The 144,179-nt window shown below is 38.1% G+C and overlaps 2 long non-coding RNA genes across 3 annotated transcripts; one reads left to right on the top strand and one right to left on the bottom strand.

The window, feature by feature from the left end:
* Positions 1–26,933: 26,933 nt before the first annotated feature.
* On the bottom strand, positions 26,934–80,907 carry LOC128574973 (uncharacterized). 2 transcript variants are annotated; one of them, XR_008376887.1, is made up of 5 exons: positions 80,694–80,907; positions 63,094–63,198; positions 50,127–50,247; positions 49,886–49,984; positions 46,351–46,523 (listed from the first exon to the last, which is right to left on the bottom strand). It is a non-coding gene; the product is annotated as an uncharacterized LOC128574973 (long non-coding RNA). The 2 variants fall into 2 exon arrangements; XR_008376888.1 differs by lacking the exons at positions 46,351–46,523; positions 49,886–49,984 and adding an exon at positions 26,934–27,142.
* Positions 79,761–137,127, top strand: LOC128574979 (uncharacterized). Its single transcript, XR_008376890.1, has 4 exons — positions 79,761–80,042; positions 116,548–116,837; positions 128,371–128,452; positions 136,541–137,127. It is a non-coding gene; the product is annotated as an uncharacterized LOC128574979 (long non-coding RNA).
* The last annotated feature ends 7,052 nt before the right edge of the window (positions 137,128–144,179 follow it).

Genomic DNA, 144,179 nt, shown 5'->3' with positions numbered 1-144,179 from the left:
CTGTTTGGCCAGAAAGCACAGTTCTCCACTGAGGGAGACTGAACCCATCCTGAAATTTGTCTATAAAGAAAAAAAGGTGTGAGGATTTTTGCCTCAATCATACTCAGTAACTAGGATTTTAATGAATCTTGCACCTCCTTTTTTAATTTTAATCTTTTTTTTTTTGAGTGTCATTCCTCTGTGAATATTTCTTTTTTCCTCTCTCTTTTTCATTGCATTTCAATGCATTGGTTTTAAAAGGAGGATTTGCAAACTGAGTATTAAAATTCCAGGGTACCACATCTCCAAAATCTATAAGATGATAAGAAGATAAGAAGCCAAACCTACTAAAATCTTCTCTCCTGGTGTCTGTGGAACTTGCAAGCTCTTCTGTAATACCCCTAAGCCAAAGCAATCTGCCCACCTCCCCCCCCACCCCACCCCCACCCCCCGTCTGCTTAACACAGGCAGATAAACTTAGCATTAAAATTCCCTACACTTTGGCAAATGAGTACCCAGGAGGCTGCTGACTCAATCAGGCTTGTTTTACTTACACAGTAGTACTGAGAAAGGCCATAAACTCCAGCCTGATGGATCTGTTATGCTCATTTCAATATGCCTTCCCTGTGTGCGGCCTTGCTGATGAACTTTCATATTCCGCCAACAAAATATAACAAACATATTAACGATGTGTGGTAAATCATCATTGGATATACCGGGACCCGATGACAGAAATAGTTTTAGGTAAATGAGATTGTTTGGCTGCTTGATACCACTTCAGGGGTCCAAAATGATGTACTGTCCAAGGAAGGGATGCTGGTGGGGTGGAGGGGTAAATCAGCCAGAGGGACGCGCATGCCCTTAACCACAGCACACGAGGTGTTGGAAACCTAGGGAAGCAGAACAGCTAAGCCAGAAAAAGACTGTATATACCATCTAGCTAAACTCATTAATTTGGAGTCTATTAAAATCAAGACTCAGAGAAGGACATGTGAAGCCCAAAGGTGCACAGCAAGTACACGATTCCTGTATCATAAGCCAGTAGATCTCATTTGTACCTAAAGCTGTCTTGAGAGAACAGATGTGCAGAAACTATGACAGGAATGTCCCTATGGCCCATGTCAGCCCTGTATTCCATTCATCAGTAGGAAATATAAATTGCTGGGCTTGGCTTTTCATTAGCTATAGAAATTAACTTTTCTATCGGTGCACCAGGGAGAATTTGTGCAATATATAGCAGTTTTTCTCTGCTGCAAAACCCAAAAAACAAGTATACATCCCTCAACATTCTTGTAGGTTGCTAATGACTTATCGTCAATATAATAGCTATAGGTTCTTTATTTTACTGTGTAACTAAAAGACGACTAAAGACTAAACCTGGGCAGCCTCTGATTCACTAAGTTACAAATTAGCTCTGAGTAAGTTGGGTATGCATCAGTTCAATTTCCTTCCTCCCTCTCTCCATCCCTTCTTCCTTCCTTTCTTCCCTCCTCTGTCCCTCCATTGTTCCCACAGCTCCTTCCTCCCATTTATTCTGAGCTGACACTCATGCTCTGCCTGCTTGTCACGTGATGGCTTCTATCATATTATGAAGCAGAAGAAGGCTTTCTCAGGAAGTGGATGAAAGGTGCCAGCACCCACCATGCTCTTGGAATTCTTCACTTTCAGAACTGCAAGAAATAACATTTTTCTTCGTAAATGACTTTGTCTATTATATTCTCTTAAACACGTAACTACAGAAAATGGACTCAGATGGAAAATTGCTACCAGAAGTAGGGTTATTGTTAATAAGGAATAGCTGAAAATTTGAAAGTGACTTTGGAACTTGATAATGAGCAGAGGCTGAAAGAATTTGGAGAAACCTGGTCAAAGCCTTCACTGCTGTTAATTGAGCATTAGGGATGTCTATTAAGGGCTCAGAACAAGACAAGCAGATGAGGGGAAGTCTGGGACTTCTTAGAGTTTGTGATCATGACCAGAAATGCTGACGGAAATATGAGTAATAAAAGCCATTCTGATGACCTCTCAGATGGAAGTGAGCAACAAGGTATTGGAAACTGGCATAAATCCATCTTTGTTATAAAGTGGCAAAGCACTCTGTCTATGTCAAGGGCTTTATAGAGAATGGAATTTAAGAGTGGGAACTAGGATATCTGGCAGAAAAAAAAAATATGTAGGCTGCAAAGTGAGGCCATGAGGGTAGAACTATTTGAGGCTTTGAAGGCCTCACCCTCATGTCGGTGTGCCCAGAATACAGGACAGAGTCAAAGGAGATTATCCTCCAGCTTTAAAACTGAATGTGATTTTCCATGTTGGATTTTAGACTTACTGGAGACCTATTACTCCTTTCTTCTTGCCTATTTCTTCTTTCAAGGAATGGGAATACTTGTCTTATGCCTGTTCCACTATTGTATTTTGGAAATAGATAACTTTTTAATTTCACAGCTAGAAGAAATATGACTCAAGATGAACTATACTTTTGAGTCTTACCATATCAGTTTAGATGAAACTCTAAATTTTAGAGTTAAAATTGGTGCTAGAATGACTTGACTTTGGACCTATTAGAATGGAAGGAATATAATTTCATGTGAACAGACATGAACTTCGAGGGACAGGTATGTGTCTCTCAAAGGTCTCATTTTAGAAACTTAATCCCCAAATTCATATATTGATGGGAGGTGGCACCTCCGAGAGGAAATCAGCATTAGATGAGATCACCAGGGTGGGGCTCTCATGAAGCTACTGGTGGAGATTGAGAGAGACTTGACCTCTTTCCTTCTCACTATGTGATGACTTCTGTCATGTTATGAAGAAGTCAGAGGCTGGCCCCGTGTTCTTGGACTTCACAGACCCCAGAACTGTAAGAAATAATTTGATTTTCTTTATAAATCACCCAGCCTATAGTATTCTAATGATATACCAGGCAACAGACCAAGACAGAAGGAAAGAACAGGGGTAGTGGGAATTCTAAGAAGAAAAAGCTAGGCACACAATAGAAATGCAATGTGGTGAACATGAATTGTGTGCTATAAAATAAATGAAAATAAATGAGACTAAACAGGTAGAAAGGGGTGACTGTAAGATGGAAGTCTTATGGGGGTGTGGTTGGAGTTTATCTTAAGAGCAAGACAACTGAGAATCATTAAAGGGAATAGCATGACTAAAAAATTGTTTTGGGAGAAACTGATCTGGCTGAAAATATGAGGGACTGATGATCATAATATTTTATTGAACTCATTATAATTTTTAAATAAATAAGTACATAAATAAGTCACACAGTGAAAAATAAAATAGCTCGGGGAATATTTTTAAAAAATAAGTCTCCAAAACCAAAATGAGTCATTCCGGTGGCAACGTAGGAGACTCGGATGTGCCCCGTGTAACAGAAGACTGTGGATTTTTATTTTGATGGAAATTCAAAGCTTTGCACACAGTAGTTGTATAATGTGTATTTGGGATCACTGACATTTACTTTACACCAATTAAACATTCTGTAAATGTAGAAGTTAGTGCTAGCCCTAGTCTCTTACTTCATAAAGTTTTTATCTTGTGTGAGAGAAATAATTAATAAGAACTGCTGAGAAGAGAGTGTCAGTGATATGCACTTTCCGCACAGTCAAAATGGCTTAGAAACCTACAGAGACAAAAAGTACCCTGTTAATGTCTAAACTGTGACTAATGTAAATCTTCAAAATAGCTAGAAATGTTTGGATGAATGTGAAATCTCAGGACCAAATGAAAGAACTGGATCATTAACTGAGCTAGAAAGTGTCCGCTGTACACTTAAGGACTGAAATGGAATGATCTACACTGCTATTCATTTAGAAGTAAGCATTTCATAAATGTTGCATTTCTGCCAAAGTTTATCATTAGGCTGGCCTCATTGGTTGGTATTAGTTCAGATTTGAGTTTTTCTATAATATGTGAATAGGCTAATTAAAGAGTTATTAAATTCACATGGGAGTGGAAGGTGAGTAAAAGTAGCAAACTGCTGTTAAGAGATGAAACTGCAATGTCGTAATAGGCAGAAGAGGATTTCTAGATGTAACTCACACAAGATTAGTTAGGGGCATAATATTTGTTTACTTTGTAAAAACTAACTGGGTTCAGTGGTAATCTGATTGTCGGTTATTGACTTGGGAGTTTAGTAATTCCAATATACTTACTGATCACCTTCTCTGCGACTGATATATAATTTTATGTATAAAGACAAATAAAAATAATCTTTATTTTTGTGACGTTTTCCACTTGGCAAAGGAGACAAATTGTAAATGCATAATTAATAAATGATATAATTACAGACCATGCTAGGAAAAAATAAAACGGAGGGATGGGATGGAGATGGAAAGTGGAGGGAGAAGGCAGGTGGTAGCCATGGGTATGCATCAGTCAGATTTCCAGATGTGTGAAGTAACTACGTTCAGATACTATCACCCCATTTGCACTGAGGCCACACTTCTCAAGGGGTTATGCCCAGCCACCGACTCAGCTTGAGAAGGATTGTAAGGTAGTCTCATTCTCAGGAGACATTTCAGTGCCCTGAGATAGGTATTAGCTCCAAAGACTCACCTATGACTAAGCCCAACTTTACTTAGAATTGCAAAGCAGCTTAAGATATTTTTGCACAACTTTTGTGCCTTCCTTCTCTCCTTCCTTCAGACTCAGGACTATTTTGTTGTTTGATAGCTTGCCAGCCTCTCTGGGCTCCTTCCCCATTTTCTCTCACATGCATTTCCCCTGATAAATTTCTTGAATGTTTAATTCTGTCTTGGCACCTGCTTCATAGATGCCCTGGTCTAACAAGCTTAGATGGATACCAAGATCTTTCTGAAGAGGAAATACTGGAACAAAAACCTAAATGATGATAAGGAAGGTGTGTAAAGGTTTATAGGAAAAGTATTCCAAGCAGAGGGAAAGGTTAGTGCAAAGCCGTAAGTACAGATGCACAAGTGACTAAGAGGAGGCCTGCATAGCTGGAGCACAGAGGGAGAATGGAAACACAAGGATCAGAGGAAGGTAGTTCTCAGAGGCATGTGTGAAAAGGAGGCTGCAAGCATCTTCATTCCTGGTGACACAACATATAAAAATCTATCTACAAACTCCTACTTGAAGTCACATACTTGTTCTTATTTATTTTTAGCTTTAGAATTCTAGAGTGTTAGGAATGGCAAACCGGAGCCAAAGGAAAGAGCCATGACTGACAACCCACAAGAATAACTCCCTCCAAGGGGCGGTGGTCACACTTTAGACTTGGAACTCCAGACTGCAGACAGAAGGAATCAAGGCGTGTTTCACGTTTTCGAGGCATTCGAGACCTACCCAGACGCGTCCCTCTCCGCCCACGGCAGTCTGTCATTTATGCAGCCTTTGATTAGTACCTGAGATTAGAGGCTGACACAATCATAGATGAAGCTATAATTTTAAAGCTCTTTGTATACCACCAGGTGGATAAATAAACAGAGGATCGGTTTCTTGCGAAGATTTCTTCCACTGCGTGTTTTGGGTCTTAATTTATTGAGCACCAAATGCACATGGTAAGACATCGTTCAGGGAAATGAAGTGTAAAGGGCTATGTGTCTACAAGTTTGTATTTGCTTATACTTGGGTCTTTATTTTTTGCAGTAGGAAGACATCCTTCACTTGTGATATTCTAGACTTGGTTTCCCTTTTTTATAAAATGAATCAGTCATGACAGACACACTTGTCTCACAACAAAGTTATTGAGTTATCTGCTGGAGCTTAAATAAAGGCCTAAATTGCAAATAAGGACCATGTCTATTTTCATATCTCCAAAAGAAAAATCTATCTTACCCTTTTAATTTTCTTACATACTTTTACCCAATAAGGTGAAGTTTGTCTTTGTCTGTACCTTTCCTGATATTAATCCTGGTATTATGATGAATTTAGATTGCAGTGCACTAAAATGTATCCAGGACAGGAGTAAAATAGTGGAAGAAAAAGAGGTAGGAATATCTGTTCAGATTGGAAGAAGGAAAATTTTCTTTGATCTTCTTTGAGGTCCCCCAGGAAATGTTTTAAGTTGAATAATTATCTATTATTACTGCACTACATTTCTTTGAATGGAATGTTGTGCAAAATTATACCATGCAAATTCAAGTTTTATGAGTCACAAATAAAATTATAAAGCAGCTAAGAAATTATTTTGGATTTATAAGAATTATAGCCATTGCTGTGTTGGGGAGTTAATAGGTTAGATGGTAAATTTTAGACTTTGGATCAGATAACTTAACTTCAAACTCTAGACCTGCCAACTAATCATTTTGAGGAATTTGTGGGCAATAAATCATCAAATATTTATGAAAGAACAAATAATGTAAAATCTGCCTACTGCCCACGTGTGTGCGGTAGGGTCCAATGACATCAATATGTAAGTTGTTTGATAAGAGCTTACATCTAGAGACATACATAAAACCTTGAAATATTCTTACTTTCAGAACTATTCTTAAAGAGTTAAAGAATGGTTGGTGTTTTTCTGTGGTCGTTCTATTGACTTTTTACTTTTTTCCCTTTTGTTATGTACCCAAAACATATAAGGCTGATAAAAGTGGTCGGCATTTATACACACACACGCATCCATCTATGGCAACCATTCACAGGCATTTTATTTTACAGGGAAGAGAATACTTTTATTTTGTGAATAGGAGAGTAGGAAGAGCAATTCTGTGCAGAAAGAGGCTGAAAAAGTCCGTGAGGGGAAAACCATGGAAAATAATGCATAGATATTCCCAGATTTGAGTTACTCTGAGCATAAGCATTCATGCTTTGGATATAAGGATCTACAATTTGAGGTGAAATTTGGGAAGAAAATCTCTGTACATCTCTATCTTTATCTGTTTCTACTCAAAGCTATGAAGGATCACCATGCTGTCAGTATCGCGAGTCTTGGTACTTTGGGGAGAATGTGGAGATGCCATCCTTGACCAGGACATCAGCACTTCTGTGATGAAAAATGCCAGCAGAAAGCAAGCATTCTCCCAATGCAGGTAGCAGTAGAGACAACTGACAAGGCTGGGCAGGTTAAGAAAGACCATGGGAGGTAACAAACGGGGTGAGGGTATGTCCTCAACGTCTCTGTTGTATATGAGGAGTGGTGCCTAGGAGAGAAAACAGACAGGAGAGAGAATGAGACAGAGAGAGAAGAGAGAACTATGGAGGTTCTAAGGAGTATGAAATGAAAGGGGTATAGCACTCAGCTTTTAGTATGATTCCGTAAGTGTCAGGCACAAATTTACATTGATACGTGTATGCAAATGTGTGCATATGCATAAATAGCCATAATTAAATGCACATACAGACAGGCATGCATAATCATTTGTTCCTCCCAACACTTCTGAGGTTAGTAAATTAGTACCCACATGATAGCCTGCCTTCAGAAGACTGAGGCAAAGAGAGGTTAACTTGCCTAAAGTCATATTGCTAATGAGTAGGGGAGTGGGGGCTTAAATCCCAGAAGTCTGCCTCTTAAGTCCATCCTGGAAATCATTATAGTTTGCTACCTGGATTCAAATAAAAGATTTTTAAGTGGGCCTTAAAAAATGAGAAATATGGTGATGAGTGTCTCCTCAAGCCAAAGAAATACCAGAAGAAGGAGTTTGGAGGCGGCAGCTCAGTACAGGTAATGGAACGGAGGAAGATAATGATAAATGGTTACTTGCAGGCCGTATCAGATGAATGGTCTGAAAACATGACATTTTCTTCCCTCAGCCTGTCATCCTAGGCTTAAGGAGTATAGTGCCACTAGGTCATAGGATAGCAAAAATTACAGTGATGGAAAATGTCATCAGCTTCTGTTGTAATTACAAATAATGAGTTTGGAAGCCATGGGGACTTGTAGCAGAAATAGTCATTTATGACAGAAGTTGCTCTGAAGTTGCATCTTCTCTCATTTGAATTCCCTATGGCAGTGGTTCTGGAGCACTTAGACAGCGAGGGTACCTTCCAATGCCTGAGATTTCCTTAGAGATCATAGTCCTATCTGTCTAGCATCAACTTTCCTCTGTTTGCTGCTCTGAAAATTTCCTACAGTCATTAGTCCTTGATCAGAGGTTGGATCATCCTTCTCTCTGAAGCACAGGACCCAGGAATCTTAAGGCAATATGACAACACGTGAGTCTCCAAGGTCCACACAGTTCTCTGTGTAGACTTCTTATCATCACACTTTCTGGGCAGGAAATATCTCTCCTTTGCCAGGGCAAATGCCAAGGACTAAATTTACTGCCAACTCAGTTAACAAGTACTCATTGATCACTTACTGAGTATAGAATGCCAAGTGAATCATACTGAAAGACGTAAAAAAAAAATCTAAAAAATGATACTTCTAGAAGTATAGGAACTAATGAGAGTGGAAATCACTTGTGGAACAAAGGTAAGAGGGATATAACCTAACAATATGCAAGTACAAGATCATTCATTCTATTTCTGCATCATTTTCTAGCAATAAGAGCAAAGGAAACTGTGGTAACGAATGTTTTCTGAATTCTGCTCCTGACATAGCAAACGTCTAGTGCAGAGCAATCCAAGCCCAGATCATAACATGATCTATTGTAAAACCAACGTAGGCTTGATCAGAGCAAGGGTATGTACACACTTTCTCTGAATTGTGAGGAGATATAATCGTTCCTACATCATCCATTACTCAGACCTTAAGCTTAATGATTCCTGATGGCAAGTCTTCTAGGAGAAAAAAAAAATCGTATATATTTTTTGCTTTTACAAACTGTGTGTGGGATGATTTTTAGAAGAAATAGAAAGTGTTCAGTGAAATGCTTGTGTAAAATGCATGTGTGTGAAACCAGGCAGTATGCAAATGCAGAATTCTATCAAGGTCAGCTTCTTGGGGAAAAAATGTGTTTGGAGCGCCTCCCTATAAATAGTGAAGGATGCACAATAACCCAAAGATGGGAAGACATTCCAGGAAACATTCCAGAAAATCTTGGATTCCCTACAGGCTAATTTGGCTTCAGGGCAGGGTTAGCAGGTTTAAATATGGAGGCAATAAGAATTATCTATAAAAGATGTATAATTGGCTTGAGGAAGAAGACCTTGAAAGTTTGGCTATTTCTCAGTTAGTCATATTTATGAAACTGCATAGTTATTTAGAAATTAACCTTGATTCCAAAGTAATTTAGAATGGCAAAGTGAGACTTGTTTAATTAATAAATATGAATTTTTTCATCAAATATGAATATGATGTCTTCAGAGAGGAATGGGGATATGGGGAGGAGAAGGGAAAAGGAGCAAGAAGGAATGTAAAAAAAACAAAGTTTTTTTTAATTATGGCAAAGGGTTGATGTTTTTATGTTGAAAGGAGGGTTAAGAATCCCATTCAAGAAGGAAGCATGAATGGGACGCAGTGAGAGAGAAAAATGAAAAACGGAGAGAGGAAAAGAGGAAATGTTTAAGGAAGATATAAACAGAAAATAAGAAAAAAAGAATGTGCTGTCTTTTGAAAGAATGAAATGGAGTAAAATGGACACGTATAGAAACAAGGTCTAAGAAACACCTTTGCTCCCTGGAGTTGTGAGTTCATCTGAGCTATCTCCTCTGGAAAAGTCGTATGTGGCATTGTAAAGATATTGGAGATGTTGTTGAAAAGTAATTCAGACGTCCACGTGAAGAGGCATGTCTGGACCATAGATAGTCTATTTCTCCTTGGAAACTCACTTATCAATCAATAATTTTTCCCTCTTTTTATTGGGAGAATGGATCAGACGGAGAGGACGTGAAGTGGTTCTGCTGGAAGACCCTAAATGGAGAGATCTAAGACCAGAAAATGAAGATTCTGTGCAGCACCTGTCATGCTGAACATCCTGGCTAAGGGCTGATGGCTGATTACCTTCACTTATCATTTGCTTTGCTGTTTTAAGTTGAAAAGGAATAGGAATCTGGAACCAAACTCCCAGAAATTCAGATATCATAAACTCAAGTTGAATAAAAAGTTAAAATAAAGAGAAGACAATAGAAAATTTAGTTTGGTCCTGTCCTGGCCTAGGTCTGTGCAGTGCAAAGACAGGAAAGAGGAAACCTGCATTCTGTCCCATGCGAGGGGACTGAGATTGAGACCTAGATCTGGCCTTTGATTCTGCCTTTCCTCATTCAATCATTTCTAGGTTTATCTTCCTTTCAAAATATTTGAATCTGTTCAGTTAACTGTCGCCCATCTGTTTTTGTCGCCTGCATCATTATCACTCGCGTGGATGGCAACACTTGCCTCCTCGGTGGTTTTCTTACCTCTAATATCAAGACCCGGCCTCAATCCCATTTCTGATCTCTGATTCATTCTTCAACCAAGGGAATCTTCAAAAACACAGACCTGATCATGGCATCTTCTTCTTTTGCTAACCTCCAATAGCTCTTCATTTTTCCCATGTAGACTACAAATACTGTATTGTGGTCTTGCAGAACCTGGCCCTCATTCAGTTGTCCGAGCTTAATTCTCATAGTTTGCCTTACCACTTACAATCTTTCTCCAGCCTGGTTCAACTCCCCTCATTTCCTTAAATATACAAGCTTTAGTTTCCTCTCAAGGCTTTTGCATATTCCATTCCCTTTGTTTGGAACATGCCCCTTTTCCCTTCTTCACCCTGGTCTCATTTCCATTAATCTCCATCATTTCCTCCTGTAAGTCTCCTTTGCCCCAGAGATGGGTTAAACATCCATGTAAGGTTTTCACATTTTCCCCCTGTCACTTCTTCTCTATTAGTTTTGTCTCTGCCTCTTCTGTGTGCTCCTGTCCTTCAGTGAGTTCACAGTAACAGACTATATTTTCTCTATTTATCATCATTTGTCAGAATTTAGCAGTGTCCAGCAGGAAGTAACAAATTCACACTTGCATATGAATTTGATACACTTCAACCAGACATTTTAAAAAATCTTCTAATTTAGTAGTCTGTAAATAAGCAAGGATTTTGTGTTTAGATTAAAAGAAAGTTGAGTTGATATCCCTGAAGAGAAAAATTCTCCAGAAAAAAGAAAATTATTTTCTCAAATGCCAAAGATTACTGCAAGTGGTGGTGACTTTAAACTCGTTCTGAACATGTAATATAATTATCTCGCAGAGTTAATGAGTTGTAGTTTGTGGCACCAGGAAAGTATCATGAAACTTGTGGGGGAGGGAGAGGTTACTCATGTAACAATATAGAACGAAGTTTTACTTGATTCATTTGTCTTATTACCAGGAGAGTCAACTAGAATAAATAGAATAATCGGGGAGTGGAGGAGCTTTGACTCTGGACTCACTCAACCCAGGTTTCAATGCTATGGTGATAACGATTCCTTGACAAACCTCGGCTAGATTGTTTAAACTCAGCCTTAGTTTCCCATGTAAATGGCAATAAAAATACTCGAAGAATTAGAGAAAATATATGCATCTCCCCTAAAACAGCAGTTGGCACTGAGAAGTTTTCAATTAAATACATGTTGTAAGTGGGACTTCAGTAAAGTGATGAAATAGAGCTCTTACTTTTCATGTGACATGTTTCTTTCAAGGTTGGATTTTGTGATAGGCACTTGACTAGACAGAAATATGAGAACAACCATACGATTCCACACTTAGGAGGCGCAGGCTAAAAGGAATGACAGAGATGATGACCTGATGAGATGTGTACCACATTCCTTACGTGCCATCATGTAAAAAGTGCATAGGAAAAAAATTAGAAAGCTCAATAATGGCAAATGTTGCTAGGGTGAAGCTACCAGGCACCACAGGTTATGGAATAGATGGAGAAGGGTGTTCTGGAGAAGGTTCCAGCTGCACCTAGTCAAATTAAGTATAAAAATAGTCTGGTTCCACAAGTCTTCCCTGGGTATATGTTCAAAAAGAATGTTCATGGATGTACATTACGGTGTTTATTGTTATGTTGGAAGCAGTGTTTGGGGTCCTCTCTGGAGCCGTAGGCAGGTGAAATGTGGCAGCTGCATGTCACGGGACAAGAAGGTCACGAGACAGTGTGTCCTAGGTGTGCACGGAACAGCGTGGATGGGGCTGGAACACATAAGCAACAGAATGAGAGAATCACAACAAGTTTCTATACATATGAATAAACAATATATCAACAACAAAATACAATGTTCATACAAAACTCATAAGGAAAAGGATACTCGTTAAACACAATAAACTAATCTCCTGTGATGTGGGGAAGGAAATGGGCGCCCATAGGAATAAAATAAATAAAACATCAGATATTTGTAAGGACAAATCATAACAATTTGTCCTGAACTGACAGGTATGAGTTAGACCACCCTACCCACTGAGGAGGGAGAAAGTGATAAAACTGCACCATTTTTCTCAGGGTGAAGGAGAAAAATCCCACAAAATAGCATTCGTTCATTACACAAATGTTTATTTTGTGTTGACAGTGGGCCCCGCACTGTTTGGTAAGGGGTGGGGGGGAGAACAGAAGAGTCCAAATTCAAAAACATAATGGAGCTTCGATTTTATTGTTGAGGAGGCAGCTTACAGGGAAGAATGCAAAGTAACACATGTGACAACCTTATGTGTCACATGTTGTGTGAAGGAAGATGAACCAGGGTAGATTTAGTGAATGTGTGGGAAAGCAGAGGATGCTCAGAATCGGGAGATCAGACACAGTGACACTGGAACAGAGATGGAGATAAAGTCAGAGAGGGCCCTATCCCAAAGTCCAGGTTGGAGGATGAGAAGACAGCTGCTGAGGCAGCGATGCGTGAGCAGTGAGAGAGCCCATGGTCTTCAAATAGCAAGAATCACAGCGTGGCTAACATTGAGGAATGAGAAGGTGCTTATGGAAGAGAGAGTCAGACGGAAGGTCTGAGACAAACCACGTAGCGTCTCAGAGGGCAAAGTCAGGGCTTCTGGTATTATGTTAGTGTGATGAGAAGCCAGGCAGAGATTTGAGATGGAAAGTGACGGGAACTGAGTTAATTTTTTAAAATGTTCTGTTAGATTATCCTTGGGGACCCTCGTTGGAGGGCAGGATCAAGAGTTGAAACAGAAAAATCAAGCAGAAAAGCAATTCAGTACCCAGGCAGGAGATGATGCTGGCTTGGCCTGCATGTAATCAGAGCTTCAGTGGAATATTCTCTTTGTTTCAGCAAACAAGCTCAGCGAAGGGCATTTTAGGATGAAAAGCATCCTTAGATGTGGCTCAGAGATGTGGACTTTCCAGGTGATTTAGAACAAGGGGTCAATGAGGAAGGAAGGAAAATGCGGATGGAGGAAGGACCCAGGCCACAGGACGAAGGGCTCCATTAACAAAGTGGCTTCAGCTTGTTCCTGCAGAAAATGGGACTGTCAGGGGGTGGTCTGATGTAAACTTTGGCTTCCGTATGTATAGGATAATTTGGGAATATTTATAAATGATGGTTTGGCAGAGGCAGAAGGCAAATGTGAGCAAACCTTACACTAAAATCATAGCAGTTTGCAAGAATAAAAAAAGGACTTATTCATGTAATTGAGTATCTAAGGTACTTAAGAGTTCTGGATAGTGGATATAATCATACCTACTGCAGTGGTTTCTGGTAATGCTAAATGAATTACTGTATGAACAGTTCTTAGAATAGAATCTGACACTTATTAATCCCTCAATAAATAATTAGCCATTATTTATATATGATAAATAGTAATGGTATTATTTCTACATACTAATTTATGTTCTGGTATTATTTCTATGCACTAGGCCTGTAGACAATCCTGAAGACTACAGAGGGTGCCAAAAATGTATACAAATTTTAAGAAAGGAAAAAACTGTATTAAAACTGTAATACTCAATAGATGCCAGTAACAAAAGGATGACTCCAAGTTTCGTTGGGCACCTCTTGTAGTTGCAGAAGCCAAATGTGACTTGAGACTTACAAATTTAACTCACTATTTTTCTTTCTTAAAATGTTTTTACCTTTTTTTGGCATCCTCTGTATATAATTGATCATTATTTGGTTGGGGTAGAGATTATTAAAGAAACTAGTGTTCCAACTAACCGTAACTTACAGGAGACCTAGATGCTATGTGCTGCCACATTCATGAGTTTGTTCTTTGGGAAGTGATCTAGGAAGGGGGGTGAGGATTTAAGAATTTTGTAGATAAAAAAAAAAGAAAAAAGAATTTTGTAGATAATTTTCTGTGTAAGAAGGGAATGAAGGAATTGAGAAAGAGCCGGGTGAACAAGCCAGAAACGTTCACAGAGCAAGATGTCAAATGGCAAAAACTGAACACATAGACTTTGAAATGTAGCTGATAATGAATCCTAGCTGTACCATGTTGAGCTTTGTAATTTTTGGCAGCCTCCCTTCTGAACCTCAGCTTCCTAATCCTGAAAATAATGTTTAAAGTGTCGACACTTCCATGATGATGGAAACTAAAGATAACACAGGTGAAATGTACAACAAGGTGCTTAGTACACCTTAAGAGAACCACCAATATTACTGTTCTATTGTGTTTATTATTATGGTTCAGCCGAGTCATATGCACAACATCATGACCAGTTTCCATCTGCTGATCCCTGTCATTCTTTCACCACGTGTGAAGGGAAAGCCCTGCACTGCTGTCTTTGCATTTTGTTTCATCGGTTTTTCCTGCTTTCAGTTCAATAACAAGGAACTCCGCCCTTTCAAATTAAAGGGTGATTTCTTGTCCCCTTTTACCTTAGAAGTGTGGTATTGTGTAGTGATTTATGCAGACTTTTAGAATGGAAGAAGCTCCATAGACTTAGCACCACATATAGTGCTAATGTGACCATGTACCAGTGTCAATATCTCAACCACCAATGAGTTACAGCATGGGCTGCAGTGTTGAGATGCTCCAGAATTTGAGCACCTGTTTATCAGCAACATATTGTAAAAGGAAAATTTGCTTGAAGGTAACAAAATAGGTTTCCTTAGTTTCTCTACCCCACCCTTCTGTCTTCTTACTTTAAGACTACTGTGTCAGAGCCTGTAGAAACAAAGGGACCATTTGACTATTAATGGGATGGTAAGAACTAGAGACAGAGGGTTGGAAATAGCTTTAAAATATTTGGTTCAGTTCCTACAATGTCACCTGAAACAACTTCTGGAGTCAAAAGCTTATTTACTTCTGAGGTCTCCTGTCCCATTTGGGAGCAGCAGAAAAAATAAAATTATTTTCTTTTGATTTTTTTTCTTTTGATTTTTATTTTTTAATATACTGGCCTTGAAATGTGTCTCTCTGTAGCCTGTGTCCATTTGTTGAGACCTAAAATTCTGGCCCCTTTTTGTTTTTGCCCCTAAGCATTTTAAAATCCTGAGCACATGTTCTGAGTCTGTCTGCCGTAGATTTCTCACTTGGCTTCTCACATTCAATCATTTTGTCCTTCTCCTTTGCGGTTGTGTTTGGGCACTTGCCATGGGCATAGACTAGTGCTACTCATTCATGTCTTTCAGTTATTCTATGATACATAGATAAGGAAGTAGAGATGGAGACAGGTCATGGAACCTGGGTGAGCTCACACAACCAGTAAGCAGTGTGTATTAGATTGCAACTCAGCCCACCCGACTCCTGGGTGTCCACTGTGGACGTGTGTACTATACTGCCTTTTACTGCCTCTTTTTATTGAATATTCTCATGCACACTCAACACAGATTTACTCTGCCAATAATAACACTGATCTTACTATTACAACTAATCAGAGTAGCTGAGATACATTGACAACTCATCTAGCTTCTTGCCTCAATTAACTCATTTAATCTTTAGAACAATCCTGAGGTAGGTTCTTGCTTTACTGGTGAGGAACCCCCTACACTGAAAAATTGAATAATTACCCCAAAGTTATGCAGCTAGTAAGTGTTTTATTAAGAAATAAAGTTTAAAACTTCAAAGCCGGGTGGCGCCTGTGACTCAAGGAGTAGGGCACCGGTCCCATATGCCGGAGGTGGTGGGTTCAAACCCAGCCCTGGCCAAAAACCACAAAAAAAAAAACAAAAAAAAAAAAAACTTCAAAGCCTTCCTCAAGACCCAACACTCAGAAGCATTAATATTTAACCCCATCTTCCCAAATCTTGATGTTATATCTCTTAATGCAGTAAAAGTTAACATACATTTATGTCAGCACTATGAGTGCCTATTGAATTATCAATGAACGTTTGTGTGTCTCCTGTGTGTATGTGTGCACGCGCATGTGTGTGTGTGTGCGTTTGTGTTTTGCTTTGTAAGAAAATGCCTTATACTGTTACACTCTGTCTTCCCCACATGGTAGTCTTTCAGTGGGATTTTTTGCATACCAACCATTTATCCGATGAAAATCCAAATTTAAGGACTTGATTCAACTTCATGAGACTTGTTTTGTATCCTCAAAGAGCATCTCTACCCTCTTTTAAAATGTACTGATTACCAAAAAAAAAAAAAAAAAGATAAATGCATCTTTTGGACTTCATTTAAGTCATTGAAATATTTTACATAAGACAGAAATTAGACATTGAGAGGAAAGAATTCTTATATTTCCAGGAGTTCCCTCATTCTTTAAGCATTTGACAAACATGTATTAAGCAAATTCTATGCAACAGCCATCAAAATAACCATGGTGAAATGCAACTTTTAGCAAATTAAACTATTTCCTCATGGCATTTTCAGCTCACAAGTGGGAGAAATATGTTGATCATCTAAAAATACAAATTAATTATATGTCTTCAGAAAGGACTGTAGAGGGTAAAAATGTTTCTCTGAAGAAGTGTTTATTGCACTGAACTCAACTATCAAGGTAAAAAGAGATAAGAATAATTGGTAAGCCTCTCAAATGAATTCATTTTGGCTATAGGTGACTTTATATATATATATATATATATATATATATATAGGTTGAGCTGCTGTCTCATTAGAATATGAAATTGATCAAAACAAAGCCTTCGTGTGAGAATAAACTTTAACAATATTCTGACATACAGTTATCTACACTTGGTGCTTTGTAGAATGAAAGAATGTGTCATAAATTGATAATGCTGTGGTTTTAAATATTTCCCCGAAACTAAAAAATGAGTAAAATCCCAAGCTAATCTAATTGAAATTAGTTTTCTAACATAAGAATTTTTTAGATGCTCTATTACATTTAAACATGTCATGAGACTCTAAGAAGAAGTTCTAGAATATGACATTTCCTAAAATTTATTTGAATAGTATTCTTTTTCTCTGTGCCACACCTCTCATTCCCCCCAATTTCCAGACTATAGTTTGTCAAATACTGACTTAATTTGATCAAACTCCTCAAGCCTCAACACTTGAATTCTCTCTAAAACATTTCTAAAAGATTTATCATTGAGTCTTTTCTTAAATAGCATCAGTAAATGAGAGATACACTCAATCATATTTTTCAAATAAATGAAATACTTAAGATTTTGCCTAATTATTTCAAAAATGTGAATTTATCTCAATTGACTGTGTTAGTCAATTAGTACCCAGAACCAGCACAATGGTAATTATATTTTGTGACAAAGGTTACAAAGGTGAACCCTAGATTGGGACAGAGTGTTGGAGCCTGGGTTAGTCATATTTTATTTTTGTAAGAAAGCTACTTGGTGTTCTACAAGAGCCATTTGCTAAACTTCATTAATAAATAAAAAATAAAGAGCCTGCCTATGAATAAATGATGAAAGTTCCTCCCTTGGTAATTTTTTTAAGTTTCTAAAAATAGTTTCAATCTCTATATTCAAATTTAATGCAGTTCGAAGAACCAGTGAGAATATCCTTATGTTGCATGCTTGTCCATAGAAGGGGGGAGACAGAAGGGAACCCCAGCACTTGAGAAGTAAGACATCTTTGGGCAGACCATTTATTCAGTGCAGATTATGTATAGCATTTTTCTTGATTGTTGCAGATTGTCTAATGTCAAAATTGGGCAAAATTTATAGACCAAAGTGCAAAAGAATCAAATGGACTTGTGGAGTGAAACTGATCACTTTAATATGCTAGTATATCATCACTGTTTCCAGAAGATGCTTCTATTATTCCTCGTATTTCATATTAAATTGTTTACATGTCTTTCTCACTACTAGCCTGTAAGTTTTTATCAGGTAAGAACCATGACTGGTTTAAGTTTTTTTCCCTAGTGCTCAGTACACTTCCGGATATAAATTGTGATATAACAGTTTAAGAGTTATTTATTCATTTTTCATTATAACAAGTATATTCCAAGCATTGTATCTCCAACATCCACTAGAATTGCATCCATGAAAATTCAGTTGTGGGAGTTTGTACAAAATCACCTCTTATGGTGTTATAACCTCAATTGTAGATTGAAATCAGCGGCTGCGGGAGTATTTACACCAAGGACTTTGGTAAGCATGACGAAACACCACCTTCTCCTCTCTGGTTGTTAAACATTTCATAGCACAAGACCTGAGCCTCCTATGGTTCGTCTCTGGTTTTCTTTCTTTTTGTCTTGGTCTCGTTCCCAAGAAGTTGAAGTTGGGGTTTAAAGATTTTCTCTTGAAACTTGGCTAATTCTGTGCCTGACCATATTATTCCGTGACATACTCTCTCTCTCTCTCTCTAACTTAATGACAGCAAAACTCATTCAGGGTTTGGTTTTCATGGAAGAAAATCAAGTTCATTAGAGCCTTATAATTAAAGACCATAGAATAAGAAAAAGCATGGATTTCAGAATTGGAACTGGAATCCTGGCTCTTCCTCTTAGCTCTGTCTTTGAAGGAGTTGCTTAACCCCACTAATCCTCTGTTCTGTGAATGTAGACACTGATATCTTATACGCCTCCCTCATAGTATAACTGAGAGAACCAAATGAGATAGTTAATATGGATAAGCTTTGAAAACCAATGGAAGAACCTATCCCAGAGGTAACTTAAAAAATTATGTATATTTTTTCCATTTGAGGGTACAGGAGAATAAAAACAAAAACCCCAACCAACCCCCACCCTGCAAAAAATGTACCTTTAACAAATACTTCCACTTTTTTTTTTTTAACTGGGAAAAATTAGTAGGAAAAGAATACATGCAGAATATACATAAAACAGATAACTGTAATGTGTTATTCATAAGAAAATTGAAAATGAGAGAGAACAATGAAATACATCCGTGTTGTGAAATGATCTGTAGACAGTAGTCATTTTATAATAAACCTGAAAGAATATAAACCAGATTGTTAAAAAAAGTTATCACTGGTTTTATCACTGGTTGATGACATCCTATTTTTTTCCTTCTATATGTATTCTAATTTTTCTGTGATTAACATACACAATAATACAGTAATATTATTATTGCACAATAAAAAAATGTTTTAGAAAAGTATTTATGAATGTGTGGATTCTAAAAAATAATGTTAAGTTAAAAAAAAATAATGTGGTCAATATTACAAGACAGTAGAGAAAGTATGATCAACGTAGAGGCCATACCAGTAAGGTAACAGAGTGGGTCATGAGTCATTATTTGACATATTTTATGCGTTTTAATTTTGTAAGGTTTCTGCATTGAGTATATATTAGTTTTATAATTAGAGAAGAATCACTAAAATATATCAGTAAAATATGAGGGACCAAGATTCACATATTAACATCATTATTATTCAATTGGCAAATGGTATTCAGGTGAGGAGACCTTTCTTATCACATCCAGGACAGCCTGGTTTCTAAAAGGATATTCTAAAGGGATCATCTGTTGATCTTCGGAGTCTCATTTATAAAAGACCTCTCCCAACACCTGGGAAACACTCTTGCTTTTCATATTAATGGGAGATGAGGATAACTCAGTGGAGATTGTACTTTTTAAATTAATCCTTGCTTCCTAATTTTAGAAAAAAATATTCTTCTTTTGTTCATTGCTATTTTTATACATTAAACGCAACAGCAAAGAAAATGTGTTCATAGTAGTAGAGAGGAATGTGGGGGTTAATCAAAGTGTGAAATTTATATGAGTCCTGAAGGAAATTCTACAGATCTTTCCAGATAGGGGTACATGTAATATGGAGACCGCCCTTTTCTGGGTCAAGGTCCTCAGTCTAAAGTGAAGAGGTCTCAGAATCTTCATCTCCACTGAGCAACCCTTATTGATTGAGGTGTAGATACATGTTCTGAGATTGAAACCACTCTTACAAAGGAAGGGGGTGCATGGCAAAAACCAAAGTAAGGACCCCAAAACTCTGCAAAAGTACAGGCTTACCTACAATAGGACAATAATCAGCCCTGTGTTATTATTTGCTTGATGATAATCCCTGTTCTCTCCTTTGCTTCTTTCCCTGGAGTCATGCCTCGTTGTCAATTGTAAAGATTCTTAATTTTTTCTGTTAACAGTCAAGAGTTCAGAACCTAGGGGTGGATTTTGAGATATGCTCCAGATCCTGCATTCCAGTGTCTAAGCCACCCAGACCAAAGAAATGACTCCAACTGGGCTTAGAACCTCACCCAGGGAACTGCATTCCAATGGATTAGCTGATTCCCCCAAGACGGGGCCAAACCAGAGGATTTAGGCTTCTGCCCAAACCCAGCCAATTAAGCAGACCCTGATTTTCTAATCCTCTGCTCACCAAGCTGTCTTTTAAAACTCTATCTCCCATGAGGGCTATGTTAACTAGTTTGATGAAAATATTTCAAATTGTATATAAAACAATCACATTGTACCCCATGATTGCATTAATGTACACGGCTATGGTTTAATAATAATTAAAAAAAAAACTCTGTCTCCCCAATTATTAGGGAGGCAGACTTGTGAAATTCCTGCTGTCTCCCCACTTAGCACTATGTGGAAAAAACCCAAAGGATGGAACTGGAAAATATTCTTCTTAGTAAAGTATCTCAGGAATGGGAAAAAAAATCCAATGTACTCAGTACCTCTAAAACCAATTTATAATCACTCACACTTTCATGTGAGAGATGAATCACGACTACAGCCCAGGATGATGGAGGGAAGGGCAGGGGATGGGAAGGGAGGGGGGTGGTTGAATAGAGGGAGGATTAAGGGTGGGACCACACCTATGGAGCATATTGCAAGGGTAGGAGTCAAATCTATCAAGTAAATGTCTTAACACTGTGATTAAGTAAATGAGGTGAAATCTATGTTAATTAGTAGAATGTAAGCACTCCAATTTGTACAAATAATCAACACATTGAATCACACAAAGGCATAAATGTATTCATGATCTATGTACATATGACTTAATAAAAAAATAAAAAATAAAAAATAAAAATAAAATAAAAAACAAGAGAAAGCCTTAAAAAAAAAAAAAAAGAAAAAAGAAAAAACTCTTTCTCTGCTATAAACCCCACTGCCCTGGGTATTGACTTTCTCTTAAGTAACAGGCAAATGAACCTGGTTGGGCAGTAACAAGATTGTCAGGTCAAATTCTCGAGATATCATTTCTATGCATTTCAGAAACTTACAGTATTGACTGTGCCCTGTAAGAAGTTCCAGATCTCCCATTGCTGAAGTCTTGGAATCAGCCCTGACTCCTGGCTCCTATGGTTAAAAAGAGTGTTCCATCCTGTTTTCTATTCTGTGAGCTACCCCATTTTTCTTCTGATACGTTATTCTCCTTTGAAATCTAACAAACTAGGTAATCAGTTTCTATTAATTACAACAAAAACCACGTTAACTAATAAACTGTTTGTCTTTTTTCCTTTTTCTTTTTTGGAAAATAGTCATCAATTGGACGAAAACTGATATTACTCAGCTGAAATGTTAGCTATGTCATTGATAATGGTCATGAGCACCCTTATCCTCAATCTGCTTTTAAGAACAAAGTGTAGCCAAATTTGAGGAAAAATTATCCAATGCTATCCGAGAGGAAATTGCTTTGAATGGGGCTGTGTCATACAAGAGGGAACAACCTGCATTAAGTGTGAATCATGAGTTGAAACCAGGCCTGGAAAACAACAGGCAAACTTGGCAGTTAGTGTAGCATAGATCAGCGTCTAAAGTTTTGTGATTCTAGCTGAGCAGGTAGGAAAAATCATTTTCTATAAGGTGAGTAATATATACATTTACTTATCCTTCCATATACATATGCAAGAATAAATCATCTTAAAGAAACTATGGTTGTTAAAGAAATATGAGTTACTATTTTTACAATGATTTCGTGCCCTGCCTAGATGTTATTACTAGGCTTAATCTAATGTCTATACTAGTGAGCTTCATTCCTGATTTTTGAATATGCCGTGGCATATTCAATTATCTCAAGATACAATGAAAATTCATCAAGGATTCTTGAAACAGCATTAAATGTCATGCCTACTAATTATAAAAACAAATGCAGGTAAGAGATAGTTTATGTCATTGAATTAAAATGATTGCTTTTAAATGCTGCTTGTTCGCGGAGGTTTGAAACTGCTGATTTGGGAACTGCAGGATAAGGCAAATATATCAAAAGATGCAGACAGAGAAAGCTGTGCTTGTGATGGGGAGAGATTGAAGGCTGGTGACAAAAGCTGTTGAGTTGAGAACACCTTGCCACTTATTATAGTTAAGATAGCTTGGCTTGCCTTGGGCTCTTGATTTTAATGCAGATGTCTGAGAGTCAGTGGGTGATTGAGGGAAATGGAGAGAGGTTATGTGTCTTCACAGGGCAAGAAGGGAATTGAATGACTACCAAACCCATCCCCTGTGATGTTAATATATGCACTCATTGTTCCACCCCTTTTCTAGTAATAGTAAACAACATTTGTCACTTGCAATAGACCACTTTTCACTTCCAAACTGATGGTGAGCTGCATTTGTATTTCAAGTACCGAATCTCAGGCTGCAGAAAAGATGTATGTGGTGGATGGGAAGAGAGAACAGGACAAGGTTTGCCTGTGCAATTCAGCAAATCGTTCATAAGTCTGGCCTCCATGACAGGAGATGGCCTAATGCCTCGTTAATTCCCACAGAGATGACGATGATGTATCACCCCCTTTCAATATGAAACTAAGTAATGCATTCAGAAAAAAATAAAAAAAAAAACTAATTTGCACATGTTCAGTGCGTTCATTAAGCTATTAGTCTTTCAACAAGAGATTTAATAGCAAATTAACATTTCTTTTAAATAAAAAAAAATCATACCCCCAAAAGTCCCTGGCTAATACAATTATTTTGTGTTTTGAGTTTAATGAGGGCTAAAAGATGAAATGCTTGGCATTAGAGTGGGAGTGAAAAAGACCATGTTGGGTCCTCACTTACTACAAAATTAGACACCCTGAGGCATGATTTTACCCAAATATCAAATGTTTCTGTAGGATGAAAAAAAAAAAAAAGTCTTGGAACTAGATGAGAAAAGGTCAAAGGTAAAAACACAAAAGGCCAAAATGGTTAATTTTGTGAATAGGATCATTATAAACGGAAACAAAATTAAAAGGTTTATTCTAACTGTAAGTTTCATGAAACAAAGAAAATTGATTTTGATCAAATGTCAATATTGACCCCAACATTCACTCAGCTCCTATTATTTGTTAGGCACTAGGCTAAGGTGATGGGAGTTACTTAACATGAAGAAAATCAAAACCATGTATTCTTTGTCACAATGAAGTTTTGTTGAGTATCTAGTAAGTGACAAGTGACATAGTGAGCAAGATGAATAAATCATGGTCTGTTTTCTTGACCATGTTATAAATGATTGCACAAGATAAACATGTGAGCAAAAGATCCACATAAAATTCCCCAAATAGTAAAGTACAGACAAAGAGCTTTCAGAGCAAAGATGGAGGAAGCTCTAACGCCACTGAGAGATTTGGAGAAAGCTTTGTGTATGGAGTGAAGTTCAAATGGAGACTTTAAGGCTGAGATATGTCGGCTGTGCAGAGATGAGTGGAAAGGAGACTCCACGTTGAGTGACAGCATGAGAAAATGTTCAAAAATGGCATAATACATAATGGAACAAATAAAAACGAATCCTGCAATCTTAGTCAATTCTGGCTGCTGTAACAGAATACCATGCGTTGGGCGACTTAAACAACAAACTTCCTTCTCACAAGTACTGGCAGGTTTGGTGTTTGGGGACAGTCCTCTGATGTGCAGACAGTTATCTCTCTTCCTGCTCTCAGATGGCAGAAAGAGACCCTGCCTCCTACCAATATCACATGACATGGGGCTCAGTATTTCAATATATGAATTTTAGAGAAACACAACTTAGTCTCTAATAGCTATTCTCCTGATGATTACCCATCTTCTTTCCTGCCTGGATTTCAAAGCATTTTATTAAATAAGATTCAATTTAGTTCTTCTTTATAAAAGCAGAAAAGGCATGGAGATCACATTTATTGATTAGCATCTACAAAGAAATTCATATAGTATTCTAAAAATGGGTTTTGCCAAGCTATATAACTAAAGTATTATGTTCCGGTTGAGAAGACCATCTTTTTCACTTTCTGTAGTTGAGAATCTCAGGATGAAACAAATTCCAATATATTCCCTTAAGTAAATGTGGGGATGTTATAGCAATCTAAATAAGCATAGCTCAAGGTCATTGCTTCATGATCACCAGATTTCCCATTTATATTTTGTATAGGACATCGCACGTCTTTTAAATCATAGATCACATGACATGTATTTTCTCCATCAAGTAGATACCTTTAAAATAAATCTGGTGCAATTTTTATTTTACTTTAATAGGTTATATTTAAAATAAACATATAGAGTAAAATTTGCTATAGTAACCAATCTGCAAATAGTAATATGTATTATACTTTTGTTTCTGTATGCATACTGCTTTAGTTTAAAAAAGATCCTTAAATTATTTCTGAGAAAAGACTGCTGATCAACAATTGCACAAGGCTAGTTATTAATATTATTCCACGTCTGATGAATTTTTCTCCCATCATGATATACTTTGCAAGTTCCTGGGGTGAACTTTGATTTGTCACCCTGGGAACCAAAGGAAGAAGAAATAAATCTTGAAAAAGCTCTACATCCATCTTTTTGGAAAAGACTAAAGAGAAGCAAATGAGTAAATAACATCTACATCAATATTCGATGTCTACATGCACACCCGAACTTTGAAGAACATCTGTCTTCCTACCACTAATGATTGTGTTTCAGATGTAATCCAAATATGTTTGCAAATGGGGAGCAGAGGGGTGAGCACAATTTACTTTGCGAGCAGTTAGTAGTATCATAGCTATTTTTCGTTTCCTTTTAAAAGTATATGCATTTCAAAAGTGATAGGGCTCCCTACATTGAAATGACAGTAAAATAAATCTAAATTTGCCTTTGGCTTTGCTTTGATGTTCATCTCCTTGAAAAGGGAGACAATAATGTATAATGGCAGGAGTGTGGATTTTGGAGTCAGACATGAATTTGAAGCCCAGATGATCAACAACTTGTTTTGAAAGGTAGACTGATATGAACAAACTCCCCATTTATGCCTTGCATTTATTATCCGACCTTGAAAAATAATTCCTAACAACAATAATTGAATGTTATTTATTATATATTATATGTTATTCTATGCATTTTACATAGAATAACTTTTTTTAATCTTCATGTCTGCCCTATGTATTTTGTGCTATTAATATTCCAGTATTGGGTACAAGAAAACCAAGGCACAGTGAGGTGAGGGGATAGGCACAAAGATCCAGAGGTAGAGTGGAAAATTCAGGTTGTCCACAACATGCTCAGAGCCTCAACCCAAAGCAGCCACATTCTAATGTCCTTGGTGTGGTGCTTTGTGCGTCGGCACCGCAGACTGCAGTGTCTGCAAAGCAGCAGTATCAGTTAACGGCAGGATTAGCTAACACTTGTTAGGTACTTGTAATGGGACCACTGCTGTCCAGCTGACCTACCAGCTTAATCTAATAAAGTCCTCCCTGCAACTGCATGGGGTAGATCCTTTCATAGATAAAAGACGCAAAGGAAATGAAACCCTAGGTCATAAAATTATTAAAAATTAGGACAAGCATTTGAATCCAGGTATTCTAACTCAGATGATGCATTTTGGCTTTGTTGTTTTGTTTGTTTGTTTTTAGTTGCTACAGTACATCTTAAATACCTATCGAATGAATGAATAAATTTTCTCTTAGTCTTTATTCTTCATTACAAATAGCTTTGATTAAAAATTTAATGAAATACAATATCGTCCACATTTTTGTGAAATAGGCATCATCATTTCTATTTTATGTTGACACCAAGGCTGGAGAAAGATTCAGTAATTTTGTTGAATGTTTTCACCTAGGAAAGGAAGGAGCAGAGCTCCAGAACTTGGCCCTGACAGTGTAGATGCTCTTGTCTTCAGCCTGTCTGTGTGGCTCCATCTAAAGGGTGAATGGTTTGGTAAAAACAAACAAAAAGGTTCTTACGTATCAGACGTTTTGTAATGATAGACTCATGCTCTCTTCCTTAGACCACATATTTCTTTATTTATCATAACAACATCGAAATAAATATATCCAATCTAGAATGAGACAGTGGTAAAAGGCAGAGAGCTGAGTCACTGGGTTGTTCAAAAGATTTCTAAAAGCCATTTTCAGCCTGCAACATGGCAAGTACAGGAGGAGAGACTTGACACATTGAAATTCAAATGTATCTTTCTGGCAGCAAACTATGTCTGGGTCCGGGGAAGCCTGAGTCTGGGCGAGCTGAGGAGTAATGAAGCCCTGCGTCTCATGTCATTGACTCTGGCATTTCAAGCACCACATTTATAACAGTGCACGCAAACTGCTGGGGCCCTCTCAACTTCACCAAATTGAAACAGTTCCACAGGGGAATATGGCAATGGGGATGTAAGAAAATCACATTTCTTTTTCCACTGTAAAAAGGGAAGGTGCTGATGATGTTTATTCAAAAGAGCAACATCTGGAAAAGGAGCTGGGACATGATGACACCCTGCCGAGCCCTGCTTCAGTGAAGACACATGGCGTCTTAGAGGGGACGCAGACACGGAGATGTTATTGCGGCTCTGTGTCTGTGTGCTGTGTAGATGAAAGCCATGAGAAAATTCAGAGAAGGAGCTTTTCCCATCCCACTCCAATTCCCTCTGCCTCGAAGCTTGGGCTTTCTGTTGCCATTAAAAGAAACGCAGTACAAATTACCTTAGGTTACAAATATTTAATGAATTCTGTGTCAGAAAGTGCAGAGATACTAGCTTCACACAATGCTGGACATAAGAGCACCAATAATATCACGAGGGCCCATTACTTCTCTAAGTCTTTTGAATCTCTTTGCTCTGTTCAGATTCTATTAGTGCTTTGTCGCCCAATGGTTCCAATACTGCAGCCAGTATCTTCTGGATTTAACTCTTCCTTAGATCCTGTTTAAGAGAGAAAAAGAGTGAGTCTGCTTTCCTGATAGCTTAAAAAGCATTCCTAGATTAGTCTCTTCATCTTGGATTGGCTTGACTTGAGCCCCGTATCTATCTCTGAACAATCCCATCACAGGAATCTAGCACTTAATTCTCTTAAGTCCCCTTTAGCACTACAGACAGACTCCACACAGTAAAACGTGAAATGAGACTGGAGGAAAGGTGACCCTCTTCTAATGAAGTCTGAAATGTTCACAGAAAGGGAATGAATGGATGTTGGATAATAAGAACAGCTATGTTCAATGCACCTGCCCTTTATTAGACCTCGAGGACTTAATAACTAATTAAATTCCAACTAATCACAGGATTGCAAAAGCCTTTACATCTCATGAACCTCAGAGATCACATATTTATGGTTTAGGAACTGGATTTATGCCAAAGATGTGGGATTTTTTTGAAGAATTCTACAGGTGGGTTTTTAATTGTAATTTGAGACTTTCTTTCTTTAAATCCAGATTTTTCAGGTTCTCCTAATAATAAAATCTGGCCCCTCTGAGCCAACATTTTAGCTTAACAATTATCACCTGGAGATGAACAGTTGTTTAGCCAAAGATGCACACCCCAGATCCTCATATCTTAACTGTCTTATATCATCTCCCCAACATAGGAGCACAATCTAAGTCAACAGAATTCGATCGATTTGCCCTGATGCCATTCTTGAAGGAGAAAAAATATTTCTTTATTAGAATAGGGTGGGTGATGGTGGAATGACTGCACATGTACACCAAGAAAATGGAAGCAGACGTATTTTTCTGGAAAATGAAGACTATCTCCAAAGCAAACACTTGATAAACATGATTTATTAAGAAAAGCATATTTTAGCATTTCAACCCCAGATCAATTTTATTCATCATTTTAAAGCTTGTAAATCTGAAACTAAAGATGGTAAAACCTTGCCAAGATTCCTTAAGTAGCGGAGCTATTAGGTTCACATATTTTCCTTGCTCTCTGTTCCTTCCCACCGCACACTATGAACACATTATAGAAAACTGGGGGAAATATATAGGAATAACTTTTTTTATTGAAATTGCAAAAGTAAATAAGTATTTGCTAAAAAAGCTCACTTTTAATCCTACCAGACAAAAGCCAAAGAACATTATTTTTCGGTCTTTTTGCCACTCTTACATTAATCCTCATTATTTTATATTTTATTTACGATATGCTTGCAACACTGTGTCCTGTTTTGTTAATGTCTTATAAGCCTTGCTTTTGCTATTATATAGCATTTGTCATTATTAAATTTGTATGCAATAGATCAAGAACAAATATGCTATAATATTTGTAATCCTTCCTCCTTTTTTGCACATTCCTTAAACATTTCCTTTTCTTCCATTTTGTCTTTCATTTCATCCTTTCTTCCAATCAAATGCAAAATGCCTCATAGAAAATCTTCTGAGAATTTAGACAAACAGTGAGCGGGCAGACTTGAGGAAGATGTCCTTCTAGGGATGAGGATCTTAATCTACTTTTCAGAAATTGGTGAACTAAGATGGAAAAAGCAAAAGAGAAGATTTCAGATTGGCAGTGGGCAGGGAAGTGTAACGAACTAATGTAAGATTATGTTTAGAGGTTGAATTGTCCCCTCAAAAAATATATCTTGAAATCCAAACTTCCAGGACCTCAAAATGTCACCTTGTTTAGAAACAGTTTTCTTACAGTTATAAGTAGTGAAGAGGAGTTCATGCTGGAGTGTGTGTGTGGGGGGGACTTAATGTAATGTCTGATGTCCTTAGGAGAAGACAGCCGTGTGAAGACAGAGCCATCCAAGGAGAAAGCCATGTAACGGCCCAGGATTGGAGTAATGCGTCTGCAACCCAAGACTGGCAGACGACCGGAGGGTAGGAAAAGGTAAGAAGTATTTCCCTAAAGATTTCACAGGGGGAGTGGTCCTGCCCATAGCTTCAGATCAGACTGCAGCTTCCTGAACTGTGACAAAAATAAATTTCTATTATTTAAGCCACTGGGTTTGTGACACTTTGTTACAGCAGATCTAGGAAACTAAAGCACAATGTTACAAACTGTGGGAGTTATGCTGGAAGAAATCATGGGCCAGTGAAGAAAGAGGGGAGAGCAGAGAAGCTGGGGAGGCTCTGGCTGGGAGCCCTGAGACGTGGTCTACCTGGTGGGTACAGGGAGAGGAGTCTTGGAATAGACAAACAGAGTGGATGGCAGTGGTTTAGTCCCAAAAGTGCCAGGAATTAGTCAGGTTTATAATAACAATAATAATAATAACGATGATAGAATCGGTATAAATGTTTACTGAGTCCTCCTCCTTTCTTTTACTCTTTGCCAAATACTGAGATAAGCCCTTAATTCTTTTTTTTTTTTTTTTTTTTTTTTTTTTTCAGTTTCTCTGGGGCCAGATTTGAACCCGCCATCCTCGGTATATGGGGTTGGCGCCCTACTCACTGAGCCACAGGCGCTGCCCCAACACTTAATTCTTAATTATGTATTTTGCAAAACATATCTATAATGTAACTGCTTTTTCTAATCTACTATTGTAATGAAAGCAACGTTGGGAGAAGAGAATTACCAAAGGATGAATGTGGATAAAACATTTGAAACAGGATTTTAACTGAAGCAGCTTTGCTCCAGAGGCTGTGTCCTGAGCCACTTTTCTCTACTATTTCAATTAGAATGAAGTGGGTAGGGGTGAGAAGATGGAACCAGGAAGACATTCACAAGAAGAAACCAGAAAAACAATGCTGAAAGCTTAGAGCACCAGGTGAAGGGGAAATGGGTGATGTCTTTCAAACGAACAGGACTGTGGAAGTTTAGAGCAGGTGCGGGCCCGTCAAGAAGGAAACTATGTTCTTCTCTGTCAGGGACAGAAAATCGTACCATGTCCCCAGCCCTGAGTGAAATTGGCCATTTCCTCTGTGCGCTCCCCCCATCTTGTTTCGGCCACTCCGTGAATGACGTGCAGCTGCAGACCCTCCCCTGTGTTCCGGGAAAGCATCTGGAAATAAACAGCACTTAGCCCTGCTGCTGAGACAAAGGCATTGTCTATTTAATAACACATCTCTTTGGAAACCATCTCCAGAACTACTTCAGAAGCCCAGCTGTGCTGACCCTGACGTGACAAAACTGCACAGTTCTGCTGGAAAAAGGAGCATGTGGCAGCTGTGGTGGACACCTGGAGAGAAAGCAAGATGGCTTGGGAGGAGAATTTGGAGAGAGCCCATAGACTGCAACAGGTACTTCTTAAGAACATAGATGGTGGGCTCTACAGATTGTTTAATTCATATTCTCTCTCTCTTTCTCTCTCTCTCTCAGTAAACATGCTATTATTTGGAAATCCCCCCAAAATAAAAATCCCCCTAACCAGTGTAGTGAGCACATATTCTGAATGTATTTCTGCTGCTATTTATATCACACAGGTGGCAGTGGTGGGGAAGGTAGGCAGTACAATTTACTGACTTCGGAATATATATGCTTGACTTTCTCTTTTTGCTTCAGTTAGCTGTTGCTACAAAAATGTGAAACAACCAACCAAACAACTCAGAGACGTGTAACACGACATTAGGCTGTGTCCATGAATCTAGAATCATCTGATGAGGTCCGTCGTTCTCAGCTGGAGTTTGGTGAGGCTCACTCATGTGACTGTGGCCAACGGTTTCTGACCAGGCAATGCTTCAGATTTTAGGACTCCGATATGTCTGGAGGCTTGGCTGGGATAAGCGGCCTGCAGGCTGCTCCCCTTGCCTCATGCCCCAGCGGACTGTTCATGCATGTTCTCATGAGCGCAGAGAGGAAGCAGAGACAGATGAGTGCGCTTTGAAGTCTCTGCTTATATCACATTTTTCCCCTCTTCATGGAACAAAAGAAAGTTACAGGGCCAAGTTAGGAGTCAGAATGGGAGGAGACAAAAGGTCACAGAGGTGGGGGGACACCAAACAGCATGGATACAGAGCCCCTTTTGTGAGGTCCATTGATGCAATCAAGCTACCTCACATATTTCCACTTCATCCTCATAAGAATTCTCTGACATTAAAACAAAGAAGCAGCTTGGAAACTATTTAATGTCATACTTTGACATCACAGAGCTAGGAAGTTAGAGAGCTTGGACTTGATGTCAGGTAACTCTTGCTTGTCTATTTGTTTACTTGTTTCCTTCACATGATGGGAAACTAGGATCTGAAGGAATGACAGCAGAAACTCCTAAAAGCAACGCATACGAGGCCAGTGCAATGACCTGTAACCCAAATGTTGCTTATATCAGGTTAGGCTAAATGTCATCCCCATACTCCCAGGGACTCTAATGATATAGTCCCCAACCTTGTAGCTGCTGGCCACTCATAGCCCATGGCTGGTTAGGAACCAGGTTGCACAGCAGGAGATGAATGTTGGGTGAGTGAGGAAAGCTTCATCCGTGTTCATGGCTGCTCCCCATCGTCGCATCACCACCTGAGCTGGGCCTCCAGTCAGACCCCACCCACCTCCCCCATGCATGGAATAACTGTCTTCCATGAAACCAGTCCCTGATGCCAATCATGTCAGGGACCAGAGTTCCAAGGCGCTTCCAGAGCACCCTGAACTTATTCACAATATTCTTCACATTCTGCATTTTTGCTTCATTGTTAGTCTCCCCTCTCCACGGTGTCCAACCTGTGGCCATGGGTCACATGCTGATTATTTGAGGACTGTTTTGCTTATCCGTGGTGTTGCAAAAAGTTTGCACAGACCTTTTCAGCATTCATTAGTGTTTGTGTATTTAACATGTATTCCATGTTATTCTTCCAATTTTCAGCAGAGAATAAAAAAGGTTGAACACGCCTCCTAGATCAAGGTAACTTGTTTGTTACCAAACAAGTTGACAAAGTTTCTAGACCGTGGACTGTTCAGTCTCTCTGGTAGCTAATCCACTCTGTCATTCTACCATGAAAGTATCATTGACAACATGTGAATTAATGGGCATGTCTGTGCTATAACTTTATAAAAAGGAGGTGTAGACTGGATTTGATTCATGAGCCATGGATGGCTCGCCCTTGTTCTAGGGTATGAATTCCACATGAATAGGAATTTTGTTTATGTTGTTTACTCCTGGGTCCCTGGAATCCATATAACAATGGCACATAATAAATATAAAATAAATATTTGTTTAAGAAATCAAGGAATATATTCTTTTTTTTTTTTTTTTAGACGGAGTCTCATTCTGTTACCTTTGGTAGAGTGCTATGGTATCGTAGCTCACAGCAACCTCTACTTCTTGGGCTCAAGCGATCCTCTTGCCTCAGCCTCCTGAGTAGCTGGGATTACAGGTGTCTGCCACAACACCCAGGTATTTTTAGAAACGGGGTCTTTTATTGCTCAGGTTCGCCTTGAACTCATGAGCTCAAGTGATCCACCTGCTTCGACCGCCCTGGGTGCTAAGATTACAGGTTTGAGCCACTTCATCCAGGCTCAAGGAGTGTATTCTTGAAGACTGGGCCATTCTTAGGGGATGGGTAATGGAATATCTATGATTTGGAGATGTCAACACTTAAATGTAAGGCTAGAGCAACAAGCTGTGCAACCAGCTTGTTGCACTGTCTGCAACACAGAGCCAAGCTGTGCAACCGTTACCTACTTAGGTTTCCTTCAGAAATAGAAGGGGACCTAGATCTCTAGGAGTTACCCCATCAAAAGGTTAAGATGAGGGCATCTAGTGAGACTCAAGATTGGTAAACTTAATATACCTCTTGGCTGGTCTTGATACCAACCTAAGTGTCATGCTTACTGAAGCTACCACTAAATAATTTACCACCAACTTGGTGGCTTAAAATACACAAGTGTGTTATTCCACAGTTCTTTAGATCAGAAGTCTGACCTGATTCTAACTGGGTTAAAGTCAAAGGGTCAGCAAAGGTTCGTTCCCATCTGGATGCTCTGGGGGCATATCTCTTTCCTTGCCTTTTCCAGCTTCCAGAGGTCATCCACATTCCTTAGTTCATAGTCCTTTTCTTTCATCTTTAAAGCCAAGTGTGCTGCATCTATATGAATATTCTTCTTGAGTCACAACTTTCTCTTAATCACAGTCAGAAAATATTCCCTACTTTTAAGGACCCATGTGATTAGATTGATCCTACCTGGGTAAGAATATGATATTCAATCAGAGAATATGATTTTGAAGTTATCCATAAATATCTAATTACAAAAAAACTTACTTTCTAAAGAGGCAATGGTATCTGGATTTCCATTATTGATTGGGTTTTTGTTGTTGTTGTTATTGTTAAATATTACCCTTACCTTGCAGAATCCAGAGTTATAAATGTCTTCATTCCTTCCCAAGAGAACTCCCTGCCACTTCCCCACCCCAGCAAAACAAACCAGATACAGCAGTATGCTACTGAAAATGTTAAATATAAGAAGGGAGGATAACTGGAGTCCACAGCTTTCAAAATACAGACTTTGGTGAGTTGAATGCAACAATGCTGGGGGTGCTGAGCCTACCTAATTGCTTGGTCTCAGGATTTCTTAGCTGCAGATTACCACCTGCAAATATGCCTAATGCCTATATTGATGATTCCCTAGACAATAAAAAGGCTAAATAGATATGAACTAGTATAGAGAGAAAAAGCACTTAATTTATTTTATATTTAATAAAATTGCCTAAAATGAGCAAAAACTATTGAACAAGGGCCCACTGTATTCCTGATGTATTACACATGTGTCTGAATTTCATGGAGAAATTCATGGGCATTGTAGAAATCAGAAAGCAGAGATACAGCTAGGAACTTAGCTCATCAAAAGCTGGCATATTTTTTGAACCGGGAAGAAATGGATTACTGTGGGTTTAAATCTCAGTTTCTACCTTGGGTCTTTGTTATCAGGTTACTAACCTCTGTGCATCTTAGGTCATTTTACTGAGCAATGACAATGATACTAATACTTACCTCATAGGTTTTTATAAAAAGTTAAATTAGCTCATGTCTGTTAAGTATGTAGCATGAAAAAGTTTTTCAATGAATATTGGTTATTCTAATTACATACTAATTGAAGGACACAAGACACAAGGTTAGCGCAAGAGTGCATCAAATTCAGACATTCAGGTTTCCCTGGGGGTAGCTTTAAGGTATTTGCATTACAAAAATCAGCCAGGGATGGAAAAAGCTCAGGAAGTGGAGTGAACACATTGATAAATAGTTCTGAGTGGAAGCACTTTCAGCCTGCGAACCCTTAGGCTGTCTTTTCTCTCTTTGGGTGACTGTCAAACCCCAGAGATATGGGTTCTTAGAGCAACAGACAGAGAGACAAATTATACTCTGGAAAGGTAAGGTTTTTGTTAAATACACTTGAAGTCGAGGTGGGGCAATTTACTGTCAAAATAAAGCCCCAAAAAGCTTGATAAATTTGAAGCCAAGTACAAATTGCTGTGTGTGTTTGTGTGTGCCTGTGTGCATGCACATGTGTGGATGGAAACTCATCCATGTATGTAAATATGGAGCCCAAGCAAAACAGGTTCATTGTTGGAAGATAAATCCTGCCCTATCTTTCCCTTCTAGTATTTATTAAGTCAACCAGGCACTTTTCCAACTCACTTCATTCTCCATCGCCCATTTATTCCATTTATTGAATCCTTGGGGGAGCTCCAGAAAGTACCCACCAGTTGTGTCGATCATGCCTAGGGCTGCACAACTGTCTATTAAGAACTTGACAGCGTAAGCTCCTTTCAGACCCATTACGAAGTACTTCTTTCTTCCCAATGACTTCCAGTGGCAAACGGCTTGAACAAACAGCTTAGGAGAGGTAGTCAGCCAATTTGTGAGATTTAAATTTGAAACAATAGAGAAAATAAAAGAAAGCTGAAAGAAGAAACTGTCTCTGACTTAAAATAGTCTGCTTTTGGCCCACCCTCTGAAAATTTATCAAATCAATTAACAAATGCATTAATAATGTGCACAGTTATTATTTAATAATGAACTAAAAAATAAAATAGTTCTTTGAAACTCACAGTGTTCAGTGTCTTCTTCATGGACATAAACTAAATTATTATTAAAAGGAACAATAACACTGACTCTAGGTAAAACAGATTCTTTTATACACATTTAACAAGTGAAAAAATAAACATACAAATATCTACACAGTACTGTCTATTACCATTACGTCTTTCCAAACTCACTTCCACTATGTATGAGTCCAGTAAGACAAAGAGAGACTGAGAAGGGAAACCAGGACACTTGGCTTCTAATCACAGTCCTTACAGTCACTTGATTAGTTTGAATATGTTACTGCAAGAAGGAGTTACGGATAGCTCCCAATTTACAGTGGCAAATATCCCCCCAAATATACAAGGCAATACAAAGGGTTGCATTTCCCATCATTATAATACTATTATTTGATAGGAAATTAGTGCTTGGGGACCAAAAGTGGTAAATTCCCTGCAATGAATAAATTCATTGTATGAATTGTTCAGTATAACCTGGAACCACTCTGCCAAATTTGCCAAAGTACTTTTCATTGAAAATCATTGGGGCAGGTTATAACAAAGAAGATTTGTGATCCTGGTAAACTATTCTATGACTTGAACACTCACCTTCAGTAACAGGAAAGGGTCACTTCATAAAAATGAGTCTACAGATACAAGAAAAAAGCCTGGCTATGAAGTCCAAGGGGGTGGGGGGTGAGGATATATAAATAATACCGAATATTCCTCTGAGAAAGAGAAACGTGTTAATTGTAAGGTTTATAGATCTGTTCCCATGTATTAACGCTGGTGGATGTTAATTAACACATTCTAGTTTAATGAAACTGTTACTTACAATGCTCCTTAGAGTTTGGTTAGCTCAGTTGAGTTTTTCACTGTGCAACCAAAAATGAATGGTTAATGGAATAACTGGGAAGGGAGGACTCAGTCAAATCCTTCCAGTGCCTCTATTGAAACATTTCACAGGAGCCCTCTGTGACTACGGTATCATGGAAGAACCGAGTGCTGTGGTCTTCACAGTGGGAGGCAGCGAATTGAAAGAGTGATTTAGGGACCGTTAATGTAAACGAGAGGAGACAGCCTGCCTGATGTGAGACAGCTTCTCTGCAAAGTTTAGACAAGGAAAAGATGTTTCTTTTCTCTCTGTCATTCTCTCTCTGCAGCCAGTAGATGAGTATTTCATAGTGGAATAATTCAAAGTGAAAGAACCCATGGGTAATGCACGAACAGTCATCGAACATTCCTTAAGCCATTTGATCTCACTGGAGCATCCATGTGCCATATCTGCCCTTTCGCAGACAAATTTCAGGCATTCAATTGGATTTAAATCTTTCTTTCTATTCTTTCCCTAGATCCTGATAGGATTATCCAGCCTTGGGCAAATGACTAGCATAAGTTTTAAAATAGTCCCTTTCATAGTCTGTATCATAGTCTGATATAATCAGAATTTCATATCCCTTTATTCATCAAGGTCTGGGCAGTTATATGTAGTGTTGAGGGCATTATAGCCAAATGCCTTTTCTGCAAAAATGTTTTTTAAAATAAATGTTGTTGACATGTATTTAAATATGTATCTCAAAAACATGTGGTATAAGATGTTGCACATTTTAATTCCTCAGCACATGCCTTTCCTATGAATAAATTTTCTTTGATTCTGTGCTTTATTTGACCAGTAAGTCTTACAAGTTAAGAAACTAATCTCAGAGCTTAAATACTAGAGGAGAATTCGAACATTCAATACTCACAAAGAATCGTTTGCCCAAACAATGGAAATCAAACATTGAATCTGTTTGTATTACTTAAAACATTTCCAATTATGGAGGGAAAACAATGAATAAAACTGTCACATTTTAATGCTGCTCTGCTTTTAATCTATATGCATTCATTTTTTTGTCATATATTCCAGACTAGCTTGTCTGGTTTGTAAAGATCAAATTCTATTTGGATTCTTGGACAAGCCACAAATGCCTTGCCATACCCACAGAAAATCACATTCAGAACCACGGACAGCACAAAATTGCTCCTTTCTGAACTACAGCTGTTTCCTGAATTATTTTTTTTTCTCCTACTAAAACACCCAGACACACGTCTGTCTCTTAATTGTAGGAGAGGTTGTTATAAGACATCTTGAATTTTAACAACCTATTTTAGATGAAGGAAACGCACTAAAAAGCCGACTAGGGGAAGTCTCAAGTACTTATGCAGGATTCAAAAATTGACACCCCAGAAGTATGTAAAGACCTTCAAAAGCAGACAATGATATTATATTTATAGGTAAATAATTGGAGGGTAGTGATCAATGACTAACAAATAGAAGTACTCAGACAATTTTCATAAAATGGGAGTGCAATACTGACATTGTCATTATAATTGAATCCAGGCATAGTGGAAGAAGAAAAAGATTATATTTGGAGTAGCAAAAACAATTTAAAAAATTTGGAGCTATTAATAGAGAAGAAATTCCCATTGTATTCCAAACAAAAAATGAGAAATAGTACCAGAATGTGATATGCTAATCATTTTGTAAAGGGAAGTATAAGGTAACCACAAAATGGGATTTTGTGACTAATGTCTTAGAAATATTAACTACAAAACATTACATATTATTTTCTGAACAACATAGGAACTTGATTGCAAAAAAAATTGTATATATTCTGGGAGGCCAAGGCAGGTGGATTGTTTGAGCTCATGAGTTCAAGACCAGCCTGAGCAAGAGTGAGACTCTGTCTTTAAAAAAATAGCCATGGAGAGTATTACTTATTCAGTTTATTGTCCTATGAGTAATAAAGTCTTACAGCTGAAAAAAAAAATCCGTGCATTGTGGCCAGTGCTTCTAGTTTCAGCTAATTCAGAGGCTGAGGCAAGAGAATCTCTTGAGCCCAGGAGTTTGATACTGTTTTGAGCTATGATGCCATGGCACTCTACCAGGAGTAAGAAAGTGAGACTTGGTCTTGAAAAAAAAAAAAAAATATATATATATATATATATACATATAATGTTTACTTTCTCTGACCATTCTCTAAAGCTAAGGCAGTCACTTGTTTTTAGACTTCTGCTGATTTTTTTTTTTTAAAGAAAGATACATTTGTCAAGTATTTATTAAATGCCTACTATGTTTTAGGAAGTTTGATAGATAATAAGTCTAAAGGAAGGACCAAACCTACAAGAACTCATAGCTGCTAGAAAATGTAGAAAACTTATGAATATGAATTCATAAGCTGGGCTCAGTGGTTCACGCCTATAATCTGAGCATTCTGGGAAGCCAAGGAGGGTGGATTGATTGAGCTCAAGCGTTCAAGACCAGACTGAGCAAGAGTGAGACCCCATCTTTACTAAAAATAGAAAAACTAGCCTGATGTTGTGTTGGGCACCTGTAGTTCCAGCTACTTGGGAGGCTGAGGCAAGAAGAACACTTGAGCTCAGGAGGTTGCTGTGAACTAGGACACCACGCACTCCACCCAGGGGGGCAGAGTGGGACTATCTCAAAAAAAAGGAAAAAGAAAGGAAGAGAAAGAAGGGGAAAGGGAAAGGGAAAGGAAAGGAAAAAAGAAATTTATACATTTCATAGTTCTAAAGGCTAAGCAGTCCAAGATCAAGGCCCTGGCAGATTTGGGGTCTGGGAAGGACTCACTTTTTGCTTCAAAGTGGAGCAGAAAACAAATGCTCTGGAGGAGAAAGATGAACATTGTGTTCTCACATGAAGAAAGGCCAAAAGGGACAGACTTGGTTCCCTAAGACTTCTTATAGGAGAGTGAGTCCTGTTCATGAGCACTTCACTGAATGGCTGAATCAATTCAGAAAGGCCCCGCTTTTTATACCACAGCCTTTGAGTTTATGTGCTAACATGAATTTTATAAGAGCATGCACATTCAAACCCTAGAAATATGGGTATTTTTAAATTATTATTACTGTTAAATATTTTAATTTTAGTATACCAGTTTTAGGTTCCCAGCACAACTAACCTGAAAGTATAGAAGTTTCCTACATACCTTTTTCCCCACACAGGCACAGAGTAATGGGTAAATGGCTCTGTCTATGGTGCTTTGTCAGAGCAGCCTGAACGGAAGGAGGCTCATGCAAACTCACTGACTTTAGGCAAATTATATAACCCCTCTGAGACATTGTTCTCCTATTTATGACATATAAAGAACAAAAATATGTGCCTCACAGGGTGTGATGTTTAAATAAAAATTAAAGGAGATAAATCAAGGTAAGCACATAATACAGTATCTTGCTCTTGGTGGTCCAACAGTATTTTTTATTATAAGTGTCATAATAAAAACTATGAGATCACAAAAATTACTTAGAATGTAAGGGTTTTAGACATCATGAAAAGCCCAAATTATCTGATAAGCATTATTAAATTAATGAACTTTCAAAAACAGCTTGTAGTATTTCATATTTTAACAAAAATTTCTTGTTCTATTAGTAATCTTTTTTTCTAGCAATTCATTGTAATTTATTGACATAGTGTGACTTAAGAAAGCTCAGATAAACCTCTTTTAAAGGTAAAGTAAGTAATAATATGCATATATTATTCTTAGCTGAAAGGATGTTAAGATAAATAAGTTTGCCCTTAATCGGGAGATGGACTTTCAACTATATAAATATTGGAAATCTACTCAGGTGCGTGGATGCTGGTTATAGAACCCCGTAAAGCTGGGTGTGATATGTATTTTGTATATAATGCATACAAACAAAAAGCAGAAGAAAACCAGAATTTATTCACCTTCTTTCATAGGCATGTCTTGCTCTTAACCAATATGATTTTTTATATTGGTGAAAATTGACACCCTTAAGTCCATAGTTTACATTAGAGTTTAATATGGGTACATTTTATGGGTTTGGACAAATGGACAGTGACATGTATCCACAATGATAGAATCATATATAGTATTTATTTTTACTAGCCTAAAATCCCCTGTGTTCATCTATTCACCCCTGTCCCTTATCCTTGAAACCACTGACCTTTTCACTATCTGCATAGTTTTGCATTTTATATAATGCTATATTCTAGGGACCATATAGGAAGTAGTCTCTTAATGTTGGCTTCTTTCACTTAGAAATATGCACTTCATGCTCAGCACTTGTAGCTCGGCAGCTAGGGCACCAGCCAATACACCAAGACTGGCATGTTTGTATCCTGCCTGGGCCTGCCAAACAATAATGACAAGTACAACCAAAAATAGCTGGGCATTGTTGTGGGTGTCTATAGTCCCAGCTACTTGGGAGGCTGAGGCAAGAAAATGGCTTAAGCCCAAGACTCTGAGGTTACTGTGAGCAGTGACATCACAGCACTCGAGCCAGGGCAACAACTTGAGACTCTGTCTCAAAAAAAAGAAAAAGAAAGAAAGAAAAAAGGAAAAGAAATACACACTTCAAGTTCCTGTGTGTCTTTTCATAGCTCAATAGCTCATTTGCTCATTTCCTATTAGTGGTGGGGCTTTGGTGCGTGTCACACTTTATGAGGGCAAGACATGATTGCAAGACGGACTTTACCTAACAATTGCAATCAGTGTAACCTGGCTTATTGTACCCTCAATGAATCCCCAACAATAAAAAAAAATACATATATATCATTGTCTGAGTTACCCCAGAGTTCCCTCCTAAGTAAAATACCTAGGTATAATACAAATCTAATAAAATCTGAACACAGTCTATATGATGAAAACTAAATAACACTGAGGAAAGAAACCAAAGAACAAAATAAATGGAAATACATTCCATATTCAGAAGAGAACAACTCAATATTGTCAAGATGTCAATTTTCCAAACTTGACCTGTAGCATCAATGCAAACACATTCAAAATTCCACTAAGTTATCTCACCGATATTAACAAACTGTCAAGTTTATAAAAAGGAGCAAAGCACCCATGATGATCAACAAATTATTAAGGAGAAAAACAAAGTTGGAGGACTGATGCTCCCTGACTTCAAGTTTTATTTTAAATCCAACCGTTCTTAAATGACCTATCTTCAAGGAAGATGAAAGAGAAGGAATGCATGGAGGTATGAAGGAAAATATTTTGAGAGACAGAATCGTTTTAGTCAAGGCAGTGTGGAAAAATAATAGACAATTAAACCAATGGGATAGAATAGGAAGCCCCATAATGTACAACATAATATCAATCTTTGACAAAAGAGTAAAGGCAGTACAATGGAGCAAAGACCATCTTCTTAACTAATTGTACTGAACAACTAGACATCTATCAAAATCCACAAAAAAATTGGTATTGATCTCCAGTTGTATCCTGCCTGGGCCTGCCAAACAACAATGACTTATGGGGGATATTATAATAGTTAGCATCTATTGATACAATATGAAACACACTGTTCTACGGAGCTTACTTCTATTGATTATTAATTCTCACCATAAATTCTATTATTTTTTTCTAGTTTTTGATGCATAAATTGAGCTCCAATTGGTTAAATTACCTGTCAGTGCTTACACATCTATTTATACATTGAAAGCTGGAATTTCAACCCTGCAAATGTGGCTGCTAGGTTCATGTACTTGACTATGTTAGAATTGTACAAATTTTGGTTTCTAGCCTAGGGAAATTCATGGTCTAATGAGAAATTCAGGTACAAAAGTTAATTCTGCTGGATGAGAAACCAGTGTAGTCACTTTTAAATGTAATTGTAGGGTGGTATGTCTGATGGAGCCCCAAATATGGAAGATAATGATAGATATTACTTTATTTCTACATTATTCAGTGCAACTTCACAGAAGAATTATTTGGTAAAAAAAAAAAAAAGGGGGGTGGGGAGCTATCAGTAATTGTTTAGACACTGATGTATAGATTTAGGTTGTTTGAAGATCGTTTATGTGCATATTTAAGATTTGCAGTGCTATGTGAAGAGGTATACACTCACTACATCAGATCTATGCCAGATAGAAATTTCTCATCCAAGCCCCATTTGTTGAGAATTTGAAGCCCTGAAAATGTTTTCTTTGACAAAATCCCAACAGCTCTTAAATGACCTATCTTCAAGGAAAGTGAAAGAGAAGGGAGGCATGAAGGAGGAATATCATTCTGAGAGACAGAATCCCCAAGGAAATCGGGCTATTCTGCTAAAATGAATGTATCGGCCCCTTGTGATGCTCCCTCTGCTAACACCACATATTGTTTATGCTGTTCTTTTCTTCTTGTCCCTGGGAGGAAATTGGGTATTGTGCTTGCCTTTTAAATGATTTCAAAACTTCTATTCATGAACACTCTTAACTGTTCTACTGACTATTGCCTGATCTGTCATCTCTAAGTACCACTTTATGCTGCCACTTGTTTTTTCCAGAAAGACTCTCAAAGATCCCAGAATAGAAAAAAGTACAGAAAAGAAAAAAGTTACTTAGCCTGGCATTCAAAGCCTTGAAAATCTGAAGATGCCCTACATTTTTCGTTTGTTCCAATACACAGAATACAAACTTATCTTAGAAGCTAGACTTCCCGACATATTTGTCTTTACCTTTTCTTATGGTGTTTAATCAAATTACAAAACTTAAGGCTTTTTTTTGTTTTGTTAATATTCTCTCTCTACATAGACATTACATCCCTTGACTAGCCTGTAAATATCAGATATTGATAATTACAGCCTGGAATTATAGTCTGAATTATGAATTCCTCTATACAACTGCCTCATTCATATTTCCACTTCCATGGTACTTGCAATTTTCCCTAAGCTATCTTACTTTAACTCTCTTTACTTTGCTTTTCTGTTTAGTCTAATGGAAAGGCTGATTATGTCATGCATATAGAGTTGTTCTGAAGACTAAAATAGTCAATTTCTATAAAATGCAAAGAAGAAGACTGTCTGAAATATAGTGAGAACTATGTTATGTGTTGCCACGATTGGTACATTTTTGGTTAGTGTTACAATCATACTGGAGCCCAGCTGCAGGACTTGGCCATTACCAGCAACACAGACAAGCATTATTTCTCATTTCAATAAATTAAATAACTCTCCATATGTAAGCTTCAGTATTTTCTTGATTTTTAATTTTTTCTTCAACTATTGCATTTATCACAAATTTCTATATATCATAGGTCAGAAAAAAATATCAAGACCATTTACTTTTCTTCTTCATTTCTACTATCATGTCAAAGCCATCCTCACCTCTCACATGGACCATTCCAATAGCTTACTACTAATTTTAGCTGCTTTTCACTCTTTCTATGTCTGCTGTTCACGAAACAGTCAGAGTCACCATTTAAAATATAAAATCTCACTGGATTCGAGACTCATCAACCTTCTTTCTCTTCCTGCAACATTCAGAGGGCTTTCTTTCCTGTATCTGAGATGTTACATCTGGTGCTTAAATTGTTTGGGAAGTGATTTTATACACATTTTCCCAATTTGTAATACTCAAAGCTTATGTAAAATGTTAACTTTTCAGAAAAGATTCAGCTAATAACTATATTTAAAGCAGACGTTTCTGCTGTACTTTATCTCATTATCTTACTTATTGGTTTTAGATTACACAGTTCAATTGTAGTGATCTTGTTGATTTCTAGTATTCCTGTTAATATACTTCTTCTCCTGTGGAATATAAAGTTCCATTGAGTAAAGTTCTTATCTGTCTTGTCCACTGATAACACCCCAACATTTGCCCTCAACAAATATTTAATGAATGAAGAATCCATGCTACTTTTTCTTTTGGACATCCTTGGTAACACTTAACTGGTAAAATAATTTTTTAAATGTGAAGTGTATTACAATTTCCCTCAATTTTAATTTGTTGCATACTTTCTTATTCCCCTTCTTTCTTCTAAGACTCCTGCTAGCTCAGACTCTTCCTTTAATACTATTTGTTTTATTTTATTTTATATATTTTTTGATTTTTCTTTTGTTGTTGTTGGGGTGGGAACAGAGTCTCAAGCTGTCACCCTGGATAGAGTGTCATGGTATCATAGCTCACAGCAACCTCCAATTCTTGGGTTTAAGCAATCCTCTTGCCTCAGTTTTTCTATTTTTAGTAGAAACAAGGTCTCACTTTTGCTCAGGCTGGTCTTGAACTCTTGAGCTCAAACTATCCACCTGCCTCAGCCTCCCAGACTGCTCAGATTACAGGCGTGAGCCACCACACCTGGCTTTTAATACTATTTACTGTGAATGAAAAAACACATGGTCTGATACATCATTAATGCTTAGTAAATAATAAATCAGTGATGCTTAGCTTGTGTTTATAATACACTACATGTGTTCATCCCATCAGCAGCTATTAAAAACAATATGAATTAACCAAAATCTAAGCTCTGGGAAACAGAAATGTTTGACATAGTCATGTCTTCTGCCTCCATCATGGACATTCAGTCAAGACCACAGTTTCTCAACTACTGACACGATTGCCATTCTGAGCCAGACAATGTTTTGTTACAAAGACTGTCTTGTTCATTTCAGTGTGTTTAACAGCATCTCTGGTCTATACTAACTAGACGCCAGTAATACGTCTCCCCACTACACACAGTTTTAACAGCAAGACATAGCCTCAGATGTTGCCATATCTCCACTGGAGGGAAAAAAGTCAACTCTGATTCATGATGACTTGTGATGTGAAAGAGATAGATACTCAGAGACATGCAGAGTTGCCTATAACTACAACTCTGTGTAAGTGTTACTGGGAACATCATAACACAAACAGGGAGATGGATTTGTATCAGTGAGTACGGGTTGTCAGTGGAATGCAATGTTACTGATGATAAAGTGATGGTTAGGGTTTGGTCTAGAAGATGATCCAGATGTCGGGTAAAGAGTGAGGATGAAGGTTTCAGGCAGAAGGAATAGCAAGTGTGGAGGGCTTGAAATATAATAAAGTTTGGTTTATGCTCGAAAATGAGTGCAAAGTAGTACAGAAGGAGGTTAATCAGAAGCAAGGTCAAGAGTGCCATGAGCTGTGGTGTGCCCTCTGGATTTATTTAAGATTAATGGTAGGAAGGTAGAGTTTTTACCAGCAGGAATGAATAAGAGAAGTCAAAACAGACTTGGATTTCTACAAATCAGTTGTCAGGACTGTGTTGTGGAGATGGAGGCTGTTAAGGAATTAAGATGACAGATAATGGTGATTTAATCTAAAGACATGGCATTGGAGATGGAGAAAAGTGGATAGCAGATAAAGACATCTTGTATGGCTGGATAATTAGGAAGGGTCACAACTTTCCCAATGGAACATATCCTCTAATGGAAAGGTAACCCACACCGGGTGTGCCACGGTGAATGACATTTTCTGAGGAAGATTTCCCAACTTGTTTCTTTCACATTTAATCCAGCTCCTGGATCAGTCTAAGGGTTCACTCTTCAAACACCTCACGTGGTTCCTACTTTTTTCCCCCTCTGGACAGTGCATTTCTTTATGTTTCTCCTTCCTATTTCCCGGGAGTGAGCAAGTGTATGTGTGCTCAGTGTGGAGAGTGGGAACCAACCCAAGCAGAATGAGTTGGGGTGAACAGTCCAGAGACCAGGTCTGGGGGTGAACACGGGGGGAAATTGGGAGTTGTATCCTTTGGCCATTGAATTGCAACCTTTGGCCTTTCACCTGCATTCACCTGCATTGAGTGCATATCTAACTCTTTGTATTTTCTTCTTTACCTTCTGGGATATCTATGATTCTTATGTTTGGGCTCTTTACATAGTCCCACATTTCTTGTAGGCTTTGTTCATGTCTCCTATTTCTTTTTCTTTCTCTTCAACTGACTTATTTAGCAGACAGGTATTATCTTCAAGCTCCGTACCAGCAAGGCGAGTACAAGCTTACGGTTTGGGTGGGGAGCAATAATGCAGTGGGAGGAAAGGGGAAGTTGCTTCTGATTTATAAATATACCTGATTATTATGGTGGTGCCTACTTGTGATTTCAGCGTTAAGTGTCTGACAGTTGTCCTCATCCAGACCCCATGTTCTCTCAGACTTCTAACACAATGAAAGTAATTCACCCCAGCATCAGACTCAGCATACAAATCAAGTTTTGCTCTTAAATATTAAAAAAAATCTATTAGATTTGCACTCACAAAGAAATACAGATTATTGAACGAGTTTATATAAAGTGTATTTGTAATGCTTTTCTCTTTTGCGTTTTTGTTTTCATTTATCTTGCATAACTGAATCTCCTCCCACTAAGCAGCTCTGGGTTCCCTTTTCCCCAACCAAATATAATGCACTGTATTAACATTAACTGGAATGGACAATAAATGATGGACAATAAAGATCAATTTCATCAACCCTCTTGTTTAAAATACAGGTACAGCAATGCTCACAACTGAGATTTTATGAAATGCTTTTATTCACTTTTACATTCATCCAACACTGATCTATTTGATAGTGACTATCAGTTTGATAGTCTTTTACCACCAGACATTGAGCCAGGAAAAGGGCAGAGGGAAGAGTAAGGCAAACTTGTCCTCTCGGAGTGGTTAAATATTTCATCATTATATCTGCAGTAAGATAAAAACAGAAGTATGCATGGATATTGTGTCAGAAAAAAAATGACTAACATTGATGGGATACCCAATGAGGAGAGAGGGAGAAAAGCAAAACAGGTGTGAAGGAAGAAAAGAAAAGAAAAGAAAAAGGAAAGAGGAAAAGAAAGGTGAGAGTAATCCATGTTTTTTCCCCCTTTCTTTGTGGTAAGAACGTTCAAGATCTACACTTGAGACTTAAGATTAATCTTTTGTTTCTCTATATTATTACACCCAAAGTAATAGTAGCATGGAAAGATTTGAATATTTAGTCAGTTTCAATAATGAAAGTTAACTTTTCCTTACAGCCCTTTACTAGAAATCATTGGGGAAAAGAAATGGGCAGGAAACACACACTGACTGAAGAGCCTTCAGAACCCCACCACTCGGCTCTCTCCCTCCTAGAACTACCCTGTTTTCCTGAAAATAAGACATCCTCCGAAAATAAGACCTACTTACAGGAAAGATAAGACGTCCCCTGAAAATAAGACCTAGCGGCATCTTTGGGAGCACACCTTAAAATAAGACACTGTCTTATTTTTGGGGAAACAGGGTAGAGACCAGGTTGCTTTTGTTTTGTTTCTTATTTCCTTTTAAGTGTAACCCTGCAAGCCCCTAGCGGTATCTTTGGGAGCACACCTTAAAATAAGACACTGTCTTATTTTCGGGGAAACAGGGTAGAGACCAGGTTGCTTTTGTTTTGTTTCTTATTTCCTTCTAAGTGTAACCCTGCAAGCCCCTGGAGAAAGGAGAAAAGTACTTTACTATTATTCGACCTTAGTTTATATTCAGGCTAGTTCTGATTACCTGCCAAGGGTAATTTTGAGAAAAAGAAAACACATAACAAATATTAATATATAAAGTTGTTGAATTAATAAAGTGGCTTGGCCAAGAAGACTGGTGAGGATATGTGTGTGTATGTGTGTATATATATATATATCACCAGTCTGGGTATCAGCCAAGTTCAGAATTGAAACAATGACCCCACATGTAATGCCTATCCAGGGATAAATGGACATGAGCCTGGACAAAACCTAGAAGTCCACTATCAGAGTTCAACAACTCTATCACCTGATGTCCTTGTCAGTTGGTAGCTTCTTTCTCATGGGACGTAGGACACTTAAATTCAAAAACATGCTTCTTGCACCAGTCAGGAGTTTCAGCTTCTCATATGAGCACTCCATGGCATTTACATTAAGCATCAATACTACCCAACAGCTAAGAGGGAAACTGATGCCCAGCTCATGAGATTTATTCTGCCACCCTTGGTCTATTCTGTAAAAATGTCTCCCTAAAATGCCCCGAAGATGACAATAGACTAAGGGAAGCCCTGGAAATGATGTGAGAAGAGCATCTACACCTGAACTTAGGGACGAGAGGTTCATCGTAGCCTGCCAGTGTACCCGAGAAAGTGGGAAGGTTAGAATTACTGCACCTCTGAATATTGATCAAGCTCCGACTATGTGCCAGGCACTGTATTCATCATTGCAAGCATTATCTTACCTAATGCTCTTAAATCCCTTTGTGACCTTAATCGTATACTTAAGAAAGCTGAGAGATGAAATATTCTGAAGGCCATACATCTGCTTAATAGCAGATGAATCAAATTGGATATTCTACTATAATGTCAATAGTTTTTCACTTTCTTTGCTACAATTTAACCTTCAATATCTTCGTATCTTCTTTTTAAAATGAGAAAATTAAGCTTACTTGCTGTTTTTCCCTTAGGTTTTTTTTTTTTTTTTTTTTTTTTGTAGAGACAGAGTCTCACTTTATGGCCCTCGGTAGAGTGCCATGGCATCACACAGCTCACAGCAACCTCCAACTCCTGGGCTTAAGTGATTCTCTTGCCTCAGCCTCCCGAGTAGCTGGGACTACAGGCGCCCGCCACAACACCCAGCTATTTTTTGGTTGCAGTTCAGCCGGGGCCGGGTTTGAACACGCCACCCTCAGTATATGGGGCTGGTGCCTTACCGACTGAGCCACAGGCGCCGCCCAGGCTTTTTTTTTTTAAATAAGGGTTTCCCTTTTTTGCAGGACAATGTTTGTTGAAAGTATGTTCTTTAAAATATTTTATGCCAAAGGATACTGATAATCATTCTGTTTGAGGCTGAAGTAACATGATGCAAACAAATATAAAACCTGGTGGGAGAGGCAATTTTTTAACAACAGAGCTCCTCACAACCTTTACAATTCCGATGTGAACTGAACATTGATAAGAAGGGGCAGAGACTGAGAACTTAAAATCTAGTATAAGAAAGGATATTTGATCACAGAATCCTCATTTTATTGTCTTATTGTGTACGTGTGGCATTTGTTTGCTGTGGAAGACACTTTGGAACAGACTGGCAGAAAGGATCAAGTTCGCGTTTATTAATTAGCGCAGCCTCTGTGTAACCATTCTTTCCTCCAATTCCAGCCCCTGCCCTTGTCTCCTGCCTAAGGCTTTACAACACACACAAACACACACAACTCTAGAGGCCTCCTACTTTTATTCCCATCTCCAACACAGAAATGCACAGGCCCTCTGAACTCCTCGAAGGCATGAGCCTGTTTATCACACCCACAGGTTTTCACAGGCCAGCGTCTTCCTAGACTGCCTTTTCAATCTTATGTTACTATCTCTGTGACAAGTGTATGTTCAACTTTCCATGACTCTACTCAGATGCTGTCTCCTCTCGAACCCACACGGAGAAATTTTGACACTACTTCATGCCTCTCTTGTCCCCAGTGTGTATTTTTAATATCTCAGTGACACACGAGTGAAGACTTAACTCTGCTAGCAATGAGCAGCTTTGATTGATGCCTAAATTCTTTGGGAAATCTTGGTCCAGGTCCAAGATCTGAAGCATAAATTCTGGAGAGTATTTTCTGCATACAAAGGCATTAGAGCACAGGAAGTGCTACTGCAAGTGAAGTCTAATTAGATTCTCATTTCTCATTGCCATCAAACACAGGACACATTTTAAAATAACCCTGTAACCCATATAATATGATCATCACTGACCTGTTCCCCAAATCCATTCCCATCCACATAACCTGTCCCAGTCTAATACTACCCTGGACATTAGATCATTAAACCAAATCCCATCCTTGTAACCCACTGGTCCATTAATACACTTCTAATCATCTGTCTATAAAACATAACCTACCCAAACAACCCTATAACCTTTTTAATGCATTCAGAACCAGCCAATTATCAAACTTGATCTCATCTGCATAGTTCCCATCACCTCTTAATGAGCTCTAACTGGCCCTGCAAGTTGTAGCATTAACAAAAACTATTTCATTCAATTTGTGGCTTTTTATTTGATTTTTTTAAACATCAAATACTGTACCTTTTTTTTAAATGGCCATGCTTTCCAATTTATACAATTCTCTTATTTCTTGCTTGAGAAAATGGCAATAGGCTCCAATATTTCAGTTCATTATCTCTCCTAAAAGAATTTGGGGGGATTTTGAAAAATGTATATATTTTCAGGTTCTGCCTCTCCATTTACACCCCACACTGGGTTTAAAGGAGGCTTCCTATGCGTGACCCCAGACAGGCCCCATTGATTCATTTCGGAGAATACTTACATCCACATTAGGTGTGCGTGTAGATCTTTGAGGTTTCCATCTGGGGTTAGGGGTTCCTGAGCTCAGAGCATTCCATGAGAAATATCTCTTCCCTTAAGTTTCCATAACAAACCAGACGGAGCTAAAAAGAGAAGGAAAAGGAGGAAGAGGAGGAAGAAAACTTGGTGTACATATGAGGCAGATGGCAAGATAGCATCTTGAAAGTTATATTTTCCTACAATTTTCGTTAAAGTTGTGGGTCTTCGTCTAGGAGGGTGAAGGTTGGCGTGAAGTCCTTCTGTTCACATATTTATGTGATAAACATTTCCTGAGTGCTGGTTGTTTTGGTCAGTTCATGCTGATGTAACAAAATGCCATGGACTGAGTGGCTTGAACAAAGGACGTTTATTTCTCATAGTCTGGGAAACTAAGAAGCCCACAATTAATATGCTGGCAGAATCAGTCCTGGGTGAGGGCCTCTTCCTGGCTGGTAGATGGCTGTCTTACTGCAGTGACTTCGTATGGCATAAGAGAGAAAGAGCTTAAGAGAAAGACACATGTGGGCCCTACCCTTATGACTTTGTCTAAACCTCTAAAAGACCCCTCCTGTTGTCACATCAGGGGTTAGGGCTTCAACATTTGAATTTTGAGAGAAGCCAATCATTTGGCCCATAATACCTATCTTTCAGGGATAGGGCTCTGTGAACTTGAGGCAGAGAATTTATACTCACCTAAATACTGCAACATATCTTTATTACTTGACCATGTTTTCCATTATCTATAGGACACATTTTCACGGAGTATATGTGGACACATGCAAGGATTTGGTTATATGATTATACACATATTGGTGTATATTAAATTACATACATAAATCTCAGCTATGAAAAATATTTACCACACACTGGCTGCTGACTAGCATACCCAGCACCCTGTAAAGAAGGTACTATTTTCTCACTTGCTTTTAGTTGAGGAAAGTAATATTCAGAGAGCCCAGGAAACGTACTCAAGATCTTGCAAATGGCTTAGGGCAGGATTTGCATCCTTGTCTCCCTCAATTAAAGACCTAAGTTTAGTCTCTCACACTTGTCAAGCAGAATCATTTCAGAGACATTAGGCTTTCTATTCCAAATTCCTTATATTAAGGATTGAAATGGATTTGCCCTGGGTTTCATATTTAGATCTGTTTATAATCCACAGAAAGATATAGAGAAGAAGATGCCCTCGTAAGCACAGCATCCTGCCTTTTCATACAGACCGTCCCTGAGCAGGAGAAGACCACGGAATGAATACCCCATCACTCGCTCCCAGCAAAGGGCCCTGCAGGCATCGGCTCACTGAGGCAGAGGCCCCCTGGGGGAAGACTGCACTGTTTGTCATGGAGTGTGTTCTATTTACAGAGATGAAATACTATATATCAAAATTAGTGTTTGTGCAAATGATCACACAATTGCTTCAGGCCTGCTGTGTCCTCTTAATAGGCCTATCTTTCAATTATGAAATAAAGATTCATCAGTGTTCTAAAATTTCATTCTTTTTGTTCTGTTGACAGTAAGGAAGGATTTTTGTTTTCTTCCACTTGAAGTCAGGCCCATCAACATGAGAGGTTATTGAATCCATAGAAGAGGAAAGAGACATGTTGCGTTTTTTACTTGCATCTTAGAGAAATATAACACTTTTGAAATGTTTGTGAATAAGAATAAAAACATGCGTATTTAAGAGTCTACCTCCTTGAGTACTTCTGATTGGTCTAATTTGACCTTCCACTGCTCATGGGATTGTGAGCAATTGTTAAGTGTTTCTGTTTGAGGAGAATTGAGAAATGAGGCTCTTGCTTCCTCCTGCTCCCCCATGTCTATCTCACTACGGGGAACCCACTCTTTCTCGAGGCAGTGCCTTTCTTAGGCAGCTACCTCTTTTTGAATCAAAACTGATATCCTCAATCTTCAATCAGTGGGTGTGTCTTCTGTGCCTATGTAAACACCTACAACCAATTTTCCATCAAAACGTACTTCAAATATTTGAAGATGCAACGATCACCTCATTTCTAAACCACATTAGGCAAGCTTAATAGTGTTTCAGGTTATTTTTTTCCTGTTTATAAAAATTACCTGTGCATTTAACACATAGCTCCATACCCTTGTGGCATGGCTCACTAATATTTATTTATCCCAAATCAGAGAAATTATCAAAGAACCCTGCATATAAGAATTAGCTTGTGCACATTGAGAGTCTAGTGGAGATTATCGCCGACCCACGGCTACCAGTTTCCATCAGGACACTCACTGTAAAGGTAATGGTCCATCTGAAAGAAGGTGCAATCGATATTACTAGAAGAAGTAATTGTGTTCCTCTTCCTTCTTCCTCTGTTCTTTTTCATTTAGGTTTTAAGTTGCAATAACAGAAGAAATACGTTTTTATTTTTGCCAAAGCACTTGTAGGTTGTGGATATGATGTCTCATCATTCCTAAACACTTTAGCATGTAAGTCCTACAAACATAGACATTTTCCAAAATAACCACATAATCTCCAAAATTGGGAAATTAACGTTGATATATTACCAACACCCAACTCCATGATTTCTTTGAAGTATTTTTAATTTCCCAACTATGTCTTTTTGAGAAAGAGGGTCTACAATTATGTGTTGGAGTTAATTGTCATACATTTTTAGTATCCTTCAATTAAAATGATTCCTTACCCTTTCCTTGTTTTCATGACTGTGGCACTTTTGACTATCATAGACAAATTGTTCTGACTGTCACTCAATCTGAACTTCTTTGATTTTCCTTCTGATCAGATTTATAGTATGGATATTTGCCAAAAACACACACATATATAAAAGAAGTCCTGAGTTCTTCTTATTGTATCCTATCAAACAATACATAATTTCAATTTTTCCCAGTACTGGTGATGCTAACTTTGATCACCTAAATTTAAGTTAAATTTATCAGTTTTCATCACTGTAAAATTACTTTAGTAATTGTAAGTATTATGTGAGGAGTGATTTTGAGACAAGGCAAACATTCTATTTCTTTTTTTTTAATTTTACATATACATGTGTTAATTAGGTTTCCTTTTTCTTTGCCTTCACAAAATTAAAAAGACTTGAAATTTAATAAAAAATAACAATGTTTAAGATAAGGACTAGAAACAAAAACCTCGTAAAGAATGAATGAACATAAATACATTCAGAAAAGGAATCAGACAATTGCTACATCGAAATATTAAGCAATAATAATAATGCAAAGAAAGTAACATTCACATTGCCAATAAGAGTATGTCTATTATAGAATGCTTTGACTCTGAGATTCAGTATAGAGTCATCAATTAACTTCTTATTGTTTTAAGTAAAAAATAGACGACTAATATTAATAAATAAAAGTAAAAAAAACAGATCATGCTGAATCTTACAGACAATAGAAAAAGAATAAATACATCAAAATCATTCTACTTGATCTGGGTACACCTGCTATTAAAATTGGAGAAAATATATTATTATAAGGGAGAAATTACAAACATGTGTCACTTATAAATGAGGATACAATATCCTAAATAACATATTAACAAGTTAAGGATTGATGTTTAAGTAATATGCTTTGGTCAAAATTAAAACAAATTTATGTGAAAATTAATCACTATTTTCTTTTCTTTCCTTGTTCTTTATTTTTCTTCTTTTCCTTTCCCTCACCCCTTCCCTCTTTCTCATTCTCAAACATTCTATTTCTCATCATACTTCCACTCACTAATTTTAGCATCCATTGATGCTGGTTGAAAAAATGAATTATTACCATGGTTGCCCAATGGTGATTTCCTGTAGCCATCCTTTCTCTATTTATTAGTTGGCCTTCATTTCTCACCATTTACTTACAAACTAATGTCAGAATGGACTCACGGATGCCTGTTTTTATTCAGTGGGTTATAACCCATTAACTATCATTATTTAATTGATTTCAGGCTTATTTCAGTGGAAAGTCCTTCAGACTGGTTTCTATGCCTTTGTCTATGTCCCCATTATTCTTTTCACTTCAATGTTTTCTGGCATACTGAGATGTTTTAGGCTCACCTAGTAGTTTTGCTCCCACAGCATTGAAATCAGTCATCTCTTTAGCCATCACTGATTCCTTTTAGTGGAGAATGTTATTTAAAGACAACGGTCTAGATCTTGGATGTGTTAATTGCTATGAGGCTTCTCTGTTCCTAGTTCCTCCCAATGGACAGATACAGGAAATGTATGCCTATAAATACAGAATTTACACCTGCGTGAATGCCGACACCAGCTGCTGTGCATCAAACACCCTTCTTACCCATTCAGAAGTCAACATACCCCTGAGGCTTTGGCCTCCTTCCCTAAAGATCTTAAACCTCGATCCACCTACCTAAAGACTTTTGTACTCGATAATTCAGGACAGAATAGATGAAAAAAAAAAAGTAAGTATGGAGAAAAGGAAGGAAGTGTATTCTGCATAGAAGGAAGGAAAGAATGGGGGAAGAAAAAAGAAAAATAATGTAATAATTATTACTCTGTCAGATAACGACTGTGAAGTACCTAAGCGCCTGGGGTGTGGTAAAATCATCTAAATTGAGTCCCTGCTTTCACAATAAAAGACTATGTAGCTATTAAAAGTTGTTCTGTATGTAAATATCTAGTATACATCAGCCCCCACATGCATACCCCTGTTTCTTACTATATTATCTGCCCTTCAATGCCACGTTTGAATCTTTGGTTCTCTGTAAGACCTACTGTGGTAACTCTCGTTCCTACTACTCTCTCCTCCTGCACTCTTTCAGCTACGTTAGCATTTACTTATTTTTTAAAATAGGATTTATTTTGTATTATATTAGCTTTAAAAATTCACAAGGACTTACAGAAACATTTTATTTCAGCCCCTCAAAAACTCAACTGTTTAGAATCTCAGACCAAGGGAGTTACAAAACTTTTTCAAATCCCACTAAATTAAGGCAAAACATTCTAAAGCTCTAATTCAACATTAGCCTTTAATTGCTTTTTTGTGAGTTCCATAAGGATCACAATTATACTATACTTTTTATTATCTTTACTCCCTGAAGCAAACAGCAATGGTATGATCATCATGAAGGCACTCCATACACTCTTGCAGCATTAAATTTTACAGATTTTATATACAGGAGGGGTTTCCAAATGTGTCTGAGCACAAAATTCACCTGAGGACTTGTTAAAATGTACAGAATCCTCTTCCTTCCTCTAGAGATTTAACTCCACAGGCCTGAAAAGGGTCCTGAGAATCTGTATTTGTAACAGATGTCCCATGTTACTTAATCTTAATGGTCCAAGAAGTAGTCCTTGAAAGCCACTGACTAGGATACATACCTGATTCTGGAAGATTTCAAGAGGAAAAAGTCCACAATTTTGCTTAGCAACATGTTTGGTGTCTAATAGACCTTATAGCTAAAGAAAAAAAAAATGTGCTTCATAATGCTGTAACTAAATTCTCATGACTACAATTTCCTCCCTAGTAGCCCAAGTGGAAATGGGAAACAGCTGGTCTTTTAATAACCCTTGAAGATTATTATTAAGTTACTCATCCACCTTCTCTTATCCTAGGTAAATAGTTCAAATCTTTCTAAGATATTTTATTTCCAAGACCCTCCTTGCTCCCAGACTTGTCTAAGTTTTATACTAAGAATAATAATCTATGGGCGGCGCCTGTGGCTCAGTGAGTAGGGCGCCAGCCCCATATGCCGAGGGTGGCGGGTTCAAACCCAGCCCCGGCCAAACTGCAACCAAAAAATAGCCGGGCGTTGTGGCGGGCGCCTGTAGTCCCAGCTGCTTGGGAGGCTGAGGCAAGAGAATCGTGTAAGCCCAAGAGTTAAGAGGTTGCTGTGAGCCGTGTGACGCCACGGCACTCTACCTGAGGGCGGTACAGTGAGACTCTGTCTCTACAAAAAAAAAAAAAAAAAAGAATAATAATCTATGACAGTGGTATATTGCACAGCCTATAATGAAAAGCCATTTAAATTTTTTTAGAAATTTTAAATTTTTTAGAAATTGTAAGTGATAGAATTGGATTTGAGAGCAATATTCATGTATGTATATGTCTTGTCCTCACCCATCTTCATAGGTTGTCCTATATCTGGGCAGACCAAGAGGCAATATAGTGCCAGGAATAGGACTTCAGATAGCCAGCCGGGCACAACCAATTGGTGATGCGACCTGGGGAAAGGGATTTTTCCTTTTATATTGTTTATTTCCCTACAAGGCGATATAAGTTCTACCTAAACCTCCACCATTGTTATGAAGTTCCAATCAGGACAGCATAAGAAAGTTTGAAAAGCATAAAGTTCAGTCTGTATATAGACTAAGGGGTTAAACACACAGAAGCGTGATTTGATGGGCAATGACAGAGAACACGTAGAACATAGAAGTTTGGGGACAAAATAATAAGATTGCTCGACAGCCTTCAGTGTCGGAGACACAATTAGGACAGATCAGCAGGGAAATTGACAGCTTATGGACCCAAACTCCAAAGGGGAGCTGCCTTCCTCCAGCAAGCTAAGCAGTGATTTTCTTTTCTTTTTTTTTTTTTTTTTTTTCGTTGGGGATTCATTGAGGGTACAATAAGCCAGGTTACACTGATTGCAATTGTTAGGTAAAGTCCCTCTTGCAATCATGTCTTGCCCCCATAAAGTGTGACACACACCAAGGCCCCACCCCCCTCCCTCCGTCCCTCTTTCTGCTTTTCCTCCCCTCCCATAACCTTAATTGTCATTAATTGTCCTCATATCAAAATTGAGTACATAGGATTCATGCTTCTCCATTCTTGTGATGCTTTACTAAGAATAATGCCTTCCACTTCCATCCAAGTTAATACAAAGGATGTAAAGTCTCCATTTTTTTTTAATAGCTGAATAGTATTCCATGGTGTACATATACCACAGCTTGTTAATCCATTCCTGGGTTGGTGGGCATTTAGGCTGTTTCCACATTTTGGCGATTGTAAATTGAGCTGCAATAAACAGTCTAGTACAAGTGCCCTTATGATAAAAGGATTTTTTTCCTTCTGGGTAGATGCCCAGTAATGGGATTGCAGGATCAAATGGGAGGTCTAGCTTGAGTGCTTTGAGGTTTCTCCATACTTCCTTCCAGAAAGGTTGTACTAGTTTGCAGTCCCACCAGCACTGTAAAAGTGTTTCCTTTTCTCCACATCCACGCCAGCATCTGCAGTTTTGACATTTTGTGATGTGGGCCATTCTCATTGGGGTTAGATGATATCTCAGGGTTGTTTTGATTTGCATTTGTCTAATATATAGAGATGATGAACAATTTTTTCATGTGTTTGTTAGCCATTCATCTGTCATCTTTAGAGAAGGTTCTAGTCATGTCTCTTGCCCATTGATATATGGGATTGTTGGCTTTTTTCATGTGGATTAATTTGAGTTCTCTATAGATCCTAGTTATCAAGCTTTTGTCTGATTGAAAATATGCAAATATCCTTTGCCATTGTGTAGGTTGTCTCTTTGCTTTGGTTATTGTCTCCTTAGCTGTACAGAAGCTTTTCAGTTTAATGAAGTCCTATTTGTTTATTTTTGTTGTTGTTGCAATTGCCATGGCAGTCTTCTTCATGAAGTCTTTCCCCAGGTCAATATCTTCTTGGAAGGCAGATCTTTCTCTGAGCTCTGCATGTCCCTGACCTGCCCCTAACCTCTTGACATGCCCTTCCTTGCGATGCCTCCACTATTCCACTGTCTCACATACCATAATGGTTCAGCGAGGGGCTTCTAGCATTGCAATGCCCATTGCCAAAGCATTTAGCTGCAGAGAGTCAGCTGTAGGAGCATAACTGGTTCTGCAGCAGCTTTGCCCACCACCCAAGTGGGCCATTACTCAATAGTAGCTATCATTTACTGAGCATTACTGAATAACTGATCACTCACTGGTGACGTAGACAGGCTCCATTCTCAATAACACAGTATATGATCTCGTTTACTCATCAGAGAGTACTACAAGATAGGCATCATAATGAACTCATCTTACCAGCTAAGAAACTGCAGTAGAAAGAAATGAACTAATCTGAATGATATTCATGGTAACATGATCCTCCAAAGCAGATCACTAGACCGACAAACCAGTGCTCTTGAACACCACTGTCTCACTGAGTTTAGCCTGCTACAACCAAGACTAGGTGGCTACACTAGGTGTAAACAACAGAAGTTTACGTTTCTCGGTTCTGGAGGCCAGCAGCCTGAGACCACAGTGCCGGCACCGTTGGGCTCCGGTGAAGACACTCTTCTGGGTTGGACCCTTCCATCATCTCATCATATCCTTATGCGGAGAAAAGAGGGCACAGCCCATTGCAAGCAAACTACACTAATTTAAGGTTGGATATGAAACTATGGTCTTGTAAAAATCAGTGATGACATTTTCATCCTGTTCAAGGAAACGTCAAGGTTGTAACTAAAGATTGAAGTCCAAACTTTCCAGCCAGCGTCTAAGACTTTCCAAGACCTGCATCCACATTTTTCTCATGCACTATTTCCCAGCAGTCCTTATCACCAGGCCTCATATGCACAGACAGATGAAGCAGACTCCTGTTTGCCGTTCTGCTCCAAGCCTCCCCACCACCCAGCCTTTGTTCCCCATTCTCTCTGCCTGTCATGGTCCTTACAAAATCAGAATGGCCAAAGCTGAACCTTTTCTCAATAAACAGTGTCAACATTCCTACTTCATCTTCTAATTCCTAATCTAAACAAGCAGATATCATTCTTGTATATATGTATTCATATATATATATTTTTTTTTTTTTTTTGAGATAGTCTTACTATGTTGCCCTAGGTAGAGTGCCGTGGCATCACAGCTCATAGCAACCTCAAATGCTTGGGCTCAAGCAATTCTTTTGCCCCAGCCTCCCAAGTAACTGGGACTACAGGTACCTGCCACAACGCCCGGCAATTTTTTGGTTATAGTTGTCATTGTTGCTTGGCAGGCCCGGGCTGGGTTTGAACCCACCAGATCTGGTGTATGTGACTGGCGCCCAACCTGCTGAGCTACAGGCACTGAGCTGAAATCCTCTATTTTTTACTCCTAGAATTATCTGTTTTAAGATTTGTGATCATATTGGGTGGGTGTGATGGTTCTTGTCTGTAATCATGGCACTCTGGGAGGCCAAGGTGGGAGGATCCCTTGAGCTCAGGAGTTTAAGACCAGATGCTCAGGAGTTTAAGACCAGATGAGCAAGATGATGCCACTCTAGCCTGGGGCAACAGAGTGAGACTCTGTCTCAAAAAATTTCCAGAAAGATTTGTGATCCTATCTTATTGCTCTTAATGCCTTAATTTTGAGAGCATGTACATTGCTAAAGACAATGTTACAAGGTTTCCTAAACTTTAAGTCAATCCTATGGTGTTGGCGTTATCACTTCCATTTTAAGAGAAGGAAGTAAGATTTGTATAAAGAACATAAGATCCTAACACCTGGATTTGCATCCAAATATTTCAAAATGGGAAACTCACACCACGTATGGATCAATAACCACACAGTAGCACCACCTTACTGTTCGCAAATTCTTTCTTGCTTCTATTTGATTCCCTACACATTGCACATGACAGGCAACCTGCCCTTTCCTTTCTCTTTTTTTATACCTTTGCAAATTTATTTAAATTAAATTCTGTCTTAGAGCACGGATTTTCATGAAGCCGTACCCTCATTGCAAACACAACACAATCTTAGATTTTCTTTGCCTTTGTTCATCATTGATGAGTATTTGCTTGTTCTTTTAGTTACAGTAAACTCTTTTATTCATCTTTGCTTTAAACTAGCTCTTGCGGCTGAACTGACAATCTCTCATTTCAGCTGTTTGACAGCTTGTACACCCTGCCTGCCAGCATCAATATTTACTAATGGACCCTTTTCCTTACAGAATCTGTTTGCAATAAAGGAAGATAATGAAAAAATTACTTGACCCTAGACATGCAACTAGCAGGAACCAGGGCCTGTGTCAACGGGCCTCACTGCCATCTGTGCCCACGCAGCAGGACAGGGCCAGAAAGGATGCAGGCACAGAGACAGTGGAGGAGAACTCCAAGGAGAGAGAAGGTTGATGATTCAGAAACTGGAAGCAAGTCTGCTTTGATGGCCCAGGATTTTTAATTGCATGATTCAATTTAATTCTTAAAACAATGTTTAGGGATAACTGTGGCCAGTCCTTTTGAGCTTTTTCTTAAAGAAAACACACACACACACACACACACACAGAGGGTCATAACACAAAGGAACAGAAACACAAATAAGAGAAACTGTGTATCACACTGGGTTAAGTTCCTGAAATTTGGAACTGTCTAAGAATGGACTTGAATGTAGGTTCTGCCATAGCAATAGGTGACCTTGAACAAGTTGTGAGGGTACACACACACGTGCCTGGAAAATTTTCAAAATTAATTTCCAAGTGTGTAAACTGAGAATAAGAAGATCAATTCTGGTGATTTACTACATAAATTAAATGAGATAGTGGACAAATAGTTTTAGCTCAGTTTCAGACACAAAGCAACTGCCATATACATGGTGGGCACTTGTATTTTTTTCCTTTCTATTAGTACCACAGAAAAGTGATGGCTCCAACATTCCAATGTGAACCCATTTCCCTCAAATTCCGTGTTATTTGTGCCAACACAAAGTTTCAACAAATCAATAAATAAAGGAATAAGAAAGAAGGGACATGAGGAAGATATTGACTAGATCTCAGGTCATTAAAACAGACTTCACTACGTTGATAGGATATAGACAGAGCCCCCTCTAGCCCAGAGTTTCGTACTTCCAAAGTTTCAGAATTTACCAACCTTAGCCATATTCTTTCTTTCTGGGAAGCATACCAATGCTTTATTTCCATGTTCAAGTTGATACCTTTACACTCATATTGCAACTTTATCATAAAGTCAAGTCCTCACCAATACATACAACATATTTGTATGTGCTGATAAAGTGGTGGAATACTACGTATTTGAAGCAGAATACAATGTACGGTATTTGAATGAGAGAAATGAAGTATTTTATTCATATTCCTCTGAATTCATAGATTTCTCCACTTTTATAGTCTTCACATGAAAATGTTTTAATTTTTCTACCTTTAATCCTTTGAAGATGAAAGAATGTAAGATGCATAAAAATATACTCGTGAAGCCTAAAGATTTCTATTCCAGTTCTAACTCAGCCTTGTGCTGTGTGACTTTGATCAAATTGTTGGAACTCTCTGTTGGTATTTCCAAAGCTTTAGAAATGGGGAAAATGAGCTCCTGCTTTTTTTTTTTTTAATCATCGCCACAGATAACATGTAAGAAGTGTTTTTATAGCACTTACTCATATGTTTGATGAAGATAAATTCTCTTTTATTTCTGCTTGTTTTAGAATAAATAATCAGGTTTATTAGTAAAAGTTGGTCTTACTTTTGTAAAAGATGAACACTCCATGATCAATATTAAATTGCGAGGTATGTTATTGTTATTGATTTTTGAAAATTTTGAGAATAGTTACAAACTCTTCCTCCTTCTAAAAGTCGACATGAGTCAGGCTTACAACATCAGGTCTGAATTTCAGTGGAAGAATGGCCTCCCTGCAACCCACCTGTGGATGGGCCCATGTGACTAAGATTCAGCTTTTCTAGTCGAGGTGCCCACCATGACCCGAACAGGGCAGCTATTCCACAGTCAGCACACCAGCCTCTTTCTCTGACATCTGCTTTCTAGAAAGCTGTACGTTGAAAGAGAGTGGGTGTGGTTTGGTGAGAGGACAGAAGAAAGAAATGAAGTAGGAGAGCAGCAGGTTGTGTGCAGGCAAGGGGCTCACAGCATGGCACAGGCTTGGCAGAGTCCTGTGACATTGGTAGGAATTTATCTGTGCCAGATTCTGCCTGGAGCCACTGAGCATGCTACCTCAGTCCTTTTGCTGGCAAATTTTAAGGAACACCTCACCATGCATATTCTGATGTGGAGCAGAAAGACTCTGAATTTTGACACCAATCTTTTCTCTTACTATTCTGAATTTCAGAGCCTTCATCATGACCTCCTGGACAAGATGGTTTTACGTATGACAGTGTGTCTGTGAATGGTCATAGTGGCAGGCACAGAACTGGTGGTGAAAAAACATGCCAGTTTTATTCTGCATTTTTTTCTGATGACCTCCCCCCAACATAATTTCTCACCTTCTTGTGTATTGCTTCACACCTCTCATCAGATTTCCTGACCCTTCTTCTTTTATACCCCTGCCTTCCCTGTCTTCAAAACTATATACTTGCTACCCCAGAATGAATGATAAAGGAATAAAGCAATGAAAGTAAAAGCTGAATGAATAAATATAGAGGGTGCGGATAAATACAGAGGGTGTGGATAAATATAGAGGGTGTGGATAAATAAATATATACACAGGCCTGCTACTTAGATTATAGAAAACTCTTGGTGAATGTCCCTTCTTCAGAGAAGCTTACCATGGCCATACACTGTAGCAGCTGTAGCAGGTTATAATTATATTTTTGTGTGTATTTATTTATTTAATATTTTTCTCTTCTGTAAACTACACAAGATAGAGATCTGGTATTTTTGCTGTTGTTTAATTAGGAAGGGAGTTTAATCCTAGAATAAGAATAGCACCTGGGGCGGTGCCTGTGGCTCAGTGAGTAGGGCACCGGCCCCATATACCGAGGGTGGCTGGTTTGAACCTGGCCTTGGCCAAACTGCAGCAGAAAAATAGCCAGGCATTGTGGCGGGTGCCTGTAGTCCCAGCTACTTGGGAGGCTGAGACAAGAGAATCGCTTAAGCCCAAGAGCTGGAGATTGCTGTGAGCTGTGATGCCACAGCACTCTACTGAGGGCAACAAAGTGAGACTCTGTCTCTAGGAAAAAAGAAAAAAAGAAAGAAAAAATATTTGAACCTGGACCAGAGAGTCGTCCTCAGTATGTGTGAGTAGAGCAGCTCAGTCTGCCCCCTCTCCCTCCTGTCTTCCCTCTCTCTTAATTTTCCCCTTCACCTTCTGGTTCATGCTTCATTTTCCTCTTTTTCAGGTTCTCACATTCATTCACCTCTCTCTTCTTCACTCATTTTTAAAAGTTTTAGATATGTTCTTTCCTCTTTCCTGAAAAGTGAAGTAAAAAAAAAAAAAGATTAGATTTGATGGAGGGGAAGAACATGATGATATTAACAGCAATCACTAATTTAGGGAGTGCAATTTGCCAGACGCCATTCTAAGAATTTTACCTAAATTAATTCATTTAGTCCCATAGATTTCACAAAAAAGGTACCACTGTAACTGCTCATTTACAGAAGAGAAAACTGAGGCTTGAAGAAACAAATTTGCTGTCCCAGGTTATGGAACCGGTCAGTGTCAGATGAGGCTGCCCACCTGGGGATCTGATTTCAAGGTCTTTAACAGTTGATACACTATATCCCAAAAGCCTTAGTAGCCTCATGTAATACACTTTAGGAATCTGGTGAGCTTTGGTTTTAAGGATGAAATAGGATCAGATAGTTTTTGGATTGTCTTTGTTACTCTTTCACCAGTTTCTTAAAAAATTCACTTCATATTATCAACCTGAAAATAGATCTGACTAGATTGAAACTCGGAACCACTCTGGCCTCCCCTGCTGTCACGGGCAACCTGACAGCCTCCATAGTTTTTGATCTGGGGAATTATGGGAGAATCTTGAACCTGTCAGCATGCTTGACCAGGCCCTGGTCCATGGGTGAATGACAGAAGCAATGTTCCTGTCTCTTCCAGATGTACTATCTGGGAACAGCCAAATCCCAAAGCTCTATGCAGGATACCTGCAGCCAATGCCCCCATTAAAATGCTTACGTTGTGGAGGAAAGCAGGCATGAAATGAGAAAGAAGGCCTGGGTGGGAGTCAGTCTTTTCTCAAGATCCCCCAGCTGTGTGACACAGGGCAAGACACTTAACATTGCCAGACCTCCATTTGTCTAATTACTATCTAAAGGGATATGGCTAGTACATATTTCAAGGTCCAATGCAGCAATAAAATTCTCTGAAATGCATTTAAAACAACTCGCAAAAGAAGAAAAGCAAAATAATGAATCATCAGTTTGGACAATTTGACACCAAGGTGGACAACTGCGACTGGGAAACTTAAATCAGCGCCTATGTGAAAGTATCTGCTCCCCTCTCCAGAGATCCTCTAATGAGTATTAGAATATAAAAGGGTAATAAGCAATGGTATAAGCAACGGCTTATAACAATAAGCAATGTTTTACTGCCTAGGAGCAGTAAAACAAATGGAAATCATCTGTGAGGAGGGAGAGGCAGGCGCTGGGAGGTGGTAGAGACCTGTGATGTGAGCTTTACAGTAAGAACAATGAAGAAGGAAAATGGGCCGGACGTGATCTGAGAGATGGAGTCAGGGACTTTGTGGAGAGAGCTGGTAGTGACGGAAGCAGGACCTGCCTGCATCTGCGGCTGGATGTGTCCTCAAATCTGGCTTTTAGTAACAGTCTTCTCAAACCAGCCCAAACACAAAGGGGGTTTACGACCCCTCAGAGTAGAAATCAGAAGCAGGAAGCCCTTCAGCTGTGTCTGATTCAGCGGCTCATGGATTTCTACAAGCAAGTAGAATCCTTCCGTTTCTCTGCTCTGCCTTCCTTTTGCCAATTTCAGTGTCATTATCAGGCTGGCTTGACCCCTGGGGTCAAAATTATTAAGCTGTTTCTCATACTACATTGCCCTGAAAGTGCTAGTGGGTTAATTTTGTAAGCCCCCTTGGAAGAAGAGCAAGAAACTACTTGTATATATGTGAAACTTGGTAAACGGTCTGTGAAGCTAGTGAATGATGCCCCATGATTATATCAATGTACACAGCTATGATTTAATAAAAAAAAAAAAAAAAGAAAGAAACTACTTCTATCAAGCTCTTAGATAATCTCCTCCCATAACTCATAGACTCAACTTTGGTCACATGGCCATTTCTAAATCAAGGTCGCCCACCATGTGCATGATGTTTTCTGACTGGCTTAAGCCTCCATCACACACATTAAGCATCATAGCAATGGATTGGAGGTTCCTTATTGGATTAGACAAATTGTGAATAATGTAAGAGCTGGGGCACTTAATCTCTCCTGACTCATGGCTGCTTCACAATGGAAGAAGAGAAATATGAGTATTAAGAGGCAAGAACCACGGTCATATCATGAAAAGACAGAATAAATCTAAATAAAGCGAGAACACACACTCAGAAGAGATGACGACACAGTTTTACCCCGAGAACCAACTTAAACTGATTGAAGTACAACAGTCACTGGAAAGGGCAGCCTGAATGACGTGTGTTTAACATTCTTGACTTAGCAGAAAATTATATTGAAAACAAGAAACATGTGTTGCCTGATTTCTAGAGTCCCATTCATTCTAATCCTAAAGAAACAAAGGTATCGTTAGGCAGCTTTTAGCCTGCATTTAGTTCTATATCTGGACTCTGGCACTATTAAAACTTGGGTTCCCTATACATGCTTTCCAAATTCTGTAACTTTTGCCTAGAGACTCACCAAAATAAATGAAAATAAAAGATACTTAGCAAAACAAATGAAGTGAGACTAAACTAAATTTGGTGTGTGAAGTCTTCGTTACACCTAGGAAGTAACAACACTGAAGAGCAAGCTGCTAAGGAGATAGCCTGTAACCTGTGAGTGCCCTGACCCTCTTTTCTGGCCATTAGCACCTGGGCATCTGTGTGACATCAGAGAGTAGATGGAGATATTGCCTATCCAGCCTTCTAGTCTCAGACCGGAAGTGAAATGATACACTTGATAGGAGGGACAGGTAGAAGTTCATAAATCCCCGTGTTCACATATCAAATTCAATAAATATGTGTCTAGTATTAACTGACTACATCCTTTTCAGTATGGAAATCTAGAATAGAGACATATGTTTTATTTAGAATAAACTAGCCATCCAGCTAGGATGTGGGTAAGGGTAGGCTGTGTCAATCATGATCCAACAAAGAAAGCAAAGCTATTCTGAGCAGAAATGTAGTACAGGGATTTATCACACAGGTAACAGAAGAGGTGAGATGCTGACTAGGAACAATGAGGCACCCAGAATTAGCAACAGCTGCAAAACACACCCATCCTAAGCTTTATAGGGAAAGAGGAAGAAGTGATCTTACCAGATCCTGGGCCAGGATCTAATGGGCCATAGGACATGTATCCAGTTGGACTAAACAAAGGGACAAAGAAGAACTGGCCACTGGCATAGACACCACCCAAGACGGAGGTGCAGGTGGGTCTTGAGGGCAAAGTGCCCAGGCTTCTCCCTTCCTCTTGCCCTCCAGTACCATTGCAAGGCTCCCATTGGTTGAATATACTTACATTTCAGTTCTCAGGGATTCTCGACTGTGAAATTTACAGGGCTGCACCTCACAGAGCAGAGGTGAGGGAGAACCAAGAATGAACCTCAGGAGAAGGAGGCAGGACCAGCGGGGAACTGTCAGAATAGCTATGCTTTGTACTTGCCATGTGTCAAGGACTTTGCTAAAGAGTTTGCATCCTATTTTCTTTCATCCTCCCAACAGACTCCTGAGGTAAGTTCTATCATCATTCCTTTCTTTTCTTTTTTTTTTTTTATTTTTTTGTTAAATCATAGCTGTGTACATTAGTGCAATCAAGGGGTGCAATGTGCTGGTTTCATATACAATCTGAAATATTCTCATCAAACTGTTCAATGTAGCCTTCATTTTTCCTTTATTTTTAAAGGAAAAAACTGACTTCGAGCCAATAAAGAACTTCCTTCCACTATAGCTTTCAAGAGGCTAAGCAAACACTCAAATCCATGTCTGTCAGTAGGTCAAGTCCAGGTTCACCACCCTAAGTTGATAAGATGTTGACAACCACAGTAAGCAGGCTATTACATGTGTCATAAAATGCTCAAAGGATTCAGGCAGATGGGGAGAGTTCCAAGAAGCAATCAGCTAGGCTAGGACTTTGACGTAACGCCAGTGCCTTAGCACAGAAGTGACAGTGGACAAAGGAGATAGGACAATGGTGGAGGTGAGGATGTGCTGAGGATACTGCCCTCAATGGGAAGGACACACAGGAATGAACAATGACAAAAACACTGCAATGTGTTTTTAAAGAAGTGCTATGTGTTTGATCTAGCTTAAACATGTACAAAATAACATCCAAAACATAATTTAGAACCAAAATGTAGAGGCCCTCTTATTTAGACAGCATCTATTTTAAAGGGAAAAAAATTAAACACATATATTTTATAATTATCTTTAAAGTTTGCATAATGTATATAACTCATCTAAATAAATTATTTCCCAACCAGTCAAAGAGGTAGCTCAGACTATTTTGGCTGATTGTAAGTGAAGAAATGGAGGTTCCAAAAAAGTAAGCAACTTTATGGAAGTACCAGACTAGAACTCAGGCTGCTTAGTTCCTAATCCCATATCTCTTCTCTTGTAATCAGTTTGAATTTCTGAAGAAATTACATGATTGGTTTCAAGACACAGCAACTAATTCTAGGAAACTTAAAATGAAAAGAAATCTTAACACACAGAAAAAAGAGATTCCTGATTCCTTGAGGCAAAGATGTAACTGAGACTTAGGGTAATGCTGGGACTCAGGTGGAGAAAACCATCTTAATTCTACTGCGATCTGTTTTATCTTCCAATAAAAACTTTCTTTCTTTCTCTAGTTCTCTCAGAAATAAAAAGATGTCCACATCATCATAGAAACTGGGTTTACTGTTTTAGTAAACTCTAAAGATTCTCTCATCCCCATCCCCAACTCCCAGGACGAAACCCTGACTGGGTCACTTTTAAGCAAATGCCTCTGTTCAATCCACGCAGCAGGGAGAAATGTATGCAGAAGGTCACATTATCCAAATGGTTGGCAGGGACTCCCACTGTAAGTGAGAAGGGAGGTTACCGGAGAGCATATCTTCAAATGGTATTTATTGTAGTACAACTGTGATAGTGTAAGAATTTCTTTACTGTCAGATGGAAGAAAAGGCCATGCTTTCATTTATAAGTAAAGGCTCAAGTCTGGAGCAGAAAAAGAAACTGGATTGTCAGTTGCTCTAATTATCAATACCTATAGAATAGGCCTCCTCCTAGGTGAGGCTTCACAGGTGGAATAAACAGAAGGAGAGCCTTAGGTTTCTCCCTTAGTTCCCATCCAACCTGGTCACTTTAAATCCTTCAGAGTCTCTTGCCCAGGCAAGAGGAGGGCAACCACAGGTAGAGGAGCGAGAAGACTCATTTGTAGACTGTGGTTTCGTTCAGAGACCTGAGAGCCTGGCTCTCTGACATGTACCACTCTTTAATAAACTTAGAATGACTACTGTTTCACTCATTCAGGAATCAAAGTTTTACGATAAAAATGGCCCTTAAATGGGTACAGTCAACCAAACACCTCCATTGCTTTGATCTCACGGGGTTCTCAGAGTAGCTTTCTGTAATAGAAAAGGCTGTTTCTTTCCCTATTTTATATGTGAGTCTACTGAGGCTTGTGGAGGTTCATAGCACCATAAGGTGGTTTGGTCCCATTTCAATTAGATGCCGGGTCTCCCTGGTGCAATGCTCTTTTCTATTATACTGAAAATTTCAATGTACAATTTTCCTCTTCTATTCCCCCCTTAATTAGATTTCATTGACCTCCCCACTTTGGCCTCTCTTTAAATGTCCTTTTACCTTCCAAAATTCAAAATGATTTGTTATAATTGAGTCTCCTGTTTATGACCCAGGTCTCTCACTTGTTGCCCAGTGTTTCATTTGGAGATGAGTGGTCAGCATTACAAGTATCTATTTTTCAACATATGAGAAGAAGCCCAACTGATGAAACTATAATACTTAATTTAAATGGCCAATCACCATAAAGTATAATCTAAAGGAAGACACCCCCCCATTGGATTATTTTGGCTTCTTTGTTGGATTCTTTGTTTCCCTTTCTTTCCCATCCCTGCATTTATCTCTGTGTAAACATTTTTCAGAATTATTTTTTGCAGGTGATATCTGAAGGAGTAGTACCTGGCATTGTTCTTCTCTAATGTTCATGGCTTAGCACTGGAGAGAGCCTTTGCACAATGCTGCTACCATTTCCTATCTTTAGGAAGGGGGTTCTTCTCTACAGCTCACTTCGGACATGCATCCTTTTGCATGGCATGATCTGGGGCCACAGGACAGGAGTGGTGGCGTCAGTTTTCCATAAGGTACACTAGTGTTCAGTTAATGGACACACAAAGCAGAAACAAAGGGTCTGTGACTATCTGTATTAACCAGAATAGAGTTTAGAATTCTGAACTGACCATGTGTGAGGAAGGAGAAACACAGAGATTCGTTAGTATTGTGCCACTGAGGAAACTGGGGTCTGCTGTAACAGAGGGACTGGCTGAGGGTCCCCTGCAGGTTGGCAGCTTCCGCATTCCAGGTCAGCCCCAGGAGAACTTGCTCTCTCCCTCTGGTTCCCAGGCTGCTGCCCATCGTGTTGAAGTGAAGCATTCGGAAAGACTTGGTGACATTATCTTTGGAAATTTCCTGAAGGGTGGCACCCTCCTAATACCAGGATTAAAAGCCTGAGGTAGGTGTAAAGAACATTTCCAAAGGGCAGGCTGTGGGGGCAGTGGAGTTGGGGGTGGAAAAATAGAGTTGAAAAGAAAAGGGTTTTTATAGTGACATTCTCAACAGGAGCCAAAATCCTTCACTGGGGGGCGTTATTTTGATGTGTATTGAGTTCTGGATAGCTATTTAAGCTGGGAGTGGTGAATTCATGGGGTGGGCTGCTTCTCCTGAAAGAGGAGTCAACATTTTATTTCTCTTTTCCCAGTGGGAACCAAGTGAAGAGGCAATGTGAGCGTGGGTGAATTGGGTTTAATGCAATTTTGAAGTCTTCTAGGACACAGATCGTTCTGATGAGCAAATCGTGGTGTCTGTCAGGCACCAAACTAAGAAAGTGGGTGTGAAAAAATAAGGGGAGCTGTGTAGTACTGAAGAGCACTTGATGCTGGAGGCTGAGCAGAGAGAGGGTAATCCAGAAAAACTGACTTTACTCAACTCGGTAAGTGGTCGGTAGGGCTATACATTAAAAAATGGTAATGATAACTCAGGAAACTTGACAAAGCTTGTTTTCATGCTTTGATTTTGTTTAATCATCACATAAAACTATCTCTGAAAGTTAAGCATTGTTATCAAGGTGATAAAGGCCCGCAGGACTAGGAAAGTTAATTAATTACTAAGGTCACAATACAAGTAAATGGAGAATGGGACTGCAGTCCAGATCAGTCCGTTCCTGTTCTAAGTACCAGGAGCAAGAAGAATTATAGCGGCCTTGCATAGCCAGGTTTCAGGGCTAGTTTTTCAGTCCCATCTAAGTCCTGAATCTGTCCTCAAGCCTGTGATACCTGATCTATTTCTAAACCAAAGTTCCCCCTTGCCCCTCCACAGTAAGTCAGCAAATGAAAATCAGACAGGGATGGATAAATAGTGAAGTATGGTGAGAAAAATCAAACAAAATGATTAAAAGAGAACAAAACAGTGTTCAGAAGCCAGGCAGGCAAGCTGAGAGTAAAAAGCTCATGGTTATGACCCAGAATTCACTTTAACAAGCTTGCTTTTCCATTCTCTGCCCCCAGCTGATGTGATGACAATCTCATTCCAACTAAATTCTCCTGAGTTGTATATCTCTGTTCTCATTTTTTCTCACCTATTTCATTTCTGTTCCATTAAACACAGCCTCCTCTTCCTTCCTGGCCACTTCATTTTCTGCCTGGCCTCAAGATGCTCCCCAAGTGCCAGACTTCCTCCAACAGCTTGCTGTCTTCCTCTGCTGGGGGATTAATGACTTTTTTGTTGATCCGCTGGCCATCTGGGAGTCAGCAACCTCTGCTTCACACAGGGCCCTGGGAGAGGAGCCAGAATAGGTGGTGGGAAGAGACAGAAAGAGAACAACAAAGATTGAGGGGGAGGAAAAAAAAGCCAGCAGTCAAATAGGAAAATGACAGAATGAAAGCAAAATGAGAGAAAGAAAGGACAAAAGAATAAAGATAGAATAGCCTGTATTTCAAAAATGGAGAAAAGGATAAAATGATAGGGAGAACATAAAAAGATGAGAAAGAATAGGATAAGATAAGATGGATAGGATAGTAGGATAGGATAGGATAAGAGATAGATACGATAGGACATGATAGGATAGGATAGGATAGGATAGGATAGGATAGGATAGGATAGGATAGGATAGGATAGCATAGGATAGGATAGGATGGAATGGTAGAAGAAATGATTGGGGAAAGAAGCCCTATTCAATACATGGTGCTGGGAGAATTGGAGAATTCTGCCTGCAGCAGAATGAAACAGGATCCATATCTTCCATTACTCACAACAGTGAAGTCAGGATGGATAAGACTTAAATGTTAGGCATGAAATCTTAAGAATTCTAGAAGAAAGTGTGGCAAAACTCTTCTAGATATCAGCCTCAGAAAATACTTTATGACTAAGATCCCAATGGCAATTACAGCAACAACAAAAATAAAAAAATAAAAATAAATGGGATTTGATTAGATTAAAAAAGCTTCTGTACATCTTAGGAAGTAATCGGCAGATCAAACAGATAACCTAAAGAATGGAAGAAAATATATACAAGCTATACATCCTTTAAAGAGCTAAGAATGAGAATCTATAAAGAACTCAAGAAGATTAGCAAGAAAAGCAAACAAGACTGACCCCGTTAAAACGTGGGCAAAAGACATAGACAGAGGAATCCTTTCAAAAGGGGATAGACAAATAGCTAATAAGCATAAGAAATCATGCTGAATATCACTAACCATCAGGGAAATGCAAATGAAAACCACCATGAGATCTGACCTTACCTCACCTCTGCTGGTGTGGATGCAGAGAGAAAGGAGCACTTCCACCCTGTCAGTGGGACTGCGGGTTAGGACAACCTCTATGGAAAACAGTAAGGAGATTCTTTAAAGAACAAAAAGTAGACCTACCATCCAATCTAGCAGTCCCACTTCTGTGTATGTACTTAAAGTTAAGAAGTCATTTTTATAAAAAAGACATCTGCACTCAAAAGTTTATTGCAGTACAATCCATAATTGTAGAGAAATGGAAACAACACAAGTGACCATCAATTTCTGAGTAGATTGACCAAATGTTGCATATGTATACCATGGAATACGACGCAGCCATAAAAAGGATGGATATATGTATTTTGCAACAATTTGGATATAACTGGAGATCATTCTCCTAAGTATCTGAAAAATGGAAAAGCAAACACCACAGGTACTCTTGAGTATAGGCGAAACCTACTAAATGCAGAATACAAATGTCTACACACAATAACTAAGAAAATGCCATGAAGGCTACGTTGAACAGTTTGATGAGAATATTTCAGATTGTATATGAAACCCGCACATTGTACCCCTTGATTGCACTAATGTACACAGCTATGATTTAACAATAAACAAAATAAAAAATAAATAAAAATAAATAAATAAAATAAAATAAAATGGACTTCACTGATGACCACATATGTGTAGAGAGGGAAGTAAAACTCAGTGGAAATCAGTCGAGGAGAGGAAGAGCAGAGCGAAGGGAATAGGCAAAAATCTACCTAGTGGGTACAACAAATGCTACTTGTGTGCTGGTCACACTTACAGCCCTGACTCACACAATACAGAAGCGATATACGTATGTGGGTCACTATGAAAGTTTTGAGACAGACTCTGCTATAGTTCCTTATTTCACCTCCAAGAAACACAGTTGACAGTGTGCTTTTTATTTCACTCATGCAAGTTTCAGCTTGCTCAGCTTATAGGTGTTACAGAGAGAGAGTTTCATTTGTTTCTGTTTGTGTAGATTTTGTTTCTTGACTTTTATCTATCACAAAACTTTCATAATAACCCCCCATAACAAAACATGTTTGTACCCCTACAGTATTTTGAATTTTTTTTTTCAAAAAGATAAAAGAGAGGAGGAAAACAAAATGATAATGTTGAGAATCAGTAAGAAATAGTAAAGGAAAAATGCCAGGGTTGGGGAGAAGTAAAGTTAGGTGGAAAGGGATGAAAAGACCAGATGAAGTGATCAGGCTAGTTGGGAAAACAGGGAGAGACACAGATAGCCGCCAGGAAGAAAAACAAAGAGGAAAGGAAAACAAACCCAGCAGGGAGAAGATAGATGTAGGCAAAACAACACTGAGAGAGATTCTTAGACAAAATGAAAAGGCTATTTTCTTTCCCCAAGTCTATCTTTTCTCTTGCCTCCACCAAGACATCATTTCATTTAACAACAAATGTGTACATTAAAATAGCTGAAAAGCAAGTAATGCTGTAGAGCTGTGTGTGTGTTGAGGATATTGTTTGCTCGGAGACATCTCTAAGGAGACCCAGGGACTACATTTAAGCTTTAGGAACTCTGCAGACATCATCGCCATAGCTAATAGCTGAAAATGCGTTGTGTGCTCCCACCACGCTTAGTACTTCACACAGCAATTTGCATGCAGTTCTCACAATAAGCCTATATGGACTTGATATTATTATCTTTCGCTGGTGGGTGGGGATACAGAGACTCAGAAGGGTTAAGGTAATTTACTCAAGGTTGTAAAGCATTCAGTGCCGATCAAGCATCAAATCCAAGAAGTCCTGCTGCCATAGTCTGTGCTCTTCAACCCAGAACAGCAGGCGTAGTGTGTGGAAGCCGGGCTCAGAGCAGGACCAATTCAAACAATATTTCCTGAGCCCAGGTGTGTACTTGGCACCCTGCTAGTGGAAAGGGGATTGTCAGAGATAAACAAGACATAGACTTAGCTTACAAAAAGGTAGTGAGGTAGGACTAAGGAGAAGATACGTAAATGCATAATTCACATTAGGTATAAAAAGTGCTTTCCTCAAGGTAAGGACCAGACATTTCCGGGCAAGGATGTGGATTGGTCCTTCATGAGCAATGTTGGCAGGAAGACGAGAATTTCTCAGTGAAAGTTTTCTGTTAAGAGGTAGATAATAAATACTTTAGGCTTTGTGGGATACAGGTCTCTGCCACAACTACTCAACTCTAATGTTTTAGCACCAAAAATCCCACAGACAATATGTGAATAAACAAGTGTAGATGTGTTCCAAGAAGGCTTGTATTAAGGGCAATTAAATTTGAATTTCATATGAATTTTCACATGATACAAAATACATATATATATATTTTAAGGTTTAACATAGTATTTATTATTGTAATACTACCAGAGGTTTATATATCATGACAAATCGGGAATATGCCACTACTCCTCAGTGCAAAATGTTCACATTTTCCTGAGGAAGCTTTGCATGATGCTTTGAGATGATGACATTTTGTATCAAGTCCTAATTTGCCTAGTTCGATGTTACAAAATATAATTGTTTAAAAAACTTTTGCAATCATTTGAGAATATATTTTAAAAATGGCAATTCTTAGCTCATGAGTGGAGGGTTAGATTTGGGCTTCACTTGTCCCACTCTTGCCCCAGGGTAAAAAAATGATGAAAAGCATTCTCAGTAGAGAGGGATGTTCTGAACCTGAGTGGCAAGAAAGGACTTAGGCTTTCCTAAGGATTTCTAGGTCTACATCAAGTGCCAGGTATAGCTTAGGGCATGATGGAGGTGGGGCTAGGGATGGATGTTTGGTCTGGATTATGAAGCATGTGGAATTCCACACAAATACCTTGCATTTTTTGACAGTGCAGGGGGCCTTAAAATACATTTTAAGCAGAGTTTGACCAAGGCTTAATGTCATTTCACATGTAAAAATAACTGTAAGCTGTAGCAATAACTTCAACAGGGCAGTACCGCTCACAATCTGGGGAAAGTAAGACCTGGGCCAAGATAAACATGCCCTATTATGTTAAAAGTCAACTCATGAATTAGTAGACTGCTAAAATGTGACCACCAAAGATTTTATGTTTGCTTACTTTTGCCACTTAACATATTTTTTTGTCCTTTCAGAGCTTAGGGAATATAATAAATACCTTTGGACATTTGATGTTGTAGAAAAAAAGATCAATGTATATTTAAGGATGATATCAACCATTATTTCTACCAGCCCAGAGTCTGTTACTCTTAATACACGAAAGTATGGAAGAGCAATGGAAGGCAAGAGAAATATCCCCTTCTGCCCATAATGAAAGCTAAACTTTGAGGAGAGAGTTTTCACTTCATGCAGCTAACATGAGGACGCAGGGAGGTGTATCTATAACCAACAGTGATCAGATTACTGAAGATGAATACATCATTTGACTTAGGGCAAGAATTTCTTCTTCTTTCTTAGATTCTTTCACCAATACAATTTAAACATTAAAATTCTTCCCACTGAACGTTGTATCGAACTCAAGCAGAGCCAGCTCAACTCTAGGGCATTTATGCTATTTATCCCCTTTACCCCAAAGCTCTTATGCAAATAAATATTCCCCATTTTTACTCTGTGAATGTATGGCCCAAATTCTTTTTCAATTATTGCTCCCCCACAAAGAAGCACAGATAAGACATCATGAGTGTTTCAAGGGAGCAACCATCACTTCCCTTAGGGACACAGAGATTGTGGAAATATTCACAAGGTGCTTCCTGAAGGAAGAAGAGCCTATTTTACAGGGTTGCAAGGTCTAATTAATATTTGATTACCTGAAAAGACAATAGATGGCTAAGTATTTGCCTTAGAGTCAAACTGACTGGATTGAATACCAAGTATGACACTTATTAAGAAAATAAATTTGGGAAAGATTGTTTTTTTAATGGAGCTAAGCACAAGAAGTTATCCTGGAGTTTCTGTGAGAAATGCATGTACTAAAGCATCTAAATTATCTTGTACAGTGTCTGGTTCATGGCAAGCGTCCCCTACACGTTATCCAGTTCTGCAATGTGCTAAATAAATGCGGCGTGGCATTTAAAAAATTGTTTCAAATCCTGAAACACCTGGGAATTTAACATTTACTTTACACTTTTGAAGACTTTGACAAATTTTCCAAAATGTTACACAGAAAAATGAAATTTTTACAAAGACTAAAGATAATCTTGCAAAAAAGAGCAAAGAAAGATTCTATCAGTTATGACTATATGGCAAAACCATAGTCATAAACAGTGATGGATTTAAAGAGCAAAGACAGATTATTGAGTGGGGAAGAATTTAAAGTATTTTGATAAAGATTATAAAGTTCTTAAAACCTGATCCAGTGAGTGGTGCCTTAGTATATGATGAAGATGGTACTACAAGTCAATGTGGGAAGGAAAAATTATTTATTAGGTGGTTCTGGGAGACTAATCACCATCTGATAGACACAATGTTAAATCTCTGCCTTATGAAGAATGGATTGGCAGCTTATATATAAAAGAAAAAAAAATACTATCAAACCAGTAGGTTCCAAGGTCAAATAAATAATCCTGCAGTAAAGAGATTCTTACTCAATATGATTCCATGCTTATGAGCAATATAAAATATACATTTTTAAATGACAAAATTATAGATCGTTATTAAAAAATTGACACTATAGACAAGGTTAAGAGATGAACTATATTTTTGTATATGGTATTTGCAATGACAACATATAATTATCAAAAATATCAGCTTTAGAAGTGTGCTGCCAGCAAAGTGGAGGACTAGGAGACCCCAACACTAATCTCCCCTCCAAAGAAGAACCTTCCCCCAAAGAAAAACAACAAATAAACAACTAAATACTAATGACAGTAGCTATGAGAAGGCTGAATAGGACAAAAAGGGAGAGAAATTCCACTGTGGAGCACTAAAATCCATGTCTTCATAGAAAACAATAACAAACACTTTGCCTGAACGCCCTCACCCCTAGGCAGGAGCGTCCTAGAGTCAACCAGTATCCCCTCAGAGAGATGTTCCCCCCATGAGGGCCAGGTGGGCAGAGTCTCCAGTCGTCCTCACCATAGTCACACCACATGGTGCCCTCACCACTGAGGACTCACACCAATTTCACCAATTCTGAGCCCAATTGAGGGAGCTGCTCAGAGGGAGACCACACTATTGCACTTGTCCCAGGGAAGGAGCCGATGTGGTGTTCTGCTCCTCATGGCTGGATCTGCTGTGAGCCTCCCCACCCCAGGAGCCAGTCTTTTCTTCTGAGCCATTGTCCGAGTCATTACTGTGTCCCCACGATCCCTAGGCAGTGACAGCACTGAACCCCACTGTCTGGGCGTGGGATGCCACAGTGCCTGCTCTCCCTGAGACTGAGTTCCCGTTGCTCTGTGTCCCTCAGCGCCAGGCTGCTGTTGAGCAGCTCCATCCCCAGGGCCTGCTGCTGCGGAAGACTGGAGACAGGCTGGAACCCTACTGGCAATGCAGCCCATATCTCTGAGGCTGCACGGATGTGGCAGCTCACCAGCCCACAGGTCAGGTACCTTAGGGTGGATGTTTGGGGCAAAGTCTGGGGGAGTGCACAAAGAAAAAAAGTGAAGAGAAGGCATGTAGGGGATAAACCAGCCAACAACCAAACAGCAACTACGTATATAGTATAACAAAACAAGAGAGCAAGTTTCAGGGACAGATGAAGAGAGTGTACCATAAAGTGAGGAAAAGAATTCCTTTACATTCACACCCAATGACTGAGCAATACCCCAACTGAATTATTACTAGAATTAGAATCTGCGAGTCCGTATTCTTTTTAAAGCCTGACTATCAGTTTAATTACCCTATAGGTCTTGAGTATCCTGCTCCTTGCATTTGACCTGTGTTCCTTGTACCCTATTTTCCCTGTCCTCTGCTGCTGAACTCTAAAATTGTTCCTCTGAGTTTTCACCAAAGAGCTCTGTGAGTGCCTCTTTCCTCCCTCAGCAGACACAACCAGCTGCCAGCCATGCTTCATTTCCTGCAGAAGCTCAGCCACTTGGGCAGTTTTCAGAAGCAGCAATTAGACAATCTGGAGGGGCAGCCAATGATGCTATGCCTGCGGTGGGGCTGCTTATGGAAGGAGAAAGCAGAGGCATTGGAAACATCCAGAAGACTTGAGGGAGGGAAGGAACAACAGAGAGGAATGAGATAGGACCTAAGTCTCACTGTCTGGTGTGTCCAGCCTGTTGGACCTCTGGAGTCAAGAGCACATGTGAGCTGCCAAGGTCGAGGGGCCCCAGAGTAAGTGTGGGTTACAGAGGAGGACAGAGAGATACCAGGTCACTATAATCATCCTTGCAAAAGCTACCTGCCCTCAGGTAGAGATGAGCCACTCCCTGCTAGCCTGGCTCATGTTCACAGTCCTTCCTTAAATCCATCCCCCTTCCTACACAGAGAATGACCTTTATGTCCCAGAGGTGAGATGAAGGACAGAGAATTTAAAGCTGTTAGAGCAATCCATGTGAAAAAGGCAGTGTGAGAAACATCACTCTTAACTGGAAAAGCAGTGTCCTGGGAGTTGGAAGATGTACCTTCTGGGCCCCCAAACTTGAGCAAACCTTGATATAACCTTGGTAAATAAAGAAATCTCTCCTGGCCTTTGTTTTTTCATCCTCTTGAATTTAATGACATGTGTTTTAGCAATAAAATTTAAAGGAAAAAGAAAAGCCTTGGGTAATTAGTTGACTGTAAACTCAATATTGATCTGTGGTATGATACAACTCTGATGAAAGTAAGCTGATGTTAGAGAGCTTAAGAAGGGAGATGTCTGCTCTATTTTCCCTTTTTTTTTTTTTTTCTGCACAGATCAGGTTGTCTGACATGCAAAGACTTATCCTGAATTATACTTTTAGATGGTATATTCAGGGGAAAGACAGAGAGTAAGTGGAAAAACTCAAAATCAGAGAAATATGCAATCAGGAACAAAGGCGGTCAGAGGGGAAGAATGAATTCATTTTATCCTAACAGCATTTAAGACGAGGCAACAACTTAGTGAATGCTTGTTTTGTGCTAGGTGACTTACTGACTTTGAATGTGTAATTTCATTTAATTTCCACAGGATGCAGCATGCACGCCTGTGTGTGCACGTATTCACTTGTCCCTGACCTTGTAGTAAAACTGATGAAATTGAGGTTTTATTAAGTCCAGAACAATTTTCAGAATCACACAGTTAGAGGGTGGGGATGCCTCGATTTAAACCCATGTCTGATTTACAAAAGTCCGATCTCCTAACTCTCAACTTGCACAGAATAAAGAAGCAGTCTTGAAGTCCTCATACGGTGTTCAGAGGTGTTATAGGTCCGTCATAGATCTAATGTATAATTGTATACATTAGAATTACCCTTATAAAATACCTTTGTTTTGTATTTTATAAATACAAATCTGAGAATCAAGGAGACTGGACTGCATACAATCCCTTTGCTCACTTGTGAAATAACTGGCAGGAACAGACTACCTTAGCAAACCTAGGTATCTCCTCAGTGAACCTCTCTGGCCTAACACATTGAATTGTCCAAGTCTACAGTTAAAAGGCTAAATGATTATCTTGGGGCCTAAAACCAAAACCTAGAATCCCTTTTTCTAAAACCTTAATTAATTCTTTTTTTTTCCCCCACACAAGCAATGTTGATTATGGAAAGTCAACAAGCATTTGTAACTCTGTTTATTTTGGCTAACCCTTCAAGTCTCATGTTCTCATTCATTCAACTCTGGGTACAAATGTAACAAGTGTTTGCTATTTGTGTTTCACAAGTTGCAAACAGAAAGCAGTTTTAAACAAGTCTAAGAGACCTGTGCTTGGACTTTGACATAAGAAAAACAAAACTCAAGTCCAGAGAAGATCCCTTCCCCCAAATGTGGGAAATAAATTGGTAGCAAAAGAAAACTTCCTTCTGCTGAGTTCAGCTCTGGCTCTTGAACTCTGCAAAAGAAAACGAGGGAGTGAATTTATTTCTAAAGTGCATGTTGAAAGGGGAGCAATTTTGCTTCTCTGGATCTTCTGGATTTTTTTTGAAAATATTGAAAAAATCCTTAGACATAGAGTGAAGACAGGGTCACCCATCCGAACTCCTACGATTTTCTTCAGAGTCTCATGTGCATGTCATGGGTAAGTTTGTCTCAGAAACTGGAATAGAACACAAAACAAGCTCGGCGACAGGCTATCAGTATAGGAGTGTTAGACTGGGGGTAGAGAAAAGGGTGGGGGACACTGTCTTCCTTCCCACAAAGTTGTGAGGAAATCTGAAAGGCAGGAGATCTGGGTGATTTTCATATTTTTACAAAGGGGGTATTCCATATGTGAATTTGCAAGTTTGGTATTTTCAAAATGTTTGTATGTAATACTTGTGATGTTTGAAAGAGTTCTTAAAATTATAAATGGTTCTCAAAAATTATAGATGGTCCGCACGAGCTACAATGGAAAATTGAATAACATGATGGCAAAATTATTTGGATTTCATTTTCTTTCAATTCTCAGAGCAAGTCAAGGGGGAAAAAAACCCTTGCAAGTTTGGAGCTAATAGGTCTTTAGCACTGAATTTTGACAATCCTTTTTTTTTAATCAATAAGAAAAAATATCCTTTTAGGCCCCATATCGAGAGTTTTAGGTCAGTAAACACATATAGCTAGGATGTAATCAAATTTAATACTTTTAATTTAATTTTGAAGCTGCAGTAGATCTTCATTATTTGTGAATTACATATTTTTTTCATTTATCTGTTGGCTAAATTGTTCTCACAACCCCCAAATCAATACTCACCGTGTTTCGGACATGTTCAAAGTTACTCCACATGCATGCTTCCAGCTGAGGTTGAACAGGGTAATAACACTCTGCCTTCTTGCTTCAGATCTTCTATTGTAAACAAATGTTCCTTTCATGATCTGGTTAGTGCTACATTTTGGGATTTTCTTCAGGGTTTTTGTTGACAATTTTGTTCTTTAAAATGGCTCCTCCTGAACATTGTACTGGGGAGCCGTCCAGAGCTGCCATGTACCCAACAGAAGAAAACCACGTGTTAGATGCACTTTGCTCAGGCATGAGTTACAGCACTATCGACTGTGAGTTCAATGTTAATGAATCAGCAATACATGTTATATGAGGTGTCTTTAAACAGAAACATACATTAAAAAAGTGTATGTGCTGACTGGTGGATGATAATGTATGACAGCGGCTTGTAGGAACCCTAACTCTGCATTTCCCCTCGTCGTAATAATTCAGTGTTCACTAAGTTTATGTTTGCCAAGACTTCCAAGAACACAGCTATGGTGAATAATGAGAATTAACTCTACTTCTGTGTTAAGCAAGTGATTTGAAACTTCCATTTATTATGGTGCTATTTAAAGTATCCTTTAAAATGCATTTATTTAAGAACAAAGAATGTTAATCTAAATAAAAGCACTACATTAACAAGAACATGAGGTGAGACAATTAAGTTCATGAACTCATCCTAGACAAAGTGCTGTCTATATACCTCCTTGCCGCGTATCACTCCGGCTACCTTCGAAGTACACCCCTTGGCTATCTGGTGACTTGAATGGAATTCGGCAATGAGATATGTAGCACTTTTTCTAGGATGAATTCAGGAACTTAATCGTCAGAACTCACATAATCACAGCTCTAATGGTCATTCCAGAAAAAGAGCTCCAAAACTGCTTTGAAGAGTAGACTAGACATCAGCCCTAGTGCCTGTCTTCCCAAGGGCCTTATTTTGACAGTGACAATAGTGATATTCATCCATGAGGTAAATAGCACTTTTTCTAGGATTAGTTTGTGAACTTAATTGTTCAATTTCTGTAGTTTGGGACACAGGAGCTTGCTGTTAAAGTAAAAAAAAAAAAAAAAATTGAAAGCAGTCAGGGAAAGGTCTGTTGGTACTGCTCTATGACATGTTTTTTGAGTATCCTTGCCAAAATATTTAAAGAACTAGTGGCCTCAGTGCTTTGTCCCGAAAAAGAGTATCCCTTCTCCCATGGGGAGGGGTTTCTGAGGAAACAAACAAATGAGCACTTTGAAAACTATTAAAAACCTCACCCATAGGGATGAGGAATTGGTACAGTTAACTGTTATGTCCTCTTGCTGAGGATCGCCGCTATTCTGAGTGCCTGTGCTATGGCAGTTCCATCTGTCAGAGCAATGGCACCAAAAAGGCACGTTTGATACGCCTCCCACCCCCATTACTCAATAATAATGAAAAAATAATGACCTTTTCCCCCATGTTGGTGAATATTTTCCCTGTCAACTCTGATATGCTCATAATGTGGGCAGACAGATTATTTATGACCAGGGAAATTAAATATTATTTCATTTCTCTTAATACAATTGGTGGCGTCTCCCAGCTCCCAATTCCTTCCCATTAAGGTTATTGTCTTTTCTGCTCCAATTGGCCGCGTGCTGTTGGGTTGTAACAGCACTGGCAAAATGCTCCGAGCATAATGGAGATGGGAGAATTGGTGTAATTTGCAAGGCTGCCTTCCCGGCCTCATCTAAATGAAGACATTTGGTCCCTGCAAGTCAAAACTCATTTTGATGAGTCTGGATACATTTGGACTAATGGAAAAGGACATGCACAGTTGTAATGGGTTTCCTCAACTGGGTTTCCTGACTCAGAATCACAGGATTTCAGAATTTGCAGGGGGATCCAATCCTATCTGTTTCAAGTCTCTCATTCTGCACAAGGGGAAACTGAGGAAAAGACATGGGCACTTATTTAAAAAGGCCTCTAGGTACAGACCATTTCCGTCCCCCCCACCCCCACCAACCCCTCGAGGAGGTGACACGTAAGATGAGCCTCTTCATCCCCTATCCTTATATTTATTTCACATCTCTTGTATGCCAGAACTGATGAATGTCCAGTGTGCAGGAATTATAGTCCCTGCTAACTTAAAGCGTCCAGCTTGAGAGCAGAGACAGGCAATTAGAAACAATTACGTTGAACCACTGGGTAACCTAGGCCACTATTCCTTCCTCACCAGATGACTCTGTGTGGCCCTTGGAGGATCTCTCTCACTTTCCATCCTGCACCCGTTTATTCACCGGAGCGAAAACCCACATACGATCATGCCGCTCCTTGCTTAAAATCTCTTAGTGAGGCACCGCTGCCTTTCCAACAAAGCGCCAGTTTTTATCTCACTCCTGCCTGTTTCCTCATTATCGCCTCATTCGAATTTATTGTGCCTTAGTAACACAGACCAGTTTTAAGTTTCTCAAATCCATGGGCTGTTCCCTATCTCAAAGTCTTTATATACTTATGTATTCCTCCAGCCAGAACATTCTTCCTGTACTGTCTTTGACAGGAGGACACATTTTTCTTTTCTTTTCTTTTTTTACTCAGAATATACAAAATATATTTGGTATTATATTCAGCCTGATAGATGTTTATTTTCCATTTTGCCAGTTAACAAGAGAAATATGTTACGTGTATCACAAATCAATCAATGGATTTCTCATCTCATGTTATGGGACATGATATTTTACATTAGAATTATTTTTTGATGTTTGTATTAGAATTTTTTTTTTTTATTAGCGATGGAGGCTTGCTTACTCTTTTTTTTATTGTTGGGGATTCATTGAGGGTACAATAAGCCAGGTTACACTGATTGCAATTGTTAGGTAAAGTCCCTCTTGCAATCATGTCTTGCCCCCATAAAGTGTGACACACACCAAGGCCCCACCTCCTCCCTCCGTCCCTCTTTCTGCTTCCCCCCCATAACCTTAATTGTCATTAATTGTCCTCATATCAAAATTGAGTACATTTTTCTACCTTCACAATTTGTTGGGCTTGTTCTCTCTTCAAGGCTGCTGCATAGAATTTTGTAGGTTATATAATGCAAATTCTAGATGGGCCCTGTTCACATGGATAGTCACCTGTGACTTGTCTATTAATTATGATAACTTACTGCCAGTAATCCATAGAGAACCTTAAGCAAGGGATTTTTTTTTTTTTTACGATTTTCCCAAAGGTCCCCAGCAGACATAATAATGAGGTTCATTCCTTAGACACCTACGTTGATCGCTACATCCCAGGTTCATTCCTTAGACACCTATGTTGATCGCTACATCCCGTTATTCCTTTCATAGTATGCACAGTAGTCTCATTTTAATCATATATTCATTAGATTGTTAACTTGGTTTCTCGTTTTACCCATTAGATTTTAAGTTACACATGGTTAAGAATTTCTAATTTTGTCTACAACCAAACCCAAAAGTATGCTGCGTGCCTTGCATAGGGGTTGATATACACATATACAAGATGCCCAATAAATATTGCTCAGTAAATTAGACAAGGTGACACTTGACATATGCTGTGAAATAATATTGGATTTAAATATGTGCCTATGAAAGAGAGACATTTTTGATGGGGGAGAAGGGACAACTTTTTATCTAAGAAATGTGACATAAAGCACCTATCTTAAAAGTAATATGCTTGAGTGGTGCCTGTGGCTCAAGTTGGTAGGGCACCGGCCCCACATACCGAGGGTGGCAGGTTTGAACCTGGCCCAGGTAAACTACAACAAAAAATAGCCGGGTGTTGTGGTGGGCGCCTGTGGTTCCCGTCACTTGGGAGGCCGAGGCAAGAGAATTGCCTAAGCCCAGGAGTTGGAGGTTGCTGTGAGCTGTGATGCCACAGTACTCTACTGAAGGCGATAAAATGAGACTCTGTCTCTAAAAAAGAAAAGTAATGTGCTCACAGATGAAAGGAGCTAGCACAATGCCTGACAGAGCAGCACCCAAAAACATTTCTACTATCATTATCATCATTTTTTTTTACTATGGTTAAAGCACAAAACATTACTTTTTTGCATTGATTATAAAGCATATTAGTGTAAGAAAAATTTTTTTTAAATCAAAGTTGATAATTATCCTGTATGGTCTGAGGAATTCTCTGGAGGGATTTGAATTCCATAACATTTGAAGTTTCTCCCAGTCTTGAGATTTATCTTGAGACAGTGAAAAAATAAATTTCACAGAAACTCCAGTATATCACACAGCCTGGGATGCTGAAACAGTTAGTGAGAAGATAGAGCCTGTGTTTTTCTTTCTTATGGACTTTTTTCCTTCTTGTTTTGGCCATGACCTGCTGAACAAATGCCCAGGAAGGCCAAGGGAGTTGCATAGCGTCTGTATCGCCAGCTCTAGTGACTTCTGTAAACTGGACGCCCTGACGGAAGAATGTACCTGTCAAATTTTCAGCAATTTCCTTTTTATATCTCCAGAGCTAGAAAGTTATTGGTACCTCTTTTCAAAAACTTTTGAAATACTGTCTTCTTGGAGATGGCAAACGTTATCAACTTCGAAAATCCAGAGTTGACGGTGGGAACTCAAAGTTGAGGTTAGGTGCTGCTTTCCTTTCTAGCACCCGATCACCCTTCTCTTCCTCATGTTTCCTTTTGGTCATTATTTAAAAAAATTTTCTTATTAAATATATTCTGTCAATACGTTGTACTTTTCAAAAAACAACCCAACTGAATAACAAAATCTGATGTCGTGTAGACTTTCATCTTTCCGTAAGAAAATAAAATGTGATTGGTAAAGTTCGGGGTTGCTAAAATAACGTTTGGATTGGAGAAAATGTAGCTGACAGGTTGCAAACAAAAATTTAAAAGTCATTCAGGTATCTTCCCCTTTGTCCAGATAATGTTGAGTTACTTATTTTCTTATCATGAAACCTTATTTTCTTATGATGAAACCAAGTCTTGTTTTAAAAGATTAAAACATAAAAACTATACTTTTTCACTGAGACAAAATTAAGTAACATAGGTGAATGAACTTTTGTCCACAGTAGATTTGTGGTTGATTTCCTGGCAGTTCTTCAGGATCCCAACAAGAAATTGTTCTACCTGGAAGGACAGTACCACCCACAGCTTCACTGGCTCTTAGATTAGATGCTATTCCAGTGATGGACAAAATTAGGCTTCCCTTTTTCCATCAGCCACGTAAAGTGAACCTAATTCACCTTGCAAATGAGTCAGAGAAGAGTATATAAGAGCAGTCTATTTTTGACTTCAAAATTCTAAGAGGCCAATGAAGCATCATGCCTCTTTCAATAATATAAAACATGACCGATCTCTGACCAGATCTTGCCTCCTTTTGTAGGACATATTCCCACATAACTCCAGAAACTACACTGAGAACCATGTAGAGTTCATCTAACACCCTCTGACCTACATGCTTTTTATCATGACAAAATGATACATGCTACTTCCTACTCTGCAAATCTTATCAGTACAATATCATCAAGGTGGTAATGTTAGCAATGGCAATGATGGGAATTGTAGCTCTAATTATTCTCTATTGAATGATATCTATGTTTCAGATAATGTTCTCATAACCATATATATATAAATTAATTTAAGCCATACGATAACTCTATGAGGTAGACACTATTATTATCTCCACTGTACAGATAAAGTAATTGAGGAAATGGGATCGTAAATCAGCACCAGGACAATGAGTTGCATGTTCTTGTACCACCACTGGGTAGAGCTGAAATATGAAACCAAGGGGTCGGACCAAGCAGCCTGTACTAGCTACAATCCTCTCTAGCTGACTTGACCAAGGCAAGACAGTAAATAAGAGCAGAGACCATCTGCAACAAATCGATGCCCCATGTTTACAGAAGAGAATCATAGCAATGTTGAACCTACTGGGTTTTGCACTGTTCATTATTTTTCTTTGTGAATTTAAATTGCTGTAGAAGTAAAAGTAGACACCTCATGCCACTGCCGCTGTCCTTGCCACTGTTTTATGGCAGTGGCAGTGTATTCCCCAAAGCTTTGACTTCCATGGATACTTCACTCCAGGCACACATAGAGAACAGTTTAAAGAGCTCATCCATTCTTGCATGCCATGAGCAGCCAAAATTCCTTCCCTGAATTCTAGCAGAATTATTTCTGTTTTCAGCCTCAACTAGGTTAGGTAATCTATCACAAATTCCTCCTTCCTTCCTGGGAAACGTTGACTATACTCCACTCCTTGGTACCAACCCCTACACAGTCATGTGGTTGGTTACAAGCAACAGAAATAGAATGGATATTTTGGTGGGAAAAGCAATTTATTGGAAGGATATTGGGTAGCTTAAAAAAAATCAACATTGGACTCATCAATCACACTCTGAAAGTATCTGGGAACCACAAGAGGCTAGGCTGCAGAAAATCCATCAGTAGGTTGTATACCCTGAAAACTCATGCCACAGCCCGTGGAGGGACTCCAGATGTGGGGATTTACCATTGGATTTTACCACCAAAGGCTTCTTGATGCTCCCACCGATATGAATAATCCTTTTACCATCCCTGCATCTCTGCATTAATCCTTCAAAAGTCAAAGTTATGAGTGGAACCAACTAATTGATCTATCCTAGGCCAACTGCCTGAACTCACACACTAATGCATGGCAAAACTTACCCAGCAGCTGGGGTGGGGCTTATCTTTATTCATTCCAAATGAGAATAGGGTTTGAATCTGGGAGAGCTAAATAAGTAGGAAATTTCAGTGGAAAATAAGAGATAACTATGTTTCCAAACTTTTCCACGTGTCTTAATCAAGCCCTTCACCATAGGGAAATGAAAGTTGAATAATAGGAGAGTTTCTTTTAACAGGTGAAGTAGAATAAGATGCTAAAATAATCATCCTGTAAATTTTTGCATAATAATTTCTCACATTCCATCACAAAGTGGAGACATATTCAAAACAGAGCTTTCATTCATTCACTACGAAAGCACTTATTAAGGGCCTGTAAGTAGTGCTGTACTAAGAACTATAATTTCTCAGGAATTTGCCATACACAGTCCAGCCTGTAGCCAAGCACTGCCATAGATCCAACCAAGTGCAGGTTAAAAATATTCCAAAGAATAAAATTTCAACAACAACAACAAAATTTAAATAAAAATAACAACTATGGAGACATAATTTATATTCTTTACATTTATATTCTTTAGTCTAGAGAGGATTTAAAGTTTCTAGGAGGATGGGTGTAGGTTATATGCAAATAATACTTTAATCCTACATAAAGGATTTGAGCATTTAGTGAATTTTTGTACCCTCAGGGTTAAGGGGGATGTGTGGGGAGTGGGTCCTGAAACAAATCCCCAATGAATACTGAGGGGCACCTGCACTCATTGTCTTTAGAGGACTCAACACAATGAGATAATTGACTGCCTTGTGGTTTGTATATATATGAACTTAAGACACTCTGTATTTTTCTATTATTATGCTGGCAAAGGAAATTTGCACACTTGACACTTGTGTCATCTTGTACACTTAAATGCCAATAGGAAAATTTTGAGCAATGAAGGATGGAAAAAACAGGTTATAATACTGGAGTCAAGTGCGGAGGTTTTGGTCTTTGATGGGCTATTAGACCACTGAGAACCCTTGGAGATCAGCTAATCTCAGTGTCAGTCTCCTGACATGTTAAGTGGGATAAGAAATGAATCTACTTGGGTTATGTTTTTCCCAAATTAAGATGGGAATGTCTCCCTGGGCCAGATATAATTTTCATTCTTCATATTAGAAAAAAGAGACATCCTCTTCAGGCCACCAAGTAACAGATATTGACTGGCAAAGTATTTTGAAATTACACTTAATTCCCCACTACATGCTATTGGAAAACCTCTAGATATCATACAATTTCGGCTCCTCTCTTCATGGAGTTTTTTTTCCTCTCTGCCAAACTTTCTTTTTTTAAAATTTAAAGTCCAAGTCTTACAGTCATTCCTACCATCTGTACCCACATTTTTAATAATTATTAACCGGTCAGACACAAAATGTTCTGTTGCATTTGCATAACTACTTATAAATTGGGAAGTTTTCTCTCCCATTTATTATCTCTTTTGCAGGAAATAAATAAGGAGTTTTGTAAGAACAATTTGATTTCTCTTTGCTGGAAAAGAGAAAAAGAGAAAAAGCTTTAATTCTCTACAATCCCATAGATGAGAGAAACGTTTCTTATTTTAGGAAATTAAAGTTGGAAATGTTTCCGATTTCTCTTGACCCCACTTCTCTTTCATTAACAAGAAAGAAGTAAATTATCTAATTAGTGGGATTAAGAGAAGGAATTCAGCATTATCGTTCACCCAGCTCTCTTTCAGAGTGTTGCGATGCAGCCTTCTCTGTTCATCTGTGCCCTGAGATTACAGAAGACGGGTGACGGAGTAAAGCCTGAACCTCTAAGGGCCTGTACACATTTTCAAGGATAAGTTCTTAGATAACCTAGCATGGTTGCAGATGAGGTTACTTACTTTAATACAACTTTATCTCTAATAACATTGACATTTTTATGTCTGTCTCAGTGTGATCAGACTCAGGGAAATAAGAATGGGGTGTTTTCTGTGAGATCACTGAGAACTCCAACCTCTCCCATTGACAGCCACAGTTTTACTGAGGAAGTCTCTATCTATTCTCTAGTAGCTACCTTATTAGCAAGTACGCAAACCTTCTAGGAAGACTGTTCTCACAGGAGCATGGAAAGCATTACACATTCTTCTCTTCTTTTTCTAAAAAATGCTTGATTCTTTTTTTAAATACAGAACATGAAGATCTTTCTGCCTCCTTCTTAATTGGTATACTTACTCATCCTCTCTCAATTTCCACCCCTGCAATAGAAGAAAACAGCTTTAATGGTATAGCAAGTATTAGTGAGCCCTTTTAAGGTAAATATAAGAAGAAATTTAAAAAATATCCCTCAAAAAACTTTGAGGATATTTGAGAAATAAGTTAGATATAAAAAAAAGAGTCTGATTATGTTGCTAGATTTTGGTGAGATATTCCCTTTTCTGTGTTTTGTATCCTGCAATTAAATGATACCTTTAAGTGTTTCCCCTGCACTCTCTCCAAGTACCTTTATAGTTTCATGTCTTACGTTTAAATCTTTTATTCAGTGAGAATCAAATCACTTTACAACAAAGATATTTGCACCAGAATACTTATTGCAACCTAATTCATAATTGTCAAGTCATGGAAGCAGCCCAAGTGCCCATCATCCCATGAATGGATTAACAAATTGTGGTATATGTACACCATGGAATATTATGCAGCCTTAAAAAGATGGAGACTTTACCTCTTTTATGTATACATGGATGGAGCTGGAACATATTCTTCTTAGTAATGTATCTCTAGAATGGAAGAAAAAGTATTCAATTTACTCATTACTATAATGAAACCAATATATAATCACTCACCCTTTCCTATGAAAGATAAAACACAACTATAGTCCAGGATGAAGGAGGAAAGCGGCGAGGAGGTTGAGTGGAGAGAGGGTAATTGTGGGACCCCTCCTATGATGCATATTGCAAGGGTGCATGTCAAATCTTTAAAAGTAGAGTATAAGTGTCTTAACACATTAAGTAAGTGAGGTGAAGGCTATGTTAGCAAGTTTCACGTAAGCATTCCAAATTGTATATAAAATCAGCACATTGAACCTCATAAATGCATTCATGCACACAGTTATGACAATAAAAGAATTAAGAGGCAAAAAGCCAAAGTTACCTTGAAGAAAAAAATAAATGATACCTTGAGATGAGGCTTCTCCCTGTGGTCATTAACTCTTTCCTAAAATATTTTTGTCTGTAGACACTAGATTATACACAATTATGGTATGGTTTTGCTATGGTATAGTAATTTGAATTTCACTGAATATGCCTTGCCTGAATAATTCCTGGAAAAAAAAATTAGTTTTTTGTGATGTTATTTAAGAAGATTGATAGATTATATGTACTTAGGCAGACTAGGCATTTAATCCCAGGTTGCTCTTGCTCAGAGCTCAAACTACATTAAATTAACCTTATTTATTAATTTGTTTATTGTTCACCCAATTAAAAAAATACTTATGGCCAACTTGGTTTCAGATACTTTTCTGAGAATTGGAGATAAGGAAGCCAACTGAATAGACAGCAATCTTAAACTCTAGTGGGGAAGAGTAGAAGTAACATATTAATAATTAATTGATACATAACTTGAAAGGTAATGAGTTCCAGAGGTAAAAAAAAAAAAAAAAAAGACAAAAGAGGTGTGCAGGTTATTAAAGAAGAAAGGAGGGCTTAAATTTTTTAAGTAGAGTGCTCAGGTAAGGTCACACTGAGAAAAAGAAAGCATCTAAACAAAAACATGAGAGGTAGAGAACTATGCGTACATGCAGATGAGGGCTTTCCAAGAAGAGGGAACACATCTAAAGGCTCTGAGCCAGGAGCAGGTGTTTAATCTGAGTAATAAGAGGCCAATTTGATTGAATTTGAATGAGTAGAGAGAAGATTACAAAGAAATAAAGTCAGAGAGATAATTGGAGGCCAGATTGTGTAGGATTTTAGGGTCATTGTCTTGGGACCTATGAAGACAGAGATGGAAAGTAACTATAAAATTCTGCACATTAACTCCAGTTGATGTGAGAGAATAAATTAGAAGGAGTGATTTAATCAAGAATAAAAGTACTGAGACCAATTAGCACATCGATGCCACAGTGTAAAAGTGGTGGCCTGGACTAGCTTGGTGCTAGTGGATGCAGTAAAACACAGTCTGGACATATGTTGAAGATTACAACAACAAGGTTTACTGAAAGACTGAAATAAGAGGATGTTGGCAATGAAATGTTACAAGTTTTGGCTTAAACACAATATATCAGAGATATCAAATTTATGAGTAACAATAGAAAGCATGATTTTTTTTAAAAAGAGCAAAGCTGTTGATACACAGTTGAGTAGGGTCAGCATATAAGTGGAATCTACAAAGTACTGGATGTGATCACCAAGTGATTGAGTTTAGGTAGAAAAGAGAAGCCATCTATTGATATTTCTGTGAAGGTTAAGAGGTCAGGAAGATAATGGAGAACTCACAAAAAAAGATGGCAAATAGTCAGTGCCAGGACAGAGAAACAGAAGAGTGTGCTGATGGGGATGTGAGGTGAGTAACGGGATGACAGACTCAGACCTCTCATATAATGTCACAGGTCATCTGAAATGATTTCTGAGACTGGTTACTGTGTGTTGTGAGGTGGAACTTTCCTATGACCTTGAAAAGGTTTTTCTGAAATTGTTTTGATGAAAACTTCATTAGAGTGAGCCCCACAGAACAGAAGTGGGTCAACCAGAGACCATAACTGTAGAGGCCACACTGGTCTCTTTTCATTAATAGCCTAATGTCTCAGCCATCACAGACATCAGTGTAACTCACCATTAATTCCAATGAAACACCCCTTTGAGCACTCAAGAGAACCTCCTCTTCTCTCTGTCCTGAAATTAGGTATAACTGTATTGCTTTGGCAAATGACTTATCATCAGAAGTGGCAACGTGGCAATGTTCTTTATAGTGGGAACATCATTAGTTGCTATCCAATATGGAACAGAAATTCTCTGCAAATGTGATGTAAGTGTGAGGAGAAACAACAACTTGGTTATTTCATACCACTGAACTTTTGAGGTCATTGGTTACTATAGCCTGCTCTAGCCTAATCTGTCCAGCAGAAACACCTACCACCTACTTTATCTCCATTGCACGTGCTGGAATTACTCTAAATATATATATTAATCTTGGTTTATTATAACTCTTTATTTTATGAAATTATTTATTTATTTTTTAGAAATAGGGTCTTGCTGTATTGGTACCAGTCAATCCAGCAATCCCACTGCTAAGTATTTACCTAAAGGAAAAAAAAATGACATTTTATAAAAAAGACACTTGTTCATAGCAGCACAATTCACAATTGCAAAGATGTGGAAGCAACACAAGTGCCCATCAATACACCAGTGGACTAGTAAAATATATTATATGTATACCATGGAGTACTAATCAGCCATCAAAACAGGGGTGATTTAGTATCTTTTGTAACAACCCAGATGGAGCTGAACCTCTATTGACTGAAAGACCACATCCCATTCAACATTTATTGGGAAGTCACAAACTCTGTACAAGATGGAGACTATCTGCTTCCTTCACCAGCATCAACAAACTCAAAGTGGTAGTAATGAACCCTTACTCTTCCCTGCACATGAAGCCTTCCTCTTTCTCACCGGTGAGGGGGTGGGGGATGACATGCATTAGTTGCATGTGTCTGGGAGAGGGAGAGAACTTGTGCATTCAGGGTAAGAAAGTGGCAGAGAAGAAGAAAATATCTAGCTCTTCACTAAAATTTGGAATTGCAAAATTATTTTTATACAAAAACAGAACTCATTTTTTTTTTTTTTTGGAGCAAGATGGCGGCCGAGTAACAGCTTCCTTGAATCTGGGCACCGTGAGTCTGGGGAGATAGGACTCCAGGCATCTCTGGCTGGTGGGATCTGCCTATAATCATCCTTGTGAGGATACAGGGAGTCAGCAAGAGACTTCTGGACCCCAAGAAGAGGACTAAAACAGTGGAAAACCGGCAAGTGGTCATGTGTGCTCAATCGGTCTAAACCCGCCAGCAACTGTAAGTAAGTACAGTAGTAGCAAGACTGCAAACCGGAAAGGCCTTACCTGTGAATTGTTTTGGTGTCTTTGGACTTGGCACTCAGTTGAACTGCCTTGGGGAGAGCATGAGCTGGAGTGTGGAGAACTTTGGCCATTGTCTAGGGCCCCAGTGTGAGCCGCTGAGCCATATGGAGCTAATAATTTTGGCTGTGGGCCACAGGGAGCCATTGTGAGTGATCTGCCCCAGCAAGGTCTGCCCTCAGGGTCACAGAGCAAGAATCGGGTGGGAGCTGGTAACCCAGCAACTGAGTAACCTAAGGGCGGGGTCTGAGCCACGTTATAGCCCTAACCCTCAGGGGCAGAGTGAGACTGGTTTTGGCACACTGGGGAAGTGGATAGCCACTTCAGCAGTGATTCCAGCGAAAAGCATTTTCCTGGGAAAGCTTCTACTCAGCGAGTTTACAAGTTCAAAGTGCTTTTAAGAGGGCTGAAGAGAGATTTAGGGTGTCTACCTGCTGGGGTTGGAGAAATCTGCAGCCTCCAGTTGTATCAGCACTGTGATTAATGCTCATACCCCAGAAGACCACGTGTTGCCCAGACAATATTCAACAACATATACATACTGCTATGTTTTTGGTTGTGTTTTTTCTCTCTCTGTTTTGTTGGTTTGGTTGTTTTTCTGTTTATTTTGATGTTGTTTTGTTTTTTAATTTCAAACTTTTCCATACAGATTTTTTCTTTCTCAATTTTTCTAGTGTAATTATAATTTCCCATTACTGCCTTCTTTAATAACTAGAACTTCATTTTTGCTAGTGTTTCTACGGCTATTAATTGGTTTTTCACCCAATTTTATCACATAAAGTTTTCTGTTTGCTTGTTTTGGTTTGATTTATAGCATTTTTGTCTTTCCTCTCTATTTGGTGGAGGTGGGGTCCTGTGTCTGACCAGGTAAGCAATGAGCTGCTGACCTCAAGGGAACCACCCACTGGGCACCCCCAGAAGGTGGGGTTTTTTTAACGTTGTGTCAAAGTACCCTACTATACACCTCTATTGCGCTGTCTCCCTCTTTCTGTGTCTCTCTTCTTTTTGTCAATATTCCTTTTACCCACCCTCTCTCCTTTCTCTATTTCTTTTTTTCTTTTCTCTTATTCCTCCTTTCTTCCATCCCTGTCTTGCTCTTCAACCTTCTCATCCTTATGGTCCTTTACAGAATTGACTCATTGAAACCTTAGTCCACAGGCACAAGAACTTAAAGAGCAAGAGGAAGTGAAAGGAAAATTAGGGCAAGGAAACAGATAAAAGAAATCACTCATGAGGAAGAATCAGCAGAAAACTCCAGGCAACATGAAGAACCACTCCAGAAAAACCCCGCCACTGGACCAAGAGGTAGCTACTGCAGAGGATTCCACCTATAAAGAAATGTTAGGAATGACAGAAAGGGAATTTAGAATACACATGATGAAAACAATGAAAGAAATGATGGAAACAATAAAGGAAACTGCTAATAAAGTGGAAAATAACCAAAAGGAAATCCAAAAACAGAATCAAATAAGAGATGAACAATATGAAGAATATAGAAAGGATATAGCAGAGCTGAAGAACTGAAACAGTCAATTAGGGAATTTAAAGATGCAATGGAAACTATCAACAACAGATTAGACCATGCAGAAGAAAGAATTTCAGAGGTAGAAGACAAAGTTCTTGAGATAACTCAGATAGTAAAAGAGGCAGAAAAGAAGAGAGAGAAAGCAGAACATTCACTGTCAGAATTATGGGACTTTAGGAAGCGTTCCAACATACGAGTTATAGGAATCCCAGAAGAGGAAGAAGAATGCCCCAGAGGAATGGAAGCCATACTAGAGAATATCATAAATGAAAATTTCCCAAATATCACCAAAGATTCTGACACACTGCTTTCAGAGGGATATCGGACCCCGGGTTGCCTCAACTCTAACCGAGCTTCTCCAAGACACATTGTGATGAACCTGTCCAAAGTCAAGACAAAAGAAAAGATTCTGCAAGCTGCCAGGAGTAAGCGCCAGTAGACCTTCAGGGGCAAATCCATCAGAGTGACCACAGACTTCTCTAATGAAACTTTCCAAGCAAGAAGACAATGGTCATCTACCTTTAATCTACTTAAACAGAACAATTTTCAGCCCAGAATTCTGTACCCTGCTAAGCTAAGCTTAAAAATTGATGGAGAAATCAAATCATTTACGGATATACAAACATTGAGGAAATTCGCCACAAGAAGACCAGCTCTACAGGAAATACTTCAACCTGTTCTACACACTGACCATCACAATGGATCAGCAACAAAGTAAGAACTCAGATATTAAAGGACAGAACCTAACCTCCACACTGATGCAAAAGACAAAACTAAGCAATGAACTCTCACAAAATAAGATGAATATAATACTACCACACTTATCAATTATCTCAACAAATGTTAATGGCTTGAATTCCCCACTGAAGAGACATAGATTGGCTGACTAGATTAAAAAACACAAGCCATCCATCTGCTGTCTGCAAGAAACACACCTGGCTTCAAAAGACAAATTAAAGCTCCGAGTCAAGGGTTGGAAGACAATTTTTCAGGCAAATGGAATTCAGAAGAAAAGAGGAGTTGCAATCTTATTTCCAGATACATGTGGATTTAAAGCAACTAAAGTCAAAAAAGACAAAGATGGTCACTTTATATTGGTCAAGGGAAAACTACAACAAGAAGACGTTTCAATTCTAAATATTTATGTACCCAATTTAAATGCTCCCAGATTCTTGAAGCAGACCTTACTCAGTCTGAGCAATATGATACCTGATAATACCATCATAACAGGGGACTTTAACACTCCTCTTACAGAGCTGGACAGATCCTCTAAACAGAAATTAAACATAGATATAAAAGATTTAAGAGACCCTAGAACAACTGTGCTTCATAAACGCATATAGAACACTCCATCCCAAAGATAAAGAATATACATTCTTCTCATCACCCCATGGAACATTCTCCAAAATTGATCATATCCTGGGACACAAAACAAATATCAACAGAATCAAAAGAATTGAAATTTTACCTTGTAACTTCTCAGACCATAAGGCACTAAAGGTGGAACTCAACTCTAAAAAAAAAACGCTCGACCCCACACAAAGGAATGGAAATTAAACAACCTTCTGTTGAATAACAGATGGGTGCAGGAAGAAATAAAACAGGAAATCATCAACTTCCTTGCACATAACAACAATGAAGACACAAGCTACCAAAACCTGTGGGATACTGCAAAAGCAGTTTTGAGAGGAAAATTTATTGCTTTAGATGCCTACATTCTCAAAACAGAAAGAGAGCAACAATCTTACAAGCCATCTTATGGAATTGGAAAAAGAAGAACAATCTAAGCCTAAACTCAGTAGAAGAAAAGAAATATCCAAAATCAAATCAGAGATCAATGAAATTGAAGACAAAAGAATCATTCAGAAAATTAATGAAACAAGGAGTTGGTTTTTTGAAAAAATAAATAAAATAGATAAACCATTGGTCCGACTAACGAGAAATAGAAAAGTAAAATCTCTAGTAACCTCAATCAGAAATGATAAAGGGGAAATAACAACTGATCCCACAGAGATACAAGAGATCATCTCTGAATAATACCAGAACCTCTATGCCCAGAAATTTGACCATGTGAAGGAAATGGATCAATATTTGGAATCACAACCTCTCCCGAGACTCAGCCAGGAAGAAATAGAGCTCCTGAACAGACCAATTTCAAGCACTGAGATCAAAGAAACAATAAAAAATCTTCCAACCAAAAAATGCCCTGGGCCAGATGGCTTCACAGCAGAATTCTATGAAACCTTCAAGGAAGAACTTATTCCTGTACTGCAGAAATTATTCCAAAAAATTGAGGAAGAAGGAATCTTCCCCAACACATTCTATGAAGCAAACATCACCCTGATACCAAAACCAGGAAAAGACTCAAACAAAAAGGAGAATTTCAGACCAATCTCACTCATGAATATAGATGCAAAAATTCTCAACAAAATCCTAGCCAATAGATTACAGCTTATCATCAAAAAAGTCATTCATCATGATCAAGTAGGCTTCATCCCAGGGATGCAAGGCTGGTTTAACATACGCAAGTCCACAAACGTTATCCACCATATTAACAGAGGCAAAAATAAAGATCATATGATCCTCTATATATGCAGAAAAAGCTTTTGATAAAATCCAGCATCCTTTTCTAATTAGAACACTGAAGAGTATAGGCATAGGTGGCACATTTCTAAAACTGATTGAAGCTATCTATCACAAACCCACAGCTAATATTTTACTTAATGGAGTAAAACTCAAAGCTTTTCCTCTTAGAACTGGAACCAGACAAGGTTGTCCTCTGTCACCTTTACTATTCAACATAGTGCTGGAAGTTCTAGCCAATACAATTAGGCAAGACAAGGAAATAAAGGGAATCCAAATGGGAGCAGAGGAGGTCAAAGTCTCCCTCTTTGCTGACAACATGATCTTATACTTACAGAACCCCAAAGACTCAGCCACAAGACTCCTAAAAGTCATCAAAAAATACAGTAATGTTTCAGGATATAAAATCAATGTCCACAAGTCAGTAGCCTTTGTATACACCAATAACAGTCAAGATGAGAAGCTAATTAAGGACACAACTCCCTTCACCATGGTTTCAAAGAAAATGAAATACCTAGGAATATACCTAACGAAGGAGGTGAAGGACCTCTATAAATAAAATTATGAAATCCTCAGAAAGGAAATAGCAGGGGACATTAACAAATGGAAGAACATACCATGCTCATGGATGGGCAGAATCAACATTGTCAAAATGTCTATACTTCCCAAAGCAACCTACCTATTCTGTGCCATTCCTATCAAAATACTAACATCGTACTTTCAAGATTTGGAAAAAATGATTCTGCGTTTTGTATGGAACCAGAAAAAAACCCGTATAGCTAAAGCAGTTCTTAGTAATAAAAATAAAGCTGGGGGCATCAGCATACCAGATTTTAGTCTGTACTACAAAGCCATAGTGGTCAAGACAGCATGGTACTGGCACAAAAATAGAGACATAAACACTTGGAATCGAATAGAAAACCAAGAAATGAAAGTAATATCTTACAACCACCTAATCTTTGATAAACCAAACAAGAACATACCTTGGGGGAAAGACTCCCTATTCAATAAATGGTGTTAGGAGAACTGGATGTCTACATGTAAAAGACTGAAACTGGACCCACACCTTTCTCCACTCACAAAAATTGATTCAAGATAGATAAAGGACTTAAATTTAAGGCATGAAACGATAAAAGTCCTCCAAGAAAGCATAGGAAAAACACTGTAAGATATTGGCCTGGGGAAAGACTTCATGAAGAAGACTGCCATGGCAATTGCAACAACAACAAAAATAAACAAATGGGACTTCATTAAACTGAAAAGCTTCTGTATAGCTAAGGAGACAATAACCAAAGCAAAGAGACAACCTACACAATGGGAAAGGATATTTCATATTTTCAATCAGACAAAAGCTTGATAACTTGTATCTATAGAGAACTCAAATTAATCCACATGAAAAAAGCCAACAATCCCATATATCAATGGGCAAGAGACATGAATAGAACTTTCTCTAAAGATGACAGACGAATGGCTAACAAACACATGAAAAAATGTTCATCGTCTCTATATATTAGAGAAATGCAAATCAAAACAACCTTGACATTTCATCTAACCGCAGTGAGAATGGCCCACATCACAAAATCTCAAAACTGCAGATGCTGGCATGGATGTGGGGAGAAGGGAACACTTTTACACTGCTGGTGGGACTGCAAACTAGTACAACCTTTCTGGAAGGAAGTATGGAGAAACCTCAAAGCACTCAAGCTAGACCTCCCATTTGATCCTGCAATCCCATTACTGGGCATCTACACAAAAGAAAAAAAATCCTTTTATCATAAGGACACTTGTACTAGACTGTTTATTGCAGCTCCATTTACAATCGCCAAAATGTGGAAACAGCCTAAATGCCCACCAAGCCAGGAATGGATTAACAAACTGTGGTATATGTATACCATGGTATACTATGCAGCTATTAAAAAAGATGGAGACTTTACATCCTTCTTATTAACCTAGATGGAAGTGGAAGACATTATTCTTAGTAAAGCATCACAAGAATGGAGAAGCATGAATCCTATGTACTCAATTTTGATATGAGGACAATTAATGACAATTAAGGTTATGGGGGGGAGGAAAAGCAGAAAGAGGGATGGAGGGAGGGGAGTCGGGCCTTGGTGTGTGTCACACTTTATGGGGGCAAGACGTGATTGCAAGAGGGACTTTGCCTAACAATTGCAATCAGTGTAACCTGGCTTATTGTACCCTCAATGAATCCCCAACAATAAGAAAAAAAAAACAGAACTCATAAATTATGTGTGTTCTATGATTGTTAGCTATTATTTTTGTTGTAATTATTCTATGTTTGTCATAATTATTGTTTCTATCATTATTATTATTATGCCTTGATGATCATGGTGGAATTTATTGCCAATGTAAAGTTTTCTTATAGCATAACAAGGTTAATTTCAACTCTTCGTTATGTACCAGGTGAAGCATCGTGAAAGAGAAAACTTGAACTCGTTCAAAATTCGTTAGAAGTCTGTTGCAAACTGGGCTTAAACTCAGAAGCTATGTTCAGGTTCATTCTTCCATTTCTGCTCCTTGGGGCATGAAGTCATTCAAACAAGTAAAGAAAGCTCTTTATCAAACCCACCTATCTTCAAGGAGGAACATAGTAAAAGATCATATTTTCCCAGTTAACATACTGATGATGACTTTTTTATCTTTATGGCTCCTGCTCATCCATTTGCAACTTGGGAAATTGTGCTCATTGGTCATTGAATGGGGTGATTTGTGAAGCTTGAAAGAGATAAAGAGAGAAAGAGAAAGAGAGTGATTTGGAGGATGTTGGGGAAAAAGAAGAAAATAAATGCCATGCTTTTAAAAAATGAATTTCTCATTAAGTATTTCTTAATTGTCTAAGCAAGTGTGTCGTCCATACATCAAATTTACACAATTTCAGTAATACTCAGAAATTGTAGCTGATGGAAATTCTGATCAGCATGCCAACTGATTTTGAATTCCTTCTTGATCCATATTTTTCCCCTATAAACTATATCAGCTTAACCATTCAATTCAGCAAGGCAAGTCATCGAGGACTGTGAGTTATTACATCATTGTAATGTCGTATACATAATTCATTCACTGTGTCAATGAAATGGTGATAGATGCAGAACTAATCACAAGGATCATTTCACATATTTCATTTCAAGCCTTTTAAAATTTTTGTGTATTTTTTAAATCCTTATTACAGCTTCCAACACCTGATCAGTCATTCCATTATCAAAAATATTACTCAGCTCTCATGAGTGTCATGGCCTAGTGAGATCTGGGAGACTTGGTACCCAGCCTCTGGCCTCTCAGGTTTGTCAATCTCATGGGAACAAAAGTGGTACCTTCACCTGCATCTATTGAGCCTAATTCATGAAATGACAATAGGAATCTTACCTTATAAGGTGTCTAAAGGACAAATCAAAAATGAAATAGAATATTTTATTTCCTAAGTTAAATCTCATTAGATACATGAAGCTGGGAAGGCTCTCATTTAGTTTTTAATTTTTGCTTCTGTTTTTTCATTCAAGAAACAAGCCCTGGAAAACTATACTCCACAATACCTTTGAGAAGTTTGCCCTTCAGTGTATGACAGTCCTCCCTCCTCAAAATTATTACTGAACAATTTAGTATGAGAAGTCCTCTAGCAAAGATAGAAAATTAGTTGTGAGAGAATCAGAAGATAAAAACAAACTGGGCGCTTCTAAAAGAATTCTCTGAAGATGTGTCTTTCTTGATAGGTCCTGAGACATGTTTACAGGGATTTCCACTCAGGGAAAGCAAGTAGCTTTTTGAAAGTCATGAGTTATTGAAAGAGGTTGGCATATTCATTGATTTAGGTCTTTGTGCTGTTGTAACAAAGCATTACAAGCTGGTGACTCAAAGCAACTAAATTTATCATATCACAGTTCTGGAGGCTTGGTCCAAAATGAAAGTGCTGAGATTCTCTCTCTGCAAAACTTCTGGGAGAGGATCCTTCCTTGCGTCTTAGGGTTTCCAGTAGCCCTGAGCTTTCTTTGGTGTGTGGGAACACAACTCCAATATTTGCCTTTTTCTCCATTTAGTTGACTTCTTCCTGTGCATCTCCGTCTTTCCAGGGCGTTCTTATCTCTGTGGGTGTCTATTTCCTAGTTTTCCTCTTTTCGTAATAACACTAGTTCTATTGGATCGTGGCCCAAGCTAATGACCTCAGTTCAATGAAATCTACAAAGACTATTTACAAATAAGGTCACACTCACAGGTACTGGGGGCTTAAAACTTTAAACTGTCTTCTCTGTTTAGCTTTGGAGAAAGGGCGCACTCAACTCATTCATGGAAAGTAAAGTGTGACGGAAATATAGGGAGAATTTTGAGAAAGAACAGAAGGGAAGCCAGGCATCAAAGATCACAAAATGCAATCTGAGGAGCCTTCAGACAGCAGGTGAGTGGATAAAGGAAATTTCCTTTGATAAAGATAACCCAATGGCAATGAAGAAAAGGACCAAATGGAAGGGACAGTTTTATGTGAAGGCCAGGGCAATCGTCCACATGAGTACTAGGGAAACACAGGACAGGACAGTCCTAAGAAAAATTCCTTAGATGTGATGACAATTGATCCAGTGTGGAGAATCAAGAGGAAAGAACACAGGATAGCCCCAAGATTTCTAGGTTTGAGTAGCCGGTCAGATTATTAAGAAAGACATGAACTGTATACAGTAAAGTTGGTTGGGAACTGCAGGAAGAAGGAAGCACCTGAAAAGTGTAATCAATACATGTTACATTGGTCTGGGAAAGACTGAAATTCAAGCAAAATATTGAGGTATGCAAATTATGAGCATATCTTGGTTGTTACATCTTTAAAATTTTTATAAAAGATCGTTTTCTGATTTTTTCTAATAGTGAAGAAACAAGGGTAGAGATTACATAAAGTTCATGAGTTTTCCATTACCACAAATTTGGCAGCTTAAAAGAACACACCTTTATTATCTCACAGCTTCAGTCATTCAGGAGTCTGGGTGTGGGTTTGGTGGTTCTCCATCCAGGGTCCACCAGGCTAAAGTCAGGGCTGAGATCTTATCTGCAGCCAGGGGATGTTTCCATGTTTACTGGTTGTTGGCAGAATTTAGTTACTTTTGGTTGTAGAACTGAGGTTCTCAGTTCCTAGAAGCTGTCCACAATTCTGTCATGTGACAGGCTGCACAACATGACACTTGACTACAAGTCCAGATGAAGAGCACCTAGGCCACTTTGGCTTTCTGAATTCTTGATTTTTTTATTAAATGCTTTAACTGATTATATCAGGCCCACCTCAACTAACCCCCACCCTCCATTGATTCATTTATAGACAACTGCTTGGGGACATTATTTGCATCTCAAAAATCCCTTCACTTTCAACATATAAAGCACCCTAATTATGAATTCATCCCATCATAATCATAAGTTCACCTACATATGGAGAAAGAGGGGATCATACAAGGTGTATACAATATAGGAAGGAAATGTGGAGGACCATCTTAAAATTCTGCCAACCGCAGAAGGCAACAGTGAGTGTTGGTAGAACAAGGAATATGCTTCTATCTCTAATTTCAATTTTAATATTTTCCACTATGTTATTTTGCCTCTAGTGATGCCATTCATCTGATTACCTTTGGACAATGGGATGCTAATGTAGAACTCGGCAATAATTGTGAGTTTTGTGTTTTTTTTAACACAATTTTGTGCTCAAAAATTGTGAACATTTTAACCAGGACCCTGAGTTCTTGTCAGCTACTTAACTAGAAAGAGAGATGCAGTTCAGACCAAACTAATAAAATAAAAAGTGGGTATGTATTTTAGAAACATTTGCTGAATTAAAATTTTCTAGGTATCCCAGGGTCCTCCCAGTAAACAATGTCAATCTCACAGTTATAACAATTGTGAATGGTGACGATGAGGATTACTCAAAATTTGCACTCATTTGATACTTTTATGCATTTTCTCAAGTAGGACTCTCAACAACCCTCCAAATTCTATTCATTAAACATGAATTTATTCTCTATCGTGTGTATAAATGTATATAAAAATAAGCGAACTATCGCCTTTATCCTTATCTAATTCAAGCTATAGTTCGGGAAAATATAGAGATTATTATATTTCATTTAAGAATAAAAACCACCACAGGGAGGAGAGTTAATGAGCAAAAACCAATCACACAAGTTAATTAATAGGAGAGATCACTTGTTACAACATGATGGCCAGTAGTCTTTCCACTGGCTCATGTTATTATATGTTTTAGTGACACAATGTTCAAATAATCCATGTAAGCTCCTTTATTCTTTAGAATAATACTTTAAGATGAAGGTAAGTGGTGAAGGAGAGAAAACACTAGATGCAAAAATCTACTGGATTTCCTGATGGATGCTGCTCTCTCTAAGAGCCCAAAATTCAGCGGAACTTAATGAAGAACCATAATAATATTGGCTAATGTGCCACGTGACCATCTTTGGTTCAAATTGTCTTCAGTAATAGAAGAAAAATGAGACAACAGTAACTTCTCTGATGGTAGAAACTGGATTATTTCCTAGAGGTCAGGAAATATTTCCCAGCAAGTCACAGCTGGAACAAGAACCAGGTTGACTGACTATCTGGCTGATTCAGAGAGAAAAAATGCTTCTGAAATCAGAGAAAGAGAAGTGATTGTGGGGACAGGGAAAACAAAGTATTAATAGAAATCTTGATTCTTTAGGGAGAGCTCCCAAAAGATGACAACACTATATAAGCAGATGCTACAAAAATTGCTAAATTGTTTTTAAAATTGCTTACCTAGTATTCAGAGAGAAAAAATATTCTAAAATAAATTGAACAGCTTTATGCTACAAACAACTGTGTTGTTTTAGATGAGCTCCTTGATTTCCCTTTTTAGAGCTACTTTTTAATGTCCATTGTATCCTAACGTATTTTTATAGCTTTGACTTCTGATTGGCGTGGGTTTCTATCACCTGGGTCCTTCCTCACAGTAAGCAGAAGAGGTAAAAATAACTAAGTATATGAATAAATAACAAACACAAAATGTTGGTGTTCTTTATTCTGTACACAGCAAGTGAGCAAGTCTTTTCTTTTCATCAAGTTATTTAACTTCACCAACGATTAGGAAATGGGAATAAATTGCTGGCTAATTAAATTTGCAGATGGTATTCAATTGTGAGGGTATATTAGGATAAGGGAATAATTCAAGAGGCCTCAGAAGTTTTGTATTCTCTGCATGAGAGAGTGGAAGGGCGTGAGTCAGTATGTGCAATTACGTCTGGCAGATAGAGAAAGGGCAGAAGGGAGGCTTCTGAATAAAAGAACAAATAGATAGCAAGGAGAGGACATTAGTAGGAGGTGCAAGAAAGGGACTAAAATAGCTGGGAGATAACAGTGAACAATTATTCCTGCCCAAGTTAATGACCAGATTCGTGTACAGGAGACCTCTTATGTATACAACTATACAGAGAAATCCCCAAATGAGTTTTTGATATTTGGCAGGCCACCAGCCTCACAGCACATCTCTGGCAACACCATGCCTTCTGAGTTAGCCATTGTGATTTCATTCACTCTCAAAGTAGAATAAGTTTATCCGCCATGTGCCAAAAATGTACCACAGCAGTTGATATGCACGGCATATACTTCCCAATTATTAGTTCTGTTCATGGCAAGTAATTTAAAGCCTTATTTTCATATTAAAGCAAACATATACATGCTGTGGTATAAAACAGGGAATTTACATAGATTTTCGACATATAACTCAAGACTCAAAAAGATTTCTCCCTGTGTGATTTTGGCTTAACTTCTCCAGAAGGGCTAGAAGTCCCTATAAACTCCCCTTGAGATTAGAGGTATTTAGGCAAGAAAAGTGGAGAGACATGGTCTGTTCCACAATTTGAATAGCATGAAATGAAATAACTACTTACTTTTAAACTATGTTAATTTATTAAACATTACTGGAGTGCCTACCCGTATGCAAAATATATTTCTCAGGATGAAGGGCAACAAATTAGTGTAAGACATAACTTCTTATTCTCAGGAACTCACACTCAAAGTCTATATTGTATTTAAGATGGTTCCATATGCAATAATTTAACTTAATTATATTTAGAATGTTATTAGCTGATATCCATTTATTTGTTTCCCCTGCAACTATCTATGGGGCAGGGGTCAGTACTGTGCTATTTCAGTGCCTATTCAGACCTGCCTGTTGTCCTAAAACAGCTTCGAGTTCTAACAAAGATGAATATCAATTAAGAAATCAATTCTAATGCAACGTGATGAGTTTTATGCAAGAGAAGTGGAATTTGGTAGATGATTTGGGTGAGAGAGTTTTACCTGCATTGGGTTACATAAAAGCCCTCTCAGGGAAAAGTTATTTAATCTGGACAGATGTGTAGGAGGTGGTCAGATGGACAGAGTAGAAAGCTGCTGTCTCAGCTGGAGGAATAGTGTCGAAAGAGCTGAGAGGAGAGAAGAGCTCACTCCAGGGCATGAAAGGCCCTGGTAAACGCTAGAATGCACCCTGAAGAGCAGAATGTGGGCAGATAAGGCTGTGGACAAAGATCTGAATGCAGATATCTCTGTAGGCCACGCTAACGGATTTGCACATTATCCTAAAGGTGATGAAAAGATCATGAAGGTAAAACATGACTTGTAATTCTTAAAAGATCCCTCTGGCTTCAGTATGGAGAATGGATTTGAAAAGGACGGAAGCAGGACATTACAAACTTCCATGCAAAAGAAGATGCTAGTCAGCCTGGACGTGGGGGGAGGCAGTGGAAATGGACCCAAGTCACATTTGTAAGCTGAGGATTTGCTGGCTGGTTAGAGATAGGTCAAAGGCAAAGAGGTGAAAGGTGACTCTTGGGTTTGAAGTGGGTAAAAGTTTGCACGTGGTTGGCTCACGGGGAAGCAGTCTGGGCAGGAGATGGATAAGGCTGCTGTTATGTGTCTTGAATGTATAATAATATGGAACATCCCAGCATAATCAGAGGTAATCAGTGAAAAGTAGAGCAAGAGCCTAGAAAGCAGGAAAGGGCTGGAGCTTGATCTTTTCAGTTTTGTTGATCTTGGACTACAACTTTTGTGGTTGGCAAAATAATACCCAAACGTTTTATACCTGTTGGACTAGATTTCCTCCTAGGAACTGAAGCTGGGATTCTTCCCACTGTACCAGAATGAGGCCAGACTGTCACTGTTTTGAGAATCAACCCAATCTCTTTCTGAGATTCTTCTAAAGTGACTTTCCCAAAGATGTGTAGCCCTTGACTAGGAGAAAGATGAGGACCTGAGCCTAGGTCTCCATGCTGCCAAAATGGTGTGCTTTTATTCATTCTAACTCTCCATCCCCACCCCCAGACTGTGAAAGCCCACTCTGTCCTCATCTATGGACCGTCTCCACATCCTATTCTATCTTCCACGGATAGGAGTATCTACGCTTTTTTTTTTTTTTTCATGGGTTATGGCATAAGTCCCCATGTGGGAGCTCATTCTTCCTGCTAAAGGAAGCCAAAGCCCTATTTGAACACGAACCCAATTTCTCCCCTACCAGCCGTTACTGTCACAACTGACCACTTTGGCAGTGCTGCCAGCTCAGAGTGGATGGGTTGACTGACAGGAAGCACAGATCTGCCGCTCACGCAAATCTAGGTGGGTGAGGAATGGAAAATAAATGTTCTGGGGCTGTCTGGCACTGACAGCTTCTGCCACACCAACATTTCAATCAGCAGAATGTTAACACCACCTACGTGTCACTCAAAAGTACCTCCAGGGGTAGCTTCTAGGGAGCCAAATGAGTCCCTAGGCTTTTGCAGGGAAAGGGGTTACCAGGTCCTTCAGAGGCATCTGCCACACCTCTTTCTTTTGCCAGATAATTAGGATTCTGTCCAGTTGGTTGATTTTATCCTGCCCGAAGAAGTGACAGCTAACACTGGGCTGGCAGAGGAGAACACTCCATGGTTCATCATAACTGTCCAAATCAGCAGGATCTGTCCAGTGCGTCCAAAAAAGTTGGGTTGTTTATTCTTTCTTTGGGCAGCAGAGGCTATAGCAAGTCTAGATGTGCTTTAGAATGCCCAACTAACTATTTGGGCACTTGGTTACAAACACAAGCTGTTGCTTATTTGTATGGATCAACACACACTGTCACAAACACCTCGGCACATGCCCACCTGTTGATATGGAGTCTGAATGAGGCAGAAAGCACGAGCACACTGCAAAGCATGCACGCATGTGTGCAAAAGGCTCATATGCTACTATGTATGTTTATAAACACCAATGTCCAATCTTGCTCTTAGATACACACGTAAAGAAAATACATATGAGTAAATAAATGTGGGTACACATAAACACACAGACATTGATGTGAATACAGGTCTGAATATATCTGACAGCACACTTGCACACACACACACACACAGTTTGCACCCCACTCTTTACTCAGGAATAAGTTTAAAGAGAAAGGGTGAAGAACATTTATGCATTAGAATTTCTACCTGTCATCTCTCAAATCACTTTCAAGTGTGTGAAACAGAAGAGGGGGGAAAATCAATTTCTGATAGAAGAGGTTCAAGGAGCTGTGAAATCAATTATATTTTATTTCCAAATATCATTCAGAGAAGCTTACACTCTTTCAGAAAACTCTTGTCTTGCAGGGGGGCAAGGACCCAGCTGGAAATGGCAATGGGAAAAGCACTGCCAAGTTCAAGCCAAAGGTCAGTGCTGAGTTCAGAGATGATGCGTTCATCTTCACTGGCAGGAGAAGGTTTTAAGTACCCCAATTCAAATAATGGCCACTAGGGCTCTCTGATGTGACTCTGGTCACCTCATTGATTGCTAAGTTTGACTTGGTCAATTCACATTAAAAAATAAATACATGTGAGAGCTGGAAGGAGCTTTAGAAACCTCTTTTTTTTTTTTTTTAATACTAAGTGATAAAGGCTGAAAGAAGAGGGTGACTTGCCCAACATGAGCCAGGAGGGGGAGAAGAGGGTGCAGAGCCTGGGACCAAGCTCAGCTGGCTGGTTTCCCACCCCAAACTTCCCACTTTTTCCATTAAACTTCTTTCTTCGGAGGGCCTTCCCCACTGGGGCAGAACGTTGGTTTCTTAAAGACCCATTTAAATGTACAACCAATTAATTCATATAGCTTTTTTTAGGGTGAGGAGATCTTCAACTGTAGACACCAGGCCGAGGACAAGTGCCTGGCGAGAACTATCACCAGAACAAATCCAAGCAGCAGCACCATTTTCTACATGAACAGCCTCCCTGCCTGTGAGATCTCTTTCATTGTCTCTATTTGCTAAAGCTGCCAGGTCTTTGACGACCAGGGCTGGACTCTAGAGAAGACAGCAGAATGCTGGGGGTGGAGGGGAGGAAAGCAGCACACTCTGGAATGCAGAAATCTTAATAAACAAATGTGCTCAGCACAAAGTGAATGGATGTGGGAGGAAGAGGGCAGAGAAGGTGACATTGAGAAAGTCAGATGCTCCCATTACAAATTTCAGTTTTCTCACTGAAAAATAATGTAGAGTACGTAAAGCTAAGTGTCAGTTGCTGAGACTTTAAATTAGTGGACGTATTTATTTATTTATTTTTTTTTATTGTTGGGGATTCATTGAGGGTACAATAAGCCAGTTACACTGATTGCAATTGTTAGGTAAAGTCCCTCTTGCAATCATGTCTTGCCCCCATAAAGTGTGACACACACCAAGGCCCCATCCCACTCCCTCTATCCCTCTTTCTGCTTCTCCCCCCCATAAACTTAATTGTCATTAATTGTCCTCGTATCAAGATTGAGTACATAGGATTCATGCTTCTCCATTCTTGTGATGCTTTACTAAGAATAATGTCTTCCACTTCCATCCAGGTTAATACGAAGGATGTAAAGTCTCCATTTTTTTTAATGGCTGAATAGTATTCCATGGTATACATATACCACAGCTTGTTAATCCATTCCTGGGTTGGTGGGCATTTAGGCTGTTTCCACATTTTGGCAATGGTAAATTGAGCTGCAATAAACAGTCTAGTACAAGTGTCCTTATGATAAAAGGATTTTTTTCCTTCTGGGTAGATGCCCAGTAATGGGATTGCAGGATCGAATGGGAGGTCTAGGTTGAGTGCTTTGAGGTTTCTCCATACTTCCTTCCAGAAAGGTTGTACTAGTTTGCAGTCCCACCAGCAGTGTAAAAGTGTTCCCTTCTCTCCACATCCACGCCAGCATCTGCAGTTTTGAGATTTTGTGATGTGGGCCATTCTCACTGGGGTTAGATGATATCTCAGGGTTGTTTTGATTGATGTATTTAAAGACACATTGTTAATCTACTGGATAAACGTAGGTACATACAATCTTAGTGAAGGAAGACATTATTTACCCCAGAGCTTTTCTTTATGATGCCACCTCTGCTACAAATGGCCTTGCATTTTACCACGTTGAACTTGATCCTTTAAAGACTAGATAAGTGAAGTGACGTGAGTTACCATGTCTAAGAATCATGGGGATGGAAGACTTATCAGACATTATTCCCATCATATTCCATACTGGTTCTGAGACATTATTCTAAGGACTGTGACTCTGTGCTATGTAACAGTGGCTTTTGTTCAACTTCAAAAAAATTCTACAACTTCACAAAATGATACAAATAAAAATTTTCTCTTACATATTCAAAAAACAGAAGTACCCTCAATGTTCTGAGAGGTCCTTCGGGGGGAAAAAACAACTGCTCAATTCTGTCGACCATGGTGTTTCTAAAACATCTTGAATTGTGCCTCCCACATTATCTTGTTGCAACCCTAGAGGGAAACTTTCCATAGAATATAATTTTGGCATGTGCTCAGCTTGTTCAGTATCCTCCTTTTACAGATGAGGAAACAAACTCAGAAAGGAAATGAGTTGGCAAAGATCACACAGCAAATTAATAACAGAGTTACAATTCTTGATGGTCTTTTTCTTTTCAGAATCCACGTTAACAGCATTTAGTAACTGATTATACAGGTGTGAGATAAGGTCTCTAATGAGATAAGTTCTGCCTCATCACATTGTCCTTCTGCTTGTTAGCTTGTGTGTATTTTTAAATGAAATGATATGTGTAGAGTCACCCAATATAGTTTCTGGAACATCTTGATCACTCCACAAATGCTAAATCTGAATCTGTCAGTTTGTGGTGTTTTCTTAGCTAGATGAGCTCACAGGGAGGTGCAGTATTATGTGCTTCTATATTTTTTACTTTTAAGTTTGATTTTAACTTTATTTTTTTAATTAATTAATTTATTTTCATTGTTAAATCATAGCTGTGTACATTAATGCAATCAAGGGGTACGATGTGCTGGTTTCATATACAATCTGAAATATTCTCATCAAACTGTTATATGTAGCCTTCATGGCATTTTCTTATTATATGTAGACATTTGTATTCTGCATTTAGTAAGTTTCACCTGTACCCATTCTAAGATGCACCGTAGGTGTGGCCCCACCCATTACCCTCCCTTCACACTAACCTCCCTCCTCCCTTCCCCTTCCTTGGCCCTTTCCCCATAGTCTTGTGCTATAGTTGGGTTATAGCCTTCATGTGAAAGCTATAATTTAGCTTCATAGAGGCACTCACTACCTGCTTCTTCCACTTGCTGATTGAACATCAGTGTCAGCCCCATCAGAGGAAAGGAGAAAGTGTGACATTAAAGCAATAAAATGAACCATTGCTCCCACAGAGTTAGTCTAACATTAATAAAAGCTTCATGGTGCACTATCATCCTCTCCTGTTACTTTTCTCATGTATTCCAGGCTGGATATAAATGTCAGAATGCTTTATCTGTCTGCATTTTCATGGGATTTATTGATACTAACAGAACTCATGCTGTGACTTCTGGCAAGAGAAGCCTTGTCCTCATAGCTTGTCTATACCCTGCCCATAGGGAGAAGGAAGCTAGGGAGGGGGGCACTGTGTCTGTTGTCTTAAGCCAGAGTTCAAAGCCCCAAGTCTCCTCTTTCCCAATTCCAAAGTTTTTTTGCAATTTGCTTCTAGTCTCTGGACTACTAGGTAGCAGCAATGATGGTCTCAAAGCACCTGTTGCCCCAGATGCTTCACCTATTAGAGAGACATTTAACCCTCTCTAACAGAACCAGATTTTATTTTGGTATCTGTCCATCCTCTTCATGATCAGATGACTCCCAGAACTAGGGAGATATTCTGATGAATCTAATCCTGGAGTTTTAAACTTAAAATGCATCACAATCATATGGATGGCTTGCTATGACATAGCCCCAGAGATTCTGATCCCATTGGTTTAGGGAAAGACTCTGGAATTGGCATCTCCCACAAGTCCCTGGATGATCTTAGTGCTGCTGTTCTGGGATCCCCACGCTTTTAACCACCCATCTAAGTCAACTGGGTCACTCACGTTCCCCTACTGTTTTGATTGTGTTTCTTTAACTCATTCTCCCACAAACAGAACCCATCATGAGGATATGAGGGCAGGTAGTTTATGGGGGCAGGATCCTAGGAATCGTGTAAAGGAGTCAAGTTGTGAGATGGGGGAGCAAAGAAAGCCCTCAGTGTTAAAATAAGGAGTCAGTCTCCTCCCCTTTTCTCTTCCCCATGTGCCCCTGTAAGTTTCAATTTTTATTTATTTATTTTGCACCTGTATAACTTAGAACTTCTCCTCTAAAGAACAAAGAGCCCAGGATTTTAGCTTCTATCCCTTACTTTTGACAGTTGTGCCTTAAGACTTTAGCTTGCCAGCATTTCCAGAGACAGGCACGCTCCAGAGGTGACCCGCAGGCTCATAGATGTGGCCCAACATCTAGAACAATCACTGGGTAGCTTGCTGGAAGTGCAGAATCTCAAGCCTCAACTGGCTTAATCAATATCTTCCTTCAGCCAGGTCCCCTGGTGACACATATGCACATTAAAGAGTGAGTAACCCTGCCTTACTGTAATGGTAAAAAGAGCTGATGGACAGGAGCCCTGCTACCCGTGCTGAATTTTGTTATTATTTTATTATTGATGACCTGCCACCTCCTTCTAACCTTATTTCTCTTTCCTTATTTAAAAATCAGATTACATCAGCCTATGGAAATGTACACAAATCTGTACTTCATTGCTGGCTAATTCGTCTAGAAGGTGATTTTTATGTAGGAGTGACTTTTTCTAAATATTAATGAGCAATTGAATCTCTTTTGAAAACAGATGACATTGTGAGTTGAGAGTGATTAGAAGGACGTGAAGAAAAAAGGATCCACAAGTAAACGTGGTTAGTGGTTGGGTTTACGGTGTGAGCTTATATTTTTGAAGCCTGACACCTGGTTATTTGTATGAAAGTAAACCAGCCAGCACCAGGGTGACCTCATAAACACATGGATTATTTACTAGGAAAAAAAAAATAAACTAATAAAACTCCCTAAAGCAGAAATCAAGCAAATGATGGGCTCTTCTATCACTGGAAAAGGATATGGAATGTAATTTTAGCATGAGAGATAACAGAGCAATATTGATTAATATGTATTCTGCAGAATTTCATGGATTAAAATATATTTATTTAAAATAACAATCCTAAAAAAATAATAAAAAATAAAATAACAATCCTGTAGTCAAATGGACTTGGAAATGTTTTTTTTGTTGTTGTTGTTGTTTCTTTGTTATTGCTATTTGTTTGTTTGTTTATTGTTTTTGAGACATAGTCTCTATTGCTCTAGTATAATGCCATGGCATCATAGCTCACAGCAACCTCAAACTCTTGGGCTCAAGCCATCCTCCCACCTCAGCCTCCTGGGTAGCTAAAACTACGGGCACCTGCCACATGCCTGGCTAGTTTTCATATTTTTAGTAGAGATGGGTTTTGCTCTTGATCAGGGTGGTCTTGAACTCCCAAGCTCAAGCAATCCACCTGCCTCAGCCTCCCAAACTGCTAGGATTATAGGCATGAGCCACCGAGTATGGCAAACTTGAAAAATACTAAATAAAAATCTCAAGAGGTGACGCCTGTGGCTCAGTGAGTAGGGCGCCGGCCCCATATGCCGAGGGTGGCGGGTTCAAACCCAACCCCGGCCAAACTGCAACAACAACAACAAAAATAACCGGGCGTTGTGGTGGGCGCCTGTAGTCCCAGCTGCTCGGGAGGCTGAGGCAAGAGAATCGCGTAAGCCCAAGAGTTAGAGGTTGCTGTGAGCCGTGTGACGCCACGGCACTCTACCCGAGGGCGGTACAGTGAGACTCTGTCTCTACAAAAAAAAAAAAAAAAAAAAAAAAAAGAGGTTAGAAGTTTGCTTGTGCAACATTTTCTAACAATAGGTCAAGATGTAAGAGGCCATCTTCTTCCTCCAGATCTTTGCCAAAATTGCCTAGCAGGTCCTTGCCTGTTCTTACCTCCAATCATACTGTCTACAGAGCAGCAAGTGAAATAGCCTAAAAATGCCAGAGACTGTGTGACTCCACTGCTCAAAATGCATCAATACTTGTGAGTTTTATATGATGTTTGTATTTTTCCTAACATTGCTAATAAATCCTTTCTTTAAGTCCTATGTAATCTTCTCAGGACCATGGCTGACAACTTTCCCTCACTGAGATATTTCTTATCTGAGTTTTCTTATATACTTACATATCATATTCTAAGAGAGGACTCTTTCTTGTCAGTCTCTTGGAATACCTTACAAATTTCTTCAGACAAAATCACAAATTATAGTAATATTTCTATGTTAATAATGGATATTTAATATGTGTCTCTCCCACTAGGGAAAAAAAATCTATGAGAGGTTTTAAAAAAGAAAAAAAAAGCTGTCTTATAGCATGTATCTGATGCATAGGGGACAAAAAATGAATATTTAATGATCAAATATATTGAACCAACATGGCACTGCATGGGGGTTTCTGAAATGCATTTGAACATAGATCTTTTTTTTTTAGCCTAGAAGTAATATTCCATAGAACAAATTTTGAGAAATATTTTTCTAAAGTCAATTCTACTCCTTCTAAGTGTAAAAAGAGGAATATAAGTTATAACTACATTTCAAGCTCTGACTGGCTATGTGACCATAGGCAAAGTTATTTTAAAGATTGAGACTCACTTGCGGAATGATGAGGCTGGACACGACAATCTGTAGAGTCATTTGCCGCTCCCAAGTTCTGAAGTTCTAATCAGAGAGAGAGTACCACTTGCACTTTGGTCATGGCATGAACTCACAAAGAGTAAGTCAAATCAATCTGACCTCATTTCACTCTGTGATATTCATAGTCTAGGATGGCAGATTAAGGGAAGGGAGTTGATGGAGCCTATATAGCACTCCATGAGTCATTTCACAAAGTCTTTGCTGATGTCTTTGTAGAAAAGAGTGAGGAATGGGGGCTTACTCGAGGTATGCTGGACTGCGTTTGTAAATAGTTGAAAGAAGGTCCCTAAGAATCCTGATTAATGGATCAATGCCAACCTCAAGGACAGGGCTGACAATAGACTTCAGGTTCTGTCCTTTGTCCTGCCCTTTTCAACCTTTCTATCAATGTCTTGGATGAAGCCTGAGAGCTCATGATCATCAAATATGTAGGTGACATGTTTGTAGGAATACATTGGATGACAGAAGCAGAATTCAAAGTGATTTGAAAAGCCTGGAGAAATGAACTGAGTCTAACATGAGGAAATGTAATAATATGAAAGAAAAGTCCTGGAAATAGAAGCTGCAAGCAATTCCAAAAATATAGAACTACAAATATCTGTGTATCAGTGTATATTTATGTGTGCATGTGTGAGTGCACATGCACATCATACCTGTGTATGCCTGGGTAACCTTCTGGGGTTTTAGTTGATGGTAAGAACAAAATAATGTAAGATGGCCACCCAACATGAATGTTGGCTACGAGAAACTAAGCAGGTAAAAAGAGACAGGTGACAAAGGCTTCCTATTCAGATGGGGTGCTCAGTACCTCTTCTAGTTTTGAAGAAGACAGAATATATCGTGATCATGGAAGAGGGAAAAAGATGGTGTGGGAAAGTAATAAAGAAAATGAAATTTAGTCCAAGGAAAGACAATGTAATTTTTGAGACTATAGTTATGGCGCCTTGCACAAGGCAGGATCCTGTGGCTCTCTGACATAACACCCCCATGCCCGAGATTTTCCTCATCATGTGTCCATTACGGTGTGTTGTCATTGCTTGTATTGAGTCCCTTGTGAGGCCAGAAGTTGCATGAGGGCAGGGTTTAATCTCTTACCAACCTTTCAGTGATTAGCTGAGAAGCCAGAACATGACTTGATAAATCAATAAATACATTGCTATTTTTTTAACTATCGTTAGTATTTTAAGAAAAGACCACTTATATTGTAATTATGTAACCCAATGGATAAGAAGAGGCATCAGCAGCAAGTGAAAACTCATAGCATGTAATAACTGTAGGTTTTCAAATGTGCCATTGACTATTGGGCCAGGCAGATTCTCATCACTAAAGAAAATGAAGCCAAATTTGGAAGACCCAGTGGGCTTGAACCATCAGAGACCAGACTTAATTTACACATTCTATTTCCTGGGGAACTTTTATATCACTTAAAACTTTATTTTAATTCAGGGATCATTTCCACAAAGTCTGTTCTGACTCATAAAAACACCAGATTTGTTCCTAAATTATTCTGCTATTCTGAACCTGTGGACCTTTCATCTGTGTATTCTATCAATCCACAGTCCACCCGAATTTTGTGCTTAACAAATACTACTCATTCTTTATGAAACCTTTTATGTTTTTTTCTTAAACCAATTAATAAAAAAATACTAACACTAGATCCTTCCTTCTCTATATTTTGTATAATATTTCTCCTTCTCTTACATCCTCACCACTTCCTGCCTTGTGTTATAGAAGTAGTTGTCAATCTGATGAAGCACCAACATTAAGTAAAGTCTATATGTGCATGTGAGTGTATGTACCTATCAGTTAAGGGACTTCCCCTTTGTGCCACGTTTGTGCTAAAACATCTTAAGGAAAAAAAGCAAGAGTGTATCTGTTATTCAAAGCTTTCCACATGTGATTAGAACTCCTCCCGGAATTCTTCCTCTATCTATGTAGCATAGAAACAAATAGAAGACCTGTTTGTCTTTCACTGCAGAATTGGAGAACAAAATCCATCTATCCTGAAGGTGTTGTTGAATTCAAGAAAAAAAAAAAGAAGAAGAAAAAGAAGAAAGAAAGAAATGTACAGATAGGGACCCGAAAAAAAGATGGCGGCCGAGTAACAGCTTCTGTGCAGCCGGGTGCAGTGAGAACGGTGAGAGAAGACTCCAGGCATCTCTGGCCAGTGGGTTTTGCCCAGAGGATTCCCTTTGGTGACACAGGAAGCTGGTGAGAGACTTCTGGACCCCATGAGGAGGACAGAAGCGGTGGAAAATCTGGCAAGTGGTAGGTGCATTTGTTCGGTGGGAGGCTGCCTACAGCTGTACCCATAGCAACAGTGAGACTGCAAACAGGAAAAGCCTTACCTGTGGGCTGTTTTGGTTTTCTTGGACTTGGGCACTCAGTTGACCTGCCTGGGAGATCTTGGACTGGTGTGTGCAGGGTGTCTCAGCAGCTGAGACAGAAAGGAACTACTATCATTCAGCTGTGGGCTGCTCACACAGCTGCTGTGGGAGGGCTGCCCCTGTGTGTTGCAGCATGGAGATCAGCTGGGAGACCTTGGGGGAGCAATCTAGTGGCTGAGCTGCTCTAAGGTAGGGACTGAGATGCTGGGGAAGTGTGGAGATCCAAGTGTGGCAGATTAACAGCCCTGGCCCTCAGGGGCATAGTGGAAGTCTGGACTTGGCGCACTGGATAAGTAGGCAGACACACCAGGGGAGATCCCAGGGATAAGTGCTTTCTTTGGAAAGCTTCTGATTGGCCAAGGTTCATAGTTTGGAGTGTCTTGTAAGTGGGCTGAAGAGACTTTTGGACTCCCAAGCCTGTGGGGTCTGAGAGATCAGCAGAGGCCTCCAGTCTCCATCACATACAGCTGTATCAACATTGTGATTAACATCTTATACCTCAGAAGATCACCTGTTGCCCAGACAATATTCAGAAAGATATATATACTGTTTGGTTCTTTGGTTTGGGGTTTTTTATTTTTTTGTTTGTTTGTTTGTTTTTTCTTAATATCGACATTTTTCCTTGGCATTTTTCTTTTTCTTTTTTCCCCTCTATCCTAGTTTAAATACAATCTTTCATTTTTGCCTTCTTTAACAATTAGGATTTCATTTTTGCCAGTTTTTCTGCCCCTATTAATTGTTTTTTTCCCCCCTAAATGTTATTCCATAAGGATTCTTGCTTGTTTGTTTTGGTTTGATTTATAGTATATTTGGCTTTCCTCTCTACCTGATGGAGGTGGTGTACTGTGTCTGATCTGGCTGGCAAAGAGCTGTTGACCTCAAGGGTATCACCCAACCCAGAACCTATAGAGGTTGGGGATCTTCAAGGTTGGGTCATAGTACCCTACTATACACCTATATTGCTCCTGTTTCTTTCTTTTGGTGCCTTTCTTCATTTTATCAATATTTCCTTTTTCTCACTCCCTCTTCTTTCTCTTTTTTCTTTCTTTTTAAAATCTTTTCTCCCTTCTTGCTCTTCAATTTTCTCATCCTCCTGGTCCCATACCAAAAGAATTCATTAAAACTTTAAAGAGCAAGAAGAAGTGAAAGGATAATTAGGGTAAGGAAATATACAAGAAAGCACTCATGAAGAAGAATCAGCAGAAAAATCCTGGTAACATGAAATACCACTCCAGAGTAACCCCTTCTAGGGATTGCGAGGTAACTATAGCAGAGGACTCCTCCTATAAAGAAATGTTAGACATGATAGAAGGTGAATTTAAAATACAGATAATGAAACAATGAAGGAAATTGCTGAGAAAGTGGAAAACAATAAAAAAAGAATGAAGGTAATTGCTGAAAAAGTGGAAAATAACCAAAAGGAAATCCAAAAACAGAATCAAGAGAGGAACAATACAAAGAATATAGAAAGGATATAGCAGATCTGAAGCAGTCCATTAGGGAACTTAAGGATGCAATAGAAAGTATAAACAACAGATTAGATCATGCAGAAGAAAGAATGTCAGAGACAGAGGATAAAGCTCTTGAGATAACTCAGATAGTTAAAGAGGCAGAAAAAAAGAGAGAGAGAGCAGAATATTCACTGACAGAATTATCGGACTCTATGAAGCATTCAAACATACGAGTTATAGGTATCCCAGAAGGGGAAGAAGAATGCCCCAGAGGAATGGAAGCCATTCTAGAGAATATTACAAATGAAAATTTCCCAAATTTCACCAAAGATTCTGACATACTCCTTTCAGAGGGATATCGGTCCCCTGGTCACCTCAATTCAAACAGAGCTTCTCCAAGGCACATTGTGATGAATCTTTCTAAAGTCAAGACAAAAGTAAAGATTCTTCAAGCTGCCAGGAGTAAGTGCCAGTTGACCTACAGGGCCAAATCCAACAGGGTGACTGCAGACTTCTCTAATGAAACTTTTCAGGACAGAAGACAATAATCATCTGTCTTTAATCTTTTAAACAAAACAACTTCCAGCCCAGAATTCTATATCCCACTAAGCTAAGCTTTAAAATTGATGAAGAAATCAATTTTTTTATTGATATGCAAACATTGAGGAAATTTACCACAACAAGACCAGCTTTACAGAAAACTTTTCAACCTGTTCTACCCACTGACTATCATAATGGACCTTCAGCAAAGTAAACACCCAGAAATTAAAGGACAGACCCTAGTTTCCACAATGATGCAAAAAACAAAACTTAGCAATGGTCTTTCACAAAATAAGATGAATGGAATGCTACCACACTTATTATCTCAATAAATGTCAATGGCTTGAATTCCCCATTGAAGAGGCACAGATTGGCTGATTGGATTAAAAAACACAAGCCATCTATTTGCTATCTGCAGGAAACACATCTCACAGCAAAAGACAAATTAAAACTCAGAGTTAAAGGTTGGAAGTCAATTTTTCAGGCAAACAGAATTCAGAAGGAAAGAGGGATTGCAATCTTATTTTCAGATACATGTGGATTTAAAGCAACTAAATTCAAAAAAGACAATTGTGGTCACTTCATATTGGTCAAGTGAAAAATACAACAAGAAGACATTTCAATTCTAAATATTTATGCACCCAATTTAAATATTTCTAGATTCTTGAAACAGACCTTGCTTAGTTTCAGCAATCTGATATCCTATAACACCATAATAATAGGGACTTCAACACCCCTCTCTCAGAGCTGGACAGACCCTCTAAACAGAAATTAAACAAAGATGTTAGAGATTTAAATGAGTCCCTAGAACAACTGTGCTTGATAGACATATATAGAACACTCCATCCCAAAGATAAAGAATATACATTCTTCTCAACATCCCAAGGAACATTCTCCAAAATTGGTCATATCCTAGGACACAAAACAAACCTCAACAGAATCAAAAGAACTGAAATTCTACCTTGCATCTTCTCAGATCACAAGGCACTAAAAAGTGGAACTCAACTCCAACAAAAATGCTCAACCTTACACAAAGGCATGGAAGTTAAACAACCTTATGCTGAATGACAGTTGGGTGTGGGAAGAAATAAAAAAGGAAATCATTAACTTCCTTGAGTATAACAACAATGAAAACACAAGTTACCAAAACCTATGGGATACAGCAAAAGCAGTCCTGAGAGAAAAATTTATCTCTTTAGAAGCCTACATTTGAAAAACAGAAAGAGAGCACATCAACAAACACAGAAGCCATCTGATGGAATTGGAAAAAGGAGAACAATCTAAGCCTAAACCCAGCAGAAGAAAATAAACATCTCAAATTAAATCAGAGATCAATGAAATTGAAAACAAAAGAATCATTCAGAAAATTAATGAAATGAGGAGTTGGTTTTTTTAAAAAATAAATAAAATAGATAAACCTTTGGCTAGACTAACTAGAAATAAAAAAGTAAAATCTCTAGTAACCTCAATCAGAAATGACAAAGGGGTAATAACAAATGATGCCACAGAGATACAAGAGATTATCTCTGAATACTACCAAAACTTTATACCAAGCAATTTGACAATGTGAAGGAAATTGATCAATATTTAGAATCACACCCTCTCCATAGACTTACCCTAGATGAAATAGATCTCCTTCACAGACAAATTTCAAGCACTGAGAGCAAAGAAAGAAAAAATCTTCCAACAAAAAAAAATGCCCTGGTCCAGATGACTTCACACCAGAATTTTATCAAACCTTCAAAGAAGAGCTTATTCCTGTGCTGCAGAAATTATTCAAAAAAATTGAGGAAGAAGGAATCTTCCCCAACACTTTCTATGAAGCAAACATCACCCTGATACCAAAACCAGGAAAAGACCGAACTAAAAGGGAGAATTTCAGATGAATTTCACTAATGAATATAGATGCAAAAATTCTCAACAAAATCTTAGCCAATAGATTACAGCTTATCATCAAAAAAGTCATACATCATGATCAAGTAGGTTTCATCTCAGGGATGCAAGGCTGGTTTAACATACACAAGTCTATACACATTATTCACCATATCAACAGAAGCAAAACCAAAGACTATATGATCCTCTCAATAGATGCAGAAAAAGCATTTGATAAAATTCAGCATCCTTTTCTAATTAGAACACTGAGGAGTATAGGCATAGGTGGCATATTTCTTAAACTGATCTAAACTATCTATAACAAACTCAAGTTAATATTTTACTGAATGGAGTAAAACTGAAGGCTTTTCCTCTTAGAACTGGAACCAGACAAGGTTGTCCCCTGTCACCATTACTATTCAACATAGTCCTAGAAGTTCTAGCCAATACAATTAGACAAGACAAGAAAATAAAGGGCATCCAAATGGGAGCAGAGGAGGTCAAACTATCCCTTTTTGCTGATGATATGATCTTATACTTTGAGCACCCTAAAGACTCAACCACAAGACTCTTGGAAGTCATCAAAAAATACAGTAATGTCTCAGGATATAAAATCAATGTCCACAAGTCAATTGCCTTTGTATATGCCAACAACAGCCAAGATGAGAGGTTAATTAAAGACTCAACTTCCTTCACTATAGTCCCAAAGAAAATGAAATTCTTAGGAATATACCTAACAAAAGAGGCGAAGGGCCTCTATAAAGAAAATTATGAAACCCTAAGAAAGGATATAACAGAGGACATTAACAAATGGAAAACATACCATGCTCATGGCTGGGAAGAATCAATATTGTTAAAAGGTCTATACTTCCCAGAGCAATTTACTGATTCAATGCCATCCCTATTAAAATACCAATATTGTACTTTCAAGTCTTGGAAAAAATGATTCTGAATTTTGTATGGAACCATTAAAAAAACTCGTATAGCTAAGGTAGTTCTTAGTAATAAAAACAAAGCCAGGGGTATCATCATGCCAGATTTTAGGCTGTATTACAAGGCCATAGTGGTCAAGACAGCATGGTACTGGCACAAAAATAGAGACATAGATAGTTGGAATCGAATAGAAAACCAGGAAATGAAACCAACAACTTACAGCCACCTAATCTTCGATAAACCAAACAAGAACATCCACCGGAGGAAAGATTCCCTATTCAATAAATGGTACTGGGAGAATTGGATATACACATGTAAAAGACTCAAAATGGACCCACATCTTTCTCCACTCACAAAAATTCATTCAAGATGGATAAAGGACTTAAATTTAAGGCATGAAATAATAAAAATCCTCAAAGAAAAGGAAAAACACTGAAGATATTGGCCTGGGGAAAGACTTTATGAAGAAGACTGCCATGGCAATTGCAACAACAGAAATAATAAACAAATGGGATTTAATTAAACTAAAAAGTTTCTGTAAAGCCAAGGAGACAACAACCAAAGCAAATAGATAACTTACCCAATGGGAAAGGATATTTGCATATTTTGAATCAAACGCTAAATAACCAGAATCTATACACTACTTCAATTAATCCACAAGAAAAAAACCAACAATCCCATAAATCAATGGGGAAGAGAGGTGAATAGAATCTTCTCTGAAGATGACAGACAAATGGCTAGCAAACATACGAAAAAATGCTCATCATCCCTAATTATTAGAGAAATGCAAATTAAAACCACCCTGAGATATCACCTACCCCCAGCGAGAATGGCCTATATCACAAAATCTCAAAACTGCAGATACTGGCGTGGATGTGGAGAGAAAGAACACTTTTACACTGCTGATGGGACTGCAAACTAATACAACGTTTTTGGAAGGAAGTGTGGAGAAACCTCAAAGAACTCAACCTAGACCTCCCATTTGATCCTGCAATCCCATTACTGGGCATCTATCCAGAAGGAAGAAAAACCTTTTATTATAAAGACACTTGTACTATGCTGTTTATCACATCCCAAATTACAATTGCCAACATGTGGAAACAACCTAAATGTCCTTCTACCCAGGAATGGATCGGTAAGCTGTGGTATATGTATGCCATGGAATATTATTCAACCATAAAAAATGGAGATTTTTGCAGCATTTGTAGTAACCTGTATGGACGTGGAACACATTATTCTTAGTGAAATCATCACAGGAATGGAGAAGGATAAATCCCATGTATTCAATTTTGATGTGAAGACAATTAATGACAATTAATGACATGGTGGGACACGGGGGAAGGTGAGAGCAGACAGAGAAGGAGGGAAGGGGTGAGGGAAAGGAAAAGAAGGAAAAGAAAAAAAGCAAGAAAAGAAAAGAAAATAGTGACAAATTCTCACATAAATTGGATTTAATTTTGACCAAAATACATTGCATAAACATTAATTTTTAATTCAACTTGTCAATATGTTGTTTAGATATTGCATCATTTATAAGTGACATATGTTTGTAATTTTCCCTTTACAATCATATATTTTCTCCAATTTTTATTTCGGGTGTACCCAGATCAAGTAGAATGATTTTGAAGTATTTCTTCTTTTTCTATTGTCTATAAGATTTGGCATGATCTGTTTTTTGACATTATCTTTTACTTTTATTTATAAATATTAGTTGTCTATTTTTTGATACTTAAAAAAATAAGAAGTTAACTGATGACTCCATACTGAATCTCAGAGTCAAAGCGTTCTATAATAGACATACTCTTATTTGACAGTGTGAATGTTACTTTCTTTGCATTATTATTATTATTGCTTAATATTTCTATGTAGCAATTGTCTGATTCCTTTTCTAAATGTGTTTATGTTCGTTCATTTTTTATGAGGTTTTTGTTTCTAGTCCTTATCTTAAACATTGTTATTGTTATTAAATTTTAAGCTTTTTTAATTCTGTGAAGGCAAAAAAATGGAAACCTAATAAATACATGTATATGTAAAAATTAAAAAAGAGAGAAAAAAAGAAATGCAAAGATAAAAGAAAGAAAGAGAAAAGCAGAGTGAAGTGACTGAAGTAAATATTAAGACACTAGGGTGGGAGAAAGAAATGAGGCTGGCAACAGCTGACGTTTCATTTTGGTAGGCATATTTGTTTACCGATATGTGGTTTCTTGTCTGTTCGAAAAGAAATTGTGCTGTGATTGTCTCATATTTCTCTTGGATGTCAAATTCTTTCATCCAAGTAATAACCAGATGATTTAAGAGTAAATGTTTAAAGAAGCAGCATGTGGATAAAATTTCCCTTGGAATATGCTTTGGTTTCAAAAGAGAGGACAAGAGTTGCTAGAGGATGTCTTGGCAGATAAGTGCTTATTTTAGAAACACTGAAGTCATCTGGAATTGGTCTGGGGGGGCCACTCCCAACACTGACACTTTTTGTGGTATTGTTAACAGTCTTTATTGGCGACTTCTTTGCCATAGCTCTAGGCTCCAAGCCCCCGTGAACCAGAAGTGATTTCTATCCTCAAGAAACTATTATTCATTAAATATCAGTAATGTCAGTGCCAGTTGGGGTTCTGGGCTCTTTGTAAGAATCATTGTATTTGATAGTCAAAACAACCTAATGAAAAAGGTGCCGTGATATTTTGATTTTTCCTCATTTTTTCATACTAGTCTCATTTTTCAGATGAAGAAGTTAAGGCAGGAAGAAGTCAAAGAATTCACTCAAAAGTGTAAAGCTAGGAACAATCTCAAGTGGGATTTGAACCCAAGCAGTCTGACTCTAGCAACATCTTTCTGCCTGTCTACCCCATGACTACAGATCACTTACTTTTCACCAGAAGTTAGGACATTGCCTCATTTTTTCTTAAGGTTATATACTATGAGGCAGATTTTTTTTTCTATTTCTTTTTTTTTTTTCCTGTGGGAAGGAATTGATCTTATTTCTTTGTATTTCTTTTATAGATAGTGCACCTGGGTCTCAGAGGCAGTTTGACGAAATGTATTAAATTCCCAGAACTAGTGAATGGCAGGCCCCAGGACTTGAACTCAGAGTTTATCTAAGTTCCAGCTATTCTGTATTCCAGGAATGGCTCATGAATTAACTGCATCAGGATTGCCTGTTTGGGGGAAGGAGGGAAGATTTTGGTCCAGCCTATTAACTAATGAATTGGCATCTGAAAGTTCCAGATTTCGGACCATCCTACCAACTACTAAATAGGCATCTCTGAGGTTGGGGGCCTTGGAAGCCTCATTTATAAAAAGTAATAAGGGGCGGTGCCTGTGGCTCAGTCGATAAGGTGCCGGCCCCATATACCGAGGGTGGAGGGTTCAAACCCGGCCCCGGCCAAACTGCAACCAAAAAATAGCCGGGCGTTGTGGCGGGCACCTGTAGTCCCAGCTACTCGGGAGACTGAGGCAAGAGAATCGCTTAAGCCCAGGAGTTGGAGGTTGCTGTGAGCTGTGTGAGGCCACGGCACTCTACAGAGGGCCATAAAGTGAGACTCTGTCTCTACAAAAAAAATAAAAAAATAAAAAAATAGAAAGTAATAAGGTGATTCTTTACACTTGTGCTGCCTCTGAAAACTCTGTGAGGAAGAGGCACCTGGACCAATGAGAAAGCTGAAAATGATATAAAAAGTGCAAAGGTGCAAAGGTATAGAGTCCTGCGAATGTGGAAACAAGGAGAGATGTCCTCATGGAACATGGAAGAACAAAAAACTGATTCTGAAGTCAATGCCTGCTTTGCCTCTTAATTGTCATTTTGATTTGGGATGAGTTATGTATCGCTCTGCATTTTAATTTCTCTCTCAGTCAGACGTATTTCTCCTTGACTTTATGCACATTGGGTGAGAAACACCTTTAAAGTGACACACAGGAATCATTCAATAGTCTCTGGTTTTCGTCTGCTTACAGTGCATCACAACCAGATGAATTTTTGAGATTCAAAAGAAACCCTCTCTCCACCCAGACCTGCACTACATCAGCTATTATAAATTTCCAGTTTGTCAATGATTTCCTTTTCTTACACACAACCGTCTCCTAAGGAAAGCATTTACCAGTTAATGCAGTGCTCGTTGTTAGTAGCAGGTGATGACTTATCATCCATCCCCACTTTTATTAAAGAAAGATGAAGGCGTGAAGGAACACATCAATGAAATGAATGTCTAATGGGGAAAAAAATCAAAGATTATTACAGACCAGCAATAGGGATATTTGGAGGCAAAATTCCTTCAAGAATATCATTTAAATCCCGAATTTCATTACTTTTTCTACCTATTTGAAATATCAGTTCAGATATCACTTTTTTTTTTTTTAGTGGAATCACAAAATTGTCAGCTGCAAAGGACTTAGAGCTCATTTATCACAACTCTGAATCAATGCTTCTCTTTGGAGGAATGACTGTATCGTGCTCATGTTATGGAGAGTGATAGTGGTCAAATTTATTACCAACTAATCCCATGAAATGGAAATCTAGACACAGGTTTCAAATGAGAAAACTAAGGCTTAGACAGATGAACAAGATTGCTAAGATCCCTCATGCTGCCCAAGAATGGTCCTTGAACCCAGACTCCAGACTCTTAGTTCTTGGCTCCCTTCCCTCAGCCACAGGGCTTCTTGATGCCAGGAAGACAAAATACTCCTTTCTCTGTCTCTTTAAATCTCTCTTTTAAAAAAACTTTTAATTAGCACTCAATTTCTGCCATTATTAGTATTTGTTATTAAGAGTCATCCCTGCTCCCTTCTCTTCCCCTGCACACCTCCCCAAGCTTCTCGCTCCAAGGCTTCTGGTTTTAATTGTTATATTTTTTCACCAGTGATCAGTCAAGCTTCTCTAATGATCTCAACTCATTTGGAGGGTTTATAGCGCCAGCACAGAACTCCAATAAAAGGAAAAGAGAAGCATAGAGGGAAATCCCCTGAGGGCTTTGCTCCTGCCAGGGGAAAAAAAACTCATTTGCTGCTTGGTCTCCTGCCCTAGCCTAAGGTACCGTCTTTAGTGGAAAGACTCCCATATCCTACTTGGGGAAGCTGCTCTCCTCCGCTGTGCACCCCCCGATCCCCAGCCCCTTGTCCTCACTTTCCCAGGATGTCTTCCGAGAGTCTTGCATAGTCTTGCATAGTCTTGCAAACCTGATGACTGTTTGTTGACCAAATCAATAAGGAAGTGTATTTCCAAAAAAGTCAGAAAAGAAGATTAATGGAAGAATTATGGGCCAGTATTTTTTTCTTTCTGACCAGGAGTGTACAAAGTTCTCAGATAATTCAAGTGGTCACAACCATGAGGAAGTTATTTTAGATAACAGAGCTCTGTTAAAATAGTCCCCCTGGCCAGACACAAAGTGATACTGAGAACAGCTCACAGTGCTGTGTGCTTTCACTCTTCTACCCTCATACGGTCCTGTCATGCACCTGCTGGTATCATCCTCATTTTGCAGGTGGAGAAATAGGTGAGAGACCCTGGATTCCAACTGAGGTGATCTAGCTCCAGAGTGCATATGTGTAATACTTACATCCAAGGGTACATCTCCCAAGGTGTATGCTTGCTATTTGCATTCAAATTTTCAAAACAATGTTATGCATATTATTTTTTTTAAACAAATTTCCTTTTTAAAGTACTTTTTATTTTATTTTATTTTTTGTTTTGTTTTTGGCCGGGCTAGGTTTGAACACGCCACCTCTAGGCATATGGGACCAGCGCCCTACTCCTTGAGCCACAGGCGCCACCCTGTTATGCATATTATTGAGTTTAAGCACTGTACAAACAGTAAGATAGGGGTAGATAATACTCTTTAGCATCTTTGCTTCTGGAGATAACTGAGGTCACAAGGGGCTGTGTGATGCTGCCTGACACCCAGTACCCTGCCCTACAAGGATAGGTGCAAAACCGAAATTCAAGTCCATAAGCAGTGAAAGGTGATGGGTAGAAAAAGACTACAGGGATTAGTTGTACCTCAGTTCCACCTCCAGCAACGCTATGTGCTCATCATTTCATGAGGTATAACCTGATTAGCTTTTCCGAGCCTTGGTTTTTCTCATCTGTAAAATAAGCAGAATGCTGCCTGACTCACAGGGCTGAGGCAAGATTGTTATTAGATGTTTTATCTGTTAGAATATGGCAGAAATGTTACACGTGTAAATTTAATTTTCCTTCGCGGGTTCATGCGAGTAATTCTGTGACTAGGTGAGTTCCTCAAGCAATCTGGGGCCTAAAGGTCCTCCACAAATAGATGTGAGGCTGGAACTGCTTATCTCACAATTCTGTGCTGCTCATCCACTGAGGAGGGAAACCAGGAAAATCATCATGTATATTCTGAACCGGTAACTTCTCTTTGCTGAATCCTGGCTATCTTAACTCTCTTTCTCCTGGAGGAAAGCAGAATGAGGTGCCAGTCACAACAATGGCTATAATCTTTCTACCCTTGAAGACTCCCAGCAGGTCCAGATTGGGAAGAAACAAGTTTTAAATCACTCATCTTAAAGAGAGGAAAACAGAGGTATAGACAGAAGAATTATTCATGGCCACAGAATTAAGATAACAGGACTAAAATTGATGTCTGCTAATGCCATGTCTTCTCATCTTAGGTTTCTAAAGAGAGGTACCACCTGGAAAGAAGAGTGTGGCCTGGTGTCTAACTCAGGGAGACCCAGGCAAGGAAGTTCCAAGGTAGGTCTTCCCAGTGCAATTGTTCACAAGAGGATCAAAGGCATCACGTCTGACTAGGGAGTCCCACAAGATGACGGTGATAGAGTGGAGTGTCTGATTGAGAAAGAGCATCTAACAACATGAGGAGGAAGTCCGGGAATCCCAATGCTTAATTCTTGCCCCAGTGATTGGAAGTCTACCTTCACTTTCTTGTTTGTGAGGGCACCTGTATTTCCTCAGCAAGAAAACAAAAAAAAACAAAATTGGAGTTCAGGGACTTAATGCAGATGAATTCATTATGGTGATTACTAATCTACACATCCTGGCAACTTGATGTTCACTCAGTTGTCAACATTTCTCAATTCTGGACATGAAATCAGAAAACCAGGAAAAGAATATTATAAATGTGTTACTTTATACAGAAGTGATTAATGTATTTATTGACCATTAAGGATAATCCAAAGAGTTTGTTTATTTTATTTATCATAATTTAACTTAGTTTAATTTAATTTAATTTTGTTTTTATTAATAAACTCTTAAATTGCATTTGTAGCATAAGAGGCCAAGGGCTTACATTTTTCGCAATATAAAAGACTATGGCCACAAATGCTTTAGCCAGTACACAAAATCTAGTACATACTGAATTAAAAAAAAAAAAAAATGCACCCTCAAAAATAATTGCAGAAAAGAATTCAGAGCTGGAGGCTATGGGAAAGTGTAAATCTACAAGGGTCAATGAAAGCACTTCAGACAATTGTCTACTAAGAGCAGCTGCCAGTGACTGGGGGCCTACACTCTGAGTTTTAAGGGAACTGCCGAGCTGGTTGACAGGAGAGAGCCAAGTGCCTAGCTCTTTGAGGTTAGAAAGATAATGTATATTAAGCCAGGAATCCAGGTAGACCAGGGGAAACCTATTTAAAGAGTCTTTGGGAGGTTAAAAAAACAGAAAAGGTAATTGGTGAACAAATCCTAAACATCAAAATATCATAAATCAGAAGGATCTTGACCAGAATTTAAGTTCATTAATAAGCTTTGGGGATTCTTTTCCCCGAAAGTAAATACATTAAGTTCTTAACTTAAACATTCACATTATCATTTCTTAGATAACCACTAAAAGAATCGAAGAGTGCATAGCTTCCAAATTAGTGAAAAAGGAAAATGGCTTCATTCCAAAAGGAAGGATACAATAGAAAAAAAAGTAAAATAAAATTGGAATAAATGGAAAACGTACATAAAATTGATATGAATCCAACTATGTCAATAATCACAATCAAGGCAAATAGACTACTCTCCACATTTAAATAGCTTACAATCAGTGACCTACACAAAAAATAAACTCCATCTAAACACTATTTACAAAAGAAAAACTAAAACACAAATATATCTAGAGATTGAAAGACTGCAATAGAAAAACATAACAGGAAAATAACTCATAGCCTTAGAGACAGCAGGGCTTTGAAATTTCAGAAAGCTTGGATAGGAAAGCTAAATAGAAAGATCTTTAGAAGGGGCAAAAAGGGTTATTCTTTAGGCAAAGCAGATTTCATTTACTAAGAAAATATTAAAATTTTAGACACATAAGGACCTAATAATGCAGTTTCTAATTATGTAATTAAAATGATGAAACCACAAGGGGGGAAATGAGAAATACACATGATAATGAAAATTTTAATGCATTTCTCAGTAACTAATAGAGAATATAGAGGACTTAACATAAGTAGCCAGCTTGATTAGTGGAATACACCCCAACGCTTATTTTATAGAGAGTTTAAAATAACCGACCATTTTCTATGTCAAAACATTTCTCAATAAGGTTCATAAAATGAGTATTACTTTACTGCATTTTCTGACCAAAATGAAATTAGTTAGATTTTGATACAAAAAAGATAAAAGGTAGATACCAATAAATAAATATTTGCACATGCACGCACTCTCACACACATACCAGAAAAATACTCTATATATTCAGAAACAGAAATAAAATGACATTCTAAATGACCCATGGATCAAAGAATAAATCATAATAAACATTAGAATATATTTAAATCTGGCACCTATGGAAATCTCTTTCAAAACTTTTGTCTTGCAGTAAAGTGATACCTAAAAGTAGCTTATATTAATTTGAGTTCTCTGTAGTTTCTAGTTTTCAACCCTTTGTCAGATTCATAACATGCATCTGATGAACTTGAAACACATTCTTCTTAGTAAAGCATCACAAGAATGGAAAAGCAAGTATCCAATGTACTCAATACCCTATGAAGCCAGTAGACAACCTAATACACGCCCATACAAGAGAAAAGCTCAATTCACTTCAAGATGGGGGGAGAGGGGGTGAGGAATGAAAGGAGAGGGAGAGGAGTGGTGCTTCCACTTAACGGGCACAATGTGGGGGTACGTGGCACACTTCCTGGGGGCAGGATGCAACTATAGCAGGGGCTCCACTTAACAAATGTAAACACTACAACCTAATGCTTTGTACCCTCAAATTATCCTGAAATTTAAAACAATAATAAAATTAAATCAGTTGATAGCTTCAAAATCTATCAAAATAAAATGGATATAATGAACTTAAAAATTAGAATAGAATAGAATAAAAAATGTACAGAAATTAAAAATTTATAATACAGGCAAAACTATGTATCTGCGTGTGTGTGTGTGAGGGAGAGAGACATACAGAACAATAAAAAAGAGAAAGGGGGCAGAACTATAAGTTTGGACACTATTAATAGCAAGAGAGATAATATTTAGAATAAACAAATTTTCCAATAAATTGAAAACCACTTCCCTGAATCAAGTCTTCAAAAATATAGTTTATTAACCCTGATTCAATAAGAGGTAGAGAGTCTGAATGATCATTATCAACATTAATGATGTTGAAACATTTTAATATATGACCAAAGAGAAACAACAGGCACAGCTGATTTTACAGCAAACTCTATAAAGTAAAAATCTAACAAAATAATAATTCCAATCTTAAAATGACTTTCTGAGAATAAAATCAAGCAGGATGTCATTTTCTAATATTTTTTCTTACTTGTTTTAGAATGGTATAACCTTACAACCAGGACAGAGCTATGATATGATAAAAGAACCACCCATGAAAAGGTAAAACTTCTAAATGAAATGTTAGCAAATTGCCCTGAACAATGACGTTTTCAAAATATACCAAGACAAATATGATTGTTGTAGGAATGATTAATATTTAAAAAATCTATAAATTTATTAGATTGTATTAATGGCCTAATTTAAAAAAAGATATATTACAAGGAATGCGTAAATGCCTTCAATGAAACCTGGTAATTATTTATGATCAAAATGTTAGTGAACAATAAAAAAAGAGAACTTCCCTGACTGAATAAAGCATAGTTTTAAAAAAATCTACCAGAGAAACAAAATAGAAAGAAACCCCCACAAATATAGAGCCTGCTATGTAACAAAACTGGAAAGTAGATTGGGGGGGAAATTATAATCTATTTAATAAAAAGTGGTGCTGTGAAAAGTAGCTCTTCAGGCCAAGGAAAAACATGACAAGGGATGTTTATTTTGCACCATAAACTAAAATCATTTCCAGGTAATTTAAAGACCTTAGCGTGATAGCTAAATCAATAAGACTTCTTCCTTCCCCACTTCCCACCCCATTGGATATCTTTATGTCCTCAGAGGAAGGAAAGATTTTTTTTAAAACAAAACACAAAAGAACAAGACATAAATTTATCCTCCTTAATATTAGGAACATTGTAAAGCCCCATAAAGAAATTGAAAAGACAGGCCACAAAATGGAAAAAGACATTTGTAATCACATCAATGACAAAAGCCCACCGTGCGGAATGTGTAAGTAACTCTCACAAATCAGGAAGAGAAAGACAAACCTCACATTTAAAAAGGGAGAAAATGGGCAGAAGACATGACCCTGCATCCCACTACAAAGGAAACGGGGCTGGACGATGACATCTGAAGATATTCCCTGCATCAGAAATAGGGTGCAAATCCAACGAACTGCTCTTTCCTGCCCACAACATTAATAAACTCTGAGAAGCCCGGCAATGCTAAAGGCTCCCAAGCGTGCAGAACGAAAAAGAGTTTAGTTCCTCACTGGTGGGTATTTATTTACGTTGGTCCTCCTGTTTGGGAAAACTGTTTGGCTTCTACTGCTTTAAAATTAAACATATGCACCCCTAAATTAAGCAATTCTATGAAAACTATAAAAACAAAGCAAGTGGCTAATTAAGAAAAAATTTTAAATCGTGGTTTCTTATGTTGGGGATAGAACAAACATTTCGGCTAATAAAGGGCACACAAAAGGTTTCAAAACCAATGGTGCTATTCTACTTCTCAAACCGTTGTGGGTATGAGTTGCTAATTTATTTTTTTTGTTATACTGCAGACATATTTTATAGTTTTCATTATCAAAATATTTCACAATATAAATTATGTATTTTGAAATGAAAAAATGGCCCGGAAGAGCTATGAAATGTGTTTCAAAAAGTGGTTCTGAGTAATATTTCTTTCTTTCTTTCTTTCTTTTTTTTTTTTTTTGAGACAGTCTCCCTATGTTGCCCTCTGTAGAGTACGGTGACGTCAGAGCTCACAGCCATCTCAAATTCTTAAGCTTATTCAATTCTCTTGCCTCAGCCTCCTGAGTAGCTGGGACTAGAGGCACCCACCGGAACGCCTGGCTATTTATTTTTGTTGTTGTAGCTGTAGTTGTAGTTGTCATTGTTGTTTGGCAGGGGCAGGCCAAGTTTGAAGCCCCCAGCCCTAGTGTATGTGGCCGGTGCCCTAGCTGCCCTCACCACTGAGCTACAAGCGCCAAGCCCTGAGTGATATTTCTTATGATAAAGAACATATTAACACTGACTTTGCCATAAAGTGAATTTGTCATAAAGTCAGTGTTAATAATTCAATGTAGTGGTGCCCTAGTCATGAATAAGTAATTCAGTAGAACAGAATATGGATGTTTATGAAAACTCGGTATAAAACTCAATATAGAAAAAATGTGGTATTTTAAATCATCGGTAAAATTATGGTTTATTTAACACATGGTGTTGGCATACCTTTTTGTCCACATAGAAAAAAAGTAATTTTTTGTTTCATATCAAACAGAAATTAATTTTATATAATTAAGTAGTTAAATTTGAAAGATGTCATCCTGTGGCCCAATTCAGAAGATAAATATACATTTTCTAGGTCAGTGAAAAATCTCAATGGTAATGAATTCTATGATCAGTTGCCAAATAATCAAATTTTAAAAATGCAACACAAATGATGAATGGCTAATATTTTTTTTTATTTCAAAATAGTAACGGGGTATAAATGATTTTCCTATTTATTCAATAGAAAGGTTTCTTTCAAACTGAAATGAAAGCAATGTATCCAGTAGAAAACATAGCATTTAAATTGTTTTTTTCTCGTAAGGCCGAACCAAATGGCTAATAGTACCTGAAAAGATGCACAAACTTGCTAGAAGTTGAAGTAAAAAAAAAAAGTAACAATGGGATATCACTTCATGTTCATTAGATGTCTGTATATCTCATTGATACAGATGGATATAAACATTATTAGAGTCTTTTGTGAAAACAAAATAGCAATAGCTATTTAAAAGTAAAATACTCTTAATCTTACTAACTCAGCATTTCTTACTTGATGTCTACCCACAAAAACACTCATGTTACAGAGATGTACGAACAGATGTTGATTGTAGCACTATTCATACAGGTATAAAGTGGTAACAATGTGACAAAGCGAAATTGGTGAAATAAGTTACAGTGCATTTACACCAAGGGACTATTTTACAGCTATTAAAAATAATGGATTAGAACTACATTACACTACCAGACAAAGAGAGCCTCATAAGAATTATTGATTAGAAAACTGAGAAGTCAGAAATACTGTAATAAGAAAAATAATATACAATATAAGGCCTCCTCTTGAAAAGGAAAATTGGCAAACTATCTCATTTGGTATACACATAGGCACACTGATATATATAAGTATATGCATATTGGTACAAGGCACTTAAACATCAGTAAAATATAGAAAATAACCTGCTGTATTGTTATATTGATATTGTCTTGTGAGAGGAAATGGGTTGAGGGACATGCAAAAGTAGACAAAGTAAAAAATACTGCACAAAGTGACTTTGTATAATCCTATTTAATAATAATATTTATGCATATGTAGATAGGTAGATAGATAAAGGTAATAATAAAAACACAGAATGAATCTATATTGACTGGCCTATGTATGTATATACCTTTTGTGATACCTTACCAGATGAAAAAAAAATAAATTTACAGTCTAACAAGTATAGTAGCATTCTGCAGGTGAAACAAAGTTCCCAATATATTTTTAAATGTATATCTTTAAAAGAGAAAGGTGTATAAAGGTATTTGTCAGGCTGTACATGTTTGTTAGGTTATGAGGGATGGTGAAGGTGAAGACGTTGTTGGGGAGAGCAGTGGTGGGTGACAGGGAGATGATTACATTTGTCTTCATACACTTTCCACTGTCTTGTTTTACTTTTGTTAACAAGCACAAGTATATATCCCTTACTGATTGCTATGAAATGAGTCACCCCAAACTAGGCATTTTAAAATAAGAACTTTTCATTCTTTTCGTAATTTTGTGGGTTTCTTGGTAGCTTTTCTGACCTGAACTGACTCAGGTGGGGTTGGCTCTTCTCAGATTGGCTCCGGATTCATGTGTCTGGAAGTTAGCTTTGTATTACTGAGGGTAGGGGGATCAATGCCGCATCACTCAGCAGACTGGCCAAGGTAGGCATCACAGGACAGGCCCCAAGGCCAATAAGAAAGCGAGCTCCAATATGCAATTACTTCACACACCTTTGCTCACGCCACCTACAAGGTCTAACAATGAAGTTTACAATCTCATCCTAGAAAAAGTGCTGCACACCGCGTTGCTGAATATCATGATAATCACCTTTAAAGTACTCCCCTTGGGACACTAGGCGTTGACGTCAGTGCCTATCCCACCCTTCTGAGCAATCGTAGAACTCTTTCCCTGGAATGACTATCAGAGCTGTGGGTGTGTGGTGTATAAAAATACGCAACAGCAATAATGAATGACATTCAGCGAGACACCACCACTGACACGGTCACAGCTGGGAGGCACTGATATAACAAGGTTATGAAACCTTACCGAGTTATTTGTAACGCATGGTGGCAAGTTTGCACACTTAATTTGGGGACCTCATATATCAATGTCTTGTTGTCCAAAGCTATTCACAATGTTCAAGTATGAAGAAAGGGTATGGTTGGAAGGAAAAGAAGGTATTTTTACAACCTAGCACAAGGTGCTGCCAAACTTACTTTATGCATTGCTGTTATTTAGATATGTGTTATCTTTTAAGAATGAACCTACTTGGATATCTCTATGGTATGAATATTTGTGGTCTCCTGAAATTTGTATCTTGAAGCCAAATGGGATAGTACATTAAGAGGTGGGGCCTTTGGCAGCTGATTAGATCATGAGAGTGGAACCCTCATAAATGGGATCAGTGCTCTTATAAGAGAATCCACAGAGAGCTCTTACCGCTTCGATCATGGGAGGACAGTGAGAAGTGCTGTGTGTGAACCAGGAAATCTGCTGGTACTTGATTGAGGACTTCCCAGCCCCCCAAACTGTGAGAAATAGATTTCTGATTCTTCATAAGCTATCCAGTTTATTGTATTCTATTTCAGCTACATAAATGGCATTAGGACAAGGATTTCTCCCTAATGACATCTTTCTTATTATTTTTCATATCAGGCAGCATCTCTTATTTTCTATACGATGTAATTTTATTGGTGTGTAGTTGAAGAACACCTCCCATTTTATATGGGATAGTCACAGCTTATACCAGTCTCTTTCCTTTCCCATCAGGTTTAGAATTTTCACTAGATTTTCCTTTAATTTATACTAAAATATTATTACTAATTGTTGCATTAAAACAAACAAGAATGAGTTTAAGGAACCTCTATTTCATATTCGTAGTTTCTGCCATGATCTCATGTAAAGCATATGAATTGGACATACAATGAATGGAATTTTTACCTTAACCAATACTTACACATGGAGAAAGACCAGCAATAACTTACCTCTCTTTTTCAGATACTTTCCAATGAAGCAACTCACTGCGATGTTGGGTTGTAGTGAAGGTTGCTGCCCCTGCTGGCCATGTGGCATGGTAGCTGCTTGAGCTGTACCCCAGAGAGTGAGTGGCCTAGAAGATGCACAGAACCACCCAGCGCTCAGTAGTTGGGGGGCAGCATGGGCGATCTGAGAAACCACAGGTGACATGTACACAGAACATGGTCAGGAAATAGCGACTCAACCGATATGCATCTTACCGTACTCACTATAGTGATTTTGTAAAAAAAACACTATTCATTTTAATGTCTGATAATCTTTGCATTTGTTACTTTCTTTTTAATAAATCCCTTTTGAAACAGTGAGCTTTTAAAAAGCAAAAGCTTAATAAAAATGTACTTCTTAATTTCAGTTACTAAAGAAAGCTAATGATGAATGTCATTTTCAAAAATATTTGTAAACATTTACCATCTACTGTGAAGAACACAGGGTATCATTGACCATAAAAAAACAGAATATCCAAATATGTTGATGGAGCATCAGATTCGCTTCAAGTTAGCAGTTAATTTATGAAAATTGTTCCCCCCCCAATCTTTAATCCATGAGAATGAAGCAGAATGTTTCCATTTCATCTACATAACAAAACTTTTCATTGAGATCAAATAATTGATCTATTTTCTTTCTCTCTCTCTCTCTTTTTTTTTAATTTGAAAGTTTTTTTTTTTGTAAATATTAAAAGTAAAGTAACAGTGTTAATGTGCTGGTTTCATTAGTTTAAAAAAGCTTCACAAGTAAGGGTCTAAAGCAAGTTTTGTATTTTATTACCAGATGCTGTAATTGCAAAATTAGCTAATTCTAAGAAAGATTTGCTGATGATTAAAATCAAAATATAGCTTTTCAAGTTTATTTTTTCAAGTGAAACATCTGACATTTGGGGGAATAGTGTTATAAAAGGAGATGAAAGCTCATAACTGAAAATAAAATTAAGTGTTTTGGTAGTAGATCATATAATGGTACAAAATATATTTTTACTAAATTAAGAAAACTATGGTGGAGAAATAGGATAGGAATTGCTTTCTGTGACTTCATAGTACATTATTATTTACAATCAGATTTTGTTGTTTTTGTTTGTTCGTTTGTTTAGAGGTAAGGTCTTGCTCTTCTCTAAGGCTAAAGTGGTGTTATCCAGGACTCGGTGCTCCTCCGCCCTCAGTAACGAGCACTACGGGCACACACCACCATGTAGAAGGTTTTGTTTTTGCTTTTTTTGGCTTTGTTTTTTGTTTGTTTGTTTGTTTGTAGAGACAGAGATCTCTCTATATTGCAGAGGCTGGTCTGGAACTCTTGAACTTCTGGTCTCAAGTGATCCTTCTGCCTAAGCCTCCTAATATACTGAGATTAAAGGCTTACTAATCACTTTTTTTAAAATGTTCATTAGGAAAGCAATATGCACTTAGTGTTTTGATGCCTGTAATAAACCAGATATAGAACTATGTGAGCTCTGGAAGAATTATTTTGTAAATTGACCTCAATATTTAAAAAATGATAGCAAACTATTTAGACTATGTTTAAGATGGTTTTTCTAAATTTTGGATGCATGATTTAAATCTTTAATAAAGTATTCAATGATATGAATGCCAAAAATCCTTTATATTTTTACCTTTCAGAAGATTGGAGGTGTATTCTAAACAGGAAGGCAATGACTATAGAAAGCTCTCAATTTTGCAGCAACTAGATTGAGTATAGTATTAAAAAGAATTATGTATAAAGCACTATCTTTGATAAGTTTTGTCTTATAAAAAAGTACTTGTCAGAGTACGATTGTCTGAATGGAGAGAAAAAGACAATAGCTATGGAAATATTTGGCCTGAAATATTTATGTTTTAATGTCAAAACATGTAAGAGTGTACTCTATTTAGGAGAATTTGCCCTTGGCTTGGTTGGAGTTACCTCACACCACAGAGAGAATATTTTTTCTCAACTAATATTATAAAACAAAGAGAGTGGGGTCCATAGATGACATCAAAAACTTTGAGTTCCTTGTAAAATGAAACTTCAAAAAGGTAATATACATTTTTATGAAAAAAAAAAATAAGGCCATATGGAAGAGTGCATTCTTCAGGGAAAAATGATGTTAGTAACACAGGATCAGGAGCAAGTGTGTTTAAGAAATGATCCAAGTATGTAAATATGTGCCGAGAATAGTTATTCTGCTTATTCAATTCTAAAGTTCAGATAATCTAATAGAAAAGTATTGTTTTTAAAGAAGATTTTAATATAAAATACACAGTTGTATGCTATTTTTATTTTTGAAAGTATTTTCTATTTTAGCAGGTTTTAAATAGAATTAAATTATTCATAAATAAATTCAACAAAATTGGTCTGTTAATAAATATATAGTTTAGATGTCATATGATTTTTAAAAATTGACACATGTTATCTTAAAACAGTTTTAGGTTTACTGCAGGTTGGCCAGAATGTAGAGATAGTTTCCACATACCTGCTGCTATAAACCTTCGCAAGGAGACATTTGTGTAGACAACTGATTTTAGCTCCTTTGAGGACATACTAAGCAATGCAATTGGTGGGTTATATCTTCAGTTACGTTAGTTGTTTAACAAACTGCCAAATCATCTTCCACAGTGATTGCATTTTCCCCAACAGTGAATGGAGGCTCCTATTGCACCACGTCTTTACCAACATTTCAGACTGTGACCATTTTGGAGGGGTTTCTTACGGTTGTTTTAATGGCCAATGACATAAATGTTGAATATCTTTTCAAATGCTTACTTTCTATCTGTGCATTTTCTTTTCCAAAATGTCTGTTTAGGTCTATTGCCCATTTTTAAATTGAGCTGTTCATTTTCTAATCACTATTTTAAAATACATTAATATATTTTGAATAAAAGGTCTTTATCAGATGTGTATTTTGCAAGTCTTTTCTCCTATTCTGTGGCTTGTTTTCTCATTTCCTTGACATTATTAAACAATAGAAAATTTTAATTTAAAAGAAATCCTGCTTAATCTTTAATTATTTCTTTCATAAATTGTGTTTTGGGTGTTGTATCTAAAAATTTAGTGATGGGCCGGAAATGGTGGCTCATGGCTGTAACCTAATGCTTTGGGAGGCTAAGGAGGGAGGATCACTGAGGTCAGGAGAACAAGACCAGCCTTGGGAACATAAAGAAACCTGAGAGACCTGTCAACCTGTCTCTGCCCCCTACCAAAAATAAATAATAGCAAGCATGGTGTCATACCTTTAGTCCTAGCTACTCAGGGTGCTCATGAAAGTAGTAATGTATTTTGTATTTTAATTTCCATGTGTTCATTATTGTTATAAAGGAAAGTGATTGAATTTTATGTATTAACCTTGGAACATGCAGCTTTGGTAAAATTGCTTATTAGTTAGAGGAGTTTATTTGTGGATATTTTCAGATTTTCTGCAGATAGGATCTGTGAACAAAGGTAGTTTTGTTTCTTCCTCCCCAATATGTAACCCTTCCATTTTATTTTCTTATGTTACTGCAATAGCTAAGTCTTCCAGTGCAATGATCAAAACACTCATAATGAGGAACATTCTTCCCTTGTTACTGATTTGAGTGGAAAAATTTCAAAAATTTGACCATTAAACTTTCTTTCTTTCTTTTTTCTTTTTCTTTTCTTTCTTTCTTTTTCTTTTTTTTTTTTTTTTTTTTTTGAGGCAGCGTCTTTTTTATTCTCTTTAAGGAAGAGTAAAAGGACTAATATGGCTGGAGTTGAAAGACTGAGGAAGAGAACAGTAGGACATGGTGTCAGAAAGGAAGGGAAAGTTACAGTTTTGCAGAGTCTTGGAGGTCTAATGAATATTTTGGTTTTTACTTTAAGATGAATGCAGGATTGACATAATCTGACAGAAATTTTTACAGGATTACTTTAGTTATTTTGTGGAAAATAAGCTGAAGAAAGGGAAGCATTGGAGTAGAGAGGCTGGTTCTTAATTTGAAGAGAAAAAATGGTGGGTTGCAGGAGTATAGATGGCAAGAGGGAGATGGAATCTGGGTCAATTTAAAGACAGCGTCAAAAGGATGTGCTGATCTACTTGATATGGAATGAAGAAAAAGAGAAGAATTAAGAAAACTGTCAATAAAGGTTTTGATATGAAAAATTAAAAGGATGTAATTGCTAACCTATTGCACAAAGTTATGTGTATGTAATCTTATGATGTACAGGACTTGATTTATATTAAGTGTCAAAATGTTCATTACTTCTTGTCCTTCCCGTCTTCTCTTATTCCAGATCCCTTGAGATATGTATAATCTTTCTGCTAGTTTTCATCTTCATAGAAAATTCGAAACGTTTACACCTTTGGCCTTGATTTACTAAGCTAGGGTGGAACAATAGGTAAATGGTTTGATAAGAGCTACAGTTGAAGAATACCCCAAGTTAAGATGCTTGTTTAATAGATGAATGGTGAGTGCCTACTTTGTGTACTGAACTGTGCTAGATGGATTGTGTGTAGACATGTTGAATCATCTAATCATCATTAAATCTCTTTGAGGTTGGTGGCATAATTTCTGTTTTATAAGTAAGAAAACCGAGAGTTAAAAAGGTTGAAGATCTTATCCAAAGTCACCAAAAAGCAGAACTATGATTTAAATAAAGTGTTGTTTTAATCTACCATCTGTCTTTATGGAAACTTAGCCTTTTATTCAAATCTGTTTATTTCTCATGGCCTATTTTCAGAAACACAAATTGATTAGTGAAAAGAGACAATTTTGCTCTATATTTTTCTTCTAGGTTACTTCCTTGCCTATTTATATCACAAATATGCTGAACAAACTCTGTGGTTACCTCCAAATTTTATGGCACTCTGGTCCTTTATATATATGGAAACCTCTCTATGAAATGCACTCTCATTACCCACCTGGAAAATTTCTGTATCTCCTTAAAATTTCAGCCTAAGTATTAAATTCTTTTTTTTTTTTTCTGTAAGTCCCTCTGATTCCCTCAGGTGGAATTAAGAATGCTTATATATGTTGCTCCATTTTGTCCCACATAGGAACAATGGTGGTAATTGCCATATTGCATGCTGATGGAATACCTGTCTCACTCACAAGGATGTAAGTTTCCTGAGGACAGGAATTTGTCTAATTTGTCTCTACATTTCCAGACCTGAGCTGTTATCAGGCACAAAGACTAAGAATAAAGACTTATTCATGTAAAAAATGAAAGAACCCTTCAAAATTCATATCATATGCATGAAACTATACATGTAGTTTGCATGTATGGTTTCTACACATTCTGGTTGCAATGTATGGTTCAGATTGTCACTTCATCATAATGTTTACTTTGCCATACATACTGACACACATGTGCATGAAAATATACTATCAAGCTTTCCTTATATACTTTGACACTAAGCAGACAAAAGATACTTGGAGCCTGGTATTGCCTATCTATGCCAAGTAGAGTCACCTTGAAATAGTTGAGTCTAGACTTCAAGATCTTTCTTGAAGGTGACTTTGTTCTTTTCCAAGTATTAGGAAATGTTAGGACACATTTCGGTGAATAACTCTGACCCTCCCTCGCTGGCCCACGTGTGCTCCATTGGAAGAGTTCCCCTCTCTACCATGGGATGGCATCATGAAAAGTCTAGTGCTATATGTCTTGAGAACTCACTCTCCACACTGAAACAGTCCCCTACTTACCACTGCAGTATTGTATCTGAGAGTAAATACTTCCAATATTTCAAAACCCAGTGACTGAAGTGATAGATGTACTATCACTGTAGACTTGCTGTGATTTTGTGTGTGTATCTGTGTGGTATCTTGTACTGCAAAAAAATATATGAAGTATATAAGCTTTTAATTTCAGTTGTAATAAAAACTTACTATGACCTAGCCCTGTTAAGAGAGTAGAAGCAAAAGGCTCCCCTTGCTAACTGTGAATATAACCTACTAAGTAATTATCATCAGCAGAGGTGATGGCAAGATGTGAGAGAGTAGAATGGAAGAAAAGAAACCTGGTTCAAGGTGAGAGAAGAAGAATCTACACACATGATCTGATGCAAAGACTTAGCAGGCCCCACATTCTTCCGGTTGCGATGTTTGCTTTAGGTTGTCACTTTGTCGTAATATTTTCTTTGCCATGCACACGCACACACAAAGACAAACACCTGCAGGTGACAGAGCCCTCACTGTGAAGCCTGAAGGAAATGCAAAGTTCTTAATTATCCTCTGTCTCTGCCGCTATCCTCATAGAAAATTCTCAGATAGGGAATGAAGAATGGGATATCTGTAGTTTAGAGATTTTAGGAAAGAAAACTGATATTGAGCAAGTCTTTGGGTTAATGAACAAATAATTTATTTGCAAGAGTATGTTGAAGAGAGTCTCCTATCACCTGAGAGTAAAAATTGCACACAAAGTAAGAGTTAGATTTCCTCATTGCTTATATGCACCAGTACTCCTGAGAGGCTTAATACGTATTTTTGAATAAAAATGAAAATAGCACCATTGTTAATGTAATAACAAAAAAGTTAACCTTTATAAAGCAATGGAACACTATCAATTACCAAGCACTTAATATTTGTTAAGTACTTAGATGTACTTGAGATAATTAAGTGATTTTTTTATTTTACCTTAATCAATCCTTACCATAAGACTATGTGGTAGCATTTATTCACCATTTTCCAGAAAACTGCAACTCAAATAGGTAAATTTATTTTCCCAAAGACATGCAGAAGATATATGGATGGGCAATCAGGTTATCTTGATTCTAAATCGATGCATCATTAGTGGTTTCTTCTAATACAGAAATATTATCATGTACTTTCAGTTATATAATGCATATTTTTTGATTATACACTGATTTTGTTTTTGAAAACAATGTATTATAAAAAATAAAAAACATCTAAATATAAAAAAGAAGAAAATAACCATCATCTTAATCATCTAGAGATAATCAGTTACTGTTTTGGTAATCATTCCATTAAGCATTTCTTTACAGATATATACAAAAAATATGTACACGATTTTATGTAAGTGGAATAAGACTGAACATACTGTTCCAAAACCCGTTTTATTTTTCACACAGCAATATGTCATGGGCATCATTCCATGTCAATAAATATAGATTTGCATCATCATTTTTAATTGCAATATACTTAGAAATCACAATATTTTAGACAGGCAAAAATGTCAGAGACTAACTTCCTGTCCAGTGTAGACATAGTTTGTATAAAGTCCGTCACTGATAAGCATAAAGATTATGCAAAATATTGTCATTCAAAGGTGATAGCTCTAATTGTAAGGGAATTCAGCCAAGTTTCTGCTCCCTGTAACTTTCTCTTGCTAAAATATATGTCTATGCTATTAAACCAACTATTATTCTTGCTTTTCTTTGCTAAATTAATCCTATCCTAGATAAATATCCCCAGTTCTATCTTGTTTATAAGTCAGAATTTATAAACCTTCACCAACCAGAATACCCCACCCAGATATGATCCGATAAGTAAATTAACTGAATACAGTTCCTCATTTGTGGTATGACTAGGATAGAACATAGTGATGGTTCTCATTTTAGTGAATTGGGTACCTGTATCCCAGTATAGTCTAACACAGTAGGCCTTAGAACAGTGGGAGTTATGAAGAACTGGAATCAGTCCTATGGCTTTTCAAGAAA

This window comes from Nycticebus coucang, chromosome 2 (genome assembly GCF_027406575.1).
Source record: "Nycticebus coucang isolate mNycCou1 chromosome 2, mNycCou1.pri, whole genome shotgun sequence".
Classification (NCBI taxonomy): Eukaryota; Metazoa; Chordata; class Mammalia; order Primates; family Lorisidae; genus Nycticebus; species Nycticebus coucang.
The sequence above is the reverse complement of the archived record's forward strand: the minus strand, read 5'-3'. Positions and strand labels throughout refer to the sequence as shown.